This window comes from Schistocerca americana, chromosome 5 (genome assembly GCF_021461395.2).
Source record: "Schistocerca americana isolate TAMUIC-IGC-003095 chromosome 5, iqSchAmer2.1, whole genome shotgun sequence".
NCBI lineage: Eukaryota > Metazoa > Arthropoda > Insecta > Orthoptera > Acrididae > Schistocerca > Schistocerca americana.
This window is the reverse complement of record NC_060123.1, coordinates 665,761,430-665,905,608: the sequence shown is the minus strand read 5'-3', so window position 1 is coordinate 665,905,608 and position 144,179 is coordinate 665,761,430. Positions and strand designations below refer to the sequence as shown.

The 144,179-nt window shown below is 41.3% G+C and overlaps 1 protein-coding gene across 5 annotated transcripts; it reads left to right on the top strand.

Annotated features, from left to right (window-relative positions):
- The first annotated feature begins 61,129 nt into the window (after positions 1 to 61,129).
- Positions 61,130 to 136,647, top strand: LOC124615729 (transcription factor MafB-like). 5 transcript variants are annotated; one of them, XM_047143798.1, is made up of 5 exons: positions 61,130 to 61,236; positions 64,648 to 64,737; positions 84,003 to 84,095; positions 100,524 to 100,616; positions 134,288 to 136,647. In XM_047143798.1, the coding sequence occupies exons 1-5, from the start codon at positions 61,180 to 61,182 to the stop codon at positions 135,410 to 135,412; spliced, it is 1,458 nt and encodes a 485-aa protein (XP_046999754.1). In that variant the 5' UTR covers positions 61,130 to 61,179; the 3' UTR covers positions 135,413 to 136,647. The 5 variants fall into 5 exon arrangements, with proteins under 5 accessions (XP_046999754.1, XP_046999756.1, XP_046999758.1 ...); XM_047143800.1 differs by lacking the exon at positions 61,130 to 61,236 and adding an exon at positions 62,324 to 62,419; XM_047143802.1 differs by lacking the exon at positions 61,130 to 61,236 and adding an exon at positions 62,477 to 62,700.
- The last annotated feature ends 7,532 nt before the right edge of the window (positions 136,648 to 144,179 follow it).

Sequence of the window (144,179 nt, the reverse complement as noted above, 5' to 3'; positions counted from 1 at the left end):
TGCAGCATTCGCCGTCCAATGTGCCGTGTTTGCACAAACTCTGTATGATTCTATTTCGGTTACTAGGCGGCGATGTGGTACAATGCTGGACGCCTTTCGAAAATCTAGGACACGACACCTACCTCTCCACCTGCATCTATCGTTTACGTTTCGTGTGTGAGCAAGACGACCTGTTTTTCCCACGGGTGGGTTTTCCCACCACTGTGCTGATTCTTTAAGGAATCTTCATTTCCTTCAGGAGTTAATTTCAAGCATCCAATTACAAGGGCTCTTTTTCTGCACATTCGAGACGAGCCACATTCATCCTAGATGGCGCACCAGGTTACCACGGCCCCATTTTTCGAAAACCATAGTTTCGTAGCTGTCAATTCAACAAATGTGTACAATATTTGATTTGAAAGTAGCTTAGCGTACGCTGACTCGCTCGCAAAGCCTGTATCTTCTCACAGATTTTATTTCTTTTTCTTTGTTCCAATTTTTATGTTGTTCGCAAATTACAACACCTTCTAAACTTTCATGCTAATTTAGGCCAGAGAAGCAGGGTCTTTTCCGATTGTACTTCAAATCAGAAAGCGATACTGCTGGCTAGAGTCCAAGGTTTTTGTTCATCGTGCCTTTAGCGTTCTAGTGGTAATATTTCCACAGAAACTTTCATTCCCTATCTAACCGAGAAGTGAAATACAGGTTTTCATAGATTTAGCTTCATTTTTTTTAATATAACGAAATATTTTCTTAAAATATTTCATGCCTATTTCACCACTTAGGAGTTGAGTTTACAAAAACAGTGAAACATCTATTTTTTAATAAAATCTTCTCTGCATTTCAACCGCGTAACGTGGGATTTTAATCAGCTGATGGGTCTGGAAGCCCAAGAAAATTTTACTAATTCATATTGCCGCGAGCCCATACGTGCAGACACCAGATTTTTTAATTTCTAACACAGAAGCCAAATATAAATTTTCATTTATTTAGCTGTGAGAATGTTTTCATAATGAAACAATTTTATGAAACTTTTGATCCCCTCTTTCACTCCCTTAGGTTGTCGAATTTCCAAAAACACTGTTACACATACTTTTTTGTTTCCAGTTGAGAAGTCAAATACCAATTTTCATAGATGTAGCTTTACATATGTTTTTGCATTTCTTTAATAATGGTTTATTTTCAAAAAACCTTTGACGCACTATTTTGGGCCCTTGGTGGTTGACTTTCCGAAAATGCTGAAACTCGTATTTCTTTATTTCTGACTGACAAAGCTAGTACCAACTTTCATAGTTCTAGCTCCAAAATTGCCTTAATATCAACATTTCCCTAAAAGGTTTTCATCCTCTATTTCACCGCCTTAAGAATGGAATTTCGAACGATTCCTTCTTCAACGACGCCTACAGTATAAGATCAACACCCTCTACAAATTTCATTTTTTTTAATATAACGAAATATTTTCTTAAAATATTTCATGCCTATTTCACCACTTAGGAGTTGAGTTTACAAAAACAGTGAAACATCTATTTTTTAATAAAATCTTCTCTGCATTTCAACCGCGTAACGTGGCATTTTAATCAGCTGATGGGTCTGGAAGCCCAAGAAAATTTTACTAATTCATATTGCCGCGAGCCAGATTTTTTAATTTCTAACACAGAAGCCAAATATAAATTTTCATTTATTTAGCTGTGAGAATGTTTTCATAATGAAACAATTTTATGAAACTTTTGATCCCCTCTTTCACTCCCTTAGGTTGTCGAATTTCCAAAAACACTGTTACACATACTTTTTTATTTCCAGTTGAGAAGTCTCAGGGCTCTGGGCTCAGCAATGATGAGTCAGTGAGTGAGTCAGCCAGTCGGGACACTCCATTTTACGTACAGAGATGATGAAAACTGATTCATCTAATCTTGAAAGTCATATTCTAAATTATTAATACTAGCAGACGTACTGAAAGCTTTGCCGAATTTTGTTTTTATTGCGAAGAAAAACTTGTATACACCGTTTTCACATATAATTTGCCTGAGTGCGTCAAGACATGTTCAGGCATACAAAGAGGTACGTCCCGATTTGGACACCAGGATCTTTCTTCTCGGCATATTTTTCCTTCTGGCGGTTATTGACATAGGAACACGCTGGCAGACATGTGGTCATGTGTCGGGAGCGTTTTTTTATGATACTTGTTTTACAGTCAGGGCTGTTCTACAAACTCTTATTTAAGTGATACAGTATTTCAAACACTTCACTAAGTTATGTTCTTTTGTTTATTACTTACCCGAATATTCAACCAAATACAACGCTGCGGTAAGTATCAGAATGATCAGCTTCCCATTCTAAACTGGAATCGCCAATTTCCATTTCTTCTTCCACGGCATTGAAGACATCGTTATCATCGAAATTCCCAATGCCAAAAGAGCATAGAGTGCGAGCAGTGGGAATATATAGGTACCAGGTGAAAGCAGTATGGCGCTCAAAACATCGTCCAGCCAACGCAGGAAAAAAAAGGAGATAAAATTCGTGTAGTCGCATACTTATGCACAGTGGTAGGAGGGAGTGTCGTGAACAACATACCGCAAATTCTGACCGGTGGAGTGCGACCGTGGGGTTGGTGCGAGGCGTGTATTGGTCGCTATTTTACGTTTTTCTTGAATAATTCGAAAATCGCAGCTCCTAGCAAAGTGCAACATTAAACTATATAACATTTCCTATAAAAAACGTCCTACTCGTTTTTTCTCTGGGATAATGGTTTCTGCATTGCAGTGAATAGAAAAATCGCAGGTTATTAAAAACAGTGTTTTAATGGTATACAATTAATGTTTATTGTTAAATGAAATGGGTTAAGAACAAATATTAAATGTTTGTGCCACAACTAAGTGCAGTAGAGCCGAATTAAGGAATATTTGCGTTCTTGGAGTGTGACAGGCGGCAAGGAGAGAGTGAGGAGGGGGTTGAAGTTAGAAATGTGAGAGAAGATAAATCGCCAGATTGTAGACATACATTTCTCTGTTTCATAGGCCTCCAAATTGATGAGCTAGCAGGCGAGTCCCCACTACGTCATAAAAAGCAACTACAGGCTGTTTCATCAAGTTAATCCGACACTTCCGCAGCTCACCTTAGGAATTACTGGTGAAACCCCGTCCAGACATTACTGGGGCTGTTTATTTTTCGAAAAGTGCTTTAAGGGTCCATGCAATACAGATATGAGTTATTAATAATATATCTCAAGAAACACACATGGACAGAATCTATGCCGTCCGGGGTGACCGAGCGGTTCTAGGCGCTACAGTCTGGAACCGCGCGACCGCTACGGTCGCAGGTTCGAATCCTGCCTCGGGCATGGATGTGTGCGATGTTCTTAGGTTAGTTAGGTTTAAGTAGTTCTAAGTTCTAGGGGACTGATGACCTCAGAAGTTAAGTCCCCTTGTGTTCAGAGCCATTTGAACCATTTGACAGAATCTATTTCAATGTCCTGTACTGGTAGAGGGGAACTGACCCTTAGTCATCCAGTAATGCTACTGTAGAGTTATTCCGGGAAGACAACTTCCCCCACCGAGTGCTCCTCGTTTTTGGAGTATACTGACAGCCGATACGTCCCCAACATTTCCTGTCCAGTTTTCTTATGTGAGTAAGCAACATAATTTAACTGTGCTCATGTTTGTATACTGAAGCTGTTTTCAGTTTATTGCGTAGTTATTTGCAGTTATTAAGTAAGATCTTATGTAAAAAAACTCAACAGTTGGAACTGTCAACCGTCTACCACACTGAAAAGTTTGGTCCAGGTGTAACACGATGGTAATATACAGGGTGGCACTGACTATTGCCACCTAGAATAACTCCGAAAGTACGATAGCAGCTGAAAAGTTTCTGGAACAAAAGTTCATAGGACAATAGGGGCCATAATATTATGGTCGGTTTTTTGTTGCTAGGTGGGGCCAATTCAGAGATATGAAGGTCAACATTGTTTTTTTGAATGGGATGTTATAGTTTGGTACTTATTTTCTGATAGCGGCTATCGAGACGAATCCAATGACGTATAACAGCAAGGTCTTCGAAGGTCAACGAAGATCAAAAAGTTGCCATGAACGTCTGTTTACAGAAGCTGTTCGAAGTGATGACCATTGGTATCAATGCAGTGCTGCAATCTTCTTCTCATGGGTTGAGTGGTACTCCTTATCACTTCGGCACTTATCGAAGCACATGCTCTGACAATTCTCTCTCGTATACCGTGCTAATAGCAAGTATACGCGGAATACGGGGTATCCATCTAACGTGCCATTGACATGTAAACACCATTCGATGGTTTCGTAATACAACACTAATACGATCGGTAAGACTAGTATCGTCGAATCAAGCGAATGTGAATGATGTATTCCTTCGAAGAACAAGTCGATATGCTTCTCATTTACGGAGAATGCCAACGAAATTCATTGAGAGCTAGAGACTTATACGCTGAAAGATATCCTCAACGTACTCACCCTACACGTAGTACATTTAAATATGTGTATGAAAAATTGAGAACAACTGGATCTTTAACGCATCCGAAACATATCCGGCAAAGTAAAGTTACTAAGGAGGAAACGGAAATTGGTACTCTTGTCACTGTGGTTAGAGATCTTTACGTTAGTTCGCGTCAAATCGCAAGGTAATCTGGCATGAGCCAGAGTAGCGTTGTTGGTGTTCTGCATCGCCATAAATATCATCCTTACCATATCAGTCTCCACCAAGAATTAACTGCTACGGATTGTAAGCGTCGCATTGAATTCTGCCGATGGGCTCAACTTCAGATTGAGAGGGATGACATATTTATTAGTTTGATTCCATTTACTGACAAGGTTACATTCACGAGCCATGGAAATGTTAATTTGCATAACATGCATTATTGAAGGTCTGTGTTGGCTGCGGCAACTTCACACCAAAAATCGTGGTCGGTGAACGTATGGTGTGGGATTCTAGAGGAGAGAATTATAGGCCCCTATTTCATCGAAGGAATTCTTAATGGTAGAAAGTACACCACATTCCTGGAAGAAACATTATGTCTGTTATTGGAAGAAATGCCTTTAGGAACAAGAAACAGAATGTGTTATCAACACGATGGGAGTCCGGCACATTTTTCGCTGATAGCTAGCAATGAGTTGCAGGGACCATTCCCAAATCGTTGGATTGGACGCGGAGGAGATGTGACGTGGCCGGCTCGTTCGCCAGACTTGACACCTCTGGATTTTTTCATGTGGGGTTTGTAAAAGACATTGTTTATGAAGATGTTCTAACTACACCTGAGGATATGTGAGAGAGAGTTGTCAGAGCATGTGATTCGATAAGTGCTGATGTGATAAGGAATACCACTCAATCCATGATAAGAAGATTTCAGCACTGCATTGATACCCGAGGTCATCACTTCGAACACCTTCTGTAAATGGACGTTCAAGCCACTTTCGTGACCTGTAACCTTACTGTTACACATCACTGGATTCGTTTCGATAGCTGCTATCGGAAAATAAGTACCTCACTATAGCATCCCATTTAAAAAAAAAAAAAAAAAAAAAAAAGTTGACCTTCATATCTCTGAAGCGACCTCATCTAGCAACAAAAAACCAACGTCATATTATGGCCCCCGTTGTCCCATGCAACTTTTGCCCCATAGACTTTTCAACTCCTTTCATACTTTCGGAGTTGTGACTCATCCCGTATATTCAACGATGTTGATTTCACTGTCTCCACTGTCAACGACTGGAATACTTGTTGCAACATGAGGGTTATCAAAAGCGCCACCGCAGCCTCAGGTCTCGCAATATCTGAAGATGTACAGAGGATTAAATTTGTTCCCCTCTGTCACAGAAGTAGTTTACATAGGTGTTGTGGTAAGCCAGATATTTCAACACAAGTCACGCAATGCATTAAAGCATGTTACTATTCCAGATTTGAACATGATCAGTCTTATTCTATCAGATTTATTGACACCCACTTCTCAAGATATGTGGTAAGTAGTTCCACAGTGCATCCCACTCTACAAATAACAGCAATTCCTGAATGGGTGGGATGTATGGAGTCTATCAGTAACACAGTTAATGATGAGAGAACTGCAGTAACTTTCTGGTCATTCATTAACTCGCCACCAAGTGACTATAACATTGTTACACAGCTTTGGAACATGTTGTCAACAACAGACAGCAGCAAGATGCCACATTTATCACTCCAATCCTTTCCTCTTCAGCACTACGTAAGTCACTGCCAATATCACTCTTACCAATTAAACACTTCTCAGCCATTTTCTATAGAAACATATTTTACGTAAAACAACTGCAAATAATTACCCACATAACAAAGAGAAAATGCCCCATGGTATAAACATTGTATAAACACGAGCTCAGTGAAGTTATCTTGCCTGCTTGCATAAAAGAAGTGGACAGGAAATGCCAGAAAGGTATAGTCTGTGCATAAACTTAAAGGGAGCAGCACTTGTGGTGAAGGAAGTAGCCTTTCTCAGAAAAACGCTACAACTGCCGTACAAGGTGATTAAGAATCAATTTTCCCTCTAGCAGTGTAGAACAGTGTGTAGGGATTGCGTAGAATCTGTTCATATGCGTTTCTCGCGTCAGTAATATTAGTAACTCACATGTGTATTCCATGTAGTGTTAACGCACTTCGTGGAGAATAGCACCCACCCCACATGTCTGCATACTATGTCGCCATTGACATAATATGAGCTGCAGGACGGCCAGTATAACTTTCTGAAATACCCTGTAGTGGCTTTTTGTGACGTAGTGCGGTAGAGAAACTGGGGATTCGCATGCTCACTCTTCAACTCGCAGATCTATGAAGGAGGGAAGTGCATGACCACAATCTGGCGACATACCTTGGCCATGGCACATCTATCTTAGACCGCCCCATTCCCTCCAACCCGTCACACTCCCAGAACACAATTTATCCCTTAATAAGGTTCAGCTACACTTATACGAGGGCTACTCGGAAAGTAAGGTCCGATGGGGTACGAAGTGGAAATCACAGTCAAAATCCAATGAAGCTTTACACAGATGTGTTGGGCAGTGTCCCTAGCATGCCCGCCGATTGCGTCACGTACCTCTTTTCGGTTCTGAGCGCACAGTGAGCATATCAAGATGTCTAGAACACTAGTGTCTCCCGCCAAGTATGAGGGCCTGGTGTGAGATTTCTCCTGATGCCATGCAGCCCACACAGCACAACTATCATGCACTTTCTTCTTCGTGGCAATTCTCGGCAGCAACCTGCAGGGGCAACAAAACCATTTCTGCAGCGTTTTCAATGCTCACCACCATACAGCCCTGACTTACCTCCCTCTGACGTTCATCTCTAGTCACTTGAGCAGCTGGCTATGAAGACAACGTTTTGGCACCCACTGTAGATCAGCATAGAGAATCGGCAGAAAGCACAGGTGGCGTCCTTCTATTACGAGGGTATTGCAAAGTTGGTACAACGGTACGACAAATGTCTAAATCGGAGCAGCGACTACGTAGAGAAGAAGCCGGAAGGTGTAGCTAACAGTTGCAAAGAAAACAGTGGTTTCCATTTCGCTATCGATCGTACCTTATTTTCCGAATAGCCCTCTTATGTGGTAGTACATGCATTTAATACTTGTTCTTAACCCATTTCATTTAACAAAAAACATTAATGTTTGCATTAATTAAAGCACTATTATTACACTGCTGGTCATTAAAATTGCTACATCACGAAGATGACGTGCTACAGACGCGAAATTTAACCGACAGAAAGATGACGCTGTGATATGCAAATGATTAGCTTTTCAGAGCATTCACACAAGGTTGGCGCCCGGTGGCGACACCTACAACGTGCTGACATGAGGAAACTTTCCAACCGATTTCTCATACACAAACAGCAGTTGACCGGCGTTGCCTGGTGAAACGTTGTTGTGATGCCTCGTGTAAGGAGGAGAAACGCGTCCCATCACGTTTCTGACTTAGATAAAGGTCGGATTGTAGCCTATCGCGATTGTGGTTTATCGTATCGCGACATTGCTGCTCGCGTTGGTCGACATCCAATGACTGTTAGCACAATATGGAATCGGTGGGTCCAGCAGGGTAACACGGAACGCAGTGCTGGATCCCAACGACCTCGTATTACTAGCAGTCGAGATGACAGGCATCTTATACGCATGGCTGTAACGGATCGTGCAGCCATGTCTCGATCCCTGAGTCAACAGATGGGGACGTTTGCAAGACAATAACTATCTGCACGAACAGTTCGACGACGTTTGCAACAGCAGGGACTATCAGCACGGAGACCATGGCTGCGGTTACCCTTGACGCTGCATCACAGACAGGAGCGCCTGCGATGGTGTACTCAACGACGAACCTGAGTGCACGAATGGCAAAACGTCATTCTTTCGGATGAATCCAGGTTCTGTTTACAGCATCATGATGGTCGCATCCGTGTTAGGCGACATCGCGGTCAACGCACATTGGAAGCGTGTATTCGTCATCGCCATACTGGCCTATCACCCGGCGTGATGGTATGGGGTGCCATTGGTTACTCGTCTCGGTCACCCCTTGTTCTCATTGACGGCACTTTGAACAGTGGACGTTACATTTCAGATGTGTTACGACCCGTGGCTCTACCCTTCATTCGATCCCTGCGAAACCCTACATTTCAGCAGGATAATGCGCGACCGCACGTTGCAGGTCCTGTATGGGTCATTCTGGATACAGAGAATGTTCGACTGCTGGCTCGTCACGATACGCCAGTCACTACTCTTGATGAACTGTGGTATCGTGTTGAAGCTGCATTGGCAGCTGTACCTGTATACGCCATCCAAGCTCTGTTTGACTCAATGCCCAAGCGTATCAAGGCCGTTATTACGGGCAGAGGTGTTTGTTCTGGGGACAGATTTCTCAGGATCTATGCACCAAAATTGCGTGAATATGTAATCGCATGTCAGTTCTACTATAATGTATTTGTCCAATGAATACCCGTTTATCATCTGCATTTCTTCTTGGTGTAGCAATTGTAATGGCCAGTAGTGTAATAACCGGCGATTTTTTCATACTCTGCAACTCGGAAACTTTTAGTCCTTGAAAAAAAAGAGTAGGATCTTATTTTATAGCAAATTTCATTTTGTGCTGGGAAACATTTAGCTAGGAGCTTCGGCTTTCGAGTTATTCAAGAAACACGTATGAAACTTACCTTTTAACGTCCCAAGTCCTACGTTCACACCCAACCGGTCAGAATTTTTAGTATGTTGTCGTGCTCTAGTCCTACAACTGCACAAAAATTTGCAACTACACGAATTTTTGCCTTATTCGACCATTTTACGATTCCGTACCTCAGCCGATAAAAACGGATCTCTTTAAAGGATCACTTTGTTATCTATTTGTCTGTCTGTAAGTCCAATTGTTAAAAACCTTTTTTCTCACGAATGCGGAGACGTATGACGTTGAGGTCTATTATACTCCCTTGGCGGTGTAATAAAAGTAAGTTTCTAAGTCATTGAAATCAAAAGATACGATCATTTATGTTACATATTTTGATACTCGCAGACTCACATACCAACGCCTAAAGGGTACTCCCACATACCTAGAATATTGAAATTATGTAAGAAGCAAGATTTCACAGCACAAGTAAAGGGAAAAATTCAGAAAATTGTTAATTTTATCACACGAAAAACTATTTCTTTTGTCATTTGTTTTCCGACTTCACAATTACAGTTAAAACATTCTCGAAAGTCTTGGGATTCACGCGATCGGTGTCTTGCCAGCATCAAGGTCGATAACACGCTGAAATCGTCGAGATTATCGATTTCGGGAATGGATAAAGTGTCTCTATACAAAACCAAGTTTGTGCGGAACCCTGAGTGCGCTAGTCGTACTCGTGCCTGGCCATTTGTTTGGCATTCATTGACTGGGCTAACAGAGCAGAAAGACACAAAGCGCTTCTGTGGAGTGCAGATAGTTCAGAATGCAAAGCTACTTGGTAGGACAGTGCAGAGACCCTTCCTTGATCAGTCTACAAGGCTACCGACAGAGAGTAGAATGCGCAGTGACAGTTACGAATTTTTACGCACGGCACAAGAAAGACTTAGTCGCCAACCGCTGCTACACAATTTTTAAGCTTGATAACAATGATAAAAGAAAACATCTTTTGTAACAAATCATTCAACACCCACTTTTTCAAGCGTTCAAACAAATTGTGGTAACGTATTGGCCACTTTCTTGTTGGTATTCCAAAAGCATGGGTTTTGGAAGCTTTCAGCAGCTTCTTGAGGTAATGAAAATCGATGTCCACGGACATTTTTGGTTGACATAGGGAATCAAAAAGATGTTGTTAGGTTATAAAACAAGTGAATAGGGGCAATGAGACATTAATTACAATTTTTTCCCCATCAAATTATCATTAGGTTGGCGCACTGTCTGAGAATGAGCATTGCTGTGGTAAAGCATGATGTGAAGTTTTCGATTATTTCTCCTGGTTTCATCGATGACTGATGAGAAATGCACTGTTTTATACCATGTAGTATGAACTGGTTTTGGCCCTCTTAGGCAATGGCCGTGATATATCCTGCGTAATCAAAGAAACTTTTGTTGGTTTCAGTTGAACTTGGAACAACTAAACAGTTGACTGCAGCTTCCTCTCTGTGTCTTAGGACTGCATTACAAGTTTTGTTTCCATTTACAGCGTTGTGTATGTATTTTGCATTTCCACAACTGAATTTTTATGCCAAATGACACTTGTGACAGCAACTCGTGATGCACTTCCGATACCACCTCGATAGAAGGCATTGCCACCACGCCGTTATAACTTAAGAACGCTCAGAGCACAACCTTTACATTCTTGTGCTTATATGGATATATCCATACAAGTATATAGTTCTGGCAATACCAGCCATGACCTTCTTCTTCTGTGTGGGTGCACACATATTACCCGAACTCTTACGGGACTTGGTAAGAATGTCTCCCACGAGTAATGAGTGTGTTGCGTAGGGACACTGCCAATGTAGTGGGTGGACATATGTTAGAATGTGGGTCTCGCGGGAGGCGTGCGTGGGATAGTTCCTGCAGTCGCACTATTGTCTGTGCCCTCGGTGGTTCAAATGGATGGAGCGTCTGCCATGTAAGCAGGAGATCCCGGGTTCGAGTCCCGTTCGGCGTACAAATTTTCACCTGCACTCGTTGAGATATATCAACGCCCGGCATCAGCTGAAGGTTGTCGTTGTTGTTGTCCTCAGTCCAGAGACTGGTTTGATGCAGCTCTCCATGCTACTCTATCCTGTGCCAGCTTCTTCATCTCCCAGTACTTGCTGCAACCTACATCCTTCTGAATCTGCTTAGTGTATTCATCTCTTGGTCTCCCTCTACGATTTTTACCCTCCACGCTGCCCTCCAATACTAAATTGGTGATCCCTCGATGCCTCAGAACATGTCCTACCAACCGATCCCTCCTTCTGGTCAAGTTGTGCCACAAACTTCTCTTCTCCCCAATCCTATTCAATACTTCATCATTAGTTATGTGATCTACCCATCTAATCTTCAGCATTCTTCTGTAGCACCACATTTCGAAAGCTTCTATTCACTTCTTGTCCAAACTATTTACTGTCAATGTTTCACTTCCATACATGGCAACACCCCATACAAATACTTTCAGAAGCGACTTCCTGACACTTAAATCTATACTCGATGTTAACAAATTTCTCTTCTTCAGAAACGCTTTCCTTGCCATTGCCAGCCTACATTTTTTATCTTCTCTACTTCGACCATCATCAGTTATTTTGCTCCCCAAATAGCAAAACTCCTTTACTACTTTTCCTAATCTAATTCCTCAGCATCACCCAACTTAATTCGACTGCATTCCATTATCCTCGTTTTGCTTTTGTTGATATCCATCTTATCTCCTCCTTTCAAGACACTGTCCATTCCGTTCAACTGCTCTTCCAAGTCCTTTGCTGTCTCTGACAGAATTACAATGTCATCGGCTAACCTCAAAGTTTTTATTTCTTCTCCATGGATTTTAATACCTACTCAGAATTTGTCTTTTGTTTCCTTTACTGCTTCTCAATATACGGATTGAATAACATCGGGGAGAGGCTACAACCCTGTCTCACTCCCTTCCCAACCACTGCTTCCCTGTACAAATTGTAAATAGCCTTTCGCTCCTTTTATTTTACACCTGCCACCTTCAGAATTTGAAAGAGAGTATTCCAGTCAACATTCTCAAAAGGTTTCTCTAACTCTACAAATGCTTAGAAACGTAGGTTTGCCTTTCCTTAATCTAATTTCTAAGACAACTCATAGGGTCAATATTGCCTCACGTGTTCCAATATTTCTGCAGAATCCAAACTGATCTTCCCCGAGGTCGGCTTCTACCAGTTTTTCCATTCGTCTGTAAAGAATTCGTGTTAGTATTTTGCAGCTGTGGCTTATTAAACTGATAGTTGGGTAATTTTCGCATCTGTCAACACCTGCTTTCTTTGCTGAAGGTATTAATATAAAATTCTAATACGTTCACATTTGCCGCACTTGTCGGGCTGTTTTCGCCCTTGTGTCCCGGGTTCCGGAATGCTTCCACTAGGACGACTGAGACTTGATATCCTGAACCCATGTTCCATCACCTGCCATGGCAAGTATCAGCGGTTCTCGGGTGCCCAGAATCTGGGAAATCTCGAATATGTTTATACTAAAAGATGGGCAAGACGAAGTCCTAGCAGAGTCTAAATGTTAACAGGCCGATTTAATTGGTGAATGCTCTAGTCAGAGTACAGGAAAAGCTTCTGTGCCGCCGCCTGAGGGACCACCGAAAGGTAGTGGGCATGAGTAGTGGGCATGAGCCCCCGGCAGTACGGTTTCAGGAAGGGGAAAGCCACAGAGGATGCGATAAATCACGCAATGAATATTGTGAACACCTCAGACGACAGGTATGTTATAGGCATAATGATTGATATAGTTGGGACATTTGATAATTTTTGGTGGCCTGTCCTGTTTAAATGAGAGAAACAGACTGACAGTCCCAGGTTTCTGCATAATAATCTACGAGATTATTATACAAATAGGTAGGTGCTATTAGAATGTCCTGGAAAGAAAATTGTGAAAAACATCACCAAAGGCTGGCCACATGTCTCTATTTGTGGTCCAGAGCTCTGGGATGTTGCCGTAGAGCCATTAGTGAACCACCTGCATAGCATAACAAAAATTAGAATCGCCTACGCAGGCGATCTGCTACTTACAGTATTTGCCAACACAAGGGCTGAATTAGCGAAAAATATTAGGACAGTTCTTGGAAGACTAAGTAACTCGTGTGTGGAAAGTAAACTAACGGTTTGTATGTTACTAAAAGGAGCATTATCGGGAACGAGAAATCCCACAATCAGAATTAGTGACCAACATGTAAAAAGAAAAGAGGTATAAAGGTACTCTGGAATTAACATCAACGAAAACCAAAACTTTCATGCACATGTAGAAATATTTTGTCAGAGAGGCATTAAAATTCTAAATAAAATAGCAACAATTGACCAAAGAAGTTTCCAGCTGCCACTAACTGCAACAAAACCGTACCACAACGCAATCTTCCCCCCTGCTATGGGCTGCGGCTCGAGCATTTCGTCCGCAGCTCGTGGTCTCGCAGTCGCGTTCTCGCTTCCCGAGCACGGAGTTCCGGGTTCGATTCCCGCCGGGGTCAGGGCTTTCACCAGCCTCGAGATGACTGGGTGTTTGTGTTGTCCTCATCTTTTCATCATCACTCACGAAAGTTGCGAGATTGGACTGAGAAAAGGTTGGCAATTTGTACGGGCGCCGATAACCGCGCAGTTGAGCACCCCACAAACCAAACATCATCATCATCATCATCATCGAGCGTTTTGGCTCACGGAGCAGAAAGGTAAGAACAGCACAGGCTCTACGGCGAGCACAGAGAAGTGTGGTGCTGCACCGGACAGGCGCCTATAGAACAACATCGACTGAGACGCTGATGGTGATTTTAGGCTCCCTACTTCTAGACCTAGCAGTAAGAAGGAGTGGTGCACAATGTTGACTCAAAAAGCGCAAATACGAAAAGGTCAAGGAGATACTGGGTACAAGAGCCGTATTGAATAAGAAAATAAAGGCGTGGATCGACGGAGAATGCAAGCAATCTGGGACAGGACAGAAACAGGGACGAGAACCTACCAGTTCCCTCCTTACATAAAAGAGGAAACAAAAACAACACACTTCCTTCCGACCAATAGAGCTATACTTGGGTCACCTTCTTGATATATGTGAACGACCTCCGTTCCTATCTGAAACAGGAAGCTGAACTGACACTGTTTGCTGATGATACAAGCATCATTATTAATCCAGTAAAAGAAACTCCAATTGAAAATGACACAAATAAGGTCCTTGGAAAAGTCATTAATTGGTTTTCTGCAAATGGGCTTGCTCTAAACTTTGAAAAAACACAGTACATCCAATTTTCTGCTGCAAAAAGTACAGTTCCTTCAATAAATATAACACTTCAACAGAAGTTCGACAAATTACCATATGAAATAAGGTGTCAGACAGACAGCAGTAATAGCTTCAAAAATAAATTGAATCACATCTCCTTGACAACTCCTTCTATACCATATTCCTGTTCTTGATTCGGAATAAACAAATCTATGAATATAGTATATGTATTTTGTGCCATTTAAGGGAATGGGGTAAATATGTGCATTTCTTGCGCACTTGACACGTTCCACATCATAACGGCTACCGTACCGAGCTATAGATCAATGGAACACCCAACCAACTAACTAACTACACTACACTACCTGCCGGACATGGTCCATACCCTAGTTATTTGCTGAAAATACAATGTCGCAACACAGAAAATTGTGAATGTGGACCAATCGGCACCCCGAATCACATCGTGTAGGAATGTTCCATTAGTCAGGCTGTTGCAAATCAGGACAGGAACGCATTTGATAGTTCAATAGTCTGTGGTATAATAAGGAATGAGAAACTTTGGCATGAACTGAACTCTCTCAGAACTAAAATATCAGCTTATGAACTGCAAACCTTCATGGCTTAGAGACAACGAAGAAGAGACCACACATCGCAATAACGAGACGCTCACGGCAGAACATCCACCTACAACAACCGTCTGGATGCAGTGAGTAGACGATCCTCGGGGACGACCAGGAAAGTATTCCTAAGAAACTGATAGCCATCCTTCAGTCCCCACACCTTGGGTGGAACAACAGCGCAGCCCTGCGAATCCTGAACGCACTCGGGGCTAACTATCCAGACAAATTAGAAATCCATCTTGGTTATGATACCAAGTAAAGCATTGCAGTGTAGTGTTGTGTAGTGTAGTGCTGTGCAGAGCACTGATGTATGGAAGTGTAGTTCAGAATTATAAATTACAAAAACCTTTTGTCTACCAAGGGTGCATAGTGTAACATATCGGTAGCGTGTGCTTTCCGGGTTAAAGATGAGGAGGTATCTGTGCGCCAGATAGCCAAACGGTAGACTGTAGACTTTTTTTACTTATTATTATTATTATGTAGATTTTCCCCCCTTAAACAGCATGTTGTTGTTGTGGTCTTCAGTCCTGAGACTGGTGTGATGCAGCTCTCCATGCTACCCTATCCTGTGCCAGCTTCTTCATCTCCCAGTACTTGCTGCAACCTACATCCTTCTGTATCTGTTTAGTGTATTCATCTCTTGGTCTCGCTCTACGATTTTTACCCTCCACGCTGCCCTCCAATGCTAAATTTGTGATCCCTTGATGCCTCAGAACATGTCCTACTAACCGGTCCCTTCTTTTTGTCAAGTTGTGCCACAAACTCCTCTTCTCCCCAATTCTATTCAATACTTCATCATTACTTATGTGATCTACCCATCTAATCTTCAGCATTCTTCTGTAGCACCACATTTCGAAAGCTTCTATTCTCTTCTTGTCCAAACTAGTTATCGTCCATGTTTCACCTCCATACATGGCTACACTCCATACAAATACTTTCAGAAACGACTTCCTGACACTTAAATCTATACTCGATGTTAACAAATTACTCTTCTTCAGAAACGATTTCCTTGCCATTGCCAGTCTACATTTTTTATCTTCTCTACTTCGACCATCATCAGTTATTTTGCTCCCCAAATAGCAAAACTCCTTTACTACTTTAAGTGTCTCATTTCCTAATCTAATTCCTCAGCATCACCCAACTTAATTCGACTGCATTCCATTATGCTCGTTTTGCTTTTGTTGATATCCATCTTATCTCCTCATTTCAAGACACTGTCCATTCCGTTCAACTGCTCTTCCAAGTCCTTTGCTGTCTCTGACTGAATTACAATGTCATCGGCGAACCTCAAAGTTTTTACTTCTTCACCATGGATTTTAATACCTACTCCGAATTTATCTTTTGTTTCCTTTACTGCTTCTCAATATACAGATTGAATAACATCGGGGAGAGGCTACAACCCTGTCTCACTCCCTTCCCAACCACTGCTACCCTTTCATGCCCCTCAACTCTTCTAATTGCCATTTTTCCATTCGTCTGTAAAGAATTTGTGTTACTATTATGCAGCTGTGACTTATTAAACTGATAGTTCGGTAATTTTCACATCTGTCAACACCTGCTTTCTTTGGGATTTGAATTATTATATTCTTCTTGAAGTCTAAGGGTATTTCGCCTGTCTCATACATCTTGCTCACCAGATGGTAGAGTTTTGTCAGGATTGACTCTCCCAAAGCCGTCAGTAGTTCTAATGGAATGTTGTCTACTCCCGGGGCCTTGTTTCGACTCAGGTCTTTCAGAGCTCTGTCAAGCTCTTCACGCAGTATCGTATCTCCCATTTCGTCTTCATCTACATTCTCTTCCATTTCCATAATATTGTCCTCAAGTGCATCGCCCTTGTATAGACCCTCTATATACTCCTTCCACCTTTCTACTTTCCTTTCTTTGCTTAGAACTGGGTTTCTGTCTGAGCTCTTGATATTCATACAAGTGGTTCTCTTTTCTCCAAAGGTCTCTTTAATTTTCCTGTAGGCAGTATCTATCTTGCCCCTAGTGAGATAAGCCTCTACATCCTTACATTTGTCCTCTAGCCATCCCTGCTTAGCCATTTTGCACTTCCTGTCGATCTCATTTTTGAGACGTTTGTATTCCTTTTTGCCTGCTTCATTTACTGCATTTTTATATGTTCTCCTTTCATCAATTAAATTCAATATTTCTTCTGTTACCCAAGGATTTCTACTAGCCCTCGTCTTTTTACCTACTTGATCCTCTACTGCCTTCACTACTTCATCCCTCAGAGCTACCCAGTCTTCTTCTACTGTAGTTCTTTCCCCCATTCCTGTCAATTGTTCCCTTATGCTCTCCCTGAAACCCTGTACAACCTCTGGTTCTTTTAGTTTATCCAGGTCCCATTTACTTAAATTCCCACATTTTTGCAGTTTCTTCAGTTTTATTCTACATTTCATAACCAATAGATTGTGGTCAGAGTCCACATCTGCTCCTGGAAATTTCTTACAATTTAAAACCTGGTTCCTAAATCTCAGTCTTACCATTATATAATCTATCTGATACCTTCTAGTATCTCCAGGATTCTTCCATGTATACAGCCTTCTTTTATGATTCTTGAACCAAGTGTGAGCTATGATTGAGTGCAAAATTCTACCAGACGGCTTCCTCTTTCATGTCTTAGCCCCAGTCCATATTCACTTAGTATGTTTGCTTCTCTCCCTTTTCCTACTCTCGAATTCCAGTCACCCATGACTAATAAATTTTCGTCTCCTTTCACTACCTGAATAATTTCTTTTATCTCATTATACATTTCAACAATTTCTTCATCATCTGCAGAGCTAGTTGGCGTATAAACTTGTAATACTGTAGTAGGCATGGGCTTCGTATGTATCTTGGCCACAATAATGCGTTCACTATGCTGTTTGTAGTAGCTTACCCGCACTAAACAGCATAATGCTTAGTTATTACTAATACATTTGAAACTATATTAAAATATTACATGCTATATTCCTGTCAATTCATATGCAACATTCTGTCTATTCCTTTATATACACTCCTGGAAATTGAAATAAGAACACCGTGAATTCATTGTCCCAGGAAGGGGGAACTTTATTGACACATTCCTGGGGTCAGATACATCACATGATCACACTGACAGAACCACAGGCACATAGACACAGGCAACAGAGCATGCACAATGTCGGCACTAGTACAGTGTATATCCACCTTTCGCAGCAATGCAGGCTGCTATTCTCCCATGGAGACGATCGTAGAGATGCTGGATGTAGTCCTGTGGAACGGCTTGCCATGCCATTTCCACCTGGCGCCTCAGTTGGACCAGCGTTCGTGCTGGACGTGCAGACTGCGTGAGACGACGCTTCATCCAGTCCCAAACATGCTCAATGGGGGACAGATCCGGAGATCTTGCTGGCCAGGGTAGTTGACTTACACCTTCTAGAGCACGTTGGGTGGCACGGGATACATGCGGACGTGCATTGTCCTGTTGGAACAGCAAGTTCCCTTGCCGGTCTAGGAATGGTAGAACGATGGGTTCGATGGCGGTTTGGATGTACCGTGCACTATTCAGTGTCCCCTCGACGATCACCAGTGGTGTACGGCCAGTGTAGGAGATCGCTCCCCACACCATGATGCCGGGTGTTGGTCCTGTGTGCCTCGGTCGTATGCAGTCCTGATTGTGGCGCTCCCCTGCACGGCGCCAAACACGCATACGACCATCATTGGCACCAAGGCTGAAGCGACTCTCATCGCTGAAGACGACACGTCTCCATTCGTCCCTCCATTCACGCCTGTCGCGACACCACTGGAGGCGGGCTGCACGATGTTGGGGCGTGAGCGGAAGTCGGCCTAACGGTGTGCTTGACCGTAGCCCAGCTTCATGGAGACGGTTGCGAATGGTCCTCGCCGATACCCCAGGAGCAACAGTGTCCCTAATTTGCTGGGAAGTGGCGGTGCGGTCCCCTACGGCACTGCGTAGGATCCTACGGTCTTGGTGTGCATCCGTGCGTCGCTGCGGTCCGGTCCCAGGTCGACGGGCGCGTGCACCTTCCGCCGACCACTGGCGACAACATCGATGTACTGTGGAGACCTCACGCCCCACGTGTTGAGCAATTCGGCGGTACGTCCACCCGGCCTCCCGCATGCCCACTATACGCCCTCGCTGAAAGTCCGTCAACTGCACATACGGTTCACGTCCACGCTGTCGCGGCATGCTACCAGTGTTAAAGACTGCGATGGAGCTACGTATGCCACGGCAAACTGGCTGACACTGACGGCGGCGGTGCACAAATGCTGCGCAGCTAGCGCCATTCGACGGCCAACACCGCGGTTCCTGGTGTGTCCGCTGTGCCGTGCGTGTGATCATTGCTTGTACAGCCCTCTCGCAGTGTCCGGAGCAAGTATGGTGGGTCTGACACACCGATGTCAATGTGTTCTTTTTTCCATTTCCAGGAGTGTATATAACAGACTAGAAGAAAACAGCAAATAAATAAATACAATTCCAGTAGTTCAGCAGTTGATTTCATCTAGCGACTCCAGAGCAACTTCCATTCCCCATAGTTTTTTGCTCGAAATTCAACAGTTTTGGAAACAATATTGTCGTCACTCACTTCTTACGCAATAGATCGGAAAAAATTGAATGCACGAGCCAAGTGATACATACTAACGCCATCAGTGACTTCTGTGGCTGTGATTGGGCGATCGTTCGTAATCATGTCTTCCACTTTTTCTACTATTTCATCAGCTGATGGTGTGCTGGAACGTTCAGGGCGCTCGTCACCTTGAGTGCCTTCACGGTCTTCTTACCAATTTTGATACGAGTCGTAAACATTCATTTCACTCACAGTAGCCTCACCAAGACAAAATTTAACATTTCTAAAATTTGCTGCACTTCATTCCGTTTCTGTAGCAAAATTTAATACAAATTCTCTGGCCTGTTTTTATACTAAAAGCATAGTCACTGATATTACCAAAACGCTTGAAACCTTTTCTAAAACTGCCAACAGAATAAACGTACGGTATGGGTAACACTGTCTAGGTACTCTTCAGACATGTTTTCAGCACAACGAAAAACTAGCGCGAATCGGACTAATTCAGCACTGAAATTACAAAATTACTATTACTTTCTGAAAACATCTAGTTTTGGTCAGTTTATGAGCTGTCATTCGTTTACCAGTAAGAAACGACAAATTCTCAAACAACGCTGAAGCCACATCTCTGTAGCACCTAATGGTAGCCTGCAAAAGCTTAAAAGACGGTCTTGGTGTTTCTGACTGTGTTTATCATCTCTTTAAACATTCTGTTTACAGGCCTCAGGACAACCAGAGGAAAAAGAAGACAAACGGAAAAAAGGAACACCTCGAAACTGCTGCCCACAAGGGAGAAGCCAAACTGGTGGGGCAAATCGAACTGAGATGGGACGCGCCATCTTGGAAAGGAGCCACAGCCGATTTTCCTGAATTACATATACAAATTGTAATCAATTAAAAATAACAAGTAACTCATTTACCCTAGTTATTTTTCAGTGATACAAACGCCGAATGAAAGGAAAAATCCTTGCAACACCTGACTACAACAGCTCAGCTTCTCTTTTGTGAATACATAAATACATTACAATGGCAAGATTGAGACGGTTACTGGCTGTTCTCTAAATCCGTAAGTCCAAAAACAGTTTTGCATCACCTCGGTTCCGATAGTTCCGGAACCTGTACAAAAAATTCGAATAGAAATCAACATCTACATCAATTCCGCCCTTTTTATTGCTCATTAAAACCACACATTCCATGTATTACCACCATACAGCGAGACCTTCAGAGGTGGTTGTCCGGACTGCTGTACACAGTACACAGTAATACCCAGTAGCACGTCCTCTCGCATTGATGCAAGCCTGTATTTGTCCTGGCCTACTATCCACAAGTTCATCAAGTCAGATTGTCCCACTCCCCAACGGAGATTCGGCGTAGATCCCTCAGAGTGGTTGGTGGTTCACGTCGTCCATAAACAGCCCTTTTCAATCTTTCCCAGGCATGTTCGATAGGGTTCATGTCTGGAGAACATGCTGGCCACTCTAGTCGAGCTAAGTCGTTCTCCTGAAGGAAGTCATTCACAAGATGTCCACTATGACGGCGCGAATTGTCGTCCATGAAGACGAATGCTTCGCCAATATGCTGCCGATATGGCAGGAGGATGGCATTCACGTATCGTACAGCCGTTACGGCGCCTTCCATGAGCGGCAGTGGCGTTCGTCGGCCCCACATAATGCCACCCCAAAACATCAGGGAACCTCCACCTTGCTGCACTCCCTGAACAGTGTGTCTAAGGCGTTCAGCCTGACCGCATTGACTCCAAACACGTCTCCGACAATTGTCTGGTTGAAGGCATATGCGACACTCACCGGTGAAGAGAACGTGACGCCAATCCTGAGCGGTCCATTCGGCATGTTGTTGGGCCGATCTGTACTGCGCTGCATGCTGCCGTGGTTGCAAAGATGGACCTCGCCATTGACATCGCGAGTGAAATTGCACATCATGCAGCCTATTGCACACAGTTTGAGTCGTAACACGACGTCCTGTGGCTGCGCGAAAAGCATTATTCAACATAGTTGTGTTGCTGTCAAGGTTCCTCCGAGCTATAATCCGTAGGTAGCGGTCATCCACTGCAGTAGTAGCCCTTGAGCGGCCTGAGTGAGGCATATCATCGACAGTTCCTGTCTCTCTTTATCTCCTCCATGTCCAAACAACATTGCTTCGGTTCACTCCGAGACGCCTGGACACTTCCCTCGTTGAGAGCCCTTCCTGGCACAAAGTAACAACGCGCTTGCAATCGAACTGCGGCATGGACTGTCTAAGCACGGTTGAACTACAGACAAAACGATCCGTGTACCTCCTTCCTGGTGGAATCACTGGAATTGATCGGCTGTTTAACTTCCTCCGCCTAATAAGCGTTGCTCATGCATGATTCTTTACATCTTTGGGCGGGTTTAGTGACATCTCTGAACAGTCAAAAGGACTGTGTCTGTGACACAATATCCACAGACAACGTCTGGAACTGAGGTGTTGCAAAACTCTCACTCTCTGTCTCTCTCTCTCTCTCTCTCTCTCTCTATACCACAGTGCTACACAGAGAGAGAGAAATTTTTTGGGGCTGTTGTCATTTAACCAGTGAGACAGTGTGGCACTGCGGTAAATATGAAAATATGAAGATAGTGGATGCGCTGTCTGTGAAATGCGTACAAGTTTTCCGTATGTAATGTTTTGGTCGGACGCCGTTACATGCAGGAAAACACCGAGTGCTGGTGGTATGATTACGCTGCACCATTTCAACAATGTTGTTCCTATACAAGTAGTTGAACTACACATTCAGAAGAACAGTGGGAACCTGGGAGAATATCTGTTTCACACAGTGTTTTGAACACTCTGGCAAACGCTCTACGATCAAGAAATGGATGTGTCGCTAAACGTTAATGGTACTCTCCGACAGCAGAAGCACCACCATCGCAGAAGCCGTAAACATACACCATTTCTGCATATTCTTCATTAGTGTAGATGTGTAGCATCTTAGAGAGCGTATGTACAGACAGAGTTAACCGATGGTTCTCTCTCGTACACTCTGGGTACCTCGCACTACTTCTCCACAACACACCGTAAACATCTGTGCATTCAACGAAAGGCGTTCAATGAGCTATTACAATGGCAGAAAGGCAACCTGTGGAAAGAGGTTGAACGCAATGAGGAAGGCTGGGCTGGAATAAAACATATACGTGCCTACCACTACCTCAAAAACAAATATACAGTGTATTACACGTGTTTTATATCATTTGGAGTAGGACATATGTCCATATGAAGTTTTTTTGCTTCAAATTAGTGTTCCTGTCCTGTCCCTAAAATATATTGACCATTCCTTCTGGGATATCATGCATACTGTGCGTATCTTCTTCTCTCCTTCTCTCTGTCCATCTCCTCCTCCCTGTTTCCATCCGCTTCTTCCCTCAACTTTCTGTCCATTTCTTCCTGACCTCTATCTCTAGCCATCTTGTTCTCCCACTTCTCTCTGTCCATCTCTTTTTCTCCCATCTCTCTGTCCACCTCATCCTCTCCCTCTTTCCGTCCATCTCATCATCCATATCCTCCTCCTCCTCTCTATCTCTGTCCATCTCCTCCTCTCCCTTTTCTGTGTCTACCTCGACCACCCCCCTCTCACTACCCACCTCCTCCTTTCCTCTCTCTCTGCTCGGCCTTAACCACCCACACATGTAGCCCCTGCAACACATGCCGACAGTACCAATAAAACATACCTGACATGCATGATAGCCTGGATGTCAGGATATACATTCGAAATATGTATTTCATGCGTATCCTCCTCCCCCTTCTCTCTGTCCACCCCATCCTCTCACCTCTCTATGTCCATCTCCTCCTCTGTACTCTCTCTGTCTCTTCATCTACTCCTCCCCCCTCTCTTTCCTCTTTGTCCATCTCCTCTGGCTGCTCTCTCTGACTGTCTCTTCCTCCCATCCTCCCTCTGTGCATTACTCCAGTTACTCTCTCTACCCTTCCCCTCGTCCCTCACTTTCTTTTCCACCTGCGTAATACTCCTCTACACCTTCCACCTGGCCCCTACATCTCCCCCTCCTCCCTCTCTATCTCTTCATCTCCTCCTCCCCCTTCACTTGCACGAGAAGGAGAACTCCTCCTCTCTCTCTGTCCACTCCCTTTCACCCCTCTCTCTGCCATCTTCTCTTCCTCCCCCTCTATGTCTCTCCTGCTTCTACGCACTCTATCAGTCCCCTCCTTCCCACCTCTCAGTGCATCACCTCCTTCCCCTTCTCTGACTGTCCATCACCTTCTCCCCTTTCTCTGTCCACCTCATCCTCTGCCCCTCTTACTATACATCTCCACCCCCTCTCCACTTAGCTGCGTCAATCTGCATGTGTAGCTCCTGCACCATATGCTGATAATATTCCTACAGCATGGTTGTCACGCAAGGTAGACTACTTTTCAGTGGTAGACAGACGTTTTTTGCCCATATTTCTGCTCCTATGGGAGCTAGAAGGCTCTAACTACCACAGTGCTGATTCCAATATCTCTGTAGCATATTGCCTTCATGAGTGCTTTCCCTCTGCCGGTTATTAAGAGTGTATGCAGATTGGTACTACTTATGAAGTACATAATTGTGCACTGGCTTGCAAATATGTGTCCAGTCTCACTCCTCAATGACACAGTACTACATTATATTCCATCTTGGAGGATGTGAGATCTTCTATTGTCTCTCACTACCAGTAATTGACAATTATATGCTGAAGTTTGCAAATATTGCAACTCCAAAGTTACATCTGATTGAAATTAAGTAATGTGAATAACCTGTGTATTATTCCTTGGGGTCAAATTCTGCGATAAGTTAAAACTGAGTCAACACATAGATAAACTAACCAAGAAGTTCAGTTCAGCATGTTTTGCCCTTAGGTGAATCGATTACTGTGCTTACCTAAAGAAAAATGTGTTGATTATACAACTTATTTCACCTCCTTGTCTTATGAAATTACCTTTTGAGGCAGAGCACCTCAAGTTCATTCAGCAGAAGCAAACACTAATAATATTGTGTGTAGTGGGTAAGTGTACGTCTTGTGAAATGTGTTTCAGCTGAACTGCTTGGTGAAATGATTGTGGAAGAACTGGACATTCAGATAGCTCCCGTGAATGGGAAGTTAATGGCAACTGGACTCTGGAATTCCATACACATAAGTTTCAGACCTCTTCATCTGATGGAGATAAGTGCAGCACTTTCCATATAAATTTATCCAGTACAATTTTACGCTCCTCTTCTCATTCTCCTAGAATGTACGAGTTATTACGCATATCAGTTGGGACTAGAGTCAGTTACTGCTTAGCATTCATAATAACGTGATCACTGTCTTCGAAGGATCACATTAACATTTTGAGTGGAATGCTCACACTAAAGAAGTTATCTATTCATCCATCAATGAAGCATCTGGCGTTCCGTAGGGCATTCAGATACGATGTTGATGCAAAGATGGATATCTTGAGACTTGAGGTGATCCTAATGTTTCTGGTGCGGTCTGTTTCAATTCCATTAAGTAAGTATCTTATTTCTTGTATCAGAAAGGCAAATGCATTGTGTGTAAGGTGTGACTTCACTGTTGCTGCTGCTTTCTAAACTCTTCTTAAATATAAATACCCGTTCCAAATATAGGAAGCTCCTGCTTGGAAGTGTCAGTCCATCTTGATGCTGAATAATAATTCACACCTCATCGTTATTATTAAACATTGTTGAGGCAATCGGTTTGAAGCAGTAATATTCCTGGCCTGTGACTTGCTCGTCTATTGAAATGGCGTGTTACATTGAGTGACATCACTGTAAAGTTTCAATTCTATGTATTTAAGAAACTCGTAATTTCCGTGTGCTGCTATGTTCTGCTTCCACTGCAAATCGGTCTTCTGATGATTGAGTATGCCATATTGATACTTAATATCCACAATTCTCCTCCAGATGGCGATGTAGTATAGTTTCCTCATCACAAAAATGGACTTACTAGCTTCGCATTTTGATCTATGATATTCAGTTCGAGATGGTGTAATGTCTCAACAGTCACAGGGAGATATGCTGGATTACTGGGAACCTCTGCAGTTTTATAGCATGGACTCACTGTAGGGAAAAAATACCATATAGTATTGACTAATCTGTCGTTAAAGTGTGAATCATATTAACTGGCAGTAAATCCACTGACTAATTCAATTCATAAATATTACCAGTATTATGCTCCACCACTTGACTACTCAAGAAATCTAGCAGCGATCCTACTTAACATTTGCAGTTAAAGTCCTCTGTCTCTTCTGCTGTTTTTAATATATTAACGTTTGCATGTTACACTGGACTCTCGCTAATCCGGCCATTCCTGGCACGTATGGGTGCTGGGTTAGCGAAAGTGCCGGATTATTGAGTGTCTGAAACTTATTTTATTAATTCATTTTTTTATTTATTTTGAAAACATTGGGGTTATAGTGTATTGTATTTTATTAAACCGATGGATACAATTTTAAAACACACAGGATATACTTGTTTAAATCCAAAAGTACATTAATTTTCAAAGAAACCTTAGACCTTGAGTGCAAGTATACAGTCACTGGGAAAAGTCGCTCAGCTAACGATAAAGACGCTGATGAGTTTGTAAGCAAGATACGGAAAATAATAGAGGAAGAAGATTTAACTGCTGATGCCTTGTATAATGCTGATGAACGAGGACTCTTTTACAAGATGCTTCCTTCAAAAACGTTAGCTGCCAAGAACGAGAAGTAAGCTCGTGGTTACAAGCAACAGAAACAGCGCGTAACATTAATGACGTGTTGTGATGCAAATTGGACTCATAAACTAGAGCTTATAGTGACTGGAAAATAATATACAGTCGTATCACTCACTATGAAACTGTCGCAATGATGATACGCGACGGTGGCATGCTTTATCACGCAACCGCTTTACAAGCATTACATCGGTACTGCATGTGTCTGGTTGTTGCATAATGTGCTCCAGGAAGAACTCGGCAGCTTCAGCACCAACAGTGTGAGAAATCTTCATGCTCTCTCCTCCTGTGTCCTCTTCTTCATCGCTTTCATCATTACTTTCTTGCACGCTTTTGATTATTTCTTCATCTGTTAAAGTTTGGTCCGTATCACAGTTTTCCTCATTCAGCCACTTGAGGCGTAGCGCCGTATAACGATCCTGCCTTGGAGGCGCTTAAGTGGCAGATGTGTCTCAGAGCTGGACAGTGACAGATGGTGACGCGAGACTGGATGCGCACGTAGTTTATGTATCGGCCGATAGAGGACAATATTGGATAGAGGGACTGCGATTTTAGTTTCGACTGTGCCCACTAGAGTGCACTAAAGTAATAGAATGTTTTTGATAAACTGTTCTAGTATTTTCATAAAGTGTTATTATTTCTTTTTGTGTATGTAAAATGTTATAAATGTGTTTTAGCAGTATGAATGATGCGTGAGTGTGGTTTAAGGTTAATATGAAGATAATTGTTTAACGAGTTCTGTAGTAGGATTCAGTGTGGGAACATTTCGAAGAAGTATGGATAGGAACAAAGGGGATTTTTGTAGAATAGATTTGTAAAGTAAGTTTATGGTAAAGGGAAAGTTAATTGAGGTATAAATAACAATAGTAAATACCTTTATGCATAAACAAAACTTTAGCATATTAGATAATTATGTCGGTAAAAAGTGCAGTCGCTAGGTTTATTATTTTGCGATTGGTTATTGATGAAAAGCGCGGATTGAGCGGGAGAATGTTGTTTTGCTATTGGCTGTCGAGTAAACTGACCAATGGTAAAGCAATATTCTTCGCGCGCCTTTCTCTGCTGGTAGAGGAGACTTAAAGAGTATTCTAGAGAGAAGAGTGGGAGCCTAGCCATGAAACAGTTCGGACTTGTGTAGTGGTAGTTCCGATGGAAACGATAAGTTGCCGGATCTAGCAGTGTTTCATACATCAAAAGTGTTGGAAAGTGACGGCATAATTATTCCGATGTGTGTGTGGAAATTTCGGAATTTCTAAGTGAATTTTGAGACGAGAAAAGACTTAAATTCCGCGTGGCGTATTGAGCAGATCGGTGGCTAAAAACTGTGACTGCATTTGGTACCGACGGACTTAACATTTGGCGAGCATTATCGATCTAAAACAATCAGTATTTTTGTAGCTATTACGTTTCCGGGAAATGCAACACCATAAATTTGCTAATGTGAATGAAAGGGATTGTGAGTGACTTTGTTAAGACTAGCACGGGCTTGGCAGTGATGCTTGTTCACCTAAGTTTGAGAATATATTAACTGAGGACGAAATTTCCAACCTTTCATTTCATATGAAAACTTTCTCCCTAAACGTAGATTAGTGACTTTAATTGCAGCCTGGTGCACGTCGAAGTACAGTAGGTTTCACTCGGCTTCCCTACTGTTGATCTGCTGAGACAACGTTAACAGGTAGGTGCAGGTCCGTCGTAAAGGGGCGGAAAGAACCGCGCCGCCGCACACTTAGCAACATGTTCATCATCAATTTCCTGTCCTCCTGGAAGGTTGTGGAACGTGTCTGTGTACAAAGTAATTGATAATTCCGAATTGACTGACTCATCATTGTCACTCGCTACTGGATCCAACACGGCATCAATGGATGGCCACAATTTTCTCCAGCTCTTCATATTGGTAGCTCTCTCCACTTTATCCCATGCTTCGGCTGCTTGGAACACAACATCACGTATGTTAATTGCATTCCACGGCTTCAGCACACTCTCGATAGAATCGATTTCACTTTCGTTCAGCAAGGGGACGATAAGTGAATGTCGATAGTGACATTTAATTGATTCCAAAATTCCCTGGTCCATGGACTGAATTAGGGCTGTCACAATCAGTGGGAGAAAGAGTGCTTGTACATGTATACCATCGAAATTTAGAGAAACATCCGAAGGATGACTGGGAGCATTGTCAGTTATCAGGATAGCTTTCAGTGGAAGCTTTTTCTTCTTTAGCTCTTTTTTCACTGCTGGTACAAACGATTCATGGAACCACCGAGAGAATATTTGTCTGTCCGTTCACCTTTCTTCTGAGTGCAATACTGCACTGGTAGAGTATACATGTCTGTGTGTTGAAAACAACATGGATGGTGGGATTTTCCAATGACCATAAGCGCTAGTTTACGCCTCCAATTTGCATTACAACACGCCATTAATGTTACACGCTGTTTCTGTTGTTTGTAACCACGAGCTTTCTTCTCGTTCTTGGCAGCTAATGTTTTTGAAGGAAGCATCATGTAAAATAGTCCTGTTTCATCAGCATTATACAAGTCATCAGCAGTTAAATCTTCTTCCTCTATTATCTTCCGTATCTTGCTTACAAACTCATCAGCATCCTTATCGTTAGCTGAGCGACTTACCCTGGTGACTGTCAGCTGCCGAATGCCATGTCGTTTTTTCCAGTTTGGTAGCCAACCTTCGCTCGTGGCAAACAAGTTACTACCGCCAGGTTGTTTGTTAAATGCAGCTACTTTTTCCTTTATAATTGGGCCACTGACTGAATTCTTTTACTGCGTTGTTGTATGAACCATCTATAAACAGCTATGTCCAGTTCTTCATTCTCACTCTTTCGCATAACCTTTCGTTTTCCCAACTCACTATCCATTTGTGTTGAGTACTGTCGAATGATATGTTCTTCCTTCTTGATGTCATAAATAGTTGCTCGTCCCACAATGAACTCAGCAGCAATGGCTTTCTGCGAAGAACCTCGATTTATTTTATCTAAAATTTCGAGTTTCTGCTTGAGGTCTAGCATAACGTGTTTCCTTTTAGAAGATATGATTCAGAAATGTAAAGAAAGCTATAATTTCAAAGTATAGAAAGCGTTGTGTAACTAAGCATTTTTGCGCCCGTTAATTCATTGTACACGTGTTTTTGGATGTGCGCCGAATTACTGAGAGGCTGGACTACTGAGGGCCGGATTATCGAGAGTCTAGTGTACTCAAATCCATTTACAAACCATTTTATACACGCATTTAAATTGTCGATGTGGTAGGAGCCAGGAAGTATTACCACAATTTCCCCACTTCATAGATGCAGTTTATAATTTGCTTCGGGGACATTCGTTACGCTGTTGTTAAGTTCCCACACCAATCACTGCAAAACTCCATTACCCCTTGCGTACATCTGTTGGAGAAATGTAGTTCGAGTTTAATGTTGACGAACGGTCTTTTAGATATAGAGTGTGCGACATCGCATCTCATCCTCAAATGATGCAGTGATATGCATACTGTTTATTTTTATCCAAAATTCAGGAGAAGCATTGGACAGAAATGTCCACAGACATATGAAGTCTTGGTAGCGCTTCTTGTTGGTGAAGTAACGACACAGTTATTCTAGTGGTCTCAAATCACCATTATGACTCAAAGTAATAGATTTTTTCAGCATACACAAAAAATAGTAAGTTCCACATTTCCTCACAATATCTAAATTGACAATCCTACTTTATTTGGACTTCCATATCGTCTTGGACAATATATCCTGCATAAACACACTTCAAAATGAGCTTTTGAGTTTTCTGACGAGTTTAAGTAGATCATTTTTATAAGCGGGCTGTCTGGTAGTATCGCTATGAGCTTTTTCTATGTACAGCCCAAGGCCTCAATAATCTTTTGGCCCCCTGCAGCTGTTTCTCTGCATTTAGTGCATAATTTACTGCCCGAGTTGTGGCAGTGGCGCCCCTGGGTGATGAACCAAAGGCTGACAGCCTAGAAAATGCGGAGATTAAAACTGATTTATTCCATCAGACGTCTTAAGTGCCCAATGCACCTTCCGTCACTCTCACCTTTGATTGGATGCACTGTTTGAAACGTTATATAGATTTTCTCTTCTTCTTTAGTGTGTGACGAGCTGCATCCATAATTTGCTTGATGGTTATTTAGCACCCAATTTAAGTTTGAGTTGCATTTCCTTATCGACCACAAATGCTGTAATATGTGATCCTTTACCACTGTCCTTTGTCTCATGTACCTTTCTAGCTTTGTCAGCTAATATTTGGTCTGCTGTGCGATTATTTTTATTTGTAGTGTAAACGATATCATGTTACTTCCATGTGTCGCCTAGTATATTAATTCCCTTATCGCCGCATGAGGCACTTTTTCAGCTTCGTGTCAGGTCCACAAAAACTGTATCTATGGATATGATGCTCTAGTGGTAGGCTCTCGAGAGTACAGTCCCCATCTCTGTTGATACGGTTCCTAGCATTCATGTCACGCTACTGTGTAGTTTGAGGTTTGATTGTCCTATCATATACCAAACTGCGAGCATTCACCCAACTGTTGTCTTTGGATGAGAAGTCAAGTCATTTCGCTAATGTGTTACTCCCTCGACGTCTTATGACCCCTCTACAACGAACATGTCTGGTTCACAGCTTTTCTGTAGTTCCTTTGCATAAAACCTCCCCGGAATTTCTTCATCACCCCTGTACTTTAAGAAGTAAGTTCTTGGCTATGTGGGCTGCACCTTGGAAACTTTCTGTCTCCATGGTTCCACCATCTTAACACGATTATATACTTCAATACGTTTCTTCTCAATTGTATGATGAGTAGTGTAATTATACTCATCTATGATTTGTGGTAGAAAGTTTAGACATTTGTACGACCACTGAAGATTAAATTTCTTCAACATCACTCTGTTCAACCATTAAACAATGGAAATGTCAAGTAGTGGCTTATTCAATATTATTCCATTATCACTTTGAAATGCCTGTTGTAAAACTTATTTCCATGACCGGTTAGAAGGTCTTCAAGACAGAAATTGATTCCAGTCAGCAGCAACTGTTCAAAAACTTCTGCTATTTTCTTCTCCATCTTTACCTTTACAGGTAGAGCCCAAGTGAATTTGCAATATGTATCTATAACCACTAGAATGTACCTGAAATCTTTATTCGACTTAGAAATTCTCATATAGTTATAAGATCAGCCTGTCATAAATTATATAATCCTCAAATTATCACTTCTCTGCACGGGAATGGCCTGCATGCTGGCCTGTAAAGCTCATGAACAACCATTTCCGTAATTAGTCAATGATACACCTGTCTTGAAGCTCTAGAATGATTTATAGAAATTTGTTCACGTGACCTGTATTCCCTGTTGCAGCTGACATTGTAGGAAGTCGTAATCAGTCTATAATTTCTGACGGGTCGATACGTTATATACAGGGTGGTCCATTGATCGTGACCGGGCCAAATATCTCACGAAATAAGCGTTAAACAAAAAACCTACAAAGAACGAAACTTGTCTAGCTTGAAGGGGGAAACCAGATGGCGCTATAGTTTGCCCGCTATATGGCGCTGCCATAGGTCAAACGGATATCAACTGCGTTTTTTTAAATAGGAACCCCCATTTTTATTGCATATTCGTGTAGTACATAAAGAAATATTTATGTTTTAGTTGGACTACTTTTTTCGCTTTGTGATAGATGGCTCTGTAATAGCCACAAACGTATAAGTACGTGCTATCACGTAACATTTCCCCAGTGCGGACGGTATTTGCTTCGTGATACATTACTCGTGTTAAAATGGTCCGTTTACCAATTGCGGAAAAGGTCGATATCGTGTTGGTGTATGGCTATTGTGATCAAAATGCCCAACGGGCGTTTGTTATGTATGCTGCTCGGTATCCTGGACGACATCATCCAAGTGTCCGGACCGTTCGCCGGATAATTACGTTATTTAAGGAAACAGGAAGTGTTCAGCAACATGTGAAACGTCAACCACTACGTGCAACAAATGATGATGCCCAAGTAGGTGTTTTAGCTGCTGTCGCGGCTAAACCGAACATCAGTAGCAGACAAATTGCGCGAGAATCGGGAATCTCAGAAACGTCGGTGTTGAGAATACTACATCAACATCGATTGCACCCGTACCATATTTCTATGCACCAGGAATTGCATGGCGACGACTTTGAACGTCGGGTACAGTTCTGCCACTGGGCTCAAGAGAAATTACGGGACGATGACAGATTTTCTGCACGCGCTCTATTTAGCGACGAAGCGTCATTCACCAACAGCGGTAACGTAGACTGTGCAGTGTTTTACACCGAAGTTCAACACCTTTGCCTGTGCTATGTGCAGCTATTAATGCAGGTTTAATCATATTCTTGTATTTGTCACTACTTGAGGTTTTCATTTGTCCTTTTGAGGTCCTAGGTACATTAGTCATTCGTAATGTTTTACCATACACTTTAACCTATATCAGGGTCCTTTTTTTATGTATGCCGTTTTTAAGAATGTTGGGCCTAATAAACCGCACCTTCTTTCAAATTCCTTATTGCCAACTCATGTCGCATTCTCAGTTAAATATACTGGGTGTTTACCTAACATATATGGTTTCGTCCTTTTGACCCCAAATTTACAACTGAAACGGTATTTCATCCTTCAGAACCCATGTGTTTCGACTACCTCAGCATTACTGTAACGATTAATGAAGTCATTAATAGAATATACTACTTTGCCTTCTTCTTCTTCTTCTTGTCAATTTCCAATCATAGTATGTGACACCCTTGTCAGACTGTAGGCTACTGGCTTAAACATGTATAACTGAGTACTGCTGCTCTCACAACGTCAGTCAAGTTGATCAGTTACTTCCAAAACTGTTAAGTCTCAGCGACTATCAGACGACTATTACCTGGCGAAACTAAAAAAGACATACCTTGGTAACTAGTTACTGACATATTACTCATGGAATTCGTTGAAACAAGTACTAGTTATAATGATAAAATAATTTATTTACGTGATCAGCGGAATCCAAGCAGTTTGCAATACTGCAATAATGTAAATAATCCTCAGATACTTAACCTGTATGTAATTATTTTTATATATATATAATTAATTACCCAAAGATTTCTATTAGCCCACGTCCTTTTACCTACTTGATCCTCTGCTGCCTTCACTACTTCATCCCTCAGAGCTACCCATTCTTCTTCTACTGTATTTCTTTCCCCCATTCCTGTCAATTGTTCCCTTATGCTCTCCCTGAAACTCTGTACAAATGTAAGGATGTAGAGGCTTGTCTCACTAGGGGTAAGATAGATACTGCCTACAGGAAAATTAAAGAGACCTTTGGAGAGAAGAGAACCACTTGTATGAATATCAAGAGCTCAGATGGCAACCCAGTTCTAAGCAAAGAAGGGAAGGCAGAAAGGTGGAAGGAGTATATAGAGGGTTTATACAAGGGCGATGTACTTGAGGACAATATTATGGAAATGGAAGAGGATGTAGATGAAGATGAAATGGGAGATATGATACTGCGTGAAGAGTTTGACAGAGCACTGAAAGACCTGAGTCGAAACAAGGCCCCGGGAGTAGACAACATTCCATTAGAACTACTGATGGTCTTGGGAGAGCCAGTCATGACAAAACTCTACCATCTGGTGAGCAAGATGTATGAGACAGGCGAAATACCCACAGACTTCAAGAAGAATATAATAATTCCAATCCCAAAGAAAGCAGGTGTTGACAGATGTGAAAATTACCGAACTATCAGTTTAATAAGTCACAGCTGCAAAATACTAACGCGAATTCTTTACAGACGAATGGAAAAACTGGTAGAAGCGGACCTCGGGGAAGATTAGTTTGGATTCCGTAGAAATGTTGGAACACGTGAGGCAATACTAACCTTACGACTTATCTTAGAAGAAAGATTAAGAAAAGTCAAACCTACGTTTCTAGCATTTGTAGACTTAGAGAAAGCTTTTGACAACGTTAACTGGAATACTCTCTTTCAAATTCTGAAGGTGGCAGGGGTAAAATACAGGGAGCGAAAGGCTATTTACAATTTGTACAGAAACCAGATGGCAGTTATAAGAGTCGAGGGGCATGAAAGGGAAGCAGTGGTTGGGAAAGGAGTGAAACAGGGTTGTAACCTCTCCCCGATGTTATTCAATCTGTATATTGAGCAAGCAGTAAAGGAAACAAAAGAAAAATTCGGAGTAGGTATTAAAATTCATGGAGAAGAAGTAAAAACTTTGAGGTTCGCCGATGACATTGTAATTCTGTCAGAGACAGCAAAGGACTTGGAAGAGCAGTTGAACGGAATGGACAGTGTCTTGAAAGGAGGATATAAGATGAACATCAACAAAAGCAAAACGAGGATAATGGAATGTAGTCTAATTAAATCGGGTGACGCTGACGGGATTAGATTAGGAAATGAGACACTTAAAGTAGTAAAGGAGTTTTGCTATTTAGGGAGTAAAATAACTGATGATGGTCGAAGTAAAGAGGATATAAAATGTAGACTGTCAATGGCAAGGAAATCGTTTCTGAAGAAGAGAAATTTGTTAACATCGAGTATAGATTTAAGTGTCAGGAAGTCATTTCTGAAAGTATTTGTATGGAATGTAGCCATGTATGGAAGTGAAACATGGACGATAACCAGTTTGGACAAGAAGAGAATAGAAGCTTTCGAAATGTGGTGCTACAGAAGAATGCTGAGGATAAGGTGGGTAGATCACGTAACTAATGAGGAGGTATTGAATAGGATTGGGGAGAAGAGAAGTTTGTGGCACAACTTGAGTAGAAGAAGGGATCGGTTGGTAGGACATGTTTTGAGGCATCAAGGGATCACAAATTTAGCATTGGAGGGCAGCGTGGAGGGTAAAAATCGTAGAGGGAGACCAAGAGATCAATACACTAAGCAGATTCTGAAGGATGTAGGTTGCAGTAGGTACTGGGAGATGAAGAAGCTTGCACAGGATAGAGTAGCATGGAGAGCTGCATCAAACCAGTCTCAGGACTGAAGACCACAACAACAACAACTTAACCTGTGGCGTAATTCAAATTTGTACGAGAGAAATGTTTTATCCTGACAGAGTCACAAAATCCGTTATGTGCCCAATTATTTTTATTTTTGCAAGACATTTAGCCCCTGTGTTGCTTCTGCAAAAACGAACACCCATTCACAAAAGACAATTAGTTACAAATAAAGCAATTGCAATTTCTATATGTCTCAGAGTGCACAGTTCCAGAGACAACAGTAATACAGTTATGTAGGTGTTTCTTGAAAAATTCAGATGCTTGCTTCGAAGAAAAGAGTCTTTAGCATTGCACTGCATTCAAGATTATCACAGTATGCTATATAAGATGCTTAATGCGTTGTAGGTGGTAAACGTAAGCCATGCAACTCAGATTTTTTACAGGTTTTTTAACATAGTCTGGTTCACATGGTTCAATGCCAGCTTAGACAATCTCTCTCTTTTTTTTTGGTAGTATAGTTGTTAAATACTGGTCACTGGCTTAATTCGAAAGTCAATGAATGATAAAAGCAGATGAAAGTAGCTGTTAGTCCTCCCCCCCCCCCCCCTCCCGCTCTCTCTCTCTCTCTCTCTCTCTCTCTCTCTCTCTCTTTGTGTGTGTGTGTGTGTGTGTGTGTGTGTGTGTGTGTGTGTGTGTGTGTCTGTGTGTGCTTCTATACACTGCCTGACAAAAGAAAGTGAAGTACCCTGAAGATATGGTCAGATGTCAAAGTAACTTCGCAAATGTACACACCACCAGTGGCTATGTAGATGATTAAGAGTACCATTTCTCTGTAAAAGGTAGAAGAGCCACGTTGAGTGCATTAGTGTTGCTTGTTACCAGCGTTAATAGCGTATGTGAGGGGCATGAACAGAGTCAGACGTTGCGTGATTACTGTAAACGGCGTAGAGATCCAGAATACTCGTCTGAGACAGAGTCATCAGTGTGTGAAGGAGGTGTGAAAGGAGCCTCATTGTGGATCTCCATTTGGCTATCTGATCAGGCCATGCATTATCCTGATTTGTGGCGCATTTGGCTGTGACAGTGGCCCAGTGTTGCACTGAAAGGGATCATGAGGAAGGCGCACTCTTTGTCAAGATTCTGGTTGATCACGTCTAACCACCACAAAGAAGGATCATCATATCGTGCACCAAGCATTTCGTACCCACTTCACGTGTGCATCTGCGAGCTAATGGACTTCCTGGAACACTGTGTGTTGTCCAGCGATAAAAATGATATTGAATAACTTGACGAATATACCTAAACTGACGTCGTAGCGAAATAAGTACTATCACAGAAAAATAACAGACTCTACAATGAATTGATATGATCTGCGAATTTAATTGCAATCTCTGTTCTTTTTTCAAAAAGATCGCTCCCTCTTCCCTTTTGTCTCTTCGTAGTGTGAAAACTATGTTGTGACGAGGCACGAAAACGTGTAAGTTTCATGAAATATTTAGCCTAAATATAATCAAATATTACTCGAAAGTGTGGTTAATGTTTTTCTGTTCCAGCTCCTATATTCATGAAGTGATAGATTTAAATACTTTATGCAAATTTTATAGGGGAACATTGGTGCAGAGGTCTGCGCTATTGTTCTAAATGATATCGGCCCAGAGTCGTAATAAATATCTTAGTATTCCCTAATTTTGACAAGTAAAAATAAGTGCAAATGTAGGACATAGTTCAAATGGCTCTGAGCACTATGGGACTCAACATCTCAGGTCATAAGTCCCCTAGAACTTAGAACTACTTAAACCTAACTAACCTAAGGACATCACACACACCCATGCCCGAGGCAGGACTCGAACCTGTGACCGTAGCAGTCCCGCGGTTCCGGACTGCAGCGCCAGAGCCTCTAGACCATCGCGGCCGGCAAATGTAGAACATTTCTCTTGCTTAGCGATTCTTCCTTTGAAACAGTAGAAGTAAACAGTTTATTCCAATAATGAAACACATTTGAGTAAAGTGAGTCGGTTCAATCTTAAACCCGCGTAACGGAATCGCGGTCTTTCAACATAAAAACACCGTGTCGGATAACCTAACTGCGAGAATACTACAACTAAGTAACGGACGTAAATAATCTTCCAGTTGTGAAGCAGGCATAATAACACTAACTCCAACTTTTCATAATATATAAAAACCAATACATAAAAAAACCAATACATAAAGAACCACCACAGTCCCATCCCATTTTTCAGAGACTGGCTGTAGTCAGACTATGTAATTACCACGCCAGGCATAGGCTGCTGTAAGCAGCATAATATAAACGGTTCTGTTTGGAGTGATACCATGTCTGGGAAGTATGGACTGCTGATGAGTGCCATCACATTGCGTTTTCTATCGATGAATGAGGACTGGGGAGAGGTCCCAATCTTACAATGTTTTGGGGAGATCCAGTGATGTTACTCACATCATGATGTGGGGTGACATAGGGTATGACTTCATAACATGACTGTTAATCATTTCTTTCATTTCCTTAAATATATTTTACCTTTCTTGTGACTTGTAAAATCTATTTTATCATTATGTTTGAGATTCTGCAATAACTATCTATATCGCTATAGATACTTTCACAAACTCCTTTTTCAAAGGAAGTCAATCATTTGCAATGCAGTATAGAACTTTGGAGTGATGTGTTCTGTGCCTGGTAGCAGGGGTATTTTCGAGATAGCATGCTGCTCTGATTAATTCAGCGTTGTTTTACAGAGCACCAAGTTGTTGAAAAGTATTTCATACACGCAAGACGTCTGGTATGATCAATCCCATATATATTCAGTTTTAAAATATGTTTTTTGTGTGAGGTTAGCCGAGTTTATTAGCATTGCACTGCGTACTAGTAATCACTAGTCACACGCTTATGCACAGTAGAATAGGTCAGAAGAGATTGCAAACTTATAATTACTTGAATGCCGTTTACTGCATCATCTATAACTTCGTTTCATTCTGTACTATCTTAAATTCTTCAGTGTTAACTGGTCAAGGAGCGTAAGGTTACTTTTATGCCGATGTTTTGGATTACATTTGCAACAAAACTGCGTTGATTTTGTAATGGGAAGTGTGGGTTATATTGCCACTATGAGATTGCGAATAATGTCAGTTGCTTTTAAAAGCCAATAAATCATTAACCGAAATTAAGTATTGCGAACTTATTTATTAGAAACGAATTCTCCTGCATACAAACTTTACTTAAATGTGCCATGTTGCTGAGGCACCATCTTGTCTCCCTTTGAAATACAAGGGTGGTCTTCCCAGTGACTTTCATGAACTGGAATTCAACTAAAGAAGAAGCACCGATTAGTATTATTAAGAAATACTACAACATCTCTGCACACTAGGTTTCAGTCATTGAATAAAGTAAGACTAAGCGTGATCATGCTTCACTGAGCTCTGATATGAGAAATGGTAGCAATGTGTCACTGAATCGTTACCATAGATCATCTAATGAAAACTAAAGTTCCTATTAAAGGATCTTCCAGACAGTTAACTATTTGTTACATACTGAATTTACGTGCACACAAACAGAGAGATGGTCCAGTTGAATATGCGGACGCTATAAGCAGAAGACTTACATAAATTCACAGTAACCTGCTGCGTTTGCTAAACTATTCATTCATGTACTATTTAATATTTTAAGATATGCAAGCCCTTGTTATTTTTCCATTGCAATCGATTTATGAAAGTGTGTGCTGTGTGATTGCTTCATACATGTTTCTTTCAGTCAGACAGTGTTGTAAACTTATTCTTCAGGCATTATATTTTCATTCTGCATATCACTAAAAATGTCAGAGCGGATGTGTCACTATGTTTGAGAGTATTGAATGCTTCTTTACAAATATGTGTGCAGATCTTTCATTATTTGGTCGACACTGCCTGGATATAAAATTTGGGTCCTTCTGGTTGTAGTCAACAACAATTTCTTTCGTTTAATGATTTGCATCAGGTGTCCCAACTTTCATTTTGGCGTATCATAACTAAAAAATTTAGTATTTCAGATCTTCCTGATCACTTACTAGCCACAAACTTCTTCTTTCAGCATTTTCAGATCAGTGTTGTCCATCAAAATTTTAGCTTACCTTCACAGTATTTCTTTTTCTTGTAAATTCAGATTCCTTTTATATATAGATTATTTCATGTATTTGAAATATCTAGTGACATTCATGTTTGGTATCTTGACTAGTGCAATAAGTAAACTGGTATCTTGACTAATGCAATAAGTAAAACTGAAGAGGTTGTACTAATACGGTTCACTGATGCCAAAGTTGATTTATTTGTTGGTCTCATTGGAGAATACAGGTTATTCGCGGCCAGTTTTGATGTGGTTCGATATAGTGCAAAAGATTAACAAAACCAACAGAAAAATGCTCCTATCAGAGCATAAAAAAGCCGAACATTCTCCTATTCAAAAGACTCTAACCGAAAAGTGGGGTACTAGTTGCCTCATTCTACCTTCCTCAACACCTCTAAAAATTTTAACATGTCAACATATCCACACGCTGTTTAACATGCAACTCACCTCCCACTCGCACAAGGTTCTCCAACTGCAACTCGCTCACACCCACTAGTCCATCGCTATAAGTCGCTCATACGCATCCACTCCTGTTTGCCAGTTCTCACTCACTCATTCTGCCCAACTCATTGTCATTATCTCTTTGTGTCTAATTATCACTGTCTCCTGCCTCACAGCCACAGTCTCCTTCGTTCTGTCCTACTGCAACCGTCTCCTCTCATTATCACTGTTTCCCTCTTGCTCTCTCTTAATGCTACTATCTCTTTCATTCCTTCGCACTGTTGCTCCATCTTCTCGCTGTCAATATTTCTCTCCTCTTCGTTCTCATTGGCATAGACTCCGTCTCTCATTATCGCTGACTCTCAACCATTTCCACTTTCTCCTTCTCTTTACTCCCCTCTTGCTGGCATTATCTCCTTCACTCTTTTGCTAGTACTGTTCTGTCACTATGTTCCACTGCCACTGTGTCCCTCTCTTTCTCTCACACCGTCATTGTCTCCTTCGCCATTTCTATACCACAACCACTGCCTATTATCTTCCACTATTTATTACTTTTCAATCTCTTTCTCACTGCCACTGTCGCCTCCTCTCTCAACATAAAATTGAGCGAATATGTCTGCATGCCAAACTTTTGGGAAAATTAGCAAAGGTGCTGAAGAAGATGTAATGAGGAGGCTGGTACCCCAGTTCTGAGTCAGTCTTTTAGACAGCAGCATATTCGCCTTTTTTGTGCTCCTAAAGAGGCATTTTTCCGCTGGTTTCCTTTTTTCCTTGCCATAGCAGGGCTTGTCATTCATATGAACAGACCTTTGTGTCAATAAAATTTTGGTACTTACATGAAATTGAAATAATGTAAAACTAATTTTACACCACGGATCCGATTCTATGTGCACAAAAATTTTGCATGTGCTTCTGTTCTAGAACATGGGCTTTCAGAACACTTCTGATGATAACCGACACACTTTACAGCGTAGTTGCGACACTCTATAAACTACGTTTTCGCCTCACTCCGGATTTTACGTGTCTGTTTCATGTGAACAAGGAGGGTAACTTTGCACCCCTGTATCTCGGTAACGGATAACGGTATCAAGAAAATTTTCAGTACTGTTCGAGATCGGGATCTTAGGAATTAATAAAGATTTTCGATATTGGGGAGATAGTGCTTCTAGACAATTGCCTAAAGAATATACCGTTAAAATTGGAGCAATTTCCTGCGGTTATTTATTATTTAGATTTTCCCTGATACCGTATTTTATGTGCGTATTTTACATGTATAAGAAGGATAACTTTGAACCTCTTTGTCTAGTAGACAGAGAAATATATCAAGAAAAGTTTCAAGTTTATTCGAGATCGGGAACTTAGGAATATATCGTAAAGATTTCAACCATTTACTGTGCACAGCCGTCTTGGAATCTGCGACTCGGTTTTGGTAAGAAAAAACGGTAAGAAACCTTCTTAGGGGTTTTCTAAGGAACCGACCATGAATTAACGGTGCCCCCATAAGCCCCTTAAGGCGAACAATAGACATCAAATGCAAAAAGAACCAACCGATTTGCTCCAGTTGCCTAAGTAGGATCAAGTGTGTAATATTCATCCTTTGACCCTGTGCTGTATAATAGTGATACTAAGACGATCCTTCTATTGAGTTTACAAATGGTCCGTAGCCCAAGAACACCAGCCCGTACCTTTCTATCACCAACAGAAACCGATGTTTAAGACCTCCAATACCCTGTTTTTATGCGCGGCGTTTTGGACCATATTAGACAGTGCATGCTGTCGCATCAGTAGTGATATTGTCAAGCATACAGTGTAAAGTTATCTTTTATTTCGAGAAACATTGAGGAAGATATTGTCTTATGAACAGGAAAATACTTTTTAAGTTTTGTGGAGTGAATTGATGATTTTTTTTTTTTAATTTTTTCACGCTGCTGTCACATCTGCGCTGTAATTTGGAGGAAAAAAAGGCATTGCCAATGGGGGAAGCCGAAGGTGGATAGAATAACCTAGTGATACTTTGTCTAAGAATACCACACTTTATTGTCACTATTATGCACCGATGAGATACAGAGCACGTTACCAGAAAACACACAACTCAAGAAGAGAGTGGTAACAGCCAGAACAGAGATCGTTATTTAGTTTAAAGTTAAAAACATGTTCGTGGTTGCCACAGACGATATGTCAGACAAAGTTGACCCTGACAGTAGATGTCACCACACCGATGTAGGGTTTCTTATAAAGCGTTGATGGTTTTTTTTTCTTTTCTTTTACATATTTTGTGTCATTTGGAAGCTGTGTTTTCATACATGTGTCGTAATGGTGTAGTGTAACAGGGCGTTTTATCAACTATCCTGTTCCACTGTTGGTATTTGTACCAGCTGAAGACGATCGTGACGGCGGATTTTGCTAACAGGCGTCCAAGAAGTACCTGGGACCCTTAAATCCAATTCTATTATTCATAACACCAGTACATATTCGTCTTCTAAATGCGGACGCAGCGTCAAGCTGTTCGAGATCACCATCTAATTTAATAAGTTTTCCTAGTAGTTTAGCCATTATAATAACACTGCATAAGAAATGAGCAGATATTGTGCGCCTCGGTCTGTGTTTGTACAGAGGGTGCGTGCTCCATAGCATGAGGGGCAGTAGCGAGCAGTCGCGTGATGTGCGGCGTTTACTTGCTCTACGAAGCTATACACCGATGAGCCTAAACAGTATGTTTGATAGCGTGTTGTTCCACTTTTCAGACACAGTCCAACAGAGATACGGCTTGGCATGGATTCTACAAAGTCCTCGAAAGGATTCCAAAAGCATGTGGCACCAGATGTTCTAAGCCCAAGTTAAGCAATTCCCGCAAATTACGGGATGATGGTTTACGGGCACGCAGCTCGCGCCCGACATGTGTTCCAATGGGTACAGATCAGGTACGTTTACTGGCCAAGACACCAATGTGAGCCGGCCGCGGTGGTCTAGCGGTTCTGGGCGCTCAGTCCAGAACCGCGCGACTGCTACGGTCGCAGGTTCGAATCCTGCCTCGGGCATGGATGTGTGTGATGTCCTTAGGTTAGTTAGGTTTAAGTAGTTCTAAGTTCTAGGGGACTGTTGACCACAGATGTTTAGTCCCATAGTGCTCAGAGCCATTTGAACCATTTTTGAACATCAATGTGAGATAACTACAGTGCCCCTCAAACCACTGTAGACCTTGCAACACACATACTGGAAGATGTCACTGCCGTAGCGGGAGACTGCAAGCATGAAGCGAAGAAGGTGGTCCGCAGTTATGTTCACACTGTTCACTGCTGTCACGAGGCCTTCGATTACCAGAACAGATCCCTCGGAAGCCCAGTTCAATGTAACTCATAGCACAGCACAGTGATGTGGTGCATGTTTGGTGGAGCCATTCACCTGGATGATGGCGTGTAAGGATCCAACTATCGACCTAGCGTAACAACAAATGCGATTCATTCGTCAGGCGATGTGTTTCTACTGATCTACTGTGAAAGCTTAGTGATGCTGTGCCCCTGTGCCCTCTGTAATCATGACTGACGATGTCGTTGAGTCAACACAGGAACACGTAGGGGTCGTGTGATGCGGAGCCTCATGTTCAACAATGGCCTCTGAACGGCGTGCTCCGAAACACGTGTGCCTGCACCAGCATTGTACTCTGTCGTCAGATCTGGCACGAAATGCTGCTTATCCTGCATTACACCGTAGCGGAGCCTCCGACCTCTACGTTTTGTGATGAGACGTTGTCTTCAAATACCATACGGCCTACTCGGTATCTCACCATCCTTAACCACTTTCCATAGGTGTTCACGACAGCAGTACGCCAACGGGCACACAGCTTATCCGTTTCAGAGATTCTCGTTTCCAGCCGCAGCGTCACAACAATGGCGCCACAACAATCGTTTGTCAGAACCGCTTATATTAGCGGATTTTCGCATTTGCGGCCCGAATCTCCACTATAATGACTGCCCATTCGTCTCGCTTCCGCTTACGATCTTTCCTTACCACATCACGTGCCCGAAACACCATCAAGAAGCATTCAACCTCGCGGTGGGCAGTGGTCAAGATGTTTTGGCTCATCAGTGTATATATACTTTGACACTCCGAGTTGGCGATATCATGGACGGCTTAGGGTAAGAGGGCCGCCGACAATGTCAAAAAGGGACCCAAAACAAATCAATCACTTTCATGTTATTAAGAACTTTGATGTGCGACCTAAGTGTCAGACGTTATGAATCAGAATGTGTTAATGTTTGGTTAAACTATTTTGAGTTGCTATCATAGAAATCTGTCATTGTGAGACTTGAAGACTTTAAAAACAGAAGTGCAAACGAGAGTCCAGAATTTATTTAGAAACTCGGAGCAGTCGTCGTGATCTAACATTTCAGCATCACCCGGCAAGGGTCAAAGTCCAGAAGAAAAGGAAGTTCGCACACGGCGGTGGGACGGAGTAGCTGGACCACCAGAACTATTTCTAAAGACGACCGTTCATCATCGAGATTTATAACAGGTAACTGACAGATCTGACACCGCGAAAACATACCAAGTGCAGACATCAGCTGAAGAACGTCACAGCGAAGCCATCTTTTTCACTGTAATGTTGAAGAGGTGCTAGGAACTGTGGTGTAATTCATTCAGTTTCTAACAGAGAGATATCAGGAAAGGGAGACATGCCCGCAAACACCAGGCTTAATACAGAGATTTATATTGTTAGGAAGTAATTTGGGTGTAATTCTTCTGGGAAAACGAAAATTTTATTACTGAAATAGTGGACTTGGAAAAATTTCGAAGCCTCCTCTCAGATCCCCTGTCGCGCAACCTCCACTCTATGGTTACTTGTTGTGAAGGATTGGTCCTCCATTAATTGAGAAGGTATTTCCATATACACTGAAGCGCCATATAAACTGGTATAGGCAAGCTTATTCAAGTACAGAGATACATAAACCGGCAGAATACCGCGCTGCGCTCGCAACGCTGATGTAAGACAAGTATCTGGCGCTATTGTTTTAAGTCGGTTACTGCTGCTACAATGGCAGGTTATCAAGATTTAAATGAGTTTGAATGCGGTTTATAGTCGGCGCACGAGCGATGGGACACAGCATCCCCGAAGTAGCGATGAAGTGGGGAATTTTCCCGTATCACCATTTCAAGAGTGTACCGTGAATATAAGGAATCGGGTAAAACATCAAATCTCCAACATCGCTGCGGCCGGAAAAACATCCTGCAAGAACGGGACCAACGACGACGGAAGAGAATCGTTCAACTTGACAGAAGTACAACCCTTCCGAAAATTGCTGCAGATTTCAAGGCTGGGCCATCAACAAGTGTCAGCGTGCGATCCATTCAATGAAACATCATCGATACGGGCTTTCGGAGCCACCCACTCGTCTACCCTTGATGACTTCAAGACACAGAGCTTTAAGCCTCGCTTGGGCTCGTCAACAACGACATTGAACTGTTGATGACTGGAAACATGTTGCCTAGTCGGATGAGTTTCGCTTCAAATTGTATCGAGCGAATGTGCGTGTACGGGTATGGAGACAACCTCATGAATCCATGAGCCCTGCATGTCACCAGGGAACTGTTCAAGCTGGTGCAGGCTCTGTAATGGTACGGGGAGTGTGCAGCTGGAGTGAGATGGGACCCCTGATACGTCTAGATACGACTCTGACAGGTGACACGTACGTAGTCATCTTGTCTGATCACCTGCATCCATTCATGTTCGTTGTGTATTCCGAAGGACTTGGACAATTCCAACAGGGCAATGCGACACCCTACAAGTCCATAATTGCTACAGAGTGGCTCCAGGAACACTCTTCTGCGTTTAAACACTTCCGCTGGCCAGCAAACTCCCCAGAAAAGAACATTATTGAGCATATCTGAGATGCCTTGCAACATGCTGTTCAGAAGAGATCTCCACCCCCTCGTATTCTTATGGATTTGTGAACATCCCTGCAGGATTCACGGTGTCAGTTCTCTCCAGCACTACTTCAGACATTAGTCGAGTCCATGCCACATCGTGTTGCGGCGCTTGTGCGTAAGGTGTACCAGTCTCTTTGGCTCTTCAGTGTAAAAAGTACTACAAACAACGAACTTTGCAATTTTATATAAAGTCCTCATACTCTTCGTTCAGTTCCATTTAAAACAAATGGAACTTACAGCGAAATAATGCATGCAACATCAGAAATTTTACTATTCATACCAACAATATCTTGACGTGTTGCATACTTCCAAATTTAGCACAAAGTGCTTCTTTATGTACTGAAAAATGAATTCCATCTGTCGATCGTTGTAATTATTTGCTCTTTCATTGTTAACTAAATCTTTGAATTATTTCTGTAATATCGTTTTCAAGCAAATTTGCAGTACCTGTCACTTAGGCGACTGTATAATATATATTGAGAATTCTCATCCTTTCTTCTGCCATTCCTGTTAATTTTGAGGGGCTTGTAACGACAGATCGCTTAACTGCCTCTTTTCGTGCAAACGTCAACTGGACCCGTTAACGTCCTTCATACAACCAACAAATAGCGAGGGGTAAACAATGCTAACGCCACGATTGTGCCGAACTGAAGAAGGTTGTGTCGACCTAAAAATGCCGCACCGCAATGCTAAATGAAATGTCGCATGTCGCGCTGTACCCAGCACTTCCGGGAAGGAACGAGCAAAAGCGATACAGGTGGAACCTTGGTCTGCCCGTGGCGCGCATACTCGACCCGCCTGAAGTTCGGCACCCTGCCGAGGTTCGCGCGGCTCTCCTCCGTCGGAGGTTCGAGTCCTCCATCGGGCATGGGTGTGTGTGTTGTCCTTAGCGTAAGTTAGTTTAAGTTTGTTATATCCTAACCAGTAATGCCACCCGAGCCCGCTGCCAAAAGTCCGGACGCCGTCCGCATAAGCAGCGCCAGCGAGACAGGAAATCGCCGCAAGTCTGCGCGCGCGACCGCTGGCTTCTGGGTTCTTTAAGCTCTGGAGTCGCGAGCGCTAGGACAGTTCTGTATTCGCCGCTCAGTTGTATACTCGCCACCGAATTGTGTACTTGCTAGCCAGTTGTGTGTTCATCGCAGCAGAGTTGTTGTTTGTCGTCAGCCGACGTTGACCTAGCCGCTCCGACTCGAACTAGACAGATTTCTGTATACACGGAGTTCACTACTGTGTTTCTGTATCTTCGTTAATAAAGATAAGCACCGACTTCTATTTAATCAGAGTGTTTGGGTTTTCATCTTTCTGTTCACTGTTCCAGCGGACCGGTCGGCCCGCTATTAAAAGTGTGGCGGTGACTTCGTAAGCCGTTTCTACAGCGAATTGCTTGTCGCTACGAACGCCGCCACAAAAAAGTTAGTTTCAGTAGTGTGTAAGCCTAGGGACCGATGACCTCAACAGTTTGGCCCCATAGGAACTTACCACAATCGACACACCGTGGCCGGCCCTGTTCTACAGTGTCTGCAGACAGTCGCTCGATTTTGTATACAATTGGATACTTACCAAGGGGCCTGCTCACTTTCAATATTTATTGACAATACTAGTTTGCCAAATGTTCAGTAAGTTGAAGCGATCTCACACCATCAGTAATACTGACAACAACTATCAGTTAACAATGCGGTTTTATGAAATTAAGAAATCAAACACCTAAAAGAAAGCGTGTGCTGCAATTATATTAGCTATAGCTTGCAAGCCACAGAAAACAACGAAAAGTAAGAAATGGTTCCGATAGTGGTTGAAAAAAAAAAAAGCATCTATGTCTACATCTACATCCATACCCTGCAAATCACCTTAAGTTGCTTGGCAGAGGCTCTAGCCCATTGTACCAGTTATTAGGATTTCTTCCTTTTCGATTCACGTATGGAGCGCAGGAAGAATGATTGTTTGGATGCCTCCGTGCTTACAGTCTGGAACCGCGCGACCACTACGGTCGCAGGTTCGAATCCTGCCTCGGGCATGGATGTGTGTGATGTCCTTAGGTTAGTTAGGTTTAAGCAGTTCTAAGTTCTGGGGGACTGATGACTTCAGAAGTTAAGTCCCATAGTGCTCAGAGCCATTGAGCCTCCGTGCTTTCAGTAATTATTCTAATCATATCCCCACGATCCTTTGTGAGCAATACGTAGGGACTTGTAGTATATCCCCAGAATAATCATTTAAAGCCGGTTCTTGAAAATTTGTGGATAGACTTTGTCGTGATAGTTTATATCTGTCTTCGAGAGTGTGGTGTCACCGCCAAACACCACACTTGCTAGGTGGTAGCCTTTAAATCGCCGCGGTCCGTTAGTACACGTCGGACCCGCGTGTCGCCACTATCAGTGATTGCAGACCGAGCGCCGCCACACGGCAGGTCTAGTCTAGAGAGACTCCCTAGCACCTCGCCCCAGTTGTACAGCCGACATTGCTAGCGATGGCTCACTGTCTACTTACGCTGTCATTTGCAGAGACGACAGTTTAGCATAGCCTTCAGCTACGTCATTTGCTACGACCTAGCAAGGCGCCATATTCAGTTACTATTCTGAACAGATAGTATTGTGAATCATGTACCGTCAAGAGCGACGTTCATCATTAATGGATTAAAGTTAAGTATCAAACTAATTACGTCTTCTTTCTGAATTCTAATTCCTTGTCATGTTCCAGACCTCACTTCACTTCAGTATAGTTCTTCCGTCCTCACGCCAGCCTGCGTGAGCTAAAACGCGTGCATTTCGGCCTCCTCTAGTAACACGGTGTTGGCACTTCGGCCAACACAATAGAGAGTCTGCTAGTTGAAAGCCTTCAGCATCTCCGTGACACTCTCCCATGCATTTAACAAACCTGTCACCATTCATGCTGCCATTCTCTGTATACATTCAATAGCCCCTCTTAGTCCTATCTAATAGGGTCCCACACACTTGAGCAATATTCTGCAACCTGTCACATGAGTGATTTGTAAGCAATCTCTTTTGTAGACTAATTGCACATCTCCAGTATTCTATCAATAAACTGAAGTCTACCACCTGCTTTACCCACGACTGAACCTATGTGATCATTCCATTCCATATCCCTACAAAGTGTTACACCCATTTGTATAAGTCGGCCGATTCCAACAGTGACTCAGCGATATTGTCGTCATAGGATACTACATTTTTTCGTTTTGTGAAGTGCATAATTTTACATTTCTGAACATTTAGAGCAAGTTGCCAATCTCTGCTCCACGCTGAAGTCATATCAAGATCTGACGGAATATTTATGCAGCTTCTCCCAGATAATACTTCATTGTAAATAACTGCGTCATCTGCAGAAGCCTGATTTTACTGTTAGGTCATTAATACACGACATTGGCAGCAAGGGTCTCAACACACTTCCCTAGGACACACCCAAAGTTACTTCTACACCTGACGATGACTCTCCGTCCAAGATATGCTGTGTCCTCCCTACCAAGAGACCCAGTCATAAATTTCACTTGATTCCCACGTAATCGCACTTTTGACAATAAGCATAGGTGCGGTACTGAGTCAAATGTTTTCGCAAATCAAGAAATACTGCATCTGCCCAGTGCTTTGCTCCAAAACTTCCATTATGTCATGTGAGAAAAGTGCGAGTAGGGTTTCACATGATCGATGTTTCCAAAGTCTATGCTGGTTGGCATTGAGGAGGTCATTCTGTTCCAGATACCATACTATGTTTGAGTTCAGAATGTGGTCTAAGATTCTTCAACAAACTAATGTAAAGGATATTGGACGGTAGTTTTGTTGATCACGTCTACTACCCTTCTTCTGGACAGGTGTGACCTGTGCCTTTTTCCAAGAAATGGGCACGGTTTTTCGTCCGAGGGAGCTACAATAGATTAACGTTAGAAGACGGGCTAACTCAGCCACAAATTCAGTATGGAATCTGACAGGGATTCTATCGGGTCTTGGACCTTTGTTCGGCTTTAACGATTTCATCTGTTTCTCAACACCACTGACACTAATACTTATTTCATTCATCTTTCCAGTGGTACAAGGATTAAAATGGGGCAGTTCTCCATGGTTTTCCTTTGTAACGGAACATTTAAAAATGGGGTTAAGCATTTCAGCTTTTGCTTTACTATCCTCAATTTCAGTTCCTGTCTCATTCGCTAGGACTGTATACTAACTCTGATGGCACTAACACTCTTTACATACGACCAGAATTTCTTTGCATTTTGTGAAATGTCATTTGATAATATTCTGCTGCGGTAATCATTGAAGACACCATGCATTTTTGTCTTGACAGCCGAACACTTTTCATTCTGCATCTCTCTGTCTATAGGCCTACGTTTTGTTTTACATGTATAATGCAATAATATCTGTTTCTTTAGAAGTTTCTTAAGAATGCCTGTATACCACAGTGGTTCCTGCCCATTATGGACTGTTCTACTGGCTACATATCTGTCCAGTGCATGGTCAACTGTCCTTTTAAACTTGAGCCATAGTTCCTCTACATGCTCCCGCCCAGTGCTCAAAGTTTCATGTTCCTTGTTGAGATATGATACTACTCACTTTTTGTCTAGTTTATTGAACATATACATCTTTCTGCTTGGTTTAGCCAAATCATTGTTGCATTAACGGCGTCATGGTCACTGTTATCAGTTTTGATGTGGACATCCTTACAGAGGTCAGGTCTATTTGTTGCCATTAGATCCAATATCTTTCCATCAGAAGTGGGGTTCCTAACAATCTGCTCTAGGTAGTTTCCAGAGATGTCATTTAATACTGTTTCGCAGGATGTCATATCACACTCACTACTAACAAAACTGTAATTTACTCAGTTCATTATTGGATGATTAAAGTCTCCACTAATGGTTACAGTATGATTGAGGAATTTACGTACAAGTCAAAGCTCTCTAAAGTTGTTGGTTACACCAGAAGATGAGTCTGGTGGGCAATAGAAGAATCCAATTATCATTTTACACACACCCCTGATACTGAGCCTTGCCCAAATAGTCTCACAAGCAGCTTCACTTTCTGTCTCGGCGGATTTTGAGTTCCTTGTCTACTTTGACAAATACACCACGTCCATTTCCTATCTTTGGGATACACACTTAAATTTTCCCCAAAAATCTCACTGCTATCAATCTAAGGTTTCAACCAGCTTTCTGTATCGAGTATTATGTGAGCTTCACAGCTTTTCATGAGTCCTTTAAAATCTGGCACTTCGTTGCAAATGCTTCATAAGTTCACCATTAGGATTTTAATACTGTCGCCTGTGGGAGGCATTTCTTTAGATCTTACTCTAATACCTCTGGGTTTCCTACAGCTGTCGTTATCTGGATTGGGTGGAGAGTCATCTAATCTAAAAAGAACCCTTGTATGCGCTGTGCCCACAGTCAGCTACCTGAGTAGCAGCCTCTGAGGTGTAGTGCACATCTGGCCCATTTAAGGGGACCCTAAAATTCCCAACCCTATGATGCAAGTCCAGGAACTCACAATTTAGCCTGTCACAGACTCTTCGAAATCTCTGGTTCAGTCCTTCCACTCGACTCAGAACCAAAGGGTTACGATCAGTTCCAGGGATAATGCTGCAAATTGTGAGCTTTGTTGAAACTCCACACGCAAGGCTGGTCTTCTCAACCTTCTCTGTCAGTCGCTGGAATGACCCAAGAGTGACCTCAGAGCCCGGACGACAGGCATCATTTGTTCCACTGTGAGCTACAACCTGCAGTTGGTTGCATCCTGTTCCCTCAATGACTGTCAGAATAGCATCTTCAACACGTTGAATCAAGCCCTCCGGCATACACACTGGGTGCACCTGGCATCCTTTCCTGACCCTTGCTGCCATTTCCCTAAGGGGTACCATCATTCGCCGTACGTTTGAACTGTCAGTGATTAGCAGACCCCAACCCTTTGCATTTGCCTCCTCCTGACACCAGACAAAACATGTTTCCCCAAAACATGTGAGTGATTCCCACTGGCTCAGCTTGAGTTTCAGTTAAAGACAGCACCTCAGACTTGGTGGTTAGGGGGATCAGTACAACATCCTGAGTCCTCTGTGGTCCCTGACCAACCTGTACAGGACACCTATATCCACCATTGGCATGCGCACAGTCAAATGGGTAATGACAGATGCTGTACTTTCTGCAGAGGAGGCAGCATCCGCAGGTACACAACTTTCGAGAATTCTTCCAACACACCAATTTGCAGCAGCAGCCAATCGTTTGACAGTAGTCAGGGCAATTTCCAGCTGCTTACAAACGTCAACCAACTCATCCCGTGTTTGAGAATAGATTTCACTGTGGGCCTGCAGTTTGACTGGTGCAATGTATTACAAAGCAGTGAACAAATAACTTTAAATTAAATCTGCTGACTATCTTTTAATCTGTTGAGCTAAAAAGTTGCTAATTCCCTGCAAGAATTGAAGCAGATACACAAAACGAGATTTCTATTAAGTCAACACTAAAACCTCGAACGTTTTGATGTTAATTGTAGTTATTAGCAAGCTCGGAAACAGAATTAATTTACGATGAATGCAGATAATACACTGAAGAGCCAAAGAAGCTGGTACGTCTGCCTAACATCGTGTAGGGACCCCGTGAGCACTGAGAAGTGCTGCAGCATGGCGTGACATGGACGCGACTAATGTCTGAAGTAGTTCTGAAGGCAACTGACACCATGAATCCTGCAGGGCTATCCATAACCTCTTCAGTCCCGATGTACACATATGTGCACATCAGGTCTTTGTAGTGTCATCCTGCCAAGTGTCGTTTTCCCGAATTGAGACCTGACGTGCACGACTGTGCACATCATGCGGTTTCTGTTTTTGCCACTAGGTCGTGCGCAAGTCAGTTTTGGTGGGTTTTCTCGCACTCTGAAACTTCCGATCTTAAGGATGGCGTCGTCTGCGACACGTGAGAAAGGTAAATTCAGTTTCAATATTCGTTTTTTAAATTGTATTGCTGCTTTCATCGTGTCTTACTCCAAACAAGACATTAAGGAAGAGATATGTGCATGCAATTAAAACGATAGTTTCGTAGTTTTACAAACATCGACTGTTGAATTTGAAGTACACATTTGTGTACGTCAGGTCTTAGCTCACAGAATGTAGTGATACTAACGCTAAGACTGATCTCAGTGAGAAATCGTAATTTAAAATCTGAAAGTTTAGCTACTTATACGGTAGAGTAGGCACAAAGTCGATTTGGGTGTTACAGGTAGCATGATGGACATGTAACCTATAGGTCCTTGGTACTAATCACAGTAAAAGCTCTAAAATTTTTAATTTTGTTATTAGGTTCACTTTCATTTCTTTATTCAATTACTTCAACAGTTACCTTCACATTATTTAATTTTCGCTTCTTATGAAACTACTTGAGACGAGTGACTTGAGTACCTTGTCAGATGAAGAAGAGGATTCTGTTGATGAACTTCCAACTCCACCTGAGCATATTGGTGTGCCACTATTAATTCATGGATTATGTACAAAAGGTGTTGTCAAAAAGAAGGGATATCAAAACAAAAGTGAATGTCTCTCATTAACTTCAGAATTCACTTGGCCCATGAAGTCTTCGAAAATTGTAGACCCACTGGAACTGTCAAAAGAAATTTCTCTGGGTGTAACACAGGAGAATGTCAACAGTTCTGATGAAGATGAGGAGCATCAAACCACACAAAACGAAATGTGCCAAAGCAACTAGAGAAAGCAAATGTGACAGGGTTGGCCACCTTCCTGAATATATTGAGAGTATTTTTGCCTCAAGGTGTCGGGTACCAGGGTGCAAGTCACGTTCTCGCATAATGTGTGAAAAGTGCAAAGTTTATTTGTGCGTCTTAAAACACAATTGTTGTGCTAAATTCCATAAACACGAGAAGTTATTTATTCATAAAATGTAATGTGTCCATAAAAATGAGAAGTAATGTGAACATTTTTCATTGTAAATAAAATTTTGAAAATACTACGAGATTGGCATTTTTTTTCTCTGTTAAGGTCCAATGTACACATATGTGTACATTCAATTATTCAAACATTATCTAAAATAAAATTTCAAAATTAGTTTTTCTGTGCTACTTTGAGATAAACTGCATCAAAAAAAGTGATTGAAATATTTTTTCCACTCTTTGTTTATCTTCGGGTGAAGAGGATAAATCCGTTGTAGCAATCATGGAGGTAAGAATAGAGGGAGACGCCGTGACGTCACAGCTGCGAAGCTATGTGAAGCCGAGGGTAGCCATCTCAGTCCGACCAAAACATTGCTGCTGTAAGCTTGTGTGCATAGGCTTGTCGCTCGCTTTTGGAAGGATTTTGCGCTATTATGGTGACTTGTGTGGTGTTTGGATGTACGAATCGTTCTGATTGTGATGCGAAATCGAAGGGAATAACATTTCATGTGTAAGTTGTCGCGTTAAGTGTGATTTTACAACTTCATTGTGAATGAATGTGTGCTACATCGGTACTTGTACTATAGCGTGTTTTTCTCCTGTATGATTTTAGATTTCCTAAAGATGAAAGTCGGAAAGCTCTGTGGGAGAATGCCGTGAGAAGGAAGAATTGGCGTGCGTCTAAATGGAGCACTATATGTTCTCAGCATTTCCGAGAAGAGGACATAGACCGAACTTCCCTTTCAACAGTAAGGCTCCGAGAAAATGCTGTACCATCAGTTTTCCCTACACACCCAAAACATTTGCAAAAGGTATGTTAATTCAAAGAATTAAATTCTTAGTTTTCAAGTTCACGTTTCTGTATAATACGTACGTATCGTCGATAATCGAGGTGTTGAGTAACTCACTTTGTCTTCATCATGTACCAAATTAAAACCTAACACTACATTAACTGGCGTAAAGTATAGGCCTAAACAGGACACTGTGTAGATTTGCCATTCTATGTATCGTATTTCAGTAAATATTGGTGGTAATGAACAGTGTTTCCCAGTAGTGTAACGTAACTGAAATGTCCCAGTACGTATTACAAACAAGATGTATTTATGGGGCTTTGGAGGGAGGGTATAGCTAACTTAGTTTTCAGTTTCTATTATTTAGCTCTAACTCCGAAAGTAATGGAATACACGTGTGAAGTAAATTACATCAGTTATGTGAATATTTAAGGCAGTAGTTTGTGAACATCTCACTTTGTCTGGACTACTGAGTTGCACAACATTTTTATTGCACTGTCTTTGCTAGTTAATGGCAGTTATGTTTTAGGAGTAATTGATACAGCTCTAGTTTTACTTATATATGTTGATTTTGGGAGGATTCCTTCAGGTCATTTGAATACATTAATTTCACTTTCCACCTGATTACGTCCTTACACATAGCTTTTGCCCAGGAATGATTCCATGCTGTATATAGAATTTAAGAGGGGAGGTGCTGGAACACTGAAGTGTTTCTGCAGCTACACGTATGTTATAAAGAGATAATCTGCTTCTCCACATTGTCATGTAGAAACAAATTTATGAAACTGCTTTTTGATGAGCATCAGCCTCTGCACACAAGAGAATATTTGAGAAGAAAATTCAGGTTAGCTGTTTAGATTATGAGACTACTGAAGCTAACAAGTTTGTCTGGTATAATTATTTAGTGAAGTCACAGAAATTAACACTTGGGCTGTGTTAGATATAACTCTGTATTTGGGTTAAGCACAGCAAATGAACATTTCTTTTGTTTGATGCACTATTCATTGACATTCTCCATTGAAAGATATTATTGATTAAAAAGCTTTGGCAGTACCTTCTTGTTAACATTATCCACTACTGTGGAACATTGAATATGCACCAACCACTAATGCAAAATCAGATATAACACACAATTTTATATCATTAACTGTTGGACCAGTTGTATTGAGAACTTGTTAACTGACAGCACCCATAGCGATCCAGTGTGATAGTTAAACAAGACACTCCAGCAGAAATATTTTACATGTTCAAAGTTTATATTTTTTCAATAAGTGTGTATTAATTGTAGCTTCGCACATGGGAGGCATTTCAAGTTGTCTGCTGAACACAACAACGGTTTTTGTTAGAGTAAAGAGTATTTTATGAACAAGACAAATAGTTGCTGGAAAAATATAATTTATATTTCTGGAAAGGACTAAGAATATGAGTAATTAGTGGGCTGTAACATGCTGTTCATGACAAAGACTAACACCTTCAACCATCTGTTAAAAACAGTTCTTAATGTTTTCCATCCGTTTATTTCATTTAGGGAGGCAAGAAGAGAAAGCCACCATTGAGGAAGGAGAGCTCTTCCTTTCCATCTCCAGTTTTGGCTGCCGTCAGCAGAGTGCAGGATGAAGAAGTTCCTGCTCTTGTTCCTGAGTACACTGCAGGACCACCAGAACATAGTCAGACATCCTCTGAAAGTGAGGAACTGAAGACGAAGTGTGAACACCTCATAAGAAAAACTGATCAGTACAAAAAACAAATTAAAACTCTTCAGCAGTCTAAGTGACGACTTAAGAAGAAAGTGGCTAACACTTCGGAACGGTGGCAGTTACTAAGCACGGAAAATAGTGCAGCAACAACTGACAACGACCACGATTACTTTGCTACTGGAATTTCTCTCTCTGAAGTGGCAGTCCATATTGTAGTATATATAGCTGGATTTGTGGTGCGTCACTTAGAGAAAACCTTAAAATGTGAACCATATTTATCCGTGTTGAGAGGGGATGGTAGCCATGTTGCTTATTCTCTCATTCATAGAAAGAGTAGGGGATGGTTGGTTTTACCATCGAATGATGTTGTTGACATCTGTGTGTGTGCAAAAAAAGTGTTCAGGTGCTATACTACAGGTAATTCTAAAGTTCCTTTGAAAAATCAGTTTTCCAAATGTGTGTCTGAGGTGCTTAGTGAATTCGTATTCAAGCCAGTGTTTAAGGAGTTAGCAGACCACATGAAAAATCAGCATCCCTTGGACAATCATATGATACTGCTGATTAAAGCAATTGCCACACAATACCTCTTGACACAGCAAAAACATGCAGCCAAGAGAATAAGTGATGCATTACATGAAAATAAAATCAGGAAAACCTATACAAAACTGGTACTCTTTAAAGGTCAGTAACTGTATTTGTACACAGAGGTCTAGTGTGTGAGGCATCTTGTATAAAGCAATCATTATATTGAGGCAAACTGGGAATGTAATCTTATTGTAATTAATAAATGATGCACATTCTTCCTTTTCCGTTATGTCTATGTTGTTATAACCAGCTACAAAATGTTTGTGGTGTCTGTATCTTAAAACTATTAGTACTAGCATATTCAGGGTATCTATGAAAATTTGTTCCTGGTGTGTGATGGAGTCAGACAATTATAATTTTATGTGTGTGTGTAATACCTTTCAAATATATCTTCCTCAAACCAACATTTGCAACTACATTATATGTAGTGTTTCCAAGTGATTGATACTCCACCATACCAGTATGCAGTACTAGTTCTGCAATAGCTTGTGATCTGTGTGCTTCCAAATGGGACATACATTTCTTTTTGAAATATTTAGCCATTGTTTGGCAGAGTATGCTGTAGTATGTTCTAGCCAGTGTTGTTAATTAAGTTTCCACGAGTGACAACATATTAATGAGAAATAGAATTGCCTCATTTTTGGCACATTGAAATACATCCCCATCATTGTGTGGTATGTTATGGTTTTTGCTTGTGCGTCATTACAAATTATATTTTTTTGTGATCTAGTCCAACAGTGGTTTACCCTCAAAAAATGAGAGATAGTAGTGTTCACAGGTGAGCATTATTGGTTTTTCACTACTTCATTGGGCACTAAATTTTCTAGCAGTCTCTCCCCTAATCCATTGAAATGTAACCCATGTGTTGTACAGAAACTACAGCCCACAACATTTATATCTGTAGTAAGACATGTTTTATAAATGATTGCATATTTTCTTATGTTTGTTTGCTTGACTACTTTCCTGGTTTATGCAAGACCACTGTGATAAATCATATGTATGTGGAATGGTAAATAGTATTACATTTGTATCAGTCAGGAGACTGAGACATTTCTTTCATTCTCAACAAGCAATGATGTGGACTTTGTTACAATTTCATATAATACACTCCTGGAAATTGAAATAAGAACACCGTGAATTCATTGTCCCAGGAAGGGGAAACTTTATTGACACAGTCCTGGGGTCAGATACATCACATGATCACACTGACAGAACCACAGGCACATAGACACAGGCAACAGAGCATGCACAATGTCGGCACTAGTACAGTGTATATCCACCTTTCGCAGCAATGCAGGCTGCTATTCTCCCATGGAGACGATCGTAGAGATGCTGGATGTATTCCTGTGGAACGGCTTGCCATGCCATTTCCACCTGGCGCCTCAGTTGGACCAGCGTTCGTGCTGGACGTGCAGACCGCGTGGGACGACGCTTCATCCAGTCCCAAACATGCTCAATGGGGGACAGATCCGGAGATCTTGCTGGCCAGGGTAGTTGACTTACACCTTCTAGAGCACGTTGGGTGGCACGGGATACATGCGGACGTGCATTGTCCTGTTGGAACAGCAAGTTCCCTTGCCGGTCTAGGAATGGTAGAACGATGGGTTCGATGACGGTTTGGATGTACCGTGCACTATTCAGTGTCCCCTCGACGATCACCAGCGGTGTACGGCCAGTGTAGGAGATCACTCCCCACACCATGATGCCGGGTGTTGGCTCTGTGTGCCTCGGTTGTATGCAGTCCTGATTGTGGCGCTCACCCGCACGGCGCCAAACACGCATACGACCATCATTGGCACCAAGGCAGAAGCGACTCTCATCGCTGAAGACGACACGTCTCCATTCGTCCCTCCATTCACGCCTGTCGCGACACCACTGGAGGCGGGCTGCACGATGTTGGGGCGTGAGCGGAAGACGGCCTAACGGTGTGCGGGACCGTAGCCCAGCTTCATGGAGACGGTTACGAATGGTCCTCGCCGATACCCCAGGAACAACAGTGTCCCTAATTTGCTGGGAAGTGGCGGTGCGGTCCCCTACGGCACTGCGTAGGATCCTACGGTCTTGGCGTGCATCCGTGTGTCGCTGCGGTCCGGTCCCAGGTCGACGGGCACGTGCACCTTCCGCCGACCACTGGCGACAACATCGATGTACTGTGGAGACCTCACGCCCCACGTGTTGAGCAATTCGGCGGTACGTCCACCCGGCCTCCCGCATGCCCACTATACGCCCTCGCTCAAAGTCCGTCAACTGCACATACGGTTCACGTCCACGCTGTCGCGGCATGCTACCAGTGTTAAAGACTGCGATGGGGCTCCGTATGCCACGGCAAACTGGCTGACACTGACGGCGGCGGTGCACAAATGCTGCACAGCTAGCGCCATTCGACGGCCAACACCGCGGTTCCTGGTGTGTCCGCTGTGCCGTGCGTGTGATCATTGCTTGTACAGCCCTCTCGCAGTGTCCGGAGCAAGTATGGTGGGTCTGACGCACCGGTGTCAATGTGTTCTTTTTTCCATTTCCAGGAGTGTATTTTTTTTACATAGAACTGTGTTATTTTTAAATTCCACAATCTTGTGAAAAAGGCAGTTAACTGAAAAGTCACATTGTAATAATTTTTCTGTATACCTGTAACAAGCAGTTCAATGAAGTGGATAACAAGAGATCAAGAAAAGCTTTTTTGCTGGAATAAAATTCTGAATATAATACCTAATATTTATGCTTTATTTCATTCCCAATTGCCATACTTTTTATGAATGAATAAGGAAAATATAGCCTATATTTTTATTAGGACAATGATTTCAAAAGCAAATCCTAGTTTCAATGTTAGTTAAACTTTGTCATTGGCAAGCAATGAAGCTTCTGCTTATTGATTGAGACATTCCACACTTCTCAAACTATGATGTAAAGTTTTGCTCCATGATCTGTCTCAATCCCTTCATCATTTCATTCATTTTGTACCACTGTAAATACCTGTCAGCTTGACAAGAAAGGCTTTCATTTAAAAGAATGAAAATTATAAAATAGGGAATGACATAAACAAAGCTCAATGTAGAATGGTTTATGCCTAAGCTACCTAAAAACATTGGGACATTGTTGCCCTGTTAAGAAATCTCTTCCATACCAAAATAAGAAATTGGAACTGAAAGTACCTGTTTTGTGTATAACAAACACCTAATTTATATTTCTTGGGATTCTCCACAGTTATATTCCACTTGACAACAGAATGAAGTTGTGCACAATGTGACAGGTTGTTGGCTAAACATTAACTCACATTGAGTTATTTTATCAGACTTATTTATCTGCTGCTTCATTGTTTCTATAATTAACAACAAAGACAGATCATTTGGTTACGTCTTCAGATATAGGTGGTGGTCAGAACCGCAATCAGTCTGTTACACATTAGTAAATAGCTGCTACAATACATCATTCTGAACTCAAACAACTGAAAAGTTTTGGTTTGTATGTCACGAAAATCGGAAAAGACGTCGTCACTTTTCGTAAATCTGGCATTGCTTCGTCCAATCAGATGATCGTAAGAATAAGTGAAGAAAGAACCCTAGTTTGTGATACACGTTGATTACTGAATTAACAAAATTGTATCGTTTACATTGAAGACTAGCTATTCGTAATATTACATTAAAAACTATTTTTAATCAGAAGAAACGCGGAATTTCGCCTTTACGAGATTTTATTTTAAACAAAAACTTTGAAACAACCAATCTGATGGCGTTACATGCGTATATGGTGCAATTAGCGACTTTAATACACGCAGCGCTATAGCACACTGGCAATGTTTTGGTCAGAGTGTCATGGCAGCGAGCCACGCCCCCATGGCTTCAAAACGTAGTACGGCTGGGATACGTAGCGCCATCTCCTATTCTCCATGGTAGCAATAGTAATCGATCTAACAACTGCGCCAGACACTTGTCTTGTGTAGACGTTGGCGACCGCAGCGCCGTTTTCTGCCTCTTTACATATCTCTGTATTTGAAATACGCATGCTTATACTAGTTGCTTTGGCGCTTCAATGTATAAATGGTTACTCCTCTTTAAGGGAAAACTAGATGTGACACCATATGTTAGGAAATGTGCTACAGTAACTAAATCAAAAACCCCGATTTGTTACAGATTGTTCATAGATTATGCAAAGGATAATGGTTGATTCTGAGAATTCTCAAAAACGCACGTTTATTTGCGCTAATATACAATGAAATTCAAGGGTGATGTATACTATGGCAGAACACTCGAACCGCTAACTTACGAAAATATAGTTTTGTAAGCGACCGAAAATTCTGAAACCAACCTATTTCTCATGTAATTATGCAACGAAATTAGAGAAAGACTGTTTTGAACGAGTATAGGTTTACTGACCTCAAAATTTTTGGAATAGCCCAATTTAGTTTAAGCTTACAATTGACGTTATAGTACTAGTTTGCCGCAGCACTCGCGAATGTTCAAAATTTCACGATAATTCAGAACAAACGGGTATTAATACAATCAATGAAAGATTATGCAGAAGAAGCGACGGGAACAGTAACATATGCGAATCTATAACTTGAAATCGGCACATGATCTTGTACAAGCGGCCTCACACAAGGTAAAATTCGTAAATTAGCTTTTATATATAAATAATCGTGCGTATTGCACGGATTTTTCACTTGGTTGATTCTGTGCACACTTCTACACTGGCATGCCGAGGAAGAACACTGCAGCGTAAGTTTATCTCGATCAAAATCGTTAAAATGTGCAGCACCAATAAAGCACGTCTTCTACCTTTACAGCTAACTGGTCACACGCTAATTTACTGAGTGAAATCAAAACTACGGACCCGAAAGTTTTTATAAATAGTTTCCGATAAGTCCTGCAGCATATGACAAGTTATAAATGTCAATACGAGATAAAATAAAGAAGAGAAAGACGTTTACGAGAGAGGCAATCGCAGTCGACGAGAGATTAGGAGTACCGTAACTTTATTTCTGGCGGCAAACTGGTCATCCGAATGCTCGAAGTTTAGATCTGTAATATCAGTAAACACAATTAGTAAAATTCTATGGAACTGCCTGTTAAGGATACGTAAGGCAATTAACGTAAACATCTTTTACGACGTGTGATAATTTGGTGAAACTGACATGCATTTCGCAGACCTCTAACTACTCATTGCAGGTATATGATGTATATTTTTCGGCGTGGAAGGATTTTGCCCAAATTGCTATGTAATTCACAAAACTATACTTTCAGATTAATACAGTAAGCAGTGTCATAGAAAACCCTCCGTAGACCATTTTAAAGTGACATATACAGTGCTTACCCCTGTATAGATTATTAAAATTGTTGTTTTGTGTTAAAAGACTGTTTTGAAAAATTCAATGTATAGTACGAAACGCCCAAAGGCGAATTTCATTTACTTTCCTTGGGCGTATTGAAAACATAGACAATGCACACTAACGCCGTTTGCCTGACTGTTGAAGTTCTGTCAACATTTTGATGAATGATATTGACAAACCGTCAATGCTTCATGTCACACTTTCAGTATGTACTGACGATAATGAGCATATTAAACGGCCATCAATACTGCTCGTCAATATTTTTAGTATTGACAATACGAACCCTCAGACGGTCCATATATTGACGGTTTGACAATCATTATTGGACGTGTGAGGACTTCTTAAATTGGGCCGTGCGTTTGTGGCTACTCGTCTGACGCCTGTTCTGATTGGCTGCTCAGTAGAAGCCAAGCAGTTGCTATTGTAGCTTGTAAACTTTTAAATTTCATCCTCTAGGTAATAAATATGCGAGAAAAAGTAACAAACATGTATGAAGGGAATGTTAATGTTTAATTCTGTGTCAAAATAAATGGCATGCTTTCATTATTGTAATTGGTTGGGACTTACGAAGCAGTTCACCAACTTCTTGTTATGATGATGTTCTTGTAACTTGTTTATGGCAGTGTTGCATTAATTTAATGCCCTTTGCTGACACTTTAAAATGATTTAATTCTTTAGCGGAACGATTGAATCACAGTTGGCGGCTTTAATAATGATTTAGGATAACGGTGAATTATGTACGTAATGGTGTTAAGGTTAGTTTTCGAATTGCGACGGGGAAATAGGCCTAAATAAGTTTTCTGTGTGTGCTTTGGGCCACTTTATGTGCATATACTGTACAGCAGTTACCGGAATGAAAAATACCATGTCCACCTGTATGTATATTATAAAGTGCTTACTAATTTCGCCCCAACCGAGAGAATTTGTATTATATCTTCCGTGACACCTTGAAAGAAAAGGCTTGGTTGTGATGTATTACCTGTAGTTGATGCAGCAGTGTACGCTTTTATCCCCAGTGAGACTAGAGGTGATTGTTTAATGCTTTGTGATGACGATAAAAGGAGAACAGTGAAATGCAAACAGTCACTATTTGGTTGTGTTGATTTGCTTACCCGTTGTGAAGTGATAACTTTTCTAAAGGACGATAAGGGACAAGAAGAACGTTTGCTGTGATCTGCTACTCCAGATCGTAGAATGGGCAGTTTTATCGTATTCCTTAATACTTCCGATTCATGTTACCACAGATACATCATTTCAGGGAATGTTTATGTGGGCATGAAATGAAGGCTGTAGACAGTATTCTCTCTGCTGTGTATATTCAGAATCATTTGAGTATTCGTATACAGTAGTTCGCTCAGCTGCGTAGACCTGTATTTAAACAAGTTTCTATGTAGTTTTGTGGCACAGCAGTGGGTGTGGATGTAATTAAATTCTTTTTTAAAAAAGGTAATTTGCCCAGGATGTGCTGCTAGGGAGAGAGTAATAACCACTGAAAACGAGTATAACATGACATCAGAACTTACAGAAAATTTAACAAGGGCACGCATTTAAGAGGGAGGCATTTCACAAAATCAGTTTTGTATGAAAGAAACGTGTAACAAATGTTGTATGGCATTGCTGAGAGTGTGGGCTGTTGTTGTTTTTCTGTGACATTGCAATGTGCGTGGACGCTTATATCTGTGTGTGTGTGTGTGTGTGTGTGTGTGTGTGTGTGTGTGTGTGTTTTTTTAAGTGAAAAGATTAAGATTCCAGTATGGCAGTGGCGTCTTGACATTGAATGTAGAACTATAAATGTAGTCAAGGAATGTCTCAATGAAATGGCTGCTAGTTCATCTTATAGCTTGTATGATTGTGTCCCATGAAACTTTTCCATTCCTTGTCTTAGTTGCTGGCAAATGCGGTGAAAGCCTTTATTATATAATCTCAGAGAAACAGCTGTATGAAAAACACATATTAAATTGTCTGATATAGCCTAAATGTTCTTCACAAACTGTTGAACAGTCCACAGGGTTAAATGTTCATTTTGTTTTTAAAGTGCTGCATGTGTGGTTAGGAAGTACAAATTCTTTTCTGTTATTATGTAAATTAATAAGAACATGATTGTAAACCTCTCAGTTTGACGCATGATCCAAGATTCAGATTCAGATGTGAGCCTCTCAGTTTATAGTTTACACCAAGATATTCCTAAATTAAATCTACAAATGCTAAACTTGCAAAAGATTGAAAGATCCTTTTGTATCCTTTTCCTCATCTGTGAAGTTGAGGTTGTCTGTGGTAAGTGGTTTTAATTGGCAAATTCACTTTACACATGTCAGTTGCTTAGACATGGTGAAGTTAAGTTCTTGTAGAAAAATGAATATACAATTCTCACAATGCTCACAGTTGGATAGTGTAACATAAGCATTTGCTAAAAGAAAGGAAAAAAACAGCAGTCTCTAATCATTTGTTTCCATTGCATCCAGTTTTGATTTTCTATAATTTTGAGATTACATGTTCTGTGTAACGTGGGAATTGTAAAACGGTTCACCATTGCTATGTGTGTTCCTCTGCCAGAGTTAAATTTATTTCTTGTGTTGGCATATATGCTGCAATCAGTAGTGTACTGAAAATACTACCTTTGAACTCTCTCAGAGTAACAATAAAAATTGAATAAGACTGTTTTTATATGGTCACATGTTTTTCAGGGGCTTAGAACTGCAAAGATGGAAGGCAAAAAACGTGTTTGGATAAAAAAAGAGGAAACAAATGACATATCAAGTGCGGCAGCCTCTGTGGTATGTAGTTTCCTTTTATTTATTACCATTTTTTTCAAAGATGGAATAACAATATGGACAGGGTTGAGTGCTACTCACATCATGGAGGAAGCATTGAGTCACAGACAGGCACAATGAAAGAATACTAGTAATATTTAAGCTCTTGGTTGTACAATGTCCTTCATAAGAAGTAGAGAATACACATGCCCCTCCTCCCCCCCCCCCCCCCCACACACACACATTGAACTGACTAACAAATGAAGAAGTTAATATTCCCTCATATTATGTTAACCTTCCCTTCTCTCCATAGGACAACCACAGCACATACCAGTAAAGAACAACTTTACTATCTGTGTATACATTTCATAAATGTTTTTATTTTGATAAATGTTTGTGGACTGAAGATAAGGTTTATATCTCGAAACACGTTGCTTCATTAAATCATTTAAGTCAACAAAATTTTTGTGACTGGTAGTAGTCTCTGAAAAACCAATTCATATTTTTGAAACAGTCATGATCGTTTATTTCAGTATGACTTTAAACTGAATTGGGAAGATGATACTGAGGTTCTGTAGGAATGTGGATAGGTTGTCATTACCCTTAGTGTAGATTTAAAAGAAGGAATCTGAATGAGGTGAGTTTTTAGGTTGGCTAGGAAGATTTCCTCTCGATGGCCCGTGAATAGGCTAGCATGGTATGGTGCCTTGCAAGTGCCTATTCCCTCTACTGGAGCGTGGTAACCACCCACAATGGGACATCCAGGGTGGTTGGTTTTATCAACTTTAGGAAACGTGGAGAAGGTGGGAGTGTTTGCAATGGTGGGGGTGAGAAGGGAGATCCTGCTGGATTTTTGGAAAGGTATCACTCTAGCAGGGCTTGTAGGTGGATGCTTCTGTCTACTGGTGGAGGCCTTCCGCCAGGTACTCCCTGCAATTCATAGCTATTGTGGTGGAACCTTTGTTGCGAGCTAGGATTATAAGGTCGGAATCAGTTTTTGGCTGGTGATTCTTTCTGTAGATGTAAGGCTGGTTCCATGTTGAGGAATTTGGGGAATGATGGTGAGCCAAGGTTTGTGGTTAGGGGATCCTGGAAAGTTCACAGGGAATGAGCAGGGATTGATACTTCTGTGGGACTTAGATTTGTGGAGGACAGGTTCAGGATGTGTTGCAGGCATGTTGGTGATCTGGATTCTGTAGAGTGGCGGGAAGGAGTGTCATAGGGAGTAGCAAAAACAGTAAGGATATCTGATGAAGACTGTTGTGGTAGTGAGTAGTGGTCAAGGTGGCAGTATGAGGTGAATAGATTGGACAGTTTTTTGAGGTGGCATTCTGTGTGTTGCTCTAGTTCCTGGAGGGCAAGGGTTTCCATCTTGGAGATGAGATGCAGGAATTTGGAATTGGAGAGCAGGACTGTTTTATAGATGGAGAAGAGAGAGTGCAAGGAGGCTTTTAACACATATATGTCGCTATGGGAGGCGGGTTTTAGCCAAAGATGGGTAATTGATAATCGGGCCATTTGGAAGGATTCCATGAGCTAGGCATTAACATAGAAACAGTATGTGGAACTAGGTTCTGGCTAGGGATAAGGAAGCTTTTCTGTATTGTTGCAGGTGAAAGAAGCAAGGATCCCTAGTGGAGGATAAAGAAATACATGGCAGTATCTCTGAACTCTCAAAAAAGATTAAACCAGATGAAGTATAGTGGAAGAAAAAGATTAAACCATGGGTAGTATAGTGGAGAACAAGATGGAAATGAAATAATATTGATGTGAAAACAGGATGATATCAAATTGAAAATAAATATGAAAGTAAATAAAAGGATGATAATTGGGAGAGGTGCAGGCTTGTAGGTAGGATATGGATGCACAGAAGAGGCAGTAGGTGTAAACTGATTGGGCTGTCAGCAAGGTATTTGCTTGAATGAGAAAGATAAGGAGGGGTATTAGGTGTAATATTGGAGAACATGTGTGTGATACCAGTAGGACCACAGGGAAATACATGCGGATGAAGAGAGATTGTGGGAGCTATTTGCAGGTCAGGGAATAAGTATATTGGTGGGGAGGACGTGGTTCACAGGGTGCTGCACGTAGGGTCTCTCGCAAGCATGTAGCCCTGTGTTGTGTACAGTCGAGACCAGTGGTATAACATTGCTTGGAAATCAGAGCTTCACTGAGGAGTGTAGTAAGTGGGTAGAAAGCATGTGTGTTTTGTAAGGCAACAAGGAAATGCAGGAAAGCAGAGAAAGATAAGGATGGACACTGAATAATGTATGCAGTATAGAACAGTAACAAAGGGAAGCAGCATTGGGTTGTAGGATGGAAGAGAAGCCACTAGGCAAAATCAGCAAAATTCAGGATGAAATAACAATAATATAAAAAAGGTGCTTCGCTAATCACCACATAGAGGGGGTGTTGAGTGACAGACAGGAACATTGAAAAAAGACTGCTATATATTATTTAGCAGTCAGACTAAGTTAGTCCATACATGTACACAAATGATTGTAAACATGCAATTCAATCATATCTGAGTGTAAACTACTGACTGCTAAACGCAGATTGACTGCATGAACAGTACCGTACTTGATAATTACTTAGCGCTGATGCATTTGGAATAAAGCTGACTGACACAGAGCTTTACATGCTGAATATTGAGTACCGAATGACTGACATCGTGATTTTTTCATTTAGTGCTAGCCACAGTCTGACTGACATCGTGCAGAAGATGCATGGCAGTCATCTACGCTGACCACTTAGCTACTAAGGCGGATCGCAGTAGTAACATAAAAGACAGAAAAAGTACATAATACAGATACACATTAGCCAGAGACACTGTTTTGGTTAAGAACTGGTTAAATATTCTCAAAAAGGTATAAATGGCAAATTATGTTTTGTATCATGGATGTATGATTGTGCACTGAGATTTAAAACAGCCTGTTAAAAATTTTCTAGAAAGCAAAATTTTCAAAATCGAATATTTTATAGACTAATATGTCATTCTAGTAAAATTATATATTTTTAGAATCGATAGAAATAGATCTAGAAAACTGACACTGGATTTTTGAAAGGAATGCATTTTAAGATATGAACATTCCGGAAGTCAACAGGTTGCACAAGAGATAACTCGGAATCAACAATTCTCAGGAAAGACAAGAAGAGAATTAGATTAGGAAATGAGACACTTAAAGTAGTAAAGGAGTTTTGCTATTTGGGGAGCAAAATAACTGATGATGGTTGAAGTAGAGAGGATATAAAATGTAGACTGGCAGTGGCAAGGAAAGTGTTTCTAAAGAAGAGAAATTTGTTAACATCGGGTATAGATTTAAGTGTCAGGAAGTCGCGTCTGGAAGTATCTGTATGGAGTGTAGCCATGTACGGAAGTGAAACATGGACAGTAAATAGTTTAGACAGGAAGAGAATAGAAGCTTTCGAAATGTGGTGCTACAGAAGAATGCTGAAGATTAGATGGGTAGATCACATAACTAGTAAGGAGGTATTGAATAGAATTGGGGAGAAGAGGAGCTTGTGGCACAACTTGACTAGAAGAAGGGATCAGTTGATAGGACATGTTCTGAGGCATCAAGGTATCACCAATTTAGTATTGGAGGGCAGCGTGGAGGGTAAAAATTGTAGAGGGAGACCAAGAATGAATACGCTAAGCAGATTCAGAAGGATGTAGGTTGTAGTAGGTACTGGGAGTTGAAGAAGGATGCGCAGGATAGAGTACCATGGAGATCTGCATCAAACCAGTCTCTGGACTGAAGATCACAACAACAACAACAACAACAACAACAACACATGTTCTCCAGCTTGACAGAAACATTCTTTTCAAAAAGCAAAAGAAGTGCTTGTATTAGGAGTGGGGTTATAGCAAGTGGAGCTGTTACAGCTTGCTTTGTTTCATCAGCTGCTCCTTATGCAGATTGGGTCATAGTAATCAATATTGAAAGTAGTAAGCTGGATAATCCAGCCACTTGTCTGGCAGCACTCAGTGAATTAGTGCCAGTGACAGTCTCTGTAGTAGCTTGCATCTGTGATTTTAAGAAACTTAATATTTCAAATGGGTGTCCAAAAGACAACAGATCTAATTTTTGTTTATGGTTTTCATTCACATTTTAGTATTAAGAAGAATAGGATGTGTGCTTGTTGTGTGTGGCTGCAGGAGGAGTTGGAAATAGTTGACAAAAAGATGAAAACACTTCAGGCATGGTGTCTGCAAGTTGCTGCCTCAGGATGTAGCAGCCGTAGGGGAACTATATTGTTGCATAGGGAACCTAAAGTGTTGCTTGTTTCACCAGTGAGCTCTTCTCCCAAGCCACATTCAAGTGTAACAGATGATGGATGGGGAGGGGGGAGAAGCTGAGCTCAGCAGAGGGTGAGTGGCTGTCACCTCAGGGTGAGCAGCAAGTTGTAACCTGTTTGTGTCACTCAAGGCAGAGGGTGAATGTGGGAATAGGCCACCCCCAATCTTACCGATGCACCTTATGAGTGGACAAGTGGATACTCCTTCAGTAGTGTCCATACAGGCACACAGGAGAAGGGATTTTGTAGTTGTTGGGAGCTGCAGTGTTAAGAGAATTATGGGGCACCTTAGGAAAAGAGATAGAAAGAAATCCAATGTACACTCAGTATGTCTGCCTGAGGGCCACATCCTAGACTTTGGACTTTGAGCAGACCCTGTCTCCAGCTGTCAAAAATACATCTTTAAGTTGTAGCTCATGTCAGCACCATTCGTGTCAGCATCAAAGGGTCCTGTCACATAGATTCTGAAGCCATGTGCAGCTGCTGCAGGTGGCGGGCAGAAGTGGTGAAGACTGGTAGCCTAGCTCGCAGGGTGCAAGCAGGTCTTACAATCTGTGGTGGTGTACCAAGAATTGATTGGGGCGCTTTGATTTGGAGGCGTGTGGAATGCCTCAGCCAGAGGGTCCATCAGTTCAGTGATGGTCTTGAAAGCTGATTTCTGTACCTGCATTACAGAATGGATTCCTTAAGCTAGGAAATCGTGTTAGATCCTCTGATGAACACTCACCAGTAGCGTGCAGAAAAAGAAACATGTAAGAAGAGTAAAAGACTGCCCCACAAAAGCAGAGACCCATATCCTTAACAATAGTATGCTGCGATTTCTTGAAAATATTATAAGTATGTGTTGTGTCTAGACAAGACTGCCTAGACACAATGAGAGGAAGCCGAAAGGCATGCGCTAGTTTACGCAGGCAAGACACAGGTCTGTAACAGGATACGTAATGAATGCTATAAAGAAAAGTACATAGCTTCTGGAATACTTAACTTTAATCCATCCTTTTGGCACATCTGGAGATTGTGGCAATACAAGTGAGACTCTTTAGATACATGCAATGTTACTAATGGCGCCTTGCTAGGTCGTAGCCATTGACTTAGCTGAAGGCTATTCTAGTATGAATAAGAAAACAGAAAATCTTCTGTCCACAAATCAATTCAGGTTTAGAAAATATCATTCTGTGAAACTCATCGTGCCCTTTTCTTGCACGATATCCTGTGAACTTGGATGAAGGGCAGCACATAGATCCCATATTTGTAGATTTCCAGAAAGTGTTTGATACGGTGTCTCACTGCAACAGCAAATGTTCGAGCATACAAAATAGTTTCCCAGATATGAGAGGAACTTGGAGACTCATTGAGTAACTGAGCCTAGTACTTTGTGCTTGACATTTGAGTGTTCATCAGAAACAAGGGTATCATCAGGGGTGCACTAGAGAAGTGTGATAGTACTATTCTTGTTGTCTATATACATAAATGATCTGAGGAATATGGTGAACAGCAATCTGCAGTTGTTTGCTGATGACATTGTAGTACATTGGAAAGTAACATTGTTGAGTAACTGTAGGCATATACAGGATGAATTAGACCAAATTTCTGTATGTTGTGATGAATGGCAACTTGCTCTAAATGAAGAAAATGTAAGTTAATGTAGATGAGTAGGAAAAACAACCCCATATAGTTCGAATACAGTATTGATGGCATGCTGTTTGACATTGTCACATCAATTAAATATGTAGGCATAACATTGCAAAGTGGTAGGAAATGGAATGGGCACATAAGGATGGTAGTAGGGAAGGTGAACAGATAACTTTGGTTTATTGGGAGAGCTTTAGGAAAGTGTAGCTAATCTACAAAGGAGACTGTATATAGAACACTTATGTGAGCCCTTCTTGAATTTTGTTTGAATGTTAGGGATCCACACCAGATCAGAATAAAGGAAGACATTATAGTAATTCAGCGATGTGCTGCTAGATTTGTTACTCATAGGTTTGATCAACATGTGAGTGTTACGGAGCTACCTTGTGAACTCAAATCAGAATCCCTAGAGGGAGATGGTGTTATTTGTGCAAAATTCTATTTAGAAAATTTAAGGAACCGGCATTTGAAGCTGAATGCAGAATAACTCTACTGCCGCCAACATACATGTAAGGACATACACGTAAGGACATACATGTAAGGACAACGAAGTCAAGATGAAAGAAGTAGGGCTTGTATGGAGGTATATAGGTAGTCATTTTTCCCTCACTCCATTTGCAAGTGGAATAGGAAAGGAAATTATTACTACTACTACTGCTACTACTACTACTCGGTTTCTACCAACTGCCCTGTTCTGCTGTAACAGTTTTACCTGTAGAATCATCCAAAAAACATATAACACTCAGCAGTGTGGAAGTACCCCAATCGTGCTATGTTACACTCCTGGAAATGGAAAAAAGAACACATTGACACCGGTGTGTCAAACCCACCATACTTGCTCCGGACACTGCGAGAGGGCTGTACAAGCAATGATCACACGCACGGCACAACGGACACACCAGGAACCGCAGTGTTGGCCGTCGAATGGCGCTAGCTGCGCAGCATTTGTGCACCGCCGCCGTCAGTGTCAGCCAGTTTGCCGTGGCATACGGAGCTCCATCGCAGTCTTTAACACTGGTAGCATGCCGCGACAGCGTGGACGTGAACCGTATGTGCAGTTGACGGACTTTGAGCGAGGGCGTATAGTGTGCATGCGGGAGGCCGGGTGGACGTACCGCCGAATTGCTCAACACGTGGGGCGTGAGGTCTCCACAGTACATCGATGTTGTCGCCAGTGGTCGGCGGAAGGTGCACGTGACCGTCGACCTGGGACCGGACCGCAGCGACGCACGGATGCACGCGAAGACCGTAGGATCCTACGCAGTGCCGTAGGGGACCGCACCGCCACTTCCCAGCAAATTAGGGACACTGTTGCTCCTGGGGTATCGGCGAGGACCATTCGCAACCGTCTCCATGAAGCTGGGCTACGGTCCCGCACACCGTTAGGCCGTCTTCCGCTCACGCCCCAACATCGTGCAGCCCGCCTCCAGTGGTGTCGCGACAGGCGTGAATGGAGGGACGAATGGAGACGTGTCGTCTTCAGCGATGAGAGTCGCTTCTGCCTTGGTGCCAATGATGGTTGTATGCGTGTTTGGCGCCGTGCAGGTGAGCGCCACAATTAGGACTGCATACGACCGAGGCACACAGGGCCAACACCCGGCATCATGGTGTGGGGAGCGATCTCCTACACTGGCCGTACACCGCTGGTGATCGTCGAGGGGACACTGAATAGTGCACGGTACATCCAAACCGTCATCGAACCCATCGTTCTACCATTCCTAGACCGGCAAGGGAACTTGCTGTTCCAACAGGACAATGCACGTCCGCATGTATCCCGTGCCACCCAACGTGCTCTAGAAGGTGTAAGTCAACTACCCTGGCCAGCAAGATCTCCGGATCTGTCCCCCATTGAGCATGTTTGGGACTGGATGAAGCGTCGTCCCACGCGGTCTGCACGTCCAGCACGAACGCTGGTCCAACTGAGGCGCCAGGTGGAAATGGCATGGCAAGCCGTTCCACAGGAATACATCCAGCATCTCTACGATCGTCTCCATGGGAGAATAGCAGCCTGCATTGCTGCGAAAGGTGGATATACACTGTACTAGTGCCGACATTGTGCATGCTCTGTTTCCTGTGTCTATGTGCCTGTGGTTCTGTCAGTGTGATCATGTGATGTATCTGACCCCAGGAATGTGTCAATAAAGTTTCCCCTTCCTGGGACAATGAATTCACGGTGTTCTTATTTCAATTTCCAGGAGTGTAGTTAGTGGTGTCTTTAACCGAGAGTATTGACTGTAATGTCTGTTGATTCATAACAGGTAATATGGACAGTATTGTGGAGTAGTTTTGAATGCTTTTTTTTCTTGCAGTCTTGAACAACAGTGCCCCACTGCAGACTGTTAGTGAAGGTTTGAGCATATGGAATAGATTCCCAGAAATGCGAGTTGCTCGAAGAATTTTTACGTAACTGAACCCAGTACATTGTCCTCAGTGGCGAGTGTTCATTAGAGACAAAGAAAGGTACCATCAGAAGTGTCCCAGAAGTGTTATACAATCACTTTTGTTGTCTACATGGGTAAGCTATCTGTTGTATAGCGTGAGCAGTAATCTATAACTGTTCACTGATGATGCTGTTGTGCATGGGAAAGTGTCATTGTTGAGTTACCGTAGGATGATACAGGACGACGTGGACACAATTCTGTTTGGTATGATGAATGGCATCTTGCTCTAAATGCAGAAAAATGCATGTTTATGTAGATGACCAATGTTGTAATGTTTGAATACTATATTAGTTATGTGCTGCCTGACACAGCCATGTCAATGAAATATCTAAGCATATTGTTGCAAAGTGATTTAAAATGAAATGAGCTTCTACACCATCCATCCAAAAACTTCTGAGACTGATTTTATTACTGGTATATAAGCGAAGTCAGTGCAGTAACTACGGCAGCAGCTTAAACTAACAGCTATTAACAACCTGTGTTTATTACCAGTAAGTTGTGGGCAAGCAGTATTAAGCGGTGGGTGTGTGGCCGTAGTATTTCAGTGTTGTAGTTGTTGTCACAAATAACAGTGGAGCAACAACCTCAACAGCTCTAAATCAAGTGTTCAAGGCATTCTTCTTAAAGTTGTGAAGAAGAGAAAAGTGTGTGCAAAGTTTTTCCTGCATACCTTGACTATTGAACAAAAATGACAATGCTTGGACTTCTGACACAATTTAACTGAAATGAAAAACATAGGCAATTCTGTTCTGGAAAAACCCATCATGGATAACAAGACTTAGTCTTATCAATATTGACCTACCACAAAATAACAAAATTGTGGAATAGGACTCTGATGGTTCACTAAGAGCAAGGAAGGTGCATATGTGACCCACAAGTTGAACATCACACCAAAGAAAACCTTTTTCTGACTGTTCTGCATGGTTGTAAAAATGTTCTGCGCATTGCCCTCCAGTTCAGACAGACTATGTAGAACACGTGAAGCATTTTTTATTAATCTAGGCTTGAAACTCGTTTAATCAATGGGATAAGGTCACTTGTGGGGATGTCGAATGGTCAACTTCAGTTTATTAGGTAAATTCTGTGCAAAGTGTAGTTCATTTATAAAAGAGACCATGTGCAGAACACTTATGCAACCCATTCTTGAGTATTGCTCAAGTGCTTGGGGTTGCCTCCAGATCAGATTAAAGAAAGATATCATAGCAATTCAGTGGTGTGCTGCTAGATTAGTTGCATACGAATATTACAAAAATGCTTCATGAAGTCAAATGGGGAAACCCTGGAAGGAAGATGATGATCTTTTCTTGAAATGCTATTTAGAAAGTTTAGAGAACCAGCATTTGCAACAGACTGCAGAACGATCCTGCTGCCACCAGTGTACATCTTGCATGATACCGCAAAGTTAAGAGAAAGCAGGGCTCGCACTGGAATACACACACAGTTGTTTTTCGCTCTCTCCATTTGTGCGTGGCACAGGAAAGCGAATAACTAGCAGTGGTACAAAGTACCCTCCACCATGCACTGTATGGTAGCTCTTGGAGTGTTTTTCACTGTCTGGTAGCTTGATGAGTATTTGTGTGGGTATAGGTGAATGAAGAAAACATCACAAAACACATGTAGTACAGTCAAAGCCTGATAGTACGTATCACAAGTTATGAAGTATTCAGCAGTTTTAAAAAGTAAATCAAATAACAGCAATACACCTTATATGCTTAGAAATTAAGTGATGTTAATCTGATATTCATTATACATATTTTATAAATAAATGTTACAAATCTGTTCATGTTTTCCAACATAAATTCATATTTCACATTTGATAAAATTCAGTATTTTGTAACAAATAACTGCACACATTTCTGGGTACTCTCTGCCCCAACACACACACACACACACACACACACACGTACGTACGTGCGCGTGAACCGGCTTGTTAACTGTGGCTCAGTGCATCACTTTACCATTTACACTGTTCGGTTTTCATTGTACTTCATACACTTTTCTTCTTGACATTTCTTAGCTTGACTCCATTGTGAGTAATTTCTGGTACTGCTATCATAATTCAGTGTCCATTACCTCAAAGTCACACATGGAAAAATAAACATGAGAAACCTACATTAGTAAATACATACAGACCAACTATCAAGTTACTTTGTTCTTCAGCTTAGTAGTTGTATACATATCTAAGAATAATATTAAATAAGTAATTCAGATATTATTTCAATAAAAATCATATAACGACTCGATATGTATGTTTGAATAAGTGGGTGGAAGCTATAACGTGAGACATCAGTGGTCTCAGGATGAAAACAAATGATAAATTTTGAAAATTCAGATTTTTTATAGTGATGGAATCATTAGGACAAACATAATTTCATATTGACATTACACAGGAGGTAAGGACAACACTACATTGAACAAATTCATTGCAGTGTGAGCATTATATTGCTGTAGTGTGTGGGACCCATACCAAATAAGAGTAACAAGGGATATTGAACATATACAGAGAAGGGCAGCGCGAATAGTCATAGGTTTGTTTGATCCATGGGAGAGTATCTCATAAATACTGAAGGAACTGAACTGGCAGACTCTTGAAGACAGATGTAAACTATGCCAAGAAAGTGTATTAACTAAATTTCAAGGACTGGCTTTAAATGATGATTCTAGGAATGTTCTATAACTCCCTATATATCTTTCACATAGGGATGATGAAGACAAGATTAGAATAATTTGTTACATGCACAGAGGCATTCAAACAATCATTATTCCTTTGTTCCATACATAAATGGAAGGGGAAGAAACCCTAATAACTGGTACAGTGGGACATACCCTCTATCATGCACCTCACGATGCTTTGCAGAGTATAGATGTAGATGTGGGCACATTTTTATCATTTTGCTTGCAGTTTAAGGGTTTCCTTGCACTACTAAACTTTTCATTGCAGATTTGAAAATAACCTGAATAAACCAAATGTTGCTTCAAAATACATACCTGTTTATTTACTTCATTCACATTTATTGAACGTTGTTATTTTGGTGGTGTCTTTGCTACTTTCTTGTTTATATTGCTGAAAATTTCCTTCCTGATGAAATGCTTCCACAACAATTGGTTACTGTAGAGACGCTGTTCCCTACCATGTAGCCTAACAATCTCTGCCTCACACAACCCACACTACTTCTCATCTTCATATTCCATTTCTAGCTTTATTAGTACTTCATATAACTCATTACTATTTTGTTAGTACCCCCTTACCCTATCATCGTCATCAGTTCCCTACTACCTCATTACATCATTTTTAACCATCATGTCCCTACTTTTTAAAGCTTCACAGTTAGAAACACAAATAGCTAATACTGGTAAGCCATTACTCTTCTTTGCATTGTGGATAATATAAAAGTTAACTGTAACATTTTAATCTTTGTATCTTATTTTGTGTTAGTTTCCTGGAAAAACAGCAAACTGCTGTTTCAGAAGCCATCATTTGAGCCAGCCGCAGCACCCTGGATGTCCTCTGTATCCTGAATGTCCTCTGTATGGGTAGCACTGGTGGGTCCTTGCATTATGGTTGTTGTGTTGCATCCCCTTTACTGTGATGATCATCAAAGGCAACTCCTCCCATCAACACTTCATGAACATTGAGTGAGTCTTCAGTTTCCTTGAACCTCCCATTGTCAATCTGTGCCTCTAGACTATAGTAGGGCTTCATATGGAGGACATGGACGGCGTCTCTGTGCATCTGTCTGTCTGATGAAGGGTCATAATCCTTGACTTCATATTTGACCTCAGACAAGTGATAAAGGATATAATGCAGAAGCAAGTAGTGCTTAAATAATGTTTCCAATAGTTTCACTTTCCACTCAGGTGTAAAAATCGTATCAAGTCTCCCAGCTGAATCTCACTTTCTCCAGGACATCCAGGGTCTGTATGCAAGTCAACTGCCTTGCTTTTTTGGTCCTATTGATGTGTTTCATGTAGTCATCTTGTGTATTTTCTGGTTGAAACAGGAAAAGTATATGAATTGTTGTTTTGGCCTCATGTCTGTGGAGCAGAAAGAGTGTTTTGCTTTGGCGTATTGTATGCGGATGTCGTGATGGGTGGTACTGTATTCCAGTCTTTCTCTTCAACATCAGCGTACATTAAGAGCATATCTGATATTGTCCCCCTAAAACATTCTGTGAGGTCATTCATCTGTGGATGGTAGGCAGTTACCATCCTGTAGTTGATGTTTCAACGTAAAATTACCCCTGGTACTAACATCAACCGGTGAGCTTTACCATGATCAGAGATCAATACATGGGGTGCTCCATGCTTCAGGATGACGTCTTCTACAAGGAACATTGAAATTTGCAGAGCTTCAGTAGTTAGCACAGCTTTGGCGGCAGCATTGCAGGTGAGGTAGTCAGTGCAGTCTCTTGTCCATCAATTCCCATTAGCTGACTTTGGGAACCTTCCCAAAAGGCAGATTCCAATTCAATGGAAACATTCTGTTGTGGGTGGGAGAGGTACCAAATTTCCCTTAGATAATTGAGCACATGCTGTCATCATTGGCATTCTTTATGATGTTAGTTTGCCAGATTAATACAAGTGGAACTTCTTGATGGCCCAGACAACTGCAAGGCACTCTTTCACAATTTGTAGAGTTGTTCTTCTCAGACTTTGAGAGTACTGTGGAAACATATGCTGTCACCTTTGTACTAGAACTGCCCACATCCTAAAACCACTAGTGTTGATGTGAAGTTCTATATCAGTATTCTCATCATACAATGTTAGAACTGGGGAAGATGTTAGCACCTCCTATATGGCAAGGAAAGATCTTTCTTGCACCTCGTTTCAACTTTCCAGTTTCGCTGCAGTAGTTCTGGTGATGGATGTGCCTTGATTCAGCCCTGTATTAGTTGCCAGTGATATGAGTGAATTCAGCTGAGGAGTCGAAAAATTTGTGATTGCTCATATCTGAACTGACTCCAACGTCATTCAGTAGGTGTCCCAAGATTTTTATTTCTTTGATAATAAAAAGGCACTGTTTCGAATTCTGGCAGAGACCTGCAGTCTGAACACACTTCAGCACTGTTGTCACTCAACTGAGATGTTCTTCAAATGTCTTAAAAAATGACAGTCTTTTCCAGGTAAGAAAGGCACATAATCTGTTTAAGGTGTCAAAGCATGTCTGAAGGTAGCTGGTGCTTTAAAAAGTAAGGTGACATAACTTTGAATTCATAGAGGCCATCATGAGTTATGAGGGCAGTCTTTTCCTGATCAGCTTTGTCAACTTCATTTTTCCAGTAGCCATTCTGCATGTTCATACTTCAGAAATAATTTTCCCCTTTCAGGCAGTCCAGGGTCTCATCAGTGCATGGTGATGGACAGAAGCATTTCTTTGTAATTTTGTTCAGTTGTCAGTAGTTGATGCAGAAGTGTCATGTGCTGTCCTTCTTCACAAGGACCACCAGAGAGGACCAGGAACATCCTAAAGATTCAATATAACCATCTTGCAGCATCTTCTCCACCTCCTCCACAATTATTCATTGTTTAGACTCTTTATGAGTGGTGGCTAATTGGTAGATGATCCCTAGTGTTGGTACAGTGTTTTGTCATGGGCCACTTGGTCTGCCTTATCTCCGCAGCCCTCAGGGCCTCAGCATTTGTTTGCTGATTACGGGCTTGCCAACTTCGAGATTCCTGAGCTGGGGACTGGGAAGTGCTGCCAGTCCCCCGTCAACATAAGCTCTGGACATACTTCAGTGACTGGTTTACAGTGTGGCAGTAGAACATTGCATGTTACTGGGAATGGGGATCTTGACTTGAGCACTCGGATCGCCATCATAACCAGCTCCACCGCCTGCCCCTGCGGGGTTCCCACCGCCACCTCCTCCTCCTCTGCTACCTCCTGCGGGTACAGACATGGTCCTCGAGTCGCCGTCACTGCCCCCAGTTGCTGCCTCCCTGTGGGCCTGCTCCGGCCCTCCCTGCCCCCGGGTGGATCGGCGACTCCCTCCGCTGCCCTGTTGGCTGTCATGGTCACCTCGGACATCCCTTCCTACCCACCAACAGCGGTTGATGATCCCTGGTCTTCTCCCATCTGCCGGCCACATTGGTACCATTTGGGGCATTTCCGCCCCTACACGCAAGTTTCAGTGGCGAGGGATCTGGTACCGCAGGTTTTGTATCCGCGCCAGATGGCATGGACCTTGATTACCACTAGACAGGGTGTATACGACCCGGTACAACCAGGAGATCCGGGAAAAACATGGGAATTTTTTCATCCGGGAGAAAACTGGTAAAAACCCAGAAATTTTTTAGAATTCTGGGAATTTTTCATTGTTTTAGTTTTCTGTTAAATTTTTGCAATTTTGACTGGTAAGAACTGATACTGTAACAAAGGATATTATTGTATCCCGCTACTGCAGAATAACACTTCAACAATAAAACATAAACGAGAGAAAAAAACGAAAATAAATTGCAAAGGAAATGCGCCATGTACAACGACACAGTGCTCATGCAAGTGTGTGCCAACAGCAAAATGTGTCAAAGGCTTTAGGAAGACTACGCAATGCTTCATAACAACAAATTGCCTCCGATGAGCGTGAAGTCACAACTGTTTACATTAGATTCGTTTGAGCAGTTACAAGCAGGCTCATGGGCACGCGCAGTTGAGTCACGTTTGAGTAGTAGATTCTCCTGCTTCTGACTACAGGAATGTGGCTGTTGGCAGTGCAAGCAGTCGCAGCAAGCAGCTAGATGCTCCTGAGAAAAGGGGGTGCCAAATTCATATTCTTGAGTAAAAAAAACTTGTTTCACAAAGCGCCTAGCATCCAGTGCACGTTGGTATATCGATTGTTCATATGATTTTGAAACGCATCCCTGTTGGTTTTTGAACATTTTTGGAAACATTTTAAGTTGATTTCTGATGAATCATAAGTTGATTTTTGAATGCGTGCATTGTGTTCGTGATGTCTCTTTCAGGAGAACGCTCGTCACATCTAGAAATAAACTTTCCGCAGACAAAAGGGGACTGGGCTATATGAGCTGAGCAGAGTAAAGCTGAATGGATGAACGCCAAGCGCCGTCTGATTATGTGGTTGATTGGGTTTGCGAATAATCAGTGTTGCTATAAATACTAGCAAAATCCGTAGATTCAGACTACCAGAATGGAAATAAATGACTAACAGGAATAACAGGTGAGAAAGATTATGTACTATCTTCTCGGTGTACTCAGTAAATGAAATTTTGACAGAAAATTTTTGGCCAGGTCACTACACTAGTAAGGACCAGTTGCACAGTCCCCGGCTAGCAGCCGCTTTATTCTATTTTGGAAGTAACGCGAAAAACATGTTGTACGAAAGTGTAACAACACCTAACCGGAGAATAATCGTGGGATGACAAAACCTGTGATTCTGGAAGGGTTACTGAAGTTAATCGGCGAACAAATTTTGACAGTGGTAGGAATAGCTACAGAACTGGCGATGAGAAAATTGTTTGTTAGAACGAGGAAGGAGGAGAAACGGGGACATCACACGAATTATGGAAGAATAAGACGATTCCAAATTTATATAAAAGTTTTGTAATACTACTTTTCGATCTCGTGCTTGAGAAACTGATGTGTATGAGTGAAATGTGAAACTGTTTCCTAACATAAAGCTTTTTGCTTGTAGTAGGCCTAATAGGCATTTGATATTGGTACTTCGTGATTTATATTCTGTCATGTTATAAAAATGACCATTTGTGCCAAAGCAGTTTCATTTACTTAGTGTGTGTTACAAAATTGCTGCAATGTTATAAAGGCCAATTTTGTTTTATATAGCAGACAGTGACAAAATAGATGTAATTGTGTGCTGATGTGCAGAGCAGTCAGAGTTATAGTGGGTAGTCTCCATGATGTGACCCGTGTTTACATTTAGTGATTTTGCTGTTTCCCTTCATTTCCTCTCAAGTCAAATGTAAAGAAAACGGATATCTGTGGCAGGGAACTATCAATTAAATTAAAATACATTCACATAATAACGGAAGGCTGAAATACATTATTAGTTTCAGATTTTATTTCCACCTTTCTGACAGTCGAACATTAATCACCTTGCAGAACAATGAAGTTATTTTTGTCTGTTTGCTAAATAAATTTGACTTTTATTAACCTTTTCCACAGAGGCAGTCAATGTATTTGAAACGAAATGCTTAAATCCACAGTACTGGCTAGTTTGAACTGTTCACTGCACTTCTAGTGCACGTTTTCATCTTTTAGCACATATGGTATTGGGATGCCATAATAAAAAACCAAACATGATATACATGAGTACTGGTGCTGCAGGAAAATATACATCCTGAAAACCTTGCTGAAAAGCGCAATATCAGTTCAAGGCCTACTTCATTGGGAATCTGGACATATGAATGTGCACTTTAAGCCGAATTATGTATTTTTGTATGGTTTATGAAATTCCGATGCTCTTGCATATCCTCTAATGTCTTGTTTCTTTTATCACATAATGAATGACCTTTTAATGTTTTACACGTACGTACATGCGGGCTTCCTACGTCATGGTAGCTGCGCAAGCGCAGTGATACCTGTTACCTGCACTCTCTGGCAAATGCTGAAATGAATTTGTTCCGAACAGGCCGTGGGAAAATATTGCGAATGGTGCTTTGAAAAGTGTTACTTTCAATATAACTTTCCTTTTACGTAAGTTGAACTACGTGCGAGAATGTACCATGAATTTCTTAAATCACAGAGCATTTGACTCTCATTTAAAAATCAACTCTTTGATGACGAGCCATTTAGAAGAATTTCGAGCCCTGAAGATCAGACATTTATTTCATTATTAAAAATTTTACTGCGACATTTGTGTGATGTATCTTAAAGTGTAACGCGCGAAAAAGGTAAAACATTCTATGCGAGAGCTTAGCTTCTCTTGCAGCTTATTAACCTTAGAGACAAATAGTATATGTGAAAGTTTTGCTTTTGTTGTAGCAACACTATGTATGTTAATTTAAACTATTAACTTTCCCTGTTTGTGTGTTCGTGCTACTTAAGTCACTGTGCTCTGAATATCTACTGTCACTGGCTGGCGAGATCACGTGACATGAGCTATGACTGGTTTACATGAGCTATGACTGGCTTACAAAAGCACAACGCAATCTCAATTTCAATGATTCAGAAAGTAGCACGCGATGTTTGGTGGAATTCCAATGAATTCTTTCGTAATACAAAAATACGCAGCGTACATGTTGCTGCACAGCAAAGATATTTTCAAAATGTGTCTTTGTCCCTGAGTTTCATTTTCTAAAGTGTCGGGAAATTCAGCCCCCGTGTATAAAACCATAATTATTCAAAGAATTGATAAGTTTTGCAGGGAAAATGTACTGTCACTTAACATGGAAAAAGTGTGTTTTCACCTGGGAGAAAGTGTATTTTTAACCGAGAAAAGCCCGGGAATTTTTATTCCTTGTTCACATATATACCCTGTCCTCCTCCTCCGCTACCTCCTGTGGGTACAGACATGGTCCTCGATTCACCGTCACTGCCCCCAGTTGCTGCCTCACTGCGGGCCTGCTGCCGGCCCTCCCCGCCCCTGAATGGATCGGCGGCTCCCTCCACTGCCCTGGCCTCTGGGCCGGCCATCATGGACACCTCGGACATCCCTTCCTCCCCACCAACGGTGGTTGACGATCCCTGGTCTTCTCCCATCTGCCGCCCACATCAGCACTGTTCGGGGAATTTCCGCCCCTACAAGCAACTTTCAGGGGGGAAGGATCCGGTTTCGTATCCGTGCTAGATGGCATGGACCTTCATTTCCGCTAGAGGTCTCTGCAGCCGTCGCGCCGTAAGCTGTGGCTACGCACGGTCCTGGCCTGCATATAATGTGAGGGTGCCATGATGGAGCACTTGGTCCCAGCTACCAAAAGCGATGTACCCTATCATGTATTTAAGTCCCTGCCTCTTTCTCAGCGAGGCAATCTGATATCGCATGAGTCTGCCGACACCTCGCCTACTACAGACAGCGTGTTTACTTTACTTTGTTTCCATGTACAAGTGGATGTTGTGGATTCATGAAGTATTTGCTTGTGACCCCGTTGCTTCTTGAATGTTGTTGTTTGTAAGGTCTTGCTCAGTCGTCCGTCATTGTTCGTGTCCGTCCTTTCCTGTTTGTTTGTTTGCGGGTGACTCCCGTTTGGTCCCACCGCGCTTTGTTCTTGGCAGCCCAGCGATCGTTCTGGACGCGGTTACGATGATGATGATGATGATGATGATGATGATGATGATTGGTGCTGAGATATAATTTACATGAGCTGTCTTCTATGACTAATGAAAGCATCCAAGTGGCGCAACCAAAGTGTGTTTAGTTTTCACAACAGAAATTTTTGATTTGTAATGTCAGTACATTGTATCATAGTTAAAACTCCCATAATTTTCACCATATCAGTGCCTTGACAGTGGTATTTGTTAGATGTAGAAAGTTTTCATGACGTGTATGTGTGTGTGGTGTTTTTTTTTACAGAAATGAAATGGACATAGCATTAACAAATTGTTTCTGAATCAACTATTCACTGTAACAAGTCTCATTTGCAAAATTAAGGGCAACATATAGTCTGTCATACAGTGTCTGTTTTGTGTATACCACCTGCTGCTTGGTGAGAAGAAATGTATGCTCTTGATATTTGATAGAAGGTGTCTTCTCACTTGACAGGTTCCAGAGTAAATGAAACTTCGATATCAGATGCATGTATATCATATCCAGTTTTCCTGCTCTTTAGGGCTTATGTGTTAATTATAAGATCATTGGTCTGTCAGTTGTCTTATCTTTTATGTAAACTGTGTTTGAAAACATAAATATTTTCCCCCCTCCACAAACCCTCTTGTGCGACAGGCAAGCAATTAGATAGAAAAGTATATGTGCAAGCTTTAAATCAGTAAATATTTTCTTTTCTCAGTTTCCTCAAGATCCATTATCAGTTCACAACCCCTGTCTTGATAAAAAAGAAGAACCAGAGCTACACTTGGATATGGATGACTCTGAGCATCATGTAAGTTTTCGCATTATTGTTATGCATGAGGTGCAGTAGTTAAATAATCAAAGATAATGAGCCATTATAACCTTTATCAGCAATTCCCAGAATTTTTTAAAATTTCAGTGACTCTAGTTATCGTTTGTGTTATTTGTTGCTTGTTGTGGACAGTATTTGAACAACAAGTATTACATTATTTTCAAAACCCTTCTTGTATTATGTTTGTATTGTTATGCACGTGTGTAATGAAGTACTTTAATTTAAACCCCACACAAATGTGTATTCTGTGTTGGAAGCTAGGCAGGAGGAACCTTTCCTTGGAATAACTGTTGATCTGCATGTGTACCTCGACCTCTTAGTACTATAATGGAAAATTTATCTTAAAGAGTATATATTTGAGTCTGTTTATTGTGACGTCACCTTACAGGTGCTGTCAGAGGACAGGACAGGGATAAAATATTCCGGGCTATTATGTTGTGCTTGGATGGATATTCCATTAAGACCCAATGTTTTGCCCCCACCTGCAGAGGAAATTTTCAATGGGGATCATAGCTTCCTTGATAAGATTTCAAAGTGGTGCAAAGATTGGCAGCTTGCTTTAAAAATCCAAAAATGTAAATTTGAGCATTTCATAAAATGTAAAAATGTAGTATCCTATGACTACAGTGTGAACAAGACACAATTGGAATTGGTAAAGTGCAAATACATGGGTGTAACACTTTAGTAGGGATATTACAATCACATAGGATCAGTTGTAGGTAAATCAAACAGACTTTGGTTTATTGTTAGAATACTAGGGAAACACAATCGGTCCACAAAGGAAACTGCATACAAATCACTTGTGCAACCCAGCCTAGATTATAGCTCAAATGCGTGGCAACTGTATCAAATAGGACGAAAGGGCGGCACAAATTGTCACATGTTTGTTTGACCCATGGCAAAGTGTTGTGGCAGAGAAGATGATGAAACTGAACTGGCAGACACTTGAAGAAAGAGACAAACTATCCCAAGAAAGCCTGCTAAAAAGATTCAAGAAATATGAAACTTTCTGGCAAATTAAAACTGTGTGCCAGACTGAGACTCGAACTCAGGACCTTTGCCTTTCGTTTGCAAGTGCTCTACCAACTGAGCTACCCAATCACGACTCACAACCCTCCCTCCAGCTTTACTACTGCCAGTACCTCACCTCCTACCTTCCAAACTTCACAGAAGCTCACCTGTGAAACTTGCAGAACTGTTCCACCCATTCTCTGTCTCTTGGGCGAGAACACCTTCCTGGGTGGGTTTTCCTCCATCCACTATGCAGTGTCCGTTTCTGCACCGATGGTGACCATGGACTTCTTTGCACCTCATATCCAGCACGGTAGCCAGTCCGTTGTGGTGGGGCCGCCATGTATCCTGTTGGTTGTAGCCCACTGACTACATAGGGAGTGCTCTGCTGATGCGTGCGCCGTTAACTCCCCACATGTGTCAAGGAGTAGATGCCCGTCACCTTGGGGCATTGGGACTCCTGGCAATGGCCGTCCTGCAGGTGCCCTTTGCTGCGGGTTGGTGGTGCACGTGGGGTGGGCCCCTGGTTGGAGTGGGTGGCATCAGGGCAGACGACACTCCATGAACTGTACTATGTCATCTATTGCTGGTGACTCAATGCCGGCATTCTCTAAGCAGTCGAGCTCTAACTACAATGTGAAGACATATGACCCCAAATCGTTCCCTTCTCTGGTCACGTTATGGGAGGAATGCCAGGCTAAGGATGGAAGCAAATATTCGCTCCGGTACCTCATATGTACGAGAGCTGATGGGGCCTCCTTCATGTCGATGAAGCCTCAGTTTTTTGTGGATCATTTAGAGGACGAGTTTGGGGAGGTGAAAGGATTGTCCAAAATGAGATCCGGGTCAGTCTTGTTAAAAACAGCATTCTCTGCCCAGTCATGGGCACTACTCACCTGTCACAAGCTGGGGGATGTTTGTTTCCATCACACCCCATAAGAGCTTAAATATGATCCAGGGTATTGTATTTCACAGGGATCTTCTTTTGCAGTCTGATGACGAGCTGCGTGCCAACTTAAGAGTGATGAGGCACATATGTAGGGGTCCAAAGGATAATCGGGTAGTCACCGGTGCCTCCATCTTGGCTTTAAGTGCTGTCTTCCCGCTGTACTTCCAGCGTCATATGTCACGACTGTGGACGTCTATCACATCACAGTACTTCATGTGCCTTGCTTCCCATCTGTGTCAACTGCAGAGAGCACCATTCCCCTTGCACACCGGACTACAGGTTCTCCAGAAAGAATGGAAAGTCATGGAATACAAGACCATAGACTGACTGCCCTACATCGAGGCTAAGAGGAAATTTGGACACCTGCTTCCTGTACCAATGACATCTTCTTACACCGCCGCTACAAAAACACTTGTAGTCCCGTCAGTTCCACCAATTTCAGTCCGCTCTCAGAGCCGTAAGACTATACCTGCCCCCTTGATGGTGGGTGGCACTTCCCTCCCTGTTGCGCCCTCACGAGAGCAATGCCCCTTCCCACCCCCACCCCCACAACAATCGGGAACATCAGTCCCCACTTCTCAGCCAGAGAAGCGAAAGTCTTCTTCAGCTCCTCTCCTTAGGTCCCTCCTCTCCCAGGTTTCCACTAGTGGGAAAGATGACTCCTGCCAGTGGCTGAAGTGCCCAAAAGCAACTGGTCATAGGGCTTCACGATCCTCTTCAGTCCCAGAAACTGAATCAGTAAAGCCCTCTCAGCCAGAGAAACCCAAGGAGCAGTGAGAGAAACCCAAAAAGAAGACTCCCAAGAACAAGGAATTTCGGTGGCACCGACACCATCGCTACCTACAAGCTATGCATCTGAGGATGAGGTGGAGATTCTGGTGTCCACTGAGGACCTAGATCTCGCCGAACCGTCACGACACAGTGGTTATGGACTGCTCAGGAACTAAGTCGGTGGCAGCCGGTGACCCTGAGGCATAAACTGCCTCCTTGAGAGTTCATGCCTTTCCAGCCTTACAATCACGTCATCCTCCAGTGGAATTGTGGCGGATTTTCCCACCACCTGGAAGAGCTATGGCAACTGTTAAGCCTTACACCTGCTTTCTGCATTGCCCTCCAGGAAACCTGGTTCCTGGCAATGCGGACCCCTGCCCACCGCGGCTATAGGGGATGTTACAAGAACCGTAGCAACTATAATAGAATGTCAGGTGGAGTTTGTGTCTATGTCCTGAACTCGGTATGTAGTGAAACTTTGCCCCTTTAAACCCCTCTTGAAGCTGTGGCTGTCAGGACAAGGACAATGCAGGAAATAACTGTCTTCAACGTATATCTTCCTCCAGATGGTGCACTACCCCTGAACGTTTTGGCTGCACTGATCGGTCAACTCCCAAAACCTTTCCTACTTTTAGGAGATTTTTACGCCCATAACCTCTTGTGGAGTGGCACCGTACTTACTGGCCGAGGTAGAGATGTCGAAAATTTACTCTCTGAGCTCGACTTCTGCCTCCTAAATACTGGGGTCTCCACACATCTCATACTACTTCCTCAGCCATTGATTTATCCATTTGCAGCCCAGGACTTCTCCCATCTGTCCACTGAAGAGGCCATGATGACTTGTGCGGTAGTGACCACTTTCGCATCTTCTTGTCACTCTCCCGGTGCCATTGCCCCAGTTGTCTACCCAGATGGGCTTTAAACAAGGCAGACTAGGAAGCTTTTACCTCTGCTGTCACAGCTGAATCTCCTGCTCATGGTACCATCAATGTGGTGGTTGAGCGGATCACTAGAACGATCGTTTCTGTGCCGGAAAATGCGATCCATTGTTCTTAAAGGTGCCTCCGGCGAAATACTGTACCTTGGTGGTCACTGGAAATTGCTGAGGCCATTAAAGAGCATAGGCGGGCTCTACAGTGACAGAAGTGGCACCTTTCCATGGTGCACCTAATAGCTTTCAAACAGCTCTGTACCCGCATTTGCCAGCTTATAAAAAGACGGAAACAGGAGTGTTGAGAGAGGTATGTCGTGATCATTGGCTGCCATACATCATCTTCCCAAGCATGGTTGAAGATCAGACGAGTTTTTGGGTACCAGACCCCAACAGGTGTCCCTGGCATTAATATAAATGGCGTGTTATCTACCAATGAGAACACGATTGCCTAGCACTTTGCTGAGCGCTAATCTCAAGGCTCTGCATCGGAGAATTACCCCCCAGCCTTTCGCACTCTCAAACCACAGATGGAAGGGAAGGTCCCCTCATTCACTGCTCGCCACAGTGAACCCTATAACGGCCCATTTATAGAGTGGGAGCTTCCCAGCGCCCTTGCACATTGCCCCGATACAGCTCTTGGGCCAGTTCAGATCAACAGTCAGATGATTTAACATCTCCTCATCATCTTCAATGAGATCTGGTGCAATGATGACTTTCCATCGCAAATGGCGGTAGAGCACCATCATTCCAGTGCTGAAGGCTGGTAAAAATCCACTCGGTGTGGATAGCTATCAGCCCATCAGCCTTACCAACGTTCTTTGTAAGCTGTTAGAACATGTGGTAAGTCGGCGGTTGTACTGACTCCATGCGAGGACAGTTTCCGCCAGGGTCATTCTACCACTGATGATCTTGTGTCCCTTGAGTCTGCCATCCTAACAGCTTTTTCCAGGTGCCAGCACTAGGTTGCCGTCTTTTTTGATATACGGAAAGCGTATGACACAACATGGCATTATATCCCTTGCACTTTATATGGGTGGGGTCTCCGGGACCCCCTCCCGATTTTTATCCGAAACTTCCTTTCACTCCATACTTTCTACGTCCAAGTTGGTGCCTCTCATAGTTCCCCCCATATCCAGGAGATGGAGTCCCACGGGGCTCTCTATTCAGTGTCTCTCTATGTTTAGCGGCCATTAACGGTCTAGCAGCAGCTGTAGGGCCGTCTGTCTCACCATCTCTGTATGCAGACGACTTCTGCATTTTGTACTGCTGCTCTAGTACTGGTGTTGCTGAGCAGTACCTACAGGGAGCCATCCACGAGGCGTAGTCATGGGCTCTAGCCCACGACTTCCAGATTTCAGCCATGAACTCGTGTGTCGTGCGCTTCTGCCGGCGTCATACCATTCATCCAGAACCAGAACTTTACCTTAATGACGGATCCACTCACTGTAGTGAAAGCATATCAATTCTTAGGACTGGTTTTTGTTGCTCGATTGACTTGGCTTGCTCGCCTTTGTCAGCTTAAGTGGAAGTGTTGGCAGCACCTCAGTGCCCTCTGCTGCCTGAGCAACACCAGCTAGGGTGCAGATCGTTCCATGCTGCTGCAGTTCTACAGAGGTCTTGTTCAATCCCTCCTTGAGTGTGGTTCATGGTTCGGCGGTGCCCTCAGGGTTGCATTTACTCAACCCAGTGCACCACTGTGGAGTTCGACTAGCGACAGGAGTTTTTAGGATGAGTTCAGTGACCAGCGTACTGGTGGAGGCTGGAGTCCCTCCATTGCAAACCAGACATGCTCATCAGTTACATTGCACACATTTGCAACTCTCTTGAGCATGCTAATTACTCTCTCCTTTTCCCAACCACGGCAGTTCATCTCCCGCATCAGCGGCCCAGGTCTGGGCTTCCAATTGTGGTTCGCATCTGGTCCCTTCTGCCTGAACTGGAGTCCTTCCCTTTACCACCTCTGCTCAATGTCCATTTACGTACACTTCCATGGTGTAAACCTATGTCGCAGCTTCACCTGGACCTAAGGACTCAGTTAACCCTGCGACTCTCCGCTGTCACTTCCTCTCAATTCTTGACATGTACCGGGGCCATGAAGTGATTTACACCGACGGCTCTATGGCTGATGGTCACGCTGGCTTCGCATATGTTCATGGGGGACATATTGAACAGTGCTCCTTGCCAGATGGCTGCAGTGTTTTCACTGCAGAGCTGGTGGCCATATCTCGTGCTCTTGAGCACATCCGCTCATGCCCTGGCAAGTCATTTCTCCTGTGTACTGACTCATTGAGCAGCCTCCAAGCTATTGCCTTTGGTAGCAACCATCCAGGAATCCATCTATGTCCTGAAACGGTTCAGTTGTGTGTGTCTGGACCCTATGTCACATCAGAATTCTAGAAAATGAACTTGCCAACAGGCTACATGGAAACTGCCTCTGGAGATCGGCACCCCTCGTAACTCACCTGCGTTCGTTATAACGCCGCAAGGATTTTTAGCTTTGGGAGACGGAATGGCATAATCTCAGTGTGCACAACACACTGTGAGCCATTAAGGAGACTACAACTGTGTGGAAGTTGTCAATGAGGGCCTCTCGCAGGAACTTAGTGATTCTCTGCTGGCTTTGCTTTGGCCACACATGGGTGACCCACAGCTACCTTCTGCACCTCAGTGTTGGTGCAGTGCCCGGTTGACAGTGGTCCATATTTTTCTGCACTATCCTACTTTGGCTGCCCTGCGACATCATCTTCAGTTGCCGGACTTGCTATCCTCGATTTTAGCAGACAATGCATCGGCAGATTTGGTTTTACGTTTTATGTGTGAGGGTGAGTTTTATCATTTGATCTAAGTTTTAGCACATGTCCTTGGTCCCTCTGTGTCGTCCACCCTAGTACTTTTAGGCTAGAGGTTTTAATGTGTTGCCGAGTCACTGGCTTCTCTTTTTTATTCTCGTGGTCAGCCAGCCGGGTAATCTGCTTCTTGTTTTAATGTCTTCTATCTGATTCTTGGGCCTCTCTGTGGTTTTCTTGTCCTCTTTTGTCTATTATAGTGTTTGTTGCCCTTCTTTCATTTTGCGATTTTTCTTTCCTCCCTGTATGTGTCAGGAGTGTCATTTTCTTTTTACTCTCACCCTTGTGGCATTGTTTTAATCGGAGCAAGGGACAACAAGGGACTGATGACCTAGCAGTTTGCTCCCCCCCCCCCCCCCCCCTTCTTTTAACCCAACCAACCAACCTTGCAGAACTAGCACTCCTGGTAGGTAGGAGGCGAGGTACTGGCAAAAGTAAAGATGTGAGGGTGGGTCGTGAGTCATGCTTGGGTAGCTCAGTTGGTAGAGCACTTGCCCGCGAAAGGCAAAGGTCCAGAGTTCGAGTCTCAGTCTGACGCACAGTTTTAATCTGCTAGAAAGTTTCATATCAGAGGACATTCCGCTGCAGAGTGAAAATCTCATTCAAGAAATAGCTTTAAATAATTATCGTAGGGGTATGCTGCAGCCCTTTTTGTATTGCTCCTGTAGAGATCATGAGGACAAGATATAAATTAATTATAGCATAGGCAGAGGCATTTAAACAGGCATCCTTCCTGTATTCCAGTTGTGGATGGAACAGGAAGAAGCCTCAATAGCAAGTACCATGAAAAGCACCCTCTGCCGTGCACTTATTTGTGGTTTACATGATATGGATGTAGCTGTAGACAGAACGGTAGGACACATTGCCAGATACATGAACCAGTTTGTATATAGGAGTGTCAATCACTGTATGCGGCAGAACCTAGTGGCTCTGAAATCGGAATTGATGTTCTGACAGTAGCAGAAAATGCAAGTATGCTAATAAAGTTAGGAATACAAAAATAGATATGAGAACAATGATAAAGGAAACCTGCACAAATATCTGTTGGAAGATCTAAAAGGTGTGTTCAAGACGCCTTTTTAGGTTCTTGCACATTTTAAGCACTGTGCCCATCAAAGTAATCCCCTCTACTGCCAATAATGTGATGTTTTGCTAGATAGCTCTGGATCAGGAGTGATGCGTGAGCTGGTGCTTTGTCATGAGGCAATATCCAGGTACAGTTTTCTCACAATTCAGGCCTCTTCCTGCACACAGCATCACTCATGCATGCTAGGATTCCATGTTAGACTTCCTTGTTTACCATCTGAGCACATGGTACAAATCCCTGATGGACAATGGCTTTGAAATCAAAAAACACAGCCTGCATCATAACTTTGACAGACTCATAGGTGCTTTTATTGGACAAGGAGAACCTTTGCCCACCCACTGAGACAACTGCACCTTTGTTTCAGTAAGCCACAGTATACGCCCTCTGATGGTTGGCGTACTATTTGAAAAGTTCGGTTTCTTTTCAAACACACCTTGCGTGTGTGATGATACATCAGAAAATTAAGCATTGTCTAGTTTGTTTTTCAGATGGTTATCATGAAATAAATTACTAACTAGGAACATTTCTATTTTCGTAGATATTGCAAGATTTTGTTAAACAATACCAGATGAATGAAATAGGTTAGAAGCAGAATTTATAACTGGTTAGTGCACCAGATAATATTATAAAACACATGAAAAGCAGTTATCTAGTGGCTGAGGGGATCTTGTGGCTTAGCATCAAACAGATATATGAAGACACTACACTGATCAGTACTGATTGTGAACTCCTTTCCTTTTTTTACCCTATAGAATTGACTAGGGAGCTACATTCATACACAAACAATCTGATGAGTATGCATAATAGAACAAATATTAATTTCTCCTAATGGTCAACTCAAGGAAAATGTGACTTTGCTGTGGATAAATAGAAAAATGAAATATTTTCATGACAGACAATATCTTGGGGTGAAGACTTATGCTGAATACTGCCATTATTTACATTTGTCTTGTTGCAAGTGGTGGGTGGAAACAAACAATTTTTTTTCTCATTTTTGGGTTACAAAGTGCGAAGGCCAGCATATGATTCCATTAACTATTCCGATAAACTGGCTTTTTCCAACAATTGGCTACATCAAGTTAAAGAGTTTATTGATATGAATACAATAGAAAGAAACATTCCACATGGGAAAATATATTAAAAAAAGATGCTGTGACTTACCAAACGGGAAAGTGCTGGTAGATAGACACAATAAAAAACACACAAATATCAAGCTTTCACAACCCAGGGTTGCTTCATCAGGGAAGAGAGAAGGAGAGGGAAAGACAAAAGGATGTGGGTTTTAAGGGAGAGGGTAAGGAGTCATTCCAATCCCGGGAGTGGGACTTGCTGAGGTCTATCACTGCATTGCTGGCGCCATCTCTGCACCATTTGCCTCGACATCACACCTGATCAATACACCTCAACAAGGCAGTTGTGAATTTCTGTGCCTGATACTCCACGTGCCCATTCATAGCGGATAACAGCTCTCACTTCCACCTTTGACCACAACTCCAAAATGAACCTTCTCTCGATAGCTCCAGGAAAAGATCGAGCGGGTGGCCTCCGCTTTGCGTAGGCACTATGACAGCGCCATCTCCTTGATTGCAGTTGACCTCTACCCAATGGTGTATTGGTGTCTTGCACGTGCGCGTTCACCTGCCTTGTCGTCTTTCTCCTGTATCACACAACTCTGCCTACAGTCAACAGGGGAAACTTATTTTCCAACTCCCCCTCATATCTTCCTCACCATATTGCTTCCAGATTGAATGATTTACCTTTGACAGTAGATTACATCAATCACCTATAGGCGTAAGAGAAGGTATCTATACATACACATGTTCTTGTCTATTATATGCTCAGACAGAAAAGTCTTAATTTCTTTAGCATTCATGACTGGTGTGCTGTTGATGCTGTGTGTAATGGAGATTTGCATTGCAATATTGTTTGAAGTGTAACAAGGGTATTGTTAAATAATAATGCTTCTTAACTTGCTCCAATGATTAAAGCTCGTTTTCACATTTGGAATGTTATTAGACAATATGATTTTTAGTGTAACATTTGCTATATGTTTACAAGACGTTTTCACAGACAACTTCTGCCAGTGTGTGTTTTCAGCATCAGATTGGAAGTCAACGTAAACGTGTATTACGCGTCTTTTGTAAACTGAAATTGATGAAACAGGTTACCAAATACAAATGCAAAACTAGGTAGATATACGTTCACATGATGATTTAAATCTCATTCATGTTGATTTGAACCTGTTTCACATATGTTGGTTTTTTTCTATCAACCTGCAGTTTGTTATCCCCCAGTCTGTAGTCTACCTGTAATTAAATGTTTTCATTTTTCGGAAAGCTTATTTTAGGACCTGACTTCTTTACCACATGTTATCCATTCTTTTAAAGAATATAGTCATTCTGAAAAGGAGTTGTCATTTTTAGCGTGATAGCATAAGCGAGAAACACCAAAATTTAGTGGTAGTTGTGAAATTAACTTGCAATTGTAACACTGAAAGTGGCTTTTATAATAATGGTCATTGCCTCTTTGAAAACATGGGAGAGAAATCTGTTACAATATAGTCAGATAAATGATGCTGTCTCTGGTATCTGAGACATTGACAGTTTTGATATTCCAAAGTCCCTTATTCGCAAGGAATGCACTCATGGTGTATAGAATACTGTAATTGACTCAAAGAATTAACAGCATGCATAGGAACAGAATATTTTAGAAAAATAGAAAACCCATGGAAGTGAAAGAGATGGGTGCAAACTTGTTTGAAAGGTTTGGAAAGTGCTACAAAAGAAGTGTTGGCAGTTGAAGAAGAACAAATAATTGCTTTAAAAATTAGATAATTGCTTTGAAAATTAGCTACTTCATTCTGGTCATCCCACAAGGCCCTTCTGTAATATAGTACATCCAGTCAGAGATCCTGTGGAACATTCACCATCATAAGCTGATAACAGGGGTACAGCTCCTTGACATATCTACAGTTGGTGATCTGTTGGGCCAAAATATTCGAGGCCAGCTGTTGAAAGTGTACTATCAGATATGTCAGAGGCATCTCTTGTCACATCTGTCATCTGCACCACTGTCAATGGTAGATCTTTGAGAGCCGATGGAGGCTGATTTTCTAATTGACCACAGATTTGCACCAACACATCAAGCACCTCATCTAGTTGTCCTGGGCCCTTGAGAGTGCACATGCTTTGGCATGGTTTGCTTGTAACAAAAACCACTCTTTTATTCGTAATTACAAAATAACAGAGCCTATAACTGCAGCCATCATGCTTGTTCATTTGGGGATATAGTGGTCAGGTACAAAAATTTCCGGGAGTGGTTTGCGGTGTGTCATCAGTTCAAAAGTAGTGCCCAATAGGTAGTCATAGAAATTGTGAACACCGAAAATAATGTGCAATTCCTTCTCTGTGTACAAATAACTTGCATGAGCTGTTGATAACTTTCTCAAAGCATATGTTGTTGGGTGTTCTGATCAACTTGGTGCTCAATGGGACAAGTTCATATCAATCCCACATTAGTATGTCACATTTTTAAATTATTTGACATCCTTGTGTTTAGTGTGTCTGTTGGGGCATGTGTATTTGCCAATTTTTCAATTTTCTGAAAGCTTCATGCCCTTGTGCTGAAATTTGAAATGGGAATCTTATTTTATGAAGGTAATCACTGGATGCCCCCATAGTGTCTGCCTTGGGTATTAATCATCTGTGAAAGTTAAGTTTGCTCAGTACAGCATGCATGAGGGGCACTCAGTAAGTAATGGGACACATTTTTTTTCTGAAAGCAACTTTATTTTATTCCAGTACACCATATTATTCCCCACTCTTTTGGCTACAAAACCCTATTTTTCAACATCATCTCTGTTCAGTGTGATGGCTTTATGCCAGCTTACTGGGAGAGCCTGTATGCCCACATGGTACCACTCTACTGATGGATGTCGGAGCCAACATTCATCAGAAGCATCCGCATCATCCATTTACTGCTTCATAATGCCGCAGCTCGTGGTCTTGCGGTAGCATTCTCACTTCCCGCGCACGGGGTCCTGGGTTTTGATTCCTGACGGGATCAGGGATTTTCCCTGCCTCGAGATGACTGGTTGTTGTGTCATCTTCGACATCATCATTCATCCCCATTATGGTCGGAGGAAGGCAGTGACAAACTACCTCCGCTAGGACCTTGGCTAGTCAGCAGTGCGGGTCTCCCGCATCATCCCTTACGCTCCTCGGAGTATGGGACCTCATCATCATCATCATCATCATCATCATCATCATTGCCTCATAGTGCGTAAACAGTTCTGCACAGATAGTCCTTCTTTGCTGTTTATGGCCTTCTGTTAGGTAGTGAGGAACCCAGCGAGCACACATCTTTGAATACTCCAATTAGTGGACGATTGTGTCAGCACTACCAAAGAGATGTCCAGTTGTGCAGCAAGTTGTTTGGTTGTGATCCATTGATCACATCAAATGAGAGTGTCCTCTTGTTCCAAAATTGCAGGAGTCACACCTGTGTGCAGCTGGTTGGCACACAGGAGATTGGCCAAGTTTGCACTACCTTGTGGAAGTAATGACAGTTGCCTCACCTAATGACTTGGCATGATTTTGTTCACTGCCAGGTCTCCATAGACATTCTGCAAACACCTGTGAATATCTATGATGCTCTGGTTTTCCACCAAAAGAAATTCAGTGCCAGCTCTGCTTGGGACACACCTCCATTACAGATACTAAATATAGCACTGCCATCTGCCAGAACGTCATGATACTCTAGAGGCTGAAGAGGGAAGATTCTATGATTTCCCACAACAAATTCTACATTTTTGCAACTGATACTGGCCAAAAGAAAAGCAGTAGTGCATTATTTATTGATGACCCCTCATAACTCCTAAAGATTTCTGGGTGCTGGAACATTTCTAATGGCTTGTAGTTTGGCCTCTGTTGTCACTCTCCATCCTTGTCCACTATATGCTACAAATAATCAACTTCTGGCTGAAAGCAGGAGCACTTTTTATTTTTGCGACACAATCTGTCTGTGTATCCACAAGTACTTCTCCCAGGCTGTCTCTTGGACAGTATGACTGGTATCCATTTGCTTGGGTGATGGTGCTATTGTGGTTCTCCTATTTATGGTACAGCAGATGGGTGCAAGGTCACCTGACTGAAAGTTTTGCAAGTTGCTTGTTAATGGGGACACGCCTTGCAGGAGTTGTGGTAGAATCAGTTGGGTGGTAGGGAAGCTCCTGGTGATGCTTCAGAGATGAGCTAGCCTGTGGTGTTTGAAAAGAGCCCTGGGGATCTGTTGCTAGCACTGCCACGTCTGTGGTCTGAAACTGGGGTCTTAGAGTTCCTGTTAGTTCAAAGACCTGTGTTATCTGTAGTACATCTTTTAAACTGGGGTCATATAGCTTCAGTGCTTCCACCCTAACTAGGTCAGGAGCATCTTGTACTAGTCTGTCTCAAATGAGCACAATGGCATAAGATTTTCCACAGTTATCTGCTGTGCACTGAAATTTACAATGCTGACTGACACTTTGGAGTTAGTTGGATGTAGGTAAAATTTACTTTGCTGAGTGGTGTAGATGAAAATCTTCAGTCCTCCAGATTTCATGTGCACTTGTTGCTCATAGAAACTTGTAAATTTGTGTGATAGCCCTTACAAGCCAAGTTCTGCAGGTTCCTGTAGCAGGAAGAGTTTTCTGATGAATTGATGTACTTCCAGCCAACACAGTGCCAGGAAGTACTGACAGCATTAGTCTACATCATTGATGTTGCTCCCCTCAAAGTGATGACACAGACTGGCTGCATACATACTTTAATCCTTGCACTTGCTGTCAAATATTTTAATTTGTGTCAGTGTGGCTGCATTGTGACCGATGATATTTACTCGCTAGGGAAGTGATGCTGTTCTTGTTTTCAGTTGCTGCTGATTTTGTTGGTTCTGCTGGAGTTGTAGAACTTCAAAAACTACTTGATCCATTACTTAATTGCCAACATTACAGATTGCTATTCTAAATTGGGCATAAACTATGTTATACATCGCATCAAGATTGCTGTATTTACAGCAAGTAAAATTAAATTTGGTCTGTTAACAAAAAATCCAATTTTTACAACCCAACAAAACAAGTAAAAAAGTTGCTACTTAATTGAAATTGTATTGGCAACTTAGATGGAAATTCCTGTTCATATGTTTTTGCATTACCTAGAATGTGGAGGATTGGAACCCTGTGGTGTGTCGGTGGCCAGTGGCTTAGGCTGTATACTTGTGGCAATGACTGTCGAGTTTAGGGTGAGCTGGCTGGTTGGGATGCTTCGTTGAAGCGTACTGAAATTGTGGAGCATTCTGAACTGCCTGTGGCTGAATGGCACGTCTGTTGGCACACTGTCAAGTTAATGCCGTTTTATGTGGCAGCAAGGTTGATTCGAAATACTTTCGTGCCCAGCTATAATGCTGCAAGGGATAGTGTCACTCACCTCAACAAGCTCCACATGTTATGCTGCATGGTGTACACACAATGTAACTCAGACAAGAAAAGCTGTTAACATCTGTGACTGCATTGCATGTGTTCCTTGACTGCATCATAATTTGAATTAGCTGAAAATCCGATTAATGTTAATTTTCGGTTTCAGGATTTCATTTTCAACTACTTGAAATAAGTGTTTTAAAGAATAAATTATGTACATTCTCAGAATAGCAAATTCACAAAACTGTTTCAAAGTCCATACGTCAATGTCAAATACAAATCTCTAGTGCGTTATTGAAGACCTTCAGTTTAAAGTTGAGCTGTAATGTCTCATACTGCACGCGCTAACAGTCAATAGTTGCATTGGACTCATGATATTGTGTCACTAAATCCTGTTATAGTCAGTTTGTGAATAGTCTTAATTTTACCCAATACTCAGTTTGTTGTTATGCTTGCCTAAAATACTTGCCAGATCATATTTAGATGACAAGTGACTGTTGCATAATATATCATGTAGAGTTAAGACTTGTAGTAAGAAAAGGCATCTTTTAATTCATCAAACTGTCTTAAATGGACTTAATTGGATATTATAAACAAATCTATCCACCTTTGACTCTCTGTGATCTTTTTATTCTCAACAAAATGCAATTAAGCAAAATTTTCATAAAATCGTTTTAGTCCCTGCCTATGCAAGCTTACACACTTGTGATTCGGTTACGATTCCCTGACTGCAGCTTATGCAGTACATGTTCTTGCTCCACAACACAGGAGCACACACTTCTCTGATTAGCCAGTGAGACTAATCAACCTCTTAAATGGCATTTAAGTTAAATTGTCAGATATCTTGTGGATCATCATAAAGCTGTTTTCACATGGTTCATTTCACTGTTGCACAGTGTAATTTCATACACTCTTTCTTAATTGCGCACAAATTCAAGATTCATTCTTCACACACATTCCACAATCACACACACTCCACGTGCATTTTAATTATATGTAAGCTGCAATTTGTCTCTAAGTATGGTACTGAAAATTTTGTGTTTCAAAGAAATTTTTATGTATACAAAACTATTAAAGATGTTTACTTGAAATTTATGTGATGAATTCTTAATTATATATTATTGCATATTACAAAGTTTCATTAATGTTGGACCACGTAAATGAATAAAAGTGGAATAACAGTCCAGTGTATGATTTAGCTTTTTGCTATATTTTCACACGCTGCAACATGAAAGATGATACATTGCATACTGTGGGACCAGCCACTTGGTTTCCTCTCTGTATAGCAGAGGCTCAAAATTGCCATTAATTCTGAACTACATATTGCTCTACCACATGTGATGAGGTGGTTTTGAGTTCCGTAGATGGACAGGATTCTAAATAAAAGGTGAGAACTGGCAGATGTATCAGAAAAATTTGACAACCTGCACACAGGTAGAAGAATTATATAGCAGCACCCTAGGGCCTGGCAACCAGTTCTTGCACAAAGCTCTCAAAGGATTGATGGGACGAAATTGTCAGATGTAAAAGTAACACGTCTGAAAACTACGACTTAAATCTGAATGTAAAAAATGAATTTTTGATCAACTCATGGCTTCTTAATTCAGTATTAAAAAGACTGATTTTGCACATGATCTCCTAAATTCCTAAAATCAGGGCATGTAATACAATTATGGTTTCAATGGTAGTGGACAAAACAGAGAGCATGATTATGTCAAAGGCACAGGATGAGAGCTGTTGCTTCATTAGCATAATATCTTGGTGAAGAGCATTGCTCCAATGAAAGATAATAATTTATGGAAAAGAAGGAAGAACCAAGTACCAAGAATTGTCAGAATGGCATAATGGCATAACAACCTATTATTTCCCAGGAAGTGAAGACTATAAGACTTCAGTGGGAAGGACACTTGACATACATGCTGCACACATTAAAACCAAAGCTTTGAAAATGAGAAGGCCCGAGGAAATTCACCTAGTTGAGGGATCCCAGAAGTAATGGATTAATGAAATCTTTAAAGAAGGAATACTGTATGGAACATACGCAACACTGTTGATGGAGGCAAATTGTGAGTCAGCACATGAAGTTAAGTGTCTGTAAAAAGTATGAAGTACAGTACATAAGAGCGAGGCAATTTTCAGAAAAGACCCTTCAGTAGTATATCACAGGGATGACATCATTCAAATATATGTAGGTAAAATAGGTAGTCAGAAAGTTTGCTTTATCAGATTTCCTTGTGAATAAGAGATGAGAATCATTAAAAAGTGTGTTAATGTTTACAAGAAAATAATGGCAGGCACACTATGTGTACAGAAGTGTATAGACAGTTTTAATTGAAAGATTTTATTTTACTTTTTCAGTATCTTGAAGATCCGTCAGTAATCTCGAGGTCTACTGAATCTATCAAGGAGGATCCATCGCTAAGTTTGGAAGCAGAAGAAACTGAGAATTCTGTAAGCATTTACTTTACAGATGTATTGCATGTGGAGCAAAAATACCTCGTTGGCTAATTGTAGAATGTAAAAGATGTGTTACAGTGAAATACGTATGAATTAGCTCTTAGCAGTTTTGTAGTATTTTTTTTATTATTCTTCAGTTTTTGCAGACAGTCAAGACTAGAATCCAAATGGGCCTGTAATACATATTTAATTATATTTTCTCTGGCCTGTCGTGATATCAATCATTTTGTATAATGTATGTGTTTAATGGATACCTTGAATTCACATTTGGTATAATTGCACACTTTTGTAGTCCACTTAGGTTATGAAAGACTCTGGTGTTCAGTAAGTGTGATTAATGTACTGCAGAAGAATACATTGGGCTCTCTTATATTTTAAGTGACTCAGTTATCGTTGTGAATTCATCACAAAAACTTTGAAGAGCGCAAAAGTTATTAAACTTGATAATATTTACACAGGTGTAAGTGTACTGCCTTGAGGAAACGCAGTGACTATCTTATTTTTATCACTTCAGTGCAGATGCAAACCAAGCTTGAACTCTTAGGAGAAGTGGCGAGATGCTGCGGGTAATGAGGCTAATGAGCAGGGGACTACTTAAGTAGTGTGTGGTATGTAAGTTGAGAATGTGGGTGTGACAAGAGGCATGCTAGGGTAGTCTGGGCGGTTATGGTGACCACTGTGTCCGGATGAATCTGCTTGGTAAGCAGGAGATCCAGGTTCGAATCTTGGTCTGGCACAGATTTTCAACTTGCCCCATTGATATAAATCAGCGCCCACTGGCAGCTAATATCTTTAATTCCTTTTTGTGTAAATTACAAATGAAACTAACTTCTATACAAAACTGTACTGGGTTATTCATAAGTGCTTCTGGGGTTTCAGAAAACAACTGTGTGAAAAAAACTGCAAGAACGAAAGAAAATGGATACCCATCAGCAGGTACACAATTTCACCAAGGTTTTAATTGGGTCATTCCATGTCAGTTCAACCAGGGGCTCCAGCTCATAGTCTCAGATTTGACTGAAATTCAGTACACTAATTCTACCATGTGTGGAACACTCGTGTACAAAGTATTAGTTTCCCCTGCCAATTAGTTCCAGAATTATGACTTGTGATAGAAGGTGGTGTGACCCAGAAATTACAACCCGCATCTGGCAATCTTATCTTCAGACCCAACTTCAGGTCTTAATAACTTTGGAACTATTCCACACAGTCCAGTAAAATTTTTACAACCCAGTAACATCCATTTAGAGAGCACATTCCATGAATCAAAACACAACAACTTATTTCTGAGGGAAAATAAAAAATTCCAAACTGTGATTTAAAAAATGTAATACGTTAAAAGGTACATACTGTAGGTGCCCTCTATGCCAAATATAATTCACTGAAAAAGGGTATAAATGTTTTTGTGGCCTAAACACACACAGAACTCATCATGCCCATATCAGTCACACAAACAGAGTTACATGCACATGAAAATACAAAAATTTGAAAAGTTACCTGGAAAACATGGATTTTCTAAGTGTGGTAGCACAAAAGGGACAAGTGATATCCAAGCCAAATTTCAAACACTGCATAAGCAACAACATATAGACAGATTAACACGCCCTGTCATTAGTGTTTACTGCACCTTAACTGCTAAAAACCAGTCGATTGTGCTTCAAACAGTTCTCCCACACTTTAGCTACTGTACTGTGTACATTGAGTGGCAAATTGTACTGTCTTCCTGACACAGTGGTAGGAACTGGAACTGCCATAAGAATATGTTTAAAAGGAATCCAACACCTGTCCGCCAAATGTAGTCAATGAAATGATCTTGCTGGTGCCATGAAGTTCACAAATACATCGCCTTCTGCTTCACAGCACTCTGCAACACATCCTAAGTACCATTTGTCACCATAAACAGCAATAACACAGAAACCTGGTTGTATGTTGCTGCTTTTGCTTCTGAATCCTGTCAGACACACTGTGAAGACACGTGTTGTGCATGAACCTATTGTTATAACTGGACAGTCTGCTCATCTGCACATTGTCAGAGTTCGCTGGAGAGAAGTGATGATGGCTCCTTGTGCCTGCAACAGTTTTAACATGTTCTAGTCTGCTTTTTAGCAACTCTTCGACTGATTTCACCTCATCTTTCGGAACATAGAATGATTGTATGCCAGAGATATTTTTCTGTACCCAGGTAAATAATTGAAGAGGTGTTAGAATGTGACCTTCTGTAGGGTGCTGCAGACTAGCTTGTGATGCCATGTGCTTAATGGTGGCACCAATACCATCACATACATTTTTACCATGACTTGTTGCGAAAAAATTCCATTCTGCATGCATCTGAAAATCATGGTAATGCATGCATAATTTTTTTAGATTTTTACAGTTTTTGTAGTGACTAGCTGCCACATCACTGAAGTATTTCACAAAATGTATGTGAGGCAGCTTGTTTTTCACATATGCCATGACAGTGCGAATGTGGGCATGAACTGCAATGGCATCATGAATTAAACAGTCACTAAAAATGCACAGGTTCATGACAGACACATCACCTGATTCACCTCTATAGTAAATCGCAAATGGCTGGTGAGTTGCTTGACTGTTGTCCCAATGATATCTTTGGATGGCATCTTGAACTATAAATGCATAATTTTCAGAAAAGTCCAGTATTACTACAATTTTATCTTGTTTCAAATTATCCTTACAAAACTGGAGATAAGCCGATTGTGCTGTTGCTGTGAAGCTGTGTGTGGTCAGTTTGTCCATTTTTTGACAACACATTTCAACAAAATCTTCCACTGTACTTTGCTTTGTTGCGATCCATGTGCGTCCATTGTTTATAAGAAACAAGCTCATCGTCATCCATAAGGAGTTCACCATACAGTTTGTTATTCATGTGTTCTGCTAGATTTGCCTTACCAGGACACTTTTCACACCTGTGTATCATGCACTGGTAGGAACTGATGTCACACACTAGCAGCTTCATTGCACCTTTGTAATCCAGACCAGAATCCTTTATAGCAGCAAACATCGGCTTAGCATTATGATTGGTCTCACATACACAAACATTGTGTGTGCCCCTTGCACTTACAGGCACAACCCATTTTGGTCGAAGATTGAAAAAAGATGATAAACCTACTTTGGTATTGGGATACTTTTCCTTGAATTCTACATATAGTTCTGATATGTTGCAAAGCAACAGTCTTTTTTGCATCTGTACACGTACATTTCCCATTTTCACCGTTACATAGTCTTTTTTTCCAGGCATTATTCAGCTGTAGTCATTATTTTCATAAAACTCCGACACTAGCACCTTTATTTCTGAACTCTATTGCCTACTCTGAGCCTACTGACGTTGTGGAAGCGCTCCTTGGGCTGCTTTTATTTTCCTAGCTTGCTTTACCATATATGTAGAAACATTGAATTCCTTTGCAGTACAGTCAATAGACCAGCTGGAAGGTGCAAGGGTAAGAATAGCTAATTTTTTCTGGCGTGTGGATATGGCACATTTTTCTTTCAAATCATGCACAATTTGGTCCAAATCAGAGCATTTCTGGCATGATTTCTGTTCCTTTGGAGCAGACATTTCTTCCTCTTCCAGCATAAATGTGTCAGCTATTTTGTGTTTTAATTCCATTTGAGCTTCCTGTAGTTTTCTTCTACCACAGCTGGGCCTGTCTCTTTTCCAAACTTTGTGTGTCTTCATGGGAGACAAACCAAAAGCAGTATTTAATTGGCCATCCGCTGTGGTTGTAGGTAGCTGATACTCTTCATCACTGTCATGTAAATTATCAGAATATTCTTCATTTTTTAGCAGTGTAACACACCTGGAACACAACTTTTGCCCTGGCTTCATGTTAAGTCCCATGCACTGATTCACTTTCAATACTGATTTTATATCAGTTTCTCTGAGGCTACACTTCACTGTCTTCTTATCAATCTGAAATGGATCAAACCAACTTCTTTGTAGGAAAGAATACTTATTCAGAAACACTTTCATATGATGATAACAAACACTAAAGTTTCCTGGAACTGTACTTCTTGTGCCCACAGGGTGTATCCCGGATCTCCATAACAACAAATCTTGGTCCGATTCATCCAGATCATACAGTACAAAGCGAATGCCACCTTTTGTTCCATATGTTGTTTTATGGCATTCAGATGCTTGTGCTCTACCAATAGTGCAACTTGTTTGAACAAAAGCACCACTAGTACACTCTTCTGCCTCCATACTGACTTTCCACAACAGTACTGACCAGTCTGAACTAGAATCTTAAAAACATGAGTAACCAGTAATTGTTGCTTGTTTCCTTTGTTGTTCCTGCCTAACAATGACTCATTCTGTCCCTGAAAACTACCATTCTTTAACTTTCTGTTGCCTAATGGTTCCCAACAATTGCTGCAGCTTTATGTGAACCAAGCTGTCTGCATCACCACTATTACTTGCTAAATCGTGTTAAAATAAACGTAACCAAATACATCTCTGTCAACTGTTATTGTACACAAATGCCTTGCAATAACAAGTTGAAATTTTGCCACACATTATATTATGGTCTACTCATGCAGTGTTTAAAATTTGGCTTGGATATCACTTGTCCCATTTGTGCTACCACACTTAGAAAATCCATGTTTTTCAGGTAAGTTTTCTAATTTTTGTATTTTCATGTGCATGTAACTCTTTTTGTGTGATTGATATGGGCAAGACAAGTTCTGTGTGTGTTTATACCACATTAAGCTTACCACAAAAAAAATTTATACCCTTTTTGAGTGAATTATATTTGGCATAGAGGGCACCTACAATATGTACCTTCTAACGTATTACATTTTTGTAATCACATTTTGGAATTTTTTATTTTCCCTTGGAAATAAGTAGTTGGTGTTTTGATTTATAGTGTGTGTTCTCTAAGTGGATGTTACTGGGTTGTAAAAATTTCACTTGACTGTGCGGAATATTTCCTAAGTTATTAAGACCTGAAGTTGGGTCTGAAGATAGATTGCCAGATGCGGGTTGCAATTTCCAGATCACACCACCTTCTTTCACAAGCCATAATTCTGGAACTAATTGGCAGGGGAACTTAAAATTTTGTACATGAGTGTTCCACACTTGGTAGCATTGGTGTTCTAAATTTCAGCCAAATCTGAGACTATCAGCTGGAACATTTTCTCAAATTGGTTGAATTGACATGGAATGACCCAATTTACATTACAGGTACTCAATATGGACACTACGTGTGATGCAGCAAATGTTAATGCGTGCATGAAGTTCATTGAAGTCACTGACCTGAACTGTGAGGGAAGGTGCAACAAAAGCCCAGTTTGAAAATCTGTTCATTGGTTTGCCTACCTACAGGGGCAAACCAATCCATTGCAACAATGTGGAGTGGATGATGGTCTACATGTTACAACGCACCCATCCTCTTGTGCAACTATGCCACAGAGCGTATTATGACTCGTAAACAGAGAGATTCTGTATCCGCTGCTGTCTTGTAGACATCGTCTGAAATGCTGAAGGTACTTATGAATAACACTGAACACACCTGGCTATGTTACGTAGAAACTCTTAAGCTGAACAGGCCCAGAGAGATGCTCACATAAATTTATCTGTACTGTTTTTGAAACTGAAGCCATACTCTTGACTACCTAACGGCATAAAGTTGGTAACTTTTAAACCGCAAATAAAGCATCATAACATCCACAATATAAAAAAATTAAGTGGGCATATTTCCATTCTGTGGTGCACAAATTACACAGTGTACATATGAATCAGATGAGTAGAATCGTGAACTTTATATATTGAAACAAGTAGCTGAGATTAACAATTGTAAATTGAAGAACACCATTAACTTGCATAATAAATTAATTAAATCTGATGATGTAAGCTTCCTAATATTTTCACCTATTTATTTAAAGTTTAATTCTAATTGCATATTACTCAAAATAACAATTATGTTGCAATTTTCAAGAAATACAGTAAGAAAAACATATTTTTACTTATCTTTTGTATCACTGGTTCATGGTAGGGTGTATATGGCTGTAAGGGCACTTGCAACATGAAATGTAATGAGGATGGGGTACTATAAGGGAGTCCTGGCACACCGGTAGCTACACCTCCAATGGCAGAGCATGCAGCACAGGACAGAAAAGTCCAGGAAAAAGAGGCATGTGGTTGGATTGTGGGATGAGGAAGTGTTTGACTGCTGAGGTCACTCAATGACATTGACAGTGAACATCAGGCACGAAAGCACCAACGACAATAGCTTATTGATGAGTGTCACCGGAAGGTCTCCATATCTGATGAAATGCAGGTCTAAACATGGGGCAGAGAGGTACTATGCAGCCAATGCTGAATGGAAGAGTCAGACTGCGGCAGAGCACCTGCAGCCTATGGACCACAGATGTGTTTTGGGGAAGGTAGCTGGGTTCCTTTGAGGCTGCAGTGATACTGGATATCATCTCCAACCACAGTGATTGTTGTACCTGCCACTGCACCTGCTGCATATGTGGGGAGCCATGTCAGTGATGAACTTACTGCAAAGAAAACCGGAAGTTAGTGCACAGAAATTGTGGAAAAAGCAGAATAGTTCGCATCTAACTGGGGAGTAGCATGAAAGTTCAGAGCAAGTTCACAAAAATTTCATTGCTAATGGAAGTGGGATAAGACACTAGGAAGCCGTCACCACAGACAGGAGCAAAACTGTGAAATCCAAGAACCAATTGCCAACAGCAAACCGAAACTTGAAGACTGTCACCAATTGACATTGAGCGAAAAAATTTGAAGCCATCGCCAGGAATTAGGACAAAACTGGAAGCAGTCACCATTGGTGGGACAAAAAATGTTCATCCTCATTATGAGCTGATGGCACAAGACACTGGAAGCCATCACCAAGGACTGGAACGAACTATAACAAATTTGTTTTATCATAGTTGCCAATTGTTAAGACCCATGTCCAGTTACACAGAGGAAAAGATGATGCACAGGCAAGACTGTGAGTAATAAGTTTATTTATGAAAATATGAAATCTTCTATTTCTTTGGTGCATAGTTACGCAAACACGATAAAGAGTTCTTAATCAAATCCTGTTTTTAAATGGATGAGAGCCAGTAAGTCCGTTGTACTGTCAGTAACAGAAGACTTAATCCCAATTACTAAAGTCTCAGTTAATGTCTTATTCAGCATACTAATTGCCTCTGATTGTCTGAACACTATGACACGCTATAATACCGAAGTCTTGGCAATCTGTCATACAGAGGCCAAGTATCTGTGTAGCACAATGGCTGCTGGCAACTACACTTAGCACCAGAAATGATTTGAGGTCAGTGAACTCACTGGCATCATACAGCAGGCCACTGGAGGTTTCAAGAGAGACTCTGATAGATGGAGCATGGCAGTGGTCATCATAAAGCCCAGAGACCACGTCTGTGGAGAGCTCAGTATGAACTGGTATTGTGTTGTTGTATGCTGGTGTAAATATGGTCGTGGCACATGGACACAGTACAACCTACTTGCAGGAACACAACATGTGTAGGTGAAATAGTGCGCGCAATAGCAGCACCATGGTTGTGAATTTGCACTGTTGGCAGTCCTAGGACCTCTCGTGGCAGCTGCCGAATATTCTGTGGACAACGAAACAACTTGTTTGGATGCTCTCTGGGATATTTACTAACACACGACGCAAGCATTGGTCAGTGATAGGCTTGCTCACATACAAGATGGCTGCAGCGGATGATGCCAGGCACTTGGGCACCCACAGGAGATGGGAGTGTGGCCAACTGCTATATTGCAAGTGCATAGCTTCAGACATGGCAAGGTTGACCACTACTATCTCCTTAAGTCCCTTCAGAAACACAGAGTGCTCATATACTGAACTGGGACAGCAAGATGGAGTTACCACAAATGTCCAAAATCTATCCACACTTGCGCCCACATTGCTGATGGCGCTGCAGGCTGTGAGTGGCCGCTACAAGACAAATGCCAGAAAGAAGCCCCGCCCTCGAGATGATAGCTGTGTCACTTGGCGGAGTCCTGTGGCCGACCACCTTGATACAAACAGGCCCTCTGCCAGGAACACAGCTCTCGTTGCTGCTCCATATGATCCACCCATTATGCCAGCCGCCTTGTGATGACGGCTATTGCCTCAGGCCCGGACTACTGTTGGACTGTATGATCCTGTACTTCTCGTTCTTCATTTGTCTATCCACTGAATTCAGAATCATGAGTGTTAGTACACATAAACTTCAACATAGTTGTTGTTTCATAGTGGTAGTCTTGTTCTTTGACAATCGTGTATTCTTGATATATTTTTGTCTCCTACTGGCCATACTTTAAAAACAGTTTCATGAAGCATCTATTGAGTCCGAAGTGCCCACAGCTGAAGTATGTATAAAAGGCCTGGTTAAGTTTGGGTCAAGCCATTCCCCTCCAGCACCATCTTCCCTCTCCAACTATACTCATACGGCAATGTCACAGCCCCACCACAGCCTATGGTTCGCTTGTTTACCAGCTACCTCTTATTGTTAGACTGACTCGTCAAAGCATAGGCTCTTGCACATTCACTGGCTGTCCGTCATTGAAGAGGAATCTCTTTTTCCACTTGCTCTCTGCCTTTTGGTTAGACTCATTCTCATAAATATTGCGCTATTGTTTAGGTTGTCATCTCGGTTATTGCCATGGCTTTTATTCTGACTTTGATTGTGGTTATTACTGTAGCTTTCTTTCTATTACAGTTCTTAAGAATGTCGAAACGAAAGAACACTGAAAAATCGTGTTTTGAATTAGTGGTATGAAGTACTTCTTCATACACAGTTCTTATGAAAAGCCCCATATTTAATGTTTAAAAATGCTTAAGGCAAAACAAAGGTAGTAATCTTGATCATACAATGTAAGCTTTCATGGCCGGTATTGTCTTCACTTAAAACTTTCGGGCTGATAGGCCGTGGTCGACATATAAAACTGTCTCCTGACGTTTCGTCTCCAACTGCAGGAGACATTCTTGGAGGTAAAGCGACGAACTGCGAAGAGAACTCGAGGAAATGCTGACTATATAGGCAGTACAGAGGGCGCCACAGTCGATCACGTGGCGTCGGCTATGAGATTGTCTCTGGTGATGCCAACATTCTCGATTGAAAGTTATCGATCGTCACGCTTGCGGTGCAACGCTGACATCCAAATTTTATCCAGTTTAACACCTTCGTCTTTCCTGTTAAAATTATTACGATGTTTATCAATCTCGATAGCCTCTCTATACAAGCGTGCATAATAATGCGAGATTTTTGATATGACGCTTGTCTCGCTGAATTTTATTTCATGATCACCTTCCTGGTAAACATGTTCCGCTACGGCCGATTTATCCGTGTGACCCAGGCGGCAATTCCTCTTATGTTCAACAAGACGGGTGTTCACACTTCTCTTTGTGGTACCGATGTAAACCTGTCCACAACTACAAGGAATTTTATATACCCCCGGTGTAGCCAAAGGGTGTCATGCATCTTTTGCCGACCTTAAAAATTCTTTTATTTTCCTAGTGGGTCTGAAAGTAGTTTCCACTCCATACTTGCCTAAAACTTTCCCAATGCGATCTGTGACTTTACTTATTAACGGAAGAAAAACTTTGCCCTTGGGCGACTGTTGTTCGTCGTTGCTCCTGATTCTCTGCCTAGAGCGAAGTGTTCGATCTATATCCTTGCTGGAATAGCCATTCTTCACGAAAGTTGACCGTAGATGTTCAATCTCATCTTTTAAATAAACAGTTTCACAAAGTTTGTACGCCCTGTCTATCAAAGTTTTATATGTCAGCATCGGTTCGACGATTTGAAGGAATGCGCAAGAAGAAAGCACAACTGTGTACCCTCACCTTCCCGTTACGCTGCAGGGACACTTCGACGGTTCCGAAATTTCTGAAGGTGAAGAGGATGTTTCGCTCGGCTCAGGCGCATTGTATTTACAACCGTATGGAGTCTGCAATGCTACGTGAGAGTATTCATCAGACGAGGCGAGCACTGGCGGTAACCAGCAGTAAGCTTTATCACCTCCACTTGGTTCTTAGTAATACTATGCAGTGTGGTGATTAGAATAAGATTGATGGTATAACATTCAACTCTATGGAAGTTAGTGCAGAAATATCAGCAAATAGGCAGAAGAAGAAGTTCAATAACTTACAGAACAATATTTTGGGAGGTTCAGTTGAGGACAATTATCGAACTGTTATTAACCTGTCTGATAAAGATTTGTCAAAAGTTGAAATTTCTGTACTAGCGAAAGGAGGCAATTTTGCTGTGAATCCCCAAAATGTACCCACAGAGGATATTGTAGCAAATATTGAGGCCGGTATCCGTCAGCTTCCACAGCAGTCCACTGACGTAATTAGGATGGAAACGGCTAGGATTTTACGTACATGTAAGCCACCTAAAAGTAATTTGTCGCAGGCTCAAAGGAAGGCGCTGAGGGATATAAATGCAGATAAAAACATTATTGTTCTTAATGCAGATAAGGGTAATGCCACCGTCATACTGAACAGTAAGGACTATCATGGAAAAATCAATGATATTTTGGTTCTCTCCAATTACAAGAAACTCCAGAAAGATCCGACTGAAGATTTTAAGAACGACAAATCGACTAGTGAAAGCGTCTTCATTTGGCTCCGGCGATAAGAAGCTGCTTTGTAAAACAGAAGCGTACCCACCTAGACTTTATGGCTTACCCAAAGTTCATAAACCTGGGATTCCGTTGAGGCCAATTGTCAGCGCTATAGGTGGACCAACACACGAGTTAGCTAGACATCTTGCCTCAATGCTGCAGCCTTATGTTGATAGGACGGACAGTCATATTAAAAGTTCAGCTCATTTCATTGACAAGTTAAAGGAAATGAGCGTGGGCCCGGATGATATCCTCGTCAGTTTTGACGTTGTGTCGTTATTTACCATGATTCCGGTAAACGAAGCTATCTTATGCATAGCGGATATTTTTCCTACCGATATTGTGGCATTATTCCGACACTGCCTCACCACAACCAACTTTCAATACAATAATGACTTTTATGAACAGATTGACGGGGTGGCTATGGGCAGTCCTCTCAGTCCTGCTGTGCCTAACTTATTTATGGAGGCTTTTGAACAACGGGCGTTGCAGACTGCCAGTAAGAGACTAGCCAAATGGTATCGCTACGTCGATGACACGTTCGTAGTATGGACACACGGAGCAGAGGAGTTGGATGCCTTCCTGACACATTTAAATAGCATTAATCCGAAAATCCAGTTCACTATGGAGACGGAAAGGGATGGGCAATTGAATTTCCTGGATGTGTCTGTGATTAAACGACGGGACGGAACGTTGGGCCATAAGGTGTATAGAAAGCCCACACATACTGATCGTTACCTACATAAAGATTCTAACCACCACCCTAGACAAAAAAGAGGTGTCATGAAAACTTTGATAGACAGGGCGTACAAACTTTGTGAACCTGTTTGTTTAAAAGATGAGATTGAACATCTACGGTCAACTTTCGTGAAGAATGGCTATTCCAGCAAGGATATAGATCGAACACTTCGCTCTAGGCAGAGAATCAGGAGCAACGACGAATAACAGTCACCCAAGGGCAAAGTTTTTCTTCCGTTCATTAGTAAAGTCACAGATCGCATTGGGAAAGTTTTAGGCAAGTATGGGGTGGAAACTACTTTCAGACCCACTAGGAAAATAAAAGAATTTTTAAGGTTGGCAAAAGATGCACGACACCCTTTGGCTACACCGGGGGTATATAAAATTCCTTGTAGTTGTGGACAGGTTTACATCGGTACCACAAAGAGAAGTGTGAACACCCGTCTTGTTGAACATAAGAGGAATTGCTGCCTGGGTCACACGGATAAATCGGCCGTAGCGGAACATGTTTACCAGGAAGGTGATCATGAAATAAAATTCAGCGAGACAAGTGTCATATCAAAAATCTCGCATTATTATGCACACTTGTATAGAGAGGCTATCGAGATTGATAAACATCGTAATAATTTTAACAGGAAAGACGAAGGTGTTAAACTGGATAAAATTTGGATGTCAGCGTTGCACCGAAAGCGTGACGATCGATTACTTTCAATCGAGAATGTTGGCATCACCAGAGACAATCTCATAGCCGACGCCACGTGATCGACTGTGGCGCCCTCTGTACTGCCTATATAGTCAGCGTTTCCTTGAGTTCTCTTCGCAGTTCGCCGCTTTACCTCCGAGGATGTCTCCCGCAGTCGGAGACGAAACGTCAGGAGACAGTTTTATACTTCGACCATGGCCTATCAGCCCGGAAGTTTTAAGTGAAGAAAAAAGGTAGTAATCTTGCTTGGCATTTCTGTTCGCTCAGTGAAGCGACATACACATATTATTCTCATGATGAATGATGCACATTAGTGGATAAGTTGAAGAGACAGGTAATACAACAGTCTCCTAAATGATCAGGTCATAGAGAAAAGAATCTAACTCCATAGTATGTGTATGTGTGTGTGTTTAAAATTAGCAAATGCTCAAAGATATTTCAGCAATGTCATACTCATGAAGGAATGTGGAATAGAAATTGGAAAAGCATTTGATTACATTGACGCTATTGAGTACTTTAAAACAGCTGCTTTGTCACATAACCCAGTAAAAAGTAGAATTCTTGATGTGGGACATGGCATAAAAAAGAGACTAAACAATTGAGTTCCAAACCGTCGGTATTATTCTCTGTGTGCAGATGACAGTACTGGTTGGTCAGATCGTAGTCAACTACTAATTTTTATTCCTCTAATGGTGAGAGACTTTTCTGTACATGGAGACTTGCACACTTTAGTTCAATTACTTAGAACATCAGATTTGGATATTTTTAATGTTGCTAAAAAGTGTGTTCACAAAATTGGTCATTTTAAAAAATTCTCTGCAATTTTCACTGATGGTGCACAACTATGGACAGAGGTAAAAATGGCTCTGTTGGTCAGTTAAGAAAAAATTGAATAATTGTATAAGTGTTTGCTGCATTATCAGGAAGCACAGTGTGAAAAAGTGTCAGGATGAAAATTACGAATATAATAATAAGAGGAAATCGATCATTGTCTCACATAAAATTTAAACAATTTTTGGAAGAAGATGACGTCAAATTGGAGATAGACTTCGTCATTGCAAAGTTCATTGGATGAGTTTAGGAAAATTCTTATCTCATTTTTTGCTCTCTGTAAAGAACTTTTCAAGCTCCTGAATGAAGAAGTAAAATAGAATACTGCAGGATTTGAAAATAAGCCAAAGGACTCTCTTTTTGTCAGAACTAGCATTTCTATTAGATTTTACTAATCATTTAAATAATTTGTATTTGCAAGGAAAGGAACGCACTATTTGTGATATGCTTAGAGGTAGTAATGTATTCCGGCCTAAACTTATTATATTGTTTATATTCCAACAAAACAAGGAAAATTTGTGTCATTTGCTGAGTTGCTGTGAAACAAAACAAGATTTACTTAACAGTCCAGTGATTTTCCAGAAGTAGTCTGCAGGTTACAAAATGATCTGTCCATGCTATCCAGAACAGAAAGAGGCAGCTATTTCTGAAATTGTGCCACAAGCTTGGTACCCAAAACTCGCAGATTTCGCTCTTCAAATAAACTTTTCTTTCAGATCAACACACATTTGTGAAAGTGCATTTTCTTCAATGAAGTACATTAAATCTGCTCAGCATACTGCAGTGATGAATGGGTTGTTGAAACATCAGCTTCATTTTCGTACAACACAAATTGAAATACAGGACTTATCAGGATTGGTTTAAAAAAATCCAACCTAAGTATTAAACAGTGGCAACTCCAGGTAGAAATATCAAAAATATGGGAAAAGATAGATTGCTATTTACTGTAAAAAAGACACGTCAAGTTGCAGATAGGCACTATTAAAAGACACTCAGATGTAGCTTTTGACCACAGCCTTTGTTAGTAAAGTGACACAAAACACACACACACACACACATACACACACACACACACACAAACCACCAACTCCAGCATCTCGGACTGGCATATGACACCACGTGGCATGCAAGCAGCAATCTGGAGGGGGTGGGGGAAGGCGAAGGGAAAGTAGTGTATGGGTGGGGCGAGAGATGAATGCTATCTAGTGGGATGTGCAGGGACTAGACTGCCAACAGATGCAGCATCCGGAGGTTGTGGGGCAGGGAGATGGAGAAAACAGGAGGAGTAGTGGGGAAAGATGGGCAAAGGGCTGCAAATAAACAGGGTGGGTGACAAGAATCGGGAGGAGGCAATTGCACAGAGGGGGTGGAAACAGTGGATTGGAAGGTGTGGGGGCAGTATGTGACCATAGTTTGAGGCCGGGATAATTACAGAGGGGGGAATGTGTTGTAAGGGTAACTCCCACCTGTGCAGTTCAGAGAAGCTGGTGATGGAGTCGAAGGATCCAGATGGCTCAGGTAGTGAAGCATCCATTGAAATCAAGCATGTTATGTTCGGCTGCATGTTGTGCCGCAGGGTGGTCTACCTTGCTCTTGGCCACAGTTCGACAGTGGCCATACATACTGGTGGACAGCTGGTTGGTAGTCATACCAATATAAAAAGCTATGCAGTGATTGCAGCAGAGCTGGTAAATGACATGGCTGCTTTCAAAGATGGCCCGGCCCCTGATGGGGTAGGATAAACCTGTGGCAGGACTGGAATAGGAAGTGATGAGTGGGTGGGTTTGCCAGGTTTTGCACCTGGGTCTTCCACAGGGATGTAATACTTGTGGCAAGTGGTTGGGATTAGGAGTGGCATAGGGATAGACTAGAATGTTGTGGAGGGTGGGTGGGTGACAAAACACCACTTTAGGAGGGGTGGGAAGTATCTCGAGTAGGATGGCCCTCATTTCAGTGCATGAAGATAGGTAATAAAAGCCCTAGCAAAGGATGTGGTTCAGTTGTTCCAGTACAGGTTGGTACTGGGTGACAGAGAGGACACTCATTTGTGTCTGGTTTTGGGGGGCAATGGGAGGTTGTGGTTGTGAGTGGGAAATGGCATGGGTGATCTATTTGCGGACTAGGTAATGCCTGTCTGTGAAGGCCTAGACACTCAGTGTACTGAGCAAGGGAGTTTTTGTCACAAAAATATTGAAATATCTCTTTAATATGAGTACAAGAATGTGAGACAACCAAAATAAAATCATAGTTTTAGGAGCCTATGTCTTAAGACTTTTTCGCATATGGGCTAGGTTGGTCTCACGACCCATATTAGCTGCAATTGGCTGGTGTGCCTTTGTTGGGGCCTCAATGGCTCCGCTCAAGTCAGGATGAGAGGGAAGTACTCGCCAGAGGAGAATGTCTCGCGAGCCACACTTTTTCAGGCCTGGCATATACCATAAGGGGTCGTCTATGGCATGGAGATTTCCTCTCCATATTGTCAGTATTCTTTGTTTGGTACAACACCCCTTCATGCACTGGATAATATGTTCGGATTTTCTCTTTCGCACTGCACTCATAATTTCTTTTCACTAATGATAAGACATTCATCAGTGTTTTGTTTGTGACATAAATTTTTTAGTATTCTTTATGAGCCACATCTGCCTTCTGGTGTCAGTAGTGCTCCTGCTGGTCTTTCCAGGCTCATTGGTAAGCATGAAGGAGCATCAGGCACCAAATTGTGTTCTATTGGTACTACTGCACCTCAAAATAAAATTCTTGCAGTGTTAAGCTCCACCTTACCGACCTTCAGTGTTATAGTTTACGTGTTAACAAGAATGTCAAAGCCCAATGATTAGTTACCACTACAGATATCCAATCGGCTAGATAATAGTGGAATTTTATGAATCTGAATAGCATTGCCAGTGCTTCCTTCTCTGTTACTGAATAATTTTGTTTACAGCTCGTCAACACTCTGCTTCTGAAAGCAATTGTCTTTATGTTGTCATGCTCCTCTTCTTCACCTGTTCAGTGCATGTGCCATTGCACCATAATCATATCCCTCATAGGCTAAATAAAAGGTTTTGTCAAAATCTGGGTGGGACAATATCGGCACATTTATTAACGCCATTTCAACCAATCTGAATGCTTCCTCGCAATCTTCCGTCCGTGACCACAAACTATTTTTCTTAAGTAATTTACAAGGATTTATTGTTAAGCACATTATTGTCTATGAAATGGCGATAAAATGTGCACAAGCCATAAAAGCTGCTAAGTTGCTTTTTACAACTAGGCATCAGGAAACTACATGTGAGTACCGCCTCCAGTTTCTCCTCATCTATTTAAGAATTTTGTTTATGCGTATAGAAGTCTGATTTTCAGAATTTCAGTTCTAATTCCTGAACAATTTCCTCTAGCACTGCCAGTTGCTCTCTCCATGTATTTCTCACTATGTGAATATCATCTACATACAAGGTAATGCTTGTCAGTAGATCTTCACAACTCTGTGCACTGTTTGAATTAATGCAGATGTGCTTACGTTTAGTCCAAAGAGAAGCATTCAATATTGGTAGCACTTCCCTGAAGTCAGTTCCAGGTTCATAAACACTTCAGAGCCATTAAATTTCTGTAGAAACTGTTTGATATTTTCTGGTTGATCTCTTTCAGGTTCAGAAATCTGGTTTACCTTCTCTAGCATAGTACAACTTGTGCTTCTCCACCCTCTGTATCTACAGTGAAAAACAGACTGCTGTATTGGTTATGACCACATTCTGTGATTACTGCTGCGAGCATCTCGTTCAGTTCCTTTTCCAGTGGTGCCTTCTTTTCCTTGTGGAAATGGATTTGGAGGCACAAAGTATGGTGTTTGTGGCTTTATTTTGTAATGCAGTCCTTTTATTGCTCCTGGAATTTGTGAAAACAATTGTTTACATTTAATAATAAGCTGGTGAGCTCCAGTGCTGTGTCTTCTGATTATTCTTCTACTGAAAGTATGTTCAATTTTATTTCGTCTTCTGACAGCTCTGCTGCTTCTTCCTCCTTTTGATTCTAAGTTAATCCCTGTTCGTTTTTGATCATTTCATTCCCCTCTTCATGTCCTTCAAATACTGCATACTGAATCCTCTTTCATTGGTGTCAGGTGCCTTCCCACAAAAGTGTGCTCTCCTCTGTATATTTGTGTTTCAGCTCAGTTCACTTTGTGGTACTCTATCCACCTTATGTTCTGTTAACCAGTTAGATTCAATTATCAACTGTGTGTGCAAATTATGTATTACTACAGTATCCATCATAAACATTTCTTTGTCAATCTTTTTTTACTTTTAAAACTACTACAGAAAGGCTGTGTATTTTATATATACCTCTATAACACTTTGTATATATTCTTAGAAACGCCACATACTGAGACCCTTTTTACATCAGCATTTTATTCCTTTTATTACATATCTCTGGTATGATGATAGAAGTCACTACCTGGCATCCACCATTGCCATCTTCATTTATTAGTTCTTTATTTTCTTCTTTCAGTACATCCGCTCGTATCACACTTTCTTCCTTGTCATGTCAGTTTCTGTTGGCCCTACGTTATTGGTTTCAGTCCAGGATTTGTCCAGAACTAAGTGGAGTTTTCAACGATGTTATTGGCTGGTATATTTTTGCTGCTATTTTGCCTCAATTCATTGCAATTTTTGGTTTAAAATGTGCCCCTTTGACTCTGTCTGCCACATTTTACAGTGTCCCTGAAGCATACAGTTGACATAAATCGTGCCCTCTACGATAATCCCACATTGTTTTATGTCCCTGTCTGTGATTTTGTCATTATCTTGAGTGTGTTCATGGTTATAATTTTGTCATTTCTTGCTTTCTCCAATGGGTATTCCTTTGTTTCCCTGTGTTTCTCCTCTCTTCATGTTTGTGCTAATATTTGTCATGCCTGGTCTACAGTTTCTATTGTAGTACCAGTCGGGTTACTACATACTTCACGTGGTAGGTGTTGCGACACCCAGCGAATAATGTGGTGTTCTTCCTTTTCAAAACTTCAGAGCATGTTCCATCACATTTCCAGTTGTATGGACAGTTGCAAATCAAATTTAAAGTCTCATCTTGCTTAATTGTACACTAGTATTTTGGCACAAACATCACCTCAAATTCTGAGTGCTACAAACTTTCCTCTTTTGGCCACATTCTGAATTACAGGCTTTGTTGTTCGTCTGATTCGCAATGTAAGCAATTCTGGTCATGCCATTCCATATTTCTTGCAGTAGACTTTGGAAAAGGTGTATGAAGACAACTGGGTGTAGTTTGCCGCTTGAACTGAACTTTTTTACTTCTTGTGAATCTCTTTTCGCCCTCATTTCAGCGTGATTTGTAACACGCCTCACTTTGTTCTATAGCTTCATGCTAATCATTTGCACAGCATAGCTATATTTAGCATATTTACCCTTCTTGTCACATCTTCTGCCTGCAGAATTAATCCTTCTTCCCTCTTTGTATGTATTTCTCTCTTGGGTAGTTTTTTGGTGTCCTTACCCACATTTTGCTCTGCATTACTTAAATGTGTATTATGGATTCCTTTGACCTCAGTGGCCTTTTCCCATATGACAGAGTTTTTCTTTTCTTGTTGCTGTTTGACATCCATGATTTAATTTCTCTCGTCTTTCTGTAAACAGTTCAAACTGTATCACAGTTTTTTCCTGACTCTCCTTTAATTACTTCACAGTTTTCTCTTGACTTTTCGTAAGGTCTTTTATCATATTCTGTAACACCACTGTAATCAACTTTCTGATGTCTGGTAATGACTCCTGCTTGGGTTTACTAAGTAGGGTTCTATCTAGCTCTCTGCATTTTTGTTGGCTGGTTGGTTGGTTGGTTTGAGGATGGGGACCAAACTGCATTTTTGAACGTGTGGCATTGGGGTTTTACCCACATTTGAATTCTGTTGTCAGTTCCACTTCTATTGATTCTTTCTTATTCGCATGCTCAAAACCAAAATCTTTGAATCATGTAGTATTGCGTTCTCCTTCATTACCGGGATGAGCTCCCACAAATTATCTAAAGTTATTTCCACTTCGATCAATGACATTTGATAACTGGAAATCGAAAGTACAGGACACAGTGCTAACCATCTTCCTACACACGGATTTCATCACACACCAAATGATTCAGAATTTTGCCTATAGTCAAATGTTAAATTATGTGCAATTTGGAATTTTTTGACGTTTACTTTTCTTGTTGTGACTGCCGATTTCTGTATAGTGATGTGGTCCTGAAATTGTGCTGCTCCCTGTCCATTGCCATGTTGATCATCTCGAACTGCTGTAATCTAAGATGCTGTAGATTGCCATCTTTTACACAATTTTTTGGCAATGGCACATTTTCTTGCTGCTTCTGCACATGGACTCATCTTTGTATTGTTCATAACACTTCCTCATTATTGCATTCTGAAGTTCACTGATTTGACAGTTTTTCACCAAAAAGCAGCTGCTTTCACCATAAGCCAACTGTGACTTCCCTCCCAGTGAAAGTTTTCTTTATAATGACTGGGTATGGGTAAGGAATGATTAACAGAGAAAATATGCTTGGGAAACCTGACTGTATCGCCTAAAACTAAAACATTCTTCTTTTCTTTGCGAACATTAAAGTTACTTAATTTTAAGTGAGAGAGGTTGCTTTGAAAGGATTACAGTTAGTACCATTTACTTTCTGTATTGAGTTCACAACTAAGGGCCACCACACACGTTCCGGTATACCTGTCAGGTAAACCTGTACAGGTAAGCCGGAGCGTGTGTGCCAGTCGGTTCAGGCCAAACTGTACAGGCATAGCGGCCTGCGCAGGCGACCGGAGAAGAATCAAAATTAAATTCTTCCTACCTGTGCAGTCGTGTAGACCTGAGCGTGTGTGTGTGTCACTCCGGCACGCCTGTACAGGTGTATGGTTAGCTGGGGCTAGCTCCTTGAGTAGAGAGCACCCGTTTTCTTTGTATTTACGTGCACAACAGTGTTAACTAGTGACTACATGCATGATACTGCTCTACTCTTCTACTCAACATGTCAGATCGGAAACAGAACCAAGTGATCGAAAAGTTTATCGAAATGTATTGGTTGGAGCCTTGCCTGTGCCAGGTGAAAAGTAAAGAGTACCATGACCGTGAAAAGAGAGATGCAGCCTATGAACGACTTGTTATTAAATTGAAGGAGTTAGAACCCGACACTACAAAGCAATCTGTAGTGAAAAAAATAAATAATTTAAGAAGTAATGTACGTAAAGAAAAGAAGAAACCTTATATGTCAATGAAATCTGGAGCTTCAACTGACAACATCTACACATCAAAATTGTGGTACTTAGATTTGTTTGATTTTATTGGCGATCAAGATACTCCTTGTGCGTCTATGTCAAACTTGGATGACGAAGATGGATGTGAGACCGATGAAGTAAGTACTCAAATTATTTATAATACTCATAGAATTTATTTAATTAAACTACAGTTTGTATTTACAAATGGAAAGGTTATATTCAGAGTCCGCACTTTTTATTAATATTAATGGAAAATGTTTTTACTGTATGAATTAATAACATACTGCGGCCAAACTTCTTCTTTTAGTCTATTTTCTGTTTCGATGAACCCTATTGTCTTGCTATGGAACTTTGGCTTCATTCATGAAGTATGAAGTGAACCCATTTCTAAGCTGTGTAGCAGTAGGCGTTATGTTCCTGTGGTTCTGACGTTTCAGTGCGATCATATTTGTTTCCGAGGTATCCAAACCTGTAAACCTGTAATGGCAGTAGTTCCATCGTACGTCTCCTGATAGGTACTGTTTGGAGGAGTGTAAAAGCCTGGATGTTGTTCCATCAAAAAATTATGCAGTGCACAAGTTGCCATCACCACTTTCATTATGTTCTCCGGTTCCAAATTGATTTGAGTATGGAATATACGAAATCTGGATGCAAGTATTCCAAAACAATTTTCGACAATGTGTCTTGCTCTTGAAATGCGGTAGTTGTAAATTTCTTTACTAGCTGAATCTAGTTGCGCTTGTCGAAAAGGCTTCATAATATTAAGTGCAAGAGGAAAGGTGTCATCAGCTACAAAAACATAAGGGACATTTTCGAAATTTTCTGTAACATTGCATGGCTCTGGAAGTTTGAGCTCGTTACTCTCTAACTTTTCGTAAAATTTAGTATTCTGGAGAACGCCTTCAGCAGAAACACATCCATTAGTTCCAAAATTCACGAGAAGGAACCAATTGTTAGCATCCACTATTGCAAAAAGTACCATACTGTGTCAGCCTTTGTAGTTGAAGTAAAAAGATCCGGAATTCACTGGGGTAACTATGCCTATATGTTTACCGTCCATGGCACCCAGACAATGTGGGAAATTCCATCTGTCTTCAAATGTTTTAGCAATAACTTTCCATTTCTGAGCCGAGTCAGGAAACTGAAACAACAGCAAATTAATATTTTTTTACAATGTGGATGTATAGCAATGTTGATTGCAATAGGCTTTATAAATTTACTGTTATAAGCAAAATGAAAATAACATTTAAAATAACACAAAACCAATGCTTGTTTAAAAAGTTTGGTTATAAAGAAAATAAGAAACATAATTTTAAAATACTACAGTGAAACTATCCGTTTAATAATTTTTAAAGAATGTTTGTGTTGCTTTTATCTTATAGTTTTGTTTATTTTAAATTATATTCCCGATATAAAAAATAGAACCAGAGTAAATGACTTTTAGGGTCTAACAATATGCTTCTTTCAGGATGGAATTGATGATGTTGCTCCACAGACACCCAGCAGTGAAGAACCCTCAGAGACAAACAAGAGTCCTCAAAATTCCAAAGAACTCCCGATATCACGACCAAATTTGGCAAAAAAGAGGAAAAATGTGGAACTGACCAATGACGTTCTGCTATCAGTGAGAGATCATTTTAAAAAGCCTTCGCCCCAAGATGACAGGTATGATCTACTGGGAAAATCTATTGCAATGAGAATGAGGACACTGGAAAAATGCCAGTGTCTGGTTGTTGAAAAAAGAATCAATGATCTCCTATATGAAGCTGAAATGGGAATGCTTAACGTGCCAATGAGTTCATACAGCTCCGAATATCTAACCAGTCCCAGCTCAAGTACCAGCTCACAAAGTCCTACCGCAGCTACTTCATATGATCAGTTTATGCAACAAACAGCGCCTGCAGAATTTGTAACCAATCAAGAGCTTCCACTTCCACATTCATCAGCTACTTACTTAGCTACCTATAATAATATTTGATTTTTTGGCATTTTAAATTTTTCTATGTTTTTAATTGATGAATAATACCAAATTTTCAATTATTTTCGAATTTCATGTATTATTCATTATTATGTTTCAGTTGAAATTTTGTCTTTGAATTGTAAGAAGAGTTACTAAGAATAAAAGAATTTAAAAAATGTGTGTATTTATTATACATACCTGAAGATACAATCCTTTCAGCACATTGTAGATGGCATCACATGTCTCTGGAATTATTTTGCCAAGAGCTTGGGGTGATATTATAGTAGAATATTTGAGACATTCATACGATCTACCCGTTGCAAGAAACTTCCGAGTAGCTGTCAATCTTTAATGGGCATAAATAGAAGTTCTCATAACTGTATTTTTCCTTTGTGTTAAAGGAGTCACAAGCGACAATAGTTTTTGGTAGGCGTCTTCAGTCATCCACAAATAATTACGATAATCTGAAGGTTCTTAACATAACTCTTTTACTAATTTAGTATGAGTGTATTTATTTCTCTTTGTAAACAACTCTCTATACCACGTTTTTCATTTTTGCTTCCTTTTACACTTCGTGGCCACTAACAGACCGACTAATGCGATCGCGTTGTCTCCTTGTCTGCTCGCCATTTCTCGACTGACTGAGTTAAAATCTTCCGGTTTACCACAGCGCGTGTGTGCTCCAGCCTGCACAGGTATACCTTTCTGGTATACTTGTGCAGGTTTATTTGACAGGTGTACCAGAACATGTATGGCGGGCTTAACACACGCCCTAACAAGGCCTAGACCCAACCATGCTCATACTAGCAGTTAAATTTAGCTTCAGTTTCATACTGAAGTTTTGCTTTTCCAAATTAAAGTGCCAGGCCATAACAGTTTGCAGGAACCCTAATAATTGTTCAACCAATAATATTGCCCTCCAGTGGATGTAACTGGTTAAGAATGGCAATAACGATCTATCCGCTAATTTGTGTGTAATTATGGGTATTAGTACCCTAAATAAGTTAACCAATTAATTACTCAGTATTGCCCTACTATTCAAAGGAAACTTACCAAACTCAGTATTTTATCAGCATCTGCAGACTGTTCTTACAATTTTGGTAAGACTTGACTTCATATGACTGTTTTACATAAAACCTGAACAACTGTCCCGTCACATAAAAACATGTAACAGTTAGCACTTGGGCAGTGCTGAATAAAACAGCAAGAGAATGCCTCATACTGGAAAAGGTCCACTCAGTCAGTGTCACCTAGAGAGAAGGCTAAGCAGCCCACGTACCAAGAGCAGTTGTACAAGTCTTGTCAACCCAAGAGCAGTTTCCACTGGCAGCCACTTCTAGAAACTTTTTCTGGCTAAATATTATATTTCTAGTGGCATACATCATTATTTTAACCAAATTGCTCTTATCTCAATTATTTTGTACACTAATACTCAAACTTATCTGTTTTACAGTAATACACTCAAACTTATCTGTTTTGGCACTGAAAATCCGAAATTTATGCAGGGACTGATGGCTTCATTAGGCCTACACACGTTCCTAACGACACACAAATTAATATGTTTAAAAATGTGAAATCAACCAAAAAAAATTAAATTTCAACATTGATGATGTGGAATTTTGAAATTATTTATATTTTTATTCTAGCCATCATAATAATGAAAAACTCCAAATTAAATATATGTTGCTCTTTTCATTTTAGAGTTTTTGACCTTAAAGTGACCAAAAACTGTGGCATTTTTGGCATGCTTTGAAACCTTAATTATTTGTGTTACAGACTGAAATTTGTACCACTTTATTTAGTTTCTTCCAAGGTTTAAAAATGTATGCTACGTTACAAGATCCACAAAAATGTAGAATTCCAAAACCAATTTTTTTAATTCTTAAAATTTTGAAAGTAGATTTTTTGTTTTGGGAAAAAAAGGAAGGATTACTTGTGCACTATATGTAATGTATGTGCTAAATCTCATGATGGTATTCCAGGGGGAATATACTGAAATAAATTTAATTTTACTGAAATTTCCTTTGCTAACTACATCAGAACTTTTGCAGACTGGTTCATAAAACTACAATCCATAAAACTAAAGTTAAAATGATATTAACAAATTAATTGTAGTGCAATTCTGCAGCGGCGGTGTATAAACTGCAGTAGTTTAAAAGAAAAATGTACTCTGCAAGCTGCGCATTAAGTATTTTTTATTTTACTTGTGCACACAGAACCATTTAATCCAGTTTACAAGGTGTGTTCAGTGGATGCCAGATCAACTTCTAAAGCTGTTTGGCTTATGATTTATGAATTACAACTAACATAACAGAAAATAAATACTACCAATAAATAATAATCAAACGAAACCTTTAAATTTTATTCACAAAATGATGGACTTCAGTAGAGATCAATTCTTGAAACAAAATTACCAAAGCACTGAAAGGGGAGCAGGTTTCTGCAACGCAACATATGATGCACTATTCAAGTTTATTTGTAGCAATCTTTCTGAGATAGTAGTAGTGGCATTTTGCACAGAATGCAGTAAGATTCAGTACAGTCTGAGGATTCCAGCACTTAACTTCACTGGCATGCATTACTAGGTTTGTGTAATGGTGTTTCAAAAAAGTGTTGCTTTTTTTACTCTTAACAGGTAATGTGTTAGTATTATTTAAATTAAAGAATTTTACGTTTTTATACTTCTTATAGGTTTCATCTTTTTGTTGCTTGTGATTTATCTTTCCTTGATTGCTTAAGAAAACACACTATGGATAAAAAGTGGTACAAATCTTGTTGCAATCCCTTAAAAAGAAATTCACACTGGGCAAGTATAATGGGAATGCAACTTCTTGGATGATTGATCTGAACATGGGTACGGAAGAAAAAATGAAAATCTGCACTTCATGTAGAGAGAAATTATCAGTGAAACAAAACCTGAACTACTGATAACTGAAAGCAAAGAAACTTATGGAAAGAGACAACTGAGTTGTAGCACATCTGAAGACCCTGAGTTTGTGGCTGAAAAAGGCTTGCATTTGTTGAACATCTCTTTGCCTGCAATAGATGCGAGGGTCACTCCAAAAGAAATGCACACTATTTTTTTTTTTTTTTTAAATCCATCTTTTATTCTACATATTTGAAAGTTTTACAGTATGTAGATACATCCTTTAGGGACAATATTTTCATTTCTCTGCATAATTTCCATCCCTCTCAACTGCCTTACGCCACCTGTATACCCGCATGGTAAAATTCTGGACCAACCTGTTGGAGCCACTGTTTGGCAGCCTGCACAAGGGAGTCATCGTCTTCCAACCTTGTTCCACGAAGAGAGTCTTTTAGTTTCCCAAAGAGATGATAGTCACATGGAGCCAGGTCAGGACTGTAAGGCGGGTGTTTTAGTGTTGTCCATCAGAGTTTTGTGATCGCTTCCATGGTTTTTTGACTGACATGTGGCTGTGCATTGTCGTACAACAGCAAAACATCCTGCTTTTGCCAATGTGGTTGAACACGACTCAGTCGATCTTGAAGTTTCTTCAGTGTCGTCACATATGCATCAAAATTTATGGTGGTTCCACTTGGCATGATGTCCATAAGCAAGAGTCCTTCGGAATCGAAAAACACCGTAGCCGTAACTTTTCCAGCAGAAGGTTTGGTTTTGAATTTTTTTTTTTTTTCTTGGGTGAATTTGCATGATGCCACTCCATTGATTGCCTCTTCACCTCTGGTGAAAAATGATGGCGCCATGTTTCAACACCTGTCACAATTCTTCCAAGAAATTCGTCTTTACTATCCTCATACTGTTCCAAAAGTTCGCTGCATACCATTTTTCTTGTTTCTTTGTGAGCCACTATCAACATCCTGGGAACCCAGTTGGCACAAACCTTTTTTAATGCCAACACTTCCAGTATTCTGCAAACACTTCATTCCCCTACCCCAACATAGCGTGACAATGCATTCACTGCGATGCGTCTGTCAGCAGTCACTAATTCGTTAACTCTCTGCGCATTGTCTGGAGTGTGTGCAGTATGAGGCCTGCCACTGCGAGGACAATCCTCAATATTGCCGTGCCCACTTTCATCATGTAACCTGCTTGCCCACCGACTAACTGTATTGCGATCAACAACAACATCTCCATACCTCTTGTGGATGTTTCCCACTGCCTCATTTTCACAGCATAGGAATTCTATGACAGTACGTTGCTTCTGACGAACGTCAAGTGTAGCAGCCATCTTGAAGACATGCTGTGATGGCGCCACTCATGGGAACAGGTTGAACTTAGTTTGAAAACAAGCAGGAAGGTTGTATCTACACAATGTAAAACTTTCACACATTTAGAATGAAAACTGTATTTTTTCAAAAATAGTGTGCATCTCTTTTGGAGTGACTCTCGTATATCCCCAGTAATAAAGGATTGTATCAGCTCAAAGAAATGTTGCAAAATAAAGCCGACAAAATTACATTGAAATTAAGTGATACATTCTTTCAGAGAGAAAGGGGTGATAATCAGAAAATATGTGTCCCTGTAATGATACACAAACACAAATGATTGACCAGTTTAAAGACAAGTTTCACATTTCTAGTAAAAGTGAAAAATTTTTGGTTTTAACTCCCCTAACCAAAGTTGCCTGTGCACTTATACAGAAAGAGTTTGGAGTAAGCAGCTACATGGCAAGGGGGAAAAAATAGTGGAAGTAAACTACTCCTGACCTTAGGCCTGGACAGTCCTTGTCTGCTAAAACAGTTCTGTTAGTGAAAGAGTTTTATTGCAATAATAATATTAGCAGGTGAATGCCTGACAAACATTATTACATTTCTATGAGCAAAGATCGTGATGGCAAGCCAATGATTGTTCAAAACACATCAATTTTAGGAAACCTAGGAGAAGTGTACAAACTTTTCAAATCAAATTTTATTCTCAAAATTTTCTGTATTAAGACCAGAAATTGTATTATAACTGGAGCTAGTGGGACTCGCATTGTTTCCATTTATACAGCTCATCAAAATGTGAAAGTAATGCACGAACTACAGGATGGTAATGAGTAACAATATTGTTAGAACTTGTATGTATAGTATGTATTGAAAAAATGTTCCACCACAAAATTCTGCACAATGTATAAAATGAAAGCTCAGTTCAGGCTTCACTTACTTTTGTTAAATATGTTTTTCTTTCTAGGGATGGCATCCTTCAAAATGCTTTGATTTTTCTTTCTAATGAAATTGTCAAGAAAAACATTTGTAAAAATCCATGTTACTTTTTTGCAAGTATCTTGAGCACTGTGACTTCCATATTCTTTCCCAAGGCAGGTCATTCATTAAAACTGAATTCCAAGCCAGATTTGAAACCAGTTCTCTTTGGTTCGGTACTTTAATAAACTCAGTTTCAAATTTGTCATGCAATTACGTAACTGTCAGGCAAATAGTGACAACCACACTGATAACTTGAGAGCAAGGAATGAGTAGTTTGCTTCCATTCACATTCTGTATTAGGAAATACATTTTTTGTTCATTTAAAATGTCATCTAACTCTAGAAATCTTTACAAAGCTCCATTTTGTATGTTTCACAACTGAATAGCTATGTATGTTACAACAGGCAAATCTTCATTGCAATTTTCAGTAATTTCTGATGGATTAACTACCATTCTGTCATATAGGCGAGGAATCTCGATGTCTGTATTTGCTATCTCTCAATGTCTGTATTTGCTACTTCAAAGAAAATATCCTGTATGGATTGTATGCTGATCTCGCTGAAAACAGTTGATTTTAAATTTAGCCTAATTACAGACAGCAAGCAAAGCTTCTTTTCTACCTCGTACCTGCCTGACGAGACAGTGTATTGACCTCTACATAATTGCCTATACTTTCCAAATCTCTCTTCGAGCAAGTCAGTCTGAAACTTTGCAGGTAAAAAGTAAGAAAACTGCAACTCACGAAGACAATATTCAGACAATTCAGTAAAAGCCTGTGTTGCTTGCATGAATGATAAACATGTTTCTTCTGTTAGTGAGCCCTCAGGATATTTAATGTTTATTTTTTTCTCATCTTCTTAGCCATTCTAATATTCTGTTAAGATACGCATACTTGGGGTCAGATACTGTACATTGTTTTAAAGGGCGCATGGAAACCTGTTACCTATAACTGGTGTTTTTACATTAGCTATTTCCCATCAACAAGGCAATGTAATTGCTGTTTCTACACAGTGAAGTAAGGAGTGATTTGGACCCAGAGTTTGAAGGGCATTAGTTGTGCCGTACTGAAAAGTTACAGAGCTTCTGTAGCATTTTGTTTTTCGAAGTTAATCTGCTATAACAAGAACAAACACGATTTATGGGATATAGTAATTTATAGAGCAACACGTAAGATACAGATCGAACTTAGTAGTGAACACGTTGGCGCACTGATCTCACAAGGCATTGAGATTACGAGTTACAGAAAACACCAGTGGTGGCGCTGATGTCCATTTCGTCACCCAATGATTGCAGCAGCTGCAGCATATGGCAATCAGACACCGGCTGGTAGGTGTAGAAGAGATGAGGGGGCGGGTTGCTGCATATTCCTCCCACTCGTGAGAGGCTGTATGGCAGGACTGGGGATGACATCTCCATAGCGAAGACCTTCTTTGTCAAGGTATCAGTTGGCGCCAGATGAATCAGCGGGGCGTCAGAGATGACAGCTGCACAGGACCCAGCAATGGAGGTGGTAGCAGGGGCTGCGGCATCAGGGGCAGTGGAGGCTGCACTGGCTATGGAAGTCGAGGAGTGGGGACAGAGGCAGGAACCCCAGACAGTGATCTGCCAGGCAGTGTGGCGCGAACTGGGCCTTCTGACACAGGATATCGGTGAGAGTGGGACCGGGGGAAGCTGTGTGGGCACTCCGGAGTCGGCCCCACTGTGCAGTGCTGCAGGTTGTTGCAGGGACAGGACATCCACCCATCAGGATTGTGGATGACACACAGGTGACAGCCTTGGTGACGCTCAATGATGGTAGGAACCCAGTTACGCCAGCGGCCAAAACCACGAGTCCAAACAGGCGCACCAGCTGGAACCATCACAGAGTCAGTGATGCCGAATGCAGCAGATAATGGAGGATCTGTAGTTGGTCCTCCCCCCCCCCCCCTTCCCCCCCTCCCCTCCTCCCCCATCCCGTCCCAGAGGTGAAACTATACAAACTCAAACAAAAAAAAAAAAACATCTAAAGCAGCTTCAGGGGACATGGCAGATACGTACTTTCAGTGTTTTAAACATATAAACCATGCTTTTGGCCTCACCATTAGATTGAACATGAAACAGGGGAGCTGAGAGATGGAGAACACCACTAGCCTGACATAAAGATGCAAAAACTCAAGAAACAAACAGGAAGCCTACAGAAGTCCCTCAATTGCAAAAATCTTAGACAAGGTCGAAACAGTTTTTGTCATGGACATGGATGAGCAAATCGCCACATGGGGAAACTTAGAACAGGTGTCCATTACAATGATCCGATACTGATTCAGGAAGGGCCCAGCAAAATCGACATGTAGACATTCTCACGGGTGCTGCGGCATTGGCCAGGGGAAAAACAAAGCCCACATGCATGAATAAGTGGCATAATGCCCAGCCAATACACATGCTGACGGGCCAAAGCTTTCTTGCGAGCGGTCCGGCAATGACCGACAAGGGAATTGGTAATCACACGCCAGGGAGCTGTGTCCTCCGTCACTAACAAAAGAACCCGTGAATCACAGAAAGGTGGACAGCAAAATAATTATGCAAGGGATCCGAGATAAGGCCCTGGGTTTTTCCAGCCAATTGTGCAGCACAAAAGAGAGGATCCAACTAAGTATAGGATCTGTTGTAACAGGTGACGCTATCATGGCACTAGTAATGGGAAAACCATAGACTGTGTTCTGGTTCTCAAAATCGAAATGGAAACAAAGTAACTCGTTCTGCTCGAAAGCTGGATCCAGCCCATCAAAATGCGAGTTAAGTCATCGGCGTTGGTGTGTTGTGATGTCAGCTGGTAATGAATATGTTACTTACAACGGGAGAGGAAAGAGAGCCCACTGCTCCAAATGGTGCACTGACTTGTGTGGCACAGCAACCAATGGCCTGTGATCCATGACTAAATGGTACTTAGAACCATACAAGAAGACATGAAACTTTTTGAGGACAAACACAATTGCTAAAGCCTCCTTTTCAATCTGAGAATACCACAGCTGAACTGGAGTTAGTCTTAGGGCCATAAGCAATAGATCTTCACACATGTCTGCGTATTTGTGCATCAAGACCATGTTGAGAGGCATCTGTAGCCAACCCAGCTGGAAAGTGGCCAGACACAGGGCAGATTGAAGCTTAGATTTAAACAAATTGAATGCTCGGTCACAAGCTGGGTACCAGAAAAAGGCACATTTTTACGCAAAAGCATTTGAAGGGACTGAGCAACAGTGGATGCATCTGGTAAAAACTTATGGTAATACGCGACTTTACCTAGAAATGCATGCAGTTCCTTGACAGAGGTCGGCTGTGGCAAAGCCGCAGTTGCGTTAACATGCTGTTGCAGCAGCTTGATCCCTGTGTGAGAAACCTCAAAGTCTAGATACACAATTGATGGGTGAAAAAATTGAGATTTGGCAAGATTGCACTTGAGAACCACAGACTGCAAAACAGAAAACAACTATCAGATATTTCTAAAGTGGTCTTCAGTGGAAGAACCTTAAACAATAGTATCATCGATGTAATTGATTCAGCCAGGCACAGAGGCTGTCAACTGTTCTAAAAAGCACAGAAAAATTGCAGGTGCACTCATGACACCAAAGGCAAGTGCTGATATCGATATAGGCTGAAAGATGTATTGACAGTGAGAAAGCGCCTAGTGACCTTGTCCAAGGGGAACTGGAGGTACCCTTCTGACAAATCAATCGTGGAAAAGTACTGGCCACATCATAATTTTACAAGCAGCTCATCAGGCCTGGGGAAAGGGTACATATCTGTCATGGACTGTGATAGATACACACACTGAAGCATCCACAGAGGTGAATCTTACCTCTCGGCTTCATAACGATGATCTTTGTTGCAGCCCATTCACTTTAAGAAATAGGCCGAATGACACTTGATTGGTGTCAAACAGCCTAATTCGGCCTTGACACAGTCACATGATGCAACAGGCACCTGGTGCCCCCCCCCCCCCCTCCCAAAAAAAAGAGAGAGCAAGTGGACTCCATGGTAATGTGGGCCTAAAAGCCGGTAGCACAACCAACCCCAGGAGGGGAAAACAGAGATGAACTTGATCTGGCACTAAATATACTTAATTGATAATAGAGAAACCAACAGTGTTAAATGCATTCAACCAACTGTTTCCCACCCCGCACTCCTCCTCTCTATTTCCATTCACACATACAAATTCACCTAACTAGTCACGTCTGACAACTCTCCTTCTTCACCCTTAACCATCTACAACCTTCATTACAATTCTATTTATTTATTTTTTCTTTGACCTCATTGTGTCTTCACACCAGTTCCAGTTGGTTTTCATCTTTCACTGTTGCCTTACTCCCTCAGTAACAAGACTTGTGGCACTCTAGCAGGCACAATGTGTGATCTTATGGATGAAATGTTGTGGTGATTTGTGTACATAGCAATTTTAACTTTTACTTTTGACGTGCCAACACATCATTCATGTCATAGGTTGTGCATGTGGAGATTTAATGGAAAGATTTTGTGTGCATCTAGCACAAGATGTTTACAATAATCTGTGCAAAGGTCTGATGATGGTAACATAAGTTTTACAGAAACCAGTCATCCACAATACAATGTTGTTTTTTGCAATCTTGGCTAAGAAGTTTTTCTTCTCCTAAGACAGTAAATGCAGATCACCCCTTCATACTCAGTATGAGTAAACTAGAACATATTTTATGAGAATGTTGACTGTAAATGTTGTTATATGCTATAATCAATCAGAATAACAACAATCAGAAGCATACTTTTAAGATAGGAAAACAGTCTATTTGAATATCTGGTGTAATGGAGACCCACAGTGAGGCTCCTTTCAAATTTTTTCAAGTACTATTTATGCTGTCTCTCATGAGTATCCAGTATTTTTGTGTCCTTCACAGTGATCACTTAACATCCGATCTCTCTCTCTCTCTCAATGCACTGTATATTTTCTTCATCCACTAGTACTCCTATGTTCAGAATTCTGGTACATCTCCTGGCTTCTGCGTGGAGGATAACTTTTGCAGTTATTTTCTCTACCACACTGTGTAGTTCCTGTTTGGATGTCAACCCCTCAGATGTTAGTTCCCGGAGGTTTGAAATTGCTCAATTTATGTTTTAAGGTACTATCCAACTTTTCAAGATGGTAAAAAAAAGAAACTGCTCCTTTGAGTGATGAAATGTATTTACTGAGTTCCACTGCAAGCTCTTGGGCAGATGTCTTCTCAGAGTGGCAATTTCGGTTAACATTCCAAGAGGCCTTTCAACATGTAGAAGCTTTTTTATCTGATTTTTGCAGAAATCTTTCATGCTACCTTTTCCCTGCTGATAAGGTGGTCCATTCAGAAAAGCATTCTAGATTTTAACCACTTTGGCTTCAGACCATAAATTGCTAAGAAAACTGTTTCAAACTACTGGTAACTTAAATTTTTTAAGTTACTTTGATTTCCCCATGTCACAACATCTGGTTGTAAAAGTCTTTCAACAAATTTAATTTTCTGTGTGTCTGTCATATCGGGTACAAAATTATCCCTACAATAGTGAGTGAAGTGTACTAGATGGGATTTCCCATCCCCAGAAAAAGATTCCACTTGTACATGACCCCTTACAACATTACTGTGAAAATGTCTTGAAAAACCAAATTCCTGCAAATTCTTTAATTTGACACAAAAATTTACCCGTTATTCGTTTGTTTAAGATTATATTATTTCTAATTTACTGATATTTTGCACTACAGAGCTACTCCTAAATGTAACTTCATTAAGTACTTCACCTATTTGTCCTTAGGTGCTGCCACTGACACACACTATGTGCATCTCTAAATTTGACTCAACTGTGGAGAGTTCTGATTTTAAATTGTGGTCTTTGTCTCAATAAGACAGTGAACTCATTTGAATTTCTGTTCATTACTGAACTGTACAGAAGAGCATCCTTTTCTTATAGGACCACTGTCAGCTTTTAAACAAGTTTCCACGTCAGCCATCCTGTTCCTTTAATTTCTGCATTTTATTTGCTAGTGTCAACTTTCTCACAAAGCTCTGCCCTCAATGCAGAATTTGACGATACTATTCCCACTTTAACAACACCAATCTTTTTCAATCATTTTGCTGTTCATCACATTTAATGTGTTTGACTAGCATTCATTATTAGCCTTCAATTGACTGAGAGATGCCATAATCCAAATTAAAACATCAGAAAGGTTCTGATGTTATGAACAGCAGTACTTTGTTCACTTAACACTAAACTCATGTGGCTCACCATTACTCTCCGAGTTGTTTTTGTGTCAATGTTAGCATTTGTCTTGATTTTACACTGAATGTATCATTCATTTTCAAAAGAAAAAATACAAAAAGTACTTATCTTGTGTCCATAGACAGACACACACCTCAAGCAGTTCGAGCTGGACCAGCTGGAGGGTGCCATGAAACTCGAAGAGGATGTGGTTGTCGAGACACCGCCTCCGCAACAGAAGCACCCCCTGCTGTCGATGCTGCTGCTTCAGCCATCACCAACACGTCACCAACCGACGCCACTGGGTGAGGATGCACAATTACTGCACAGCCCAGGCCAGCGGCAAACCAGTGTGCTTCTCGAAGCAGTGCCACAGCATGATACAGAACCAGGGTTGGTGGGGCTGCAACACCCGGGCACACCACCCGACACACAGTCAGTGTGCATGTCACCCCCGCACGTCTCGGGCGCTGCCACTGTAGCCTCTGCCACCGTGCTCTCTGATGATGTGGAGTGGTTCCCACAGTCAGCTATGCACTGTCTGGTGCCAGAGCAGCTGGACCTGCGGCCCAACTGCACAGCGGACAATATGATTGAGCCACAGGACGTGCCTTTGCTGGCCTCTGCCAGTGGGGTACTGGGGGCCACGTCTGCCTCCAGGGGCGACTGCTGCAGACTGCCGACTGAGCACGCACCACGCAACCAGCACCATGGCGAGGAGAAAGTGCCAGTGCGGCAGCTGTGTGATGGCTCCATCTCACCTACAGTACAACAATACCACAACCAGCACCACCATGAGCTGGTGTCGCTGCTGTCGCCGCAGAATCCCTTATCAGATGCCTCCTCCTCCAGGGACATCCTCAATGATGAGGCATTAATGTCACTGTCAGCGCTTGAGCTCAACAAGAAGCTGCACGGCTACCCACGTGAAGAAGTGGTCAGAATCAAGCAGAAGCGGCGCGCACTCAAGAACCGTAGCTACTCACAGAAATGCCGCAGCAAGTGGCTGCAGCAGCGCCAGGAGCTCAGGGGCACTAACCGCGCACTCGTTGCTGAGCTCAGGCGCCTCAGAGGGGAGCTGCTGCGCATCACACAGCAGCGCGACCTGTACAAACAATACCTCGAACAGCAGATGCACGATACTGTCTCTGCACCACCTCCGTGCCATGACACTGCCTCCGCCACCTCGCCTACCGCTGCCAACTTAGACACGTGTGATGTTAGCATGAGGTGTGAGCTGCCTGATCCTGAAGTGCCACCACCATGACAGTACCATACAACACTCTCTGTTAGCAGTGCAGGACACAGTAAAACATGGACTCTGGAATATGGCACCTATCTCTCTGTAGCCTGCCCTGACATTCCCCCCTTACGGAAGGCATGAGTGGACACGATCAGGTCACCCCCTCATTTCTGTCACTTCCCTGTCTACTACCACACAATTCATGCACCAACCTTTGTAGTGCGCCAACTGGTTGGAACTCAAGATCTAGCTCAAAACAACAAGGGATCGTACTGTACCAATGTCGCGATGTATGGCTTTCTGCCGCTCAAAATTGCTTAAGCAAACCATTCGACCTATACAGCAAGAATTAGGTACAGTTTTTGTATTGACAGTTGGTATTATGACTGTGGATCACTATCTGATCACAGAAGATTCCAATAGTAGCCAAGCGCGTGGCAAACACTTGAAGCCTAGCTTATACAGTAGTAGCACTCTTAGACAACGAATTGAGGACAGATCAACCCTCTCATGATTAGCAACTGCAACGATAATAAATACTGATGAGACAGCTTACTCAAATGCTAGATAATAACAAATAGCATTTTCACTTTATTCAGAATTTGAGGTCATACAGCAATGCTACTACGCCACAAATAGATACCACCAAAATATCCAAATGACACTGACAGTCACTATCTACCAGCAATGATGAGACTAGCAGAAAACAGCGACAACACCTGTTATCTCCATATCGTCCAAAACAAGACACCAAAATTATTTCAATACATTACCTGTTTATATTATGTCAAGCTAAATCGTAAATCCAGCTTGCAATTGTCCTCACAAACAACTACTTCCTTCCAGTGCAGAACAATCTCTCTTTTAATAACTTTTAACATTCATCTCGGGTATTAAGTGAGTGCAAAGGCTGATTCATATTAAACTTGTATTTAGACAATGTTTATACCGGTATAAAGATAACTGAAGTGATTATTCTATTTCTTTGTGTGTAGTCTATCATTGCTACATAAATAATGATACGTAATGTATTCCACAGATTAACCACCACACCTCTGTTAGTATGATTGCTGACTTTTCATAACAACTTCAGCTAACTTCAGTTCTGATTTGTACTCACTTAGAACTTTTCTTACTTAAATGTAATCTTGTTAGCTTTTATTAGTATCGGACTCTTGTGTAGTTTGCGTATACCAATGCAATTAAGTGATTTTCACTGACACCAAAGCTTCCTAATACCAACTCGAGATTATGTTCTGCAGGAAGCTAGTAATATCTCTGAAACTTAAATCTTTGCTTTCATCGAAATGCAAGAGTTTCTACTGATTCACCTTTACGTAATAAAACTGTTTTCAGAAATCGTTCATCATTCAATTTCAAACAAAATAAGTTTCCCTTTGACTTTGAAATTAAATATCCTTCAAACACATCACTTTTAGATTGACACTTAAACTTGCAGTTACAACGCAATGAATTACATGCAACAGCCACTAAGGGCACAGCCTCATAAAGATTTCTTTCGGCCCAAGAAAAACTTGTCTTTATTTGGGCTAGATATCTCAATACAAGTTCAAATCTCGTAAGTGAATGAGTGACAGCAAAGACTACACACCCTCCACAGAAACGGAAATTCAGGAACAAACAAAAATATAAACAGAAAACCTAGGTGCCACCACCTCTTTTGCCTTAACCTTAATTAACAATTCATATAAAACTGAGCCTCTTAAGGTGTTAGCGTGACACGACCTGCTGAAGTTCCCTAAATTAAATCAGGCCACTCGTCACTTCTACTAACCAAGTTTTTTTGTTTAGTTACATGTTGCTTGTTAATGGTTTCTTGCTATTCCCGTTGCTTACCAACTCAACCTACTGGTGCATTCTCTCATATCTAGATGAAACAATTCGAATATACACAAGCCAATTCTAGATCCGCTGTATGATAAGTGGGTTCGAGGCTTTCCCTTCTCAGTACACACCAGTCACTACCAAACCACCCCCAAAAACAGCTAGCAGCCCAATTACCTCTGGACGAGCCGGACAGAATATCAGGCTCTACCAATTCCCTAAAAATCATCAAGTGCAAATCTCTCTCTCTCTCTCTCCCTCTCTCTCTCTCTCTCTCTCTCTCTCTCTCTCTCTAACACGGCTCACACTGTATTTATCACAGCAAAATAACCACTCCTTCCTCCCAAACAGTCCACAGGATGACACTCAATTGGCCACACAGAAACATAATTTCACCAAACCAGTGTATAATCCGCGACTACATCAAAGTCCCGGAACCTACATATATTGCGTAGCTTGGCCTTGGGAGGAAAACTACAGTCGCAGCTACGTCTATCAACAGGGGTACTACCCAGAGGTTAACTTCATCGGTAAGAGGTCTACTGGGGAACTATTTTCTGATGTCATACAATGGGAACCATATACATGAACAAACATGCAATGCCGCACCAACTTTTGACAGTTAAATTATTATTCCTTTTGGCTGTCAGGTAACGTTGATAGCAGCCGTCTGCGTCATGTTGCTGATGCAGCATCTCTGGAATCAGCAATGGCGAGTTGTTACATCACTGAAACTGCATGCGTTCACCACCCGTTTTCTCTGCGGTTCGCTTGTGTCGTCTAGAACATGTTTTATCACCTTTTAATACATCATACACATATGATTATTGTATTCACCAGGTGCTATTGGCCATTTACTGGATCGGATGCACAGAAATTGTGATGGCAAATGAAATCTGTGCTTTTGACACAGCACACCCTCTCTGTCTATGTAAGCAATAGTTTTTCGTCCCTCTAAAACTATAGTTTTGGTCAGCCATGACATCAAAGTGATTGATGAGAATCCCTTGGGGCTATTAATTAGTAGCCGCTTGAGCTGAGGTCTGCCATTTCTACACACAATGCTTCAGAATCAGACTTAGCCATCATCTCAAGGTGACAGTCCTGTTAGAGTCCAGGCAACGAGAAAATGTGGCCAATCCTTCCACCACCCGATGAAGATAGCTAGTACTGTTGTTGCAACACTGTATGCTGAACATGGGGTTGTCAGATTGGATGAGTCTTAAAAAACATACCACCTACTTATTATGATTCACAGTATCCATGAGCTGTAAACTCGTAATCTTTTTCTCTGGACCTCAGCTCGGCATGACTTCCTCTCTTCCCTCTCGTGATTGGTCTCGAACTTTGTTCCACTGTCATACGACACCTGCCTTGACCATCCTGATGGCTGATGGTCTGTTCAACCCCAGAGGCCATGCAGTTGTACTCCATACATTGGAATAGGTTGAAAATATTTTGAAACTTAATTTTTCATATCCAATGCTTGCTTTGGATTCTCAGTCTTGTGTAAGGTTATAATGTTACCATTCTACATCTGTATAAATGGTAATGATATGGATGTGTGTGGACAAGTGGTTGTCTGGTGAAGGTGGAGCAGAGATGCAGAAGATGTAGGCAGCCAATGCTTGATGAAACAATTTATTGATTTGTAGGAAACGTGTAGAAACTATGTGCCCATTGACACACTAGTGTCAGCACTTCTCATCTGTGAGGCTTTGCTGTGGCTTTGCTAGCAGTGTATTCCAAGCTGCCTCACACTGCTGAGTCGGGCATTGACGCCTCAGCCACTGTGGCTGTGTGTGGAGTGATCCCACATTCAGCATCAGTGATAGTCAGTAGTGTCGCCCAGGATCAGATCCCTAACTGATGGAGGAGAGTGCTGACTGGCCTCGGTGGATGCCAATGTCTCAGACTTTGGAGAACCTCAGTTCAACCCTCAGCCTGCCCAATTTGCCACTAGACCGATGGCCTGTGGTCTGCTCGAGATGGTGGCAGAAAGTTGGCAGCCTGACTGCGGAAACTGATACACAGTGGTAGACAACTCAATGTTCTGACAATGTTCCAGTAATCTGCCTAGTTGGATTGGGCCAAATTCTGAAGGGCTCCTAGTGACAGTTACAGCTGGCTGGCAGTGGTGGCTCAGTTGCTTAGTACAAAACCAGTAAGCTGTTACAAGTAGCCCACTTACAGCATGATGATTTGTCCTACTTCACCTGTGCCACTTCAGTCTCTCCTCCTTGGAAAAATCCAGACCACCATACTCCCAAATTGCACTTTTCGTGTTCCCCACCAATCTGGTGTAAAAACTCTAGGTTAGCTGCTGCCTGCCTGTACTCTTTATTTCCCTTTTCATATGTACACTATTTACAACATTTCACATTCCTGAAACTCACTATCTTGGTCCTTGGTTCCTGATTTTTATACCATTTCACTTCAACTTTTAAAGGCCATGCTGTTTCTTCATTCATTCTGAATTATTAATGTGGACCCACAGGCTGAAGGATGGTGAGAGTAAAATCTGTGCAACCCTACACTCGAGGTAGTAATAAACAAGGCCTACAATCACCAAGTTTATGAATGTAACCAATGTGATAATTCATACTGAATGGAATTGGTGCCAATGTTAGGTACTGTATTTTTTCACATGAATAACAAGATGTTCCATTGATATACAGCCATTTTGAGCTACCAGCTTCTGGTCCAGGGAGGCTAGAAGGGTCGAGTCAAAGGTGTCATTTTCAATAGGTCAGTTTTTCCTTAGGCAAAACATGTAAAGGTATGTCCAATAAGTAAAGGAGAAAGTAGGTTCAGGGTTGTGGTTCTGGTGATGGTCATGGGTGACTGGAATATAGCACCAGAAATATCACAACAGTGCTATTGATCAACAAACTTTATCTCTGCAGCTCTAAATGTTATGTGCTGCTTAAGTAAACTTGGTGACAATTATTGTATCTGCTACTGAAAAGAGCCAGTGTGACCTAACATTTTGAAAGAATTCAGTCTTTCTTACAATCACCTTCTTAGGACACACTTATGTAGACTCCTCAAGGTGGAACAAGCTGAGCTCACATTACCCAGGTACCATACATATTAGCTTTGTGAGGCAGACTGAGTCACTCAGCCCATCACTGTGAATTGTGGTTTGTTAGTCTCATAACATACATAATCTAAATGATTTGATTCAGGTACAGGAGACACGTCAAAATTTTGGTAAAGTTTTACCATATACATACAACACCTGATTTTAACAAATGGTACCATAACAATAATACAATATAAAAATACACATACAATAAAACAAACTAACAATTAATTACAACAACTGATTTTAACAAATGGTATCATAATAATAATAATACAATTTTGTTACACGTACAATAAAAGACTAACAATTATTTACCCCTTGCTCAAATTATCATGTCATCCTCTATGAATTCTTCTACTGAATAGTAGCATTTCTCCCACAGAATCTGCTGTAGGCTTATTTTTAGACTCTCTGGCTTTGTATTAAATATATTTTTGCCCAATAGCTTGTTATATATTGTCATCGCCATATACTGTGGAGTTCATGCATATAATTTCAAATGGTGTGTGGGTAACATAAAATTATTTTTATTTCTTGTGTTGTATGTGTGGTTAAAATGATTTTCCTCAAATAATTTTTGTCTGCTGTGCACAAAGATTATAATTTCATAAATGTATATGGAGGGAACTGTTAGGATTTGCAGGTTCTGAAATAATGGGCAACAAGATTCTGTTTGTTGTGCACTACACATGTATCTTATAATTTTCTTTTGCAGTTTCAGTATTCGAGATACACTACTTGAATTTCCCCAGAAAATGATACCATACCTAATGACAGATTCAAAATAACTATGATATGCTATTTTTCGTGTACTTATGTCAGTAGAGTTTGCTAGTATTTGCATTGCAAATGCAAAGCTGCTTAGTTTATTTGATAGGAACTCAATATGTGTACTCCAGTTTAAGTTGTTGTCCACATTTAGTCCTAAGAATTTGACTGTTAACTTCTTCCATAGGATGATTGTGATGATGTATTTTAAGATCCACACATTTCAAATGTTTGGTTTTGAAATGTACCATATTGGTTTTTGCAATGTTCAGTTTCAAGCCATTTAACTGGAACCAGTTTTCTAGAGTATCCATTGTGCTCACAGTGGAGCTCTGAATTTTTTTATGCATCATCTTCAATTAAAACAGAAGTATCATCTGCAAACAGAACTGATGGGGAATTTATATTTATGGGCAAGTCATTTACATAGAATAGGAACAGGATTGGCCCCAAAATGGAGCCTTGAGGCACACCTTGTGATACTGTACTCCATTTAGAATAATAATTCACTGCATTTGATGTGACACTTACCCTTTGCTTTCTGTTGTGCAAGTGTGATGTGAGCCATTTCAGAGCTTTGTCCTTAATCCCATATTTGTTTAATTTGTGGATAAGCAAGTCGTGGTTCACCGAGTCAAATGCTTTTGAAAGATCGCAGAAGATACCTGCAACTTTACTCCTCTGATCCAATGATTTGCATATCTTCTCAATAAAGTTATTTACTGCATCCAGTGTGTTTTTTCCTTGTTGGAATCGAAATTGGTTACTTACAATAATATAATTTTTTCAATAAAATTTTTGATCTGATTTGCAGCTACTTTCTCTAACACTATTGACAGGATTGGGAGAATAGAAATAGGGTGATGGTTTCCCATATCTTCCCTCGACCCTTTCTTGAACAGAGATCTCACTTCGGCATATTTTAACACATCAGGAAAGCACCCCTGTTGAAAAGATTGGTTGATTATTTTAGTTAGCTGGGGTGCTATTATGTCATTTAATCACTTTACTTGGTGTCCCATCCCACCCAGCAGAATTTTTATTTTTTAATGACAATATAACATTTTTCACATCCTTCATTGTGACTTTTTTCAAATCTGTGAGATACTCAGCTTCTTGGTTGAGTCCAAAGGGATTTACTTTACTCTGATATCCTGATACATCAACTTCTGACTTTGCTACATTTATGAAGAATTCATTTAAACACTCTGATATTTGAGCTGGATTTACAACAACATTATCATCTACTTTAATCTTAGTTATTTCATTACTACTGACTTTAACACCTAACTCTGATTTGACAACAGACCACATTGCCTTTGTCTTACTATTATGTTGTAAAATAAACTTATTGTTTGACATTTCTTTTGCTGCCTTTACAAGTTTTTTGAATATGGCTTTATAATGTTTCACATACACAGCAAAATGTCTATTTTTGTTATATTTCAGTTCATTATGTAGTTGCCTCTTTGTGGCACTAGAAATTTTTATACCCTGAGTTATCCACTTAATCTTCCTAGTCGTTTTGTTACATTTGGTTTTAAGTGGAAAAGTTTCATTAAATATTTCAAAAAAGCTACCAAGAAATTTGTTAAAGTTAGTACTATTTGAGATACAGCTGTCATAAGGCCATTAAACCTCTCTTAACTTATTGCTAAATATAGTTAGGTTTTTTTCATTGAAGTTCCTTTTCATGTGGCTTTTGTTACATGAAATTTCTTTATAGAGTTTTGGTAGTTCAATGAATAATGTGGAGTGGTCAGAGATTCCTAAATCTAAGCAAAATTTATTAACATCTTCAAACACATAATTTGTTAAAATATTATCAATACAGGTCGCTGACTGTGCATTTATTCTAGTGGGTTGCATGAAGTTTGCTTTGAAGCCAAACGTTTTGTAACTCCAAGGTGGGAGACTAGTGCATGGGGCTTCCTCAGATCCCACTACAATCTTAAACTGACATGGCAAATGAACTACTTCAGAAAAGAATCTCTATCCTTAAAGCTGAACACCAAAGATTAACATACATGAAGGGTGAGCAGATGCAGACATATAAGAAAGAGGACAAACAGTTTCAAAAAGGACGACAAAGTTAGGAAAAAAGAGTACACATGAGAATATAAGTTCAAATTTAATAAATGAATTAAGTAATAGACATAACATACATTCCTTAACTTTTATTGGTGCTTCTCTGAAGATCTAATTTTCTGTAGAAGTGTAGGGTTGTTTAGCACATACTTGAAAAAGATACTTAAGGAAATTCTTTTAAATTATATTCAACCATAAACATACCTTTAACAGATTCAAGGTTAAACTTGTTCCTGTCATCGGTGCACTGGATTGTAATGAGCGAAAATACTCTTCCTGCAGTTGCATTGTACCTTGATATACTGAAAAAGTATTTGGCAAGTTTTAAATATTGTGAATGACAATCAACAGACTTACTTTCACAGGAATATTTGCCCTGTTTTTTACTACAAGATAACCCTCTAAATTCGGGATCATTATTATTCTCTTTCAGAAATAGTCTAAAATTACAGAGTTGGTCAAAACATTTTACATCTTCAGTTTCAAAAGTTTTACATTTATCTTGTTAATACAGAAGGCTTTTTTCAACATCACTGTAGTTAACATCTTTTTTAAGAGACATCCATTTCAAACAGGAAAATTTGTCAGACATACAAAGCCATCATTTTAAATATTCATGGCATGATTGATACAGCAACATAGCTTCCTCCATAAAAGTTTAACTCCTTTATCAGTGCCTTCTTTTGTTGCAATTTTCAGCTCTTGTTCAATCTTTAGCAAATGGATTTTTCATTTAATCAGTCCTCAAGTAGGATATTTCTAAGAAAGAACATCTGAGAATGTTTGCTTGCGTTTAGGCATTGCCAGATACTTTACAAAACTCACTGGGTTACTATAAACAGCAAATCACATGAGTACTTAGAACGTGACATGAAACCTGTAATGTGAAGCCAAGACTTGTACTTGCTTATGGATTGAAAATGATCAGTAGTGAAAAATCTGTAAAATCAATGTGCCTGCTGTCACCTGTAGGTAAGGTATTTATGAAAAGAGCAATAGAAT

Bases quoted from the DNA above. Each gene is read 5' to 3' on its own strand.
- LOC124615729 (XM_047143798.1), top strand. From the start codon at position 61,180: ATGCGAATCTATAACTTGAAATCGGCACATGATCTTGTACAAGCGGCC. The intron at 84,096-100,523 runs GTAAGTTTTCGC...TTACTTTTTCAG, and splicing joins TGGATGACTCTGAGCATCAT to TATCTTGAAGATCCGTCAGT. The intron at 100,617-134,287 runs GTAAGCATTTAC...TTGTGTCCATAG, and splicing joins CAGAAGAAACTGAGAATTCT to ACAGACACACACCTCAAGCA.